Source organism: Gallinula chloropus (assembly GCF_964237585.1).
Source record: "Gallinula chloropus genome assembly, chromosome: 5".
In the NCBI taxonomy this organism is placed as follows: domain Eukaryota; kingdom Metazoa; phylum Chordata; class Aves; order Gruiformes; family Rallidae; genus Gallinula; species Gallinula chloropus.
In genome coordinates this window covers 10,444,491-10,561,437 of record NC_140090.1, presented here as the reverse complement: position 1 = coordinate 10,561,437, position 116,947 = coordinate 10,444,491, and the positions used below count along the sequence as shown (strand labels likewise).

Here is a 116,947-nt window from a genome sequence, read left to right as displayed (position 1 = left end):
CGTCCTCGCTCACATAGCTGTGTGTGTTTATTTATGTGATTTACTCTCGTCGCTGTTCCTCTCTCAGCCCTCGGGTCACTGAAGAGTTTCCCGCGCACCCACGCTGGTTCTCACCTCCCCTCCGAGGCAGAGCAACTTGTCACTTTCCTCTATAGACTTTCTTTCGGTAGCTTTTATCTTTCCCACATCAGACAGCTCAGGTTATTCTTTTTCAAGCCCACCAGCCCATTACTTCTCTGCTCTCCTTCCCAGCCAGAGGAGGACTTGGCCGTGCTGTGTTCGCTTTTACTTACCACCCGGTCTGCCAGTGCCTTCTCCATCAGCTCCCTCCCGGCTCTGGTACAACATCAGACCAGTGTCCTCCTGCCCACCATCTCTGCAGGTTAACACTGGGGCATGTCTCAGCTTGCCATGCTTCCTCAGGAGCTACCCAAGCATCCCCTGAGTTCAGCTCTGGGGAAGCCTCTGTTGTTTACTGAACACATGGCCCAGCTATCTCTTCTCTTCTTGTTGAGCAGGAACAAAACCTTCCTGTGCTTTCCTGTGCTTCCTTCTGTCATTTTGGAGAGTCATTCAGCAAGTCTGCCCACAGGTCCTACTGAACATCAGAGTCAGTTAATGTATCGCTCACACTATATATGTATTTATATACCTTCATTATTGCAGCCTTTGGGTTCATTCCCTTCCAACCCCGCAGTGCCCACAGTCTTTGTTGGGCTGACAAAAAGGACAGAGAGGTTCCTCCTATTCATTGTTCATACTCCAAACATAATTCTGGACACTCAGGAGCAGCTCCATCATTCTCTGGTTTACGTATCACATCACTCCCTTGAGATTTCCCTTTTTTTTGCACTACATTCATGTCCTTTGATTCAAGCACTACATTTTTTATTGTTCTCATGTAGCTTTTTTTCTTTTCCTGCCCTTTTCCAACCTAGGTTAAGGACAACCTCAGGGGATTGAAGGGTTGATATTATGGGTTTCTACGCTTTGCTTTTTTTTCTGCTTTGAGTCGGAAATACTTTTTTTAAAGTGTTGACCAGAGCTGAATTTGCATACATTTTTCATCCAAAAATTAATCTATTTCTTTCAACAACAATTAAAATAAATCTCCAAATCCCCTTTGAAGACCCCACGAATTAATATTTGGCGTCTGGTTTCTATTCTGTTGTCTTCAATGTTTATTCAACTTTTTCCTCAGATTGTTTGAACTGATACCTCAATGCCTCCTTTCCCACCCCTCCACCACTGTAGCTGGATGGAGTTTCCCAAGCTTTTCCACAAAAGGCTTTCCTAGAACAAAAGTTTTTTTTTTTACAAGTATGTGAACTGTGATTTGTCCTGTGAATAGGACTGAATTAAGATTCTTTTTTTCCTAAACCCGAAGTCCAGTTGAGATGTAAAAGCATGATTGCATGTTGTAAGACAAAGTCTGTTTTCCATTAGGGTATGGTTTTCTTGTGTTTACTCAAGATGTACATTAAGATACATACCTTGTATCAATTACACTTGCATTTGCAGGATGTGCATACTGAAATTTTTCTGATCCATATCAGCGATATAATGGAAATATTTATGTGAAGCTCATGCAGGATATCATACTCTGTATTAAATATTTTTATTATGGAAACGACATTATCAATAAAGTACAGTAATATTTTGCAGGTCTAACATGCAGTCATGTTAAAAACTATTCTCAGCTTTACATTTTCTCAGTAGTACTAGGAGAGGTGGAGAGGGCTTAAAACGCCAAGTATATATGAGGAGGACAATGACAGAAGTGCCCAAATCAAGATGACCAACAGCCTGGGTAGCCCTCAAGTATGTTATAGCCTGGGGAACTTTAGAGGAGAGTGTGAAATGTCCTGACAAAGTAGCGTGTAATGAAGTGGTCTCCAGTAAGCTCCAAAGACTCCAACAAAAAGCTCTTCCTGAGCTACATTTCCCCACCTCAGCCTGCAAAGTGGGCTAACAGTATTTTCTCAGAGAAAAAATGGTCCCAGCACAGTGCTGCTTGCAGAAGTACTTCCAGGGCTTGCGCTGCTTGGATCAAAATAAGCTTTAGTGTTTGCCTCCCTAGCTGGGGAAACAACCACTAGGAAGAGAACCCCCTCTTCCCAGGATGTAATGCTGATTTCCTGCAGGTTACTCTAATCAGGACAGCCTCCTGCTCTTCAGCATCTTCACTAGGCAGCACGTGCCTTGTTCCTCAGCCATCAGAAGGCAAGCTCAACTCAACTTTCTAACTGTAAGCCCCTTCAGACACTGAAGCTCTCACAAGAGGCATAGATTTGCTCAAAACCAATCTTTTCCCATCAAAGCACAATTGGCTTCCCTACCAGAGAGTTACACATCTTGCAGGAGAGAAAGCAATACCCAAAGTTCACCAAACACAGATGGTCTTTTTTTGCAGGTTTTGGGAGGTAAGGTTTAATGTGCATGCCTTAGAATGCCTTCTCTAAGCCATGGCATGGTGTAAGCCTCCTCTCAGGTGCTCCTGGCTCCCTGTACAGTCTCTTGCAAACAGGGACCCCACCTTTTTCCAAGCTGTAAGTCCATTCTTTTTAATCCTATGTTTACTCTGGATAAACTGGGGTTTTTTTTTACTGAAGAAAGCTGAGAGAGAGATACAGCTTATGACTACCTGACAGTTTTCCTAAGGGTACATGTGCTACCTTTCCCGCTTGGTTCTTTTGACAGCCTGTTTTGTTCTAGCAAACACACCTTAAACAACAAATATATGCCATATTAATGGGAAATATTGCAGATAATTACCCCTTTGTCCTCACACACATATTTCTGTCATCCAATGGCTGTGTGAAGTGCCCATTAAAGAGTAGAAAAATCAGGATCTTGTTAATTACTCGGGGAAAGAGAAACTTCATGGAAAGGTAAGTGGAGTGTGAAAAAGAGATCTAAGTGTCCTTCGGGGGTGGGGGGAAAAGCACCTGGTCCCAGTCCAACTGAAATTGGTAGCAGAGGTTTCCATTCGTTTTAGCAATGGCTGATCTGGATCCACGAACACAAAGAAAACTAAAACCAATCCACATTTTTGAAAGGATCTGTACAATCACATCAATGACATGAATTAAAGTTTACTGAAACCTCAAAACTTCGCAGGGAAAAAGCAAGAATATTTGTGACAGAACTGAATAGACAATAAAACCCCAAGTCGGTAATACTGTAAATGGTGAGGATGGGCAAATCAGTCCTCCACTTAATCTTGATGCAGCTTTGATCAAGGAGCCTGTTTCGCCCAGCCTAAGAGACATCAGAAATTAGGCCAGTGTTTCTGGACTGAGGAAAGACTCCCATAAAACTCAGGCATCACTCAGGAGGTGCATTTATCCTGTGTGGCTACCGAAATGAGTGTGAGCTGAGAACATGGGGAGGTTGGCAGAGCTAAGGAGGAGCGGTTGTGGCAATGCAGACAGGGCCACCACCCGTGCCCAAAGGAGGCATATCTGTGTCCCTCAGGATGCACTGCTGGCTTTGATTGCACTCTTCATGCTGCCTGATCATCAAAGGTTGCCACAACATCTCTGGGACAAGCTGCAGCAAGAGAATGGAAATGCCAAAGTTCAAGACATGGTATTTTCCCTTAGATGATGGTGGGAAGCAGAAACATTGTACCACGTGCATAAGCTCAAACACAAACACTACAGAACCGTGACAGCAAGAAGGTAATGAGAATTTTTCCCAGAGAGCGAGTGACACCCTCAGTGCCCACCATGCAGTGGCCTCTGGATTTATTCAGCACTTCCAGGACTGGAGCCAGTGTCTTTGTGAGTGCCGGGCAGAGGTGCACCCTGGATGGGATCTGCACTGCAGGGTGCATATCCTTCTCGGGCAACTGCTGCGGATGGCACACTGAAACCAAGGCTGTGTTTGTTAGATGCAGAAGTGATGACACTGCAATTCCTGGGGTATAATTAACTGTCAGGGTAACTTGCAAAGTTTCAATACAACCACACAATATGGACACATACATTAGGAGGATGGATTTCTGCTCACTAACAGGAGCGAAGTTCCCAAGCCTAACAGGTAGCCATTTTCCTTAGACTTGCCATTTAAAACCTGGAATTATAACAAATCCTCTCCTCAACAGAAACACTCATGGATCTTATCTAAAACCCGGTATCATTACTGATAACAACAGATTGTAAAAGAATGAAGCAGATGCAACAGATATTAGACCAGCCGTGTAACATGCAGACAATCAAGAGAGCCAAGGGGACATCTTCTCATGCAGAAATGAACCCAACATCTTTTGTTGGAGTCAGTAATTTTAAACTCAGAGCCCCTGCTATCTTCTTTCTCTGGGGGCTAGCAGGCACAGAGGAGGTCCAGGGAAGCCCAGGAGCTTACATCAGCACTGTGCAATGTGATACACACTTCTGCATCATGGGGCATGGCTATGTGGTTCCCTTCTTCCCCTTCTCTTCCCTCATGTCCCCTGTCACATGAAGGTGGTCTTTGGTCCTGGGAAAAATAAGAGGTTTGACTCACCTCAGTCTGGCACACATCCATCGTGATGTTACCCTGCTCAAGGGTGCTGAGTGCGTGTGTTGGGAGCTTCACATCTATTGATTGCAGTTTTGCCTCCCATGGTGGAAACATTGGTTGTTTGACACCTTCTTTTAAATACACATTCTATTGTTTTCGTGCTAATGTTTTATTTTACTTCTCTGGTAAATATCCTCCTGCTTCTAAACAAGAACTTTGGGAAAACTGCTCCCACAATGCAACTTAATAATCACCCTGCAGAGACCTTATGTTCCTCAGCCTAAATCCAGCCTTCAGTATGTCTTGAGTTATGAGGCTGTCCAGACCACTAATCGAGGACCAAGGGAATTTACACCAAGAGGCATAAACAAGTCAACAATAAAAATAACCATTTATCTCTTCCTCCTCCCCAACGTCTTAATCCAAAGGTCATTATGTTCTCTCGTGGAAGCAAAGCTCTATAATGTGAGTTTAGACACTTTAGACTAAATCCCAGAGTTCTTACTCACTTCTTCACAAGTAACTTTGGTGGATTTTTAGTTTGCATTTTTTCCTTCGATAAGGTCTGAGAAATAAACAGGGGGTTCAGAGTGGAGCTGTTGGTCAGGGAAAAGCTCAGATGATCGGGGCATATGCCAGTTTATGAAAGCAAACTTTCCCCCATGTGACCACAGCATCTTGTTTTACCAAACAGCAGGTCTAGCACCATCTCAAAATGAATACAACTGTTTATGAAGAGTGGAACATCGCTCCCCAAAAGCTTCCCCTTGCAGAGCTTCCTGTAGAAACCCAACTGCCTTGTAAAGATGCCATTGCATGGGATAGCTACTGCCTTTCCTCTCATTTCAGTAACCTCCAGTCCCAAATCTCTAATTAAGATCATTCTGCAGGCAGGATGAAGCATTTTACAGGGTTCGGTTTGGCCCAGAAGTTGTTTGGGATTGCCCGGGTTTTCGGAAAAGGCGGCTCCTGCGGTTCAGGGTGCCTGGCTGCAGGGACGCTGTGCAGGCTTCCTGCTGCCTTCCCAGGTTCTGCTGCTAGAAAAAATAATATCCCTTGCTTCCCCCACACTTCTGAATTGTATAGCGTGTTTTGTCAATGTCCACCGTTGTTTAAAGCCCCTTCGGGCTCCTGCTGGGGACATTATTTCTCTCTGAGTTTCTCTAGGCAGCGGGGGATTCGTGCTGATTTTAGAGAGGGCTCCCATGGATCATGAATAATCTGAGACGTTCCTAACACAAGCCCTTATCCAGTGGCCCCATAGCACACAGATGGGCTGACGTCTGAAAATCCAGCTGGCAGTCTGAGTGATCTGTGGGCACTCTGAAATCCTCTGAATCAGGAGGAAAGTTGGCACCCAAAGAAACCACTGTGCAAATGGCAGCTTTGGTGCGCTGGTGGGACAGTAATGTCTTTCTGACAGCCTGCTAAATGTTTGCTTGTCCTTAGCCCTGAGAGACCAAACCTCAGGGGGTGTAACTCAGGTGGTGTAACTCAGGCCAGCCCAGCTCTCCTAGGTGAATACTGCATGGAGCATGGAAAGATGCCCAGTTTGATGTGAAGACAGCCAAGTGAAGGAGAGCAATGTTGCAGCTTGTCTAGGACTTGAAACGATGACTTCCAGGCCTGGGAGCAAGAGGCAGCTCTCCTGGTCAGGAACTCATTTCTAGACATTCTTCCAGATTAAGGTCCTCTGTGTACCCCAGGGGGTGTCCTCCCCTCAGGCATCCACATCGCTTTCTGCCCTGTCATCCAAGGGACACATGGACACTTCTTCGTGGAGGACATGAGCTGGCTTGTATCTGAGCACCCCAAAGCAAGTGGGAGTAGACCAAGCAGCTCTCTGCAGAGGTGCGCTGGTGTAGCCATGGCGTAGGGGAGGTGCTTTGTATTTATCAGCTGTGTCTGTACCTCATCCAACACCTCCCCTTTTTCTTCTTAAATACAGAAGGGAAAAGAGATACTGTTATTTAACTTCCTAACAGCATAATTTATACAAGTACTTTGCATAACAAAGATTGTCAGAAAGATTCATTCAAAGAAAGGATCCTCAGGCAGAGCAAAACACTCACTGGCAGTGATCACACGTGCACACGACTGTACACACATACACTGCATACCCACCACATACTGATTAACAGAGTAAAAGGCAAGTCATAAAGTGGGTAAATAAAAAGCTGGACACTCACTGAATTAGAATGCTGTGCATGCATTAAAAGGTGATCAATATATTTGTTAATAACCAGCAAAAAAATATTAGCCTCTAATTAGGTGAGGCATTTTGTCTGAAAAAAAACCCTTCCTAGCAACACCTCCTTCTCTGCCACACTTGTTTGCACTGATCATTATTTTAACACATTCTGAAGGATTGGGGTAGATCATAGGGTGAGAGTTTGAGGCTTTTACTCCTCCTTTTGCCACCGATTGATTGTGTTAACAACCAAGGCAAGTCCGATTTCTGCTACGTTTCACAGTTTCCCTTTGGTAAGTGGGGATAATATTTCTTACAAGTTTCCGTAAAGCAGTTTGAGATCTTGGGGAGAAAGCAGCTATTTAAATGCTCTATGTTATTATTTTAGGCCCTGATTCAGGAAAACATATAAGTATATGTTTAAAACCTGCTGCTTTAATGGGTCGAAAGCGCCTACTTTAGGCTAAGCTCATATTGATGTGGTCTTTCTGAAAAATCTGCCCTAAAACTTCCAATTATCCCTATTAAAAATACAGCCCGTTGAAGCTTACTTAAGAGATAGAGTTCATTTCTATAACGGGCTGGGGGGGGGAAGCAGCAAATTAATGGCAGCTCAGCATAATGAAGCATTACCTTCCGTGTTTTATCCAGATAAAAGAGGCATGCAGGAGTACCCATGCCTTTTTGATTAGATGCATGCAGTAGACATTAGGTCCCCTTCAAAGATCCTTGGGCCATACGGAGCCGGGAGCAGCTTTGTGTTGTCATCGGGGTGTGTGTGGGGGGAAAACCCACAGCCAAACTCTTTTTCTTGGAGCCAGACTTCTTCTCCTGGCTCCCCCCCTCCCATATTTGTATATATTTCGAGAGGAGAGTCAGGCTTAGTTTGTTCATAAACTGCAGTTCCTGGGCGGACCCCACACACAGCTGGGCTTTAGCGGCTGGATCCGCCTTCCCGGCAAGCCTAGCCGGGAGCCTCGGAAACTCGGGGCTCTGGGCTTGACAGCAGAAACGCAGGAGTCCAGCCACACTGAGGGAAGATGAATTGGTCAACGCCGTGAAGCTGGGCTTCTGATCACTGGCAGGATCCAGAAAATGGGTTACCGGAGGAGACCGGGTCTGCTTTCCTTGCTGCTGCTCTCCTTCTGTGAGTAGAAAAACGTTTCTGGTTAGACAACGTTAAGCAACGTACTCCGAGAGGTCGTTTATTTTTCCTTCCTCCAGCAAAATAGCTAATCCTTGATTTCTCCCCTGACAGCAATTAGCCAGAGGATTGGAAATAGCTGGGAATTTAGTGGACTACGCTGCCGTGGCTGCATGGGCTGTGTATTTCTCTTACGGCGAAGGGCGAGCGTTCGCCTGGGTGGGAAGTGCTGCGTGCTCGCTTGGAGCCGCTCGCAGATGTCAGTGTTTACAGCACAAAAATACATATAGGTCAGCATTGCTCGCTGGAAGTTTTGTATTTTATTGAGGGGGATTAAAAGCGACTGAAGTGCACTGCTGAACGAGCTGGCTTCAACAGTGTCCAGATGTGGTGAAGTTTGCGGCGTAGAACTTTTATCAGCCCTGGTTTATGCACGGAATTAATCGAACTATTAAAGAAGGAAAAGAAGTAGGGAGAGAGGGGGAGGAGAAGTGTCTTTGCAACAACATCTGGTTATTCAGCAAACCTTTCCAGCACTTACGTAAAGATTTCTTTGTAATAAGTGCCCTGTTTAGGTTTTGATAGCACTTCTTCAATACTGGAGATAAAACCCTCCAGCAGCACTTGAAAATGTTCCCATCCGTGGTTTAACTTCTCTTGTTTATATCTTGATGATTGTTTCATAACAGGGAATAGATTTGTATATAAGTGAGTGTTATATACACATCTCCTAAGTACGTGTGTGTGTCTCTCTGTATATACAGTGCCTGTGTTTGCGTATACACACATATATCCCTATGTAGTGCATATTTATATATCTGCATGGACAATGACACTTTCTACAGTGAACTCTCTTACAAACACAGACCCGTTCCCCTCGACAAAGAAATTGCAATCCAACTAACATTGCTTTGTGCTCGAAGTGGTGAAGCAGGAGGATTATAATTCCACTGTCTTTGCATCCAAATGAAATAACTGGGGGCAGGGATCCATGTCTGCATTCAGTTTACTTAGGTCCCCCTATCTACAACTATAGGGAATGAAAGGGTATATGACCAGTCGGTAATCTGTGTGTAGGCAAATCCAACCCATGGTGAAAAAGTTAAAGCACATTCATGTTGAACTCCTTGATGGGGGAGTTCAGGATATAAGGTCTGGTTTATTTTTTTTTAAATGTTGAAGAGATACATACTATTCATTATTTTAGATAATACACTAAACTGTGGTTTGATGTGGAGGATGCAATACTGATAACATCCTGCTAAATTAATCCCATTTGGAACAGAACTGAAGGAATTGCTACATGTTATTTTTTGAAGCACAGTCTTGGGTTCTTTTTGGTAAGAAAGAAGACCACTAATTATCCTTCAGAAGTACTTAATTTTGGAGTTATTTAACTTTTGGTTTCCTTTTTCTAAAAGGCAGAGGTTTAATCTGAAAGAAGCCAACCCAAAACATATCACGATTACTAAGTTCACCTGAAAGGTTACATGAGTGATATGGTGACAAAACTCGCCTCCATACAGGGGAAAAAGAAAAATAAGCCAGGGCTCGCTCACTCTGATTCAGCTCCACAATGATCTATGCTGTCTGGGGCCACATCCACTTCCCTGGCATATCATGTTAAGATTGACCCTCCAGTCATTCTGAGACAGTTAAAGTACCCTGGGAGCCCACTTTACATTGATGTTAAGAGAGAAGGGAACAGTAAGTTCCCCAAAATGACAGAAAATACACATTCAATTGTTCTTCAAGCAACAAATCCCACTGCTCGTTCGGGGTCTTTTTAAAGAGTGACAGCGCTATCTTGGTGACAGCAGCCAGTCGCTCCTCTTAGCAGAGTGATTTAAGACTTGCCATGGAGAAAAAGTCCCAGGCTGTGTCTCCGGTATCCCGGAATAACTCCAGCTGAGCATCCTTAGGGTCTTTGCTGCTTTCCCAAAGAGTTTACACTGGGGCAGCAGAGACCCCAGTTTGTGCTCTGTGCTGCCTGCCTCTGTCCCTTCTATCGACAACATGGTTGAGCAGCCATCAGACAGCTCATCCAACCGCTTTTGTCCATACACGATGGAAAGAAGAGCTGTATTCTGACAGGCCACTGAAATTTCAGCTACCGCATTTCCCTAATTCTCCCTGGGCAGCCCTAGGAAAGTCTTCAAAATACCTATCCTTAAACTCCTCCCCAGTGCAGTGCTTCCTGGGGGGCAGTGGTTTTGCTCGTCTTTCACAGCAGAAGGTGAAGACAGGAGCTGTAGTTACACTGCTGCTAATGCAAACCCTGACACAGGAGAGTGGGGAATCCTCCCAGGGCAGAGAGCTGGTGCAGTTCTGGATTTACCTTGCTCAGGATAAAAATGTACAAGGATCATCCAGGACTGGAAAACCTGTTTTACACCGTGAGGGTGAAGGCTTTCGGTGTCTAGTTTGGCCAGGAGAGCTGGGAGGTGTGCTGGTCATCACCTATAACCAGGTCCCAGCAGAGATGCTCTCTGGTAGAGGGCTGCTTCTCCTATGGGGTAGAGCTAAAACAAGACTTACACACTGGAGGTTGAAACCGGGTGCTCTTGTGTTAGAATGCAGCACAGTAAAACTGTTCCAGCAGGTAATTACTCAGGCTCAGGATGTGGTGGATTTTTTGTTACTCAAAAGCCTTCAGTGACTGCAAGGCTGTCTGCTCAGTAGACTATAACCTAGAAGTTACAGACATGATACAGGGATTACTGTATTGTGCATACGGAAATGGCCTTAAAGTTTATAATTAGGAGTTTTCCTGCCCTGTTTTGCATCAGAATCAGGAAGGTCTCCCTCGCGCTCTGTCAGGGCTAGGGCTCAGGTCAGGCCACACAAGCATGGGGGCTGAGCAAGAGCTCATCTCATGGAGAGGAAAGCACCACAACTTTCACCTCAAAAAAACATGCGGGGTCACTGGTGTGACAACAACAGCTCTCTGGGCAAGAAGAGCCCAGCAGAGTGCCTTTGGGCATCCAGCCTCCAAAAGACAACGTGAAACTCACAATCTTCCTGCGTATGTGGCGCTTACCAAAAGAGAGCTGTACCCCATGGGATCTGCTGAAGCCCCATGGAAAAAGAATTTATGAAACAAGGGAAGGTTGTGAGTCTGCTGCCTAGAGTCCTGAGATCCCAGCTTCTGGGGCTTGGGACTGTTTCCCCATAACTTGATCTCCCATTAAAACACTTGCCCACTAAAATATCATGACATTTTTTGCTGTGATTGTCATGGGCTCTCTGTGCCATGGTCCCTCAAGGCACTCTGATGGCTCTGCAGAGAGCACATTCAAAGGGGTTTCATCTCTTTGTAGATGGTGGCTCTCTGAAGCCACATGCTCTTTCCTGCTTGTACAAACCAGCCCCTGTTCCCCCAGTGAGCCTCTTCAGCTAAACATATAGAGCGTATATAATTCATAAATCATGACAGGGAGCTCCAGGGCTGTCAGAAAAACATCTCTGGCTTTTGATCTGCTCAAGAAATCTCTGACCTATCCCAGGCTCCTCGGGCAGCTTGTTCAAGAAGTCAGCCTCTTATTTCTAAGGTCATCAGAGCTAAAACCAGGGGCTGTGCCGCCACCAAAATGCCACCCGGCTCCTCAGGCAGGGGGGCGAGGACAATTGCACCCCGGCACCGACACACACACAATTCAGAGACAGGAAGACGGGGTGAAACCTGAGCTGGCAAGGGGACGAGGGAAGGAAGAGGATGAAGGAAGAGCCACCCTCCATTTCGCAGGCAGACACATCCATTTGCACAGCTGGGCTTCGCAGGTCCAAGGCTGAGCAGGATGCAGTGGAGCACATCTCCTCTCCCAGCCTACCCGGCACATGGAGGTGGGTGCTGCCTGCTCTGGGATGCATGGCTATGGGGTTGGTTACTGAGACTCTTTGCAAGAAGCACCACGTTTTGCTCTGCTGTTGTTTTAAGATAGCCAAAACGCCAAGGAAGAAATTATCACCCCGAAAACAAACCAAAAGGCTGCAAGGCCCCCACATTGGCTCTGTGTAGATAGCCGGTTTGGGACCAGGGGCAGCATCCCACTGCCTGAAGGAGAAACTCCTGCATCCTATGAGGAGGCTAAATAAGAAAAAAGTTGCAGCAAATTCTCCAGTAAAGAAATTCAGTGTGGAAGCAGAAGAAAACTGCTGACTATGCAAAACCGGTGCCTTCTGCAGCGTTGCAAGTGCTGTGAGATGTATTCTGAATTCATCTTTACACTTCTCCACAGTCTCAGCCCTTGGTGGAAGGTAGACTGGCTGAAGGCTAAGAAAGCGGGCAGCGTATTGCTGTGTCAGGTTATGAAAATGGGCATTTCCTCTCCCCTTGCATCTTCAGATTTGCTCAGACTTGAGACAGGCCTGGGGGAGGGGGGAAGTTTGTAGAGAAACGTCAATTTTGAAACATAGTTCCATGCAACTTGACATTAAAACACATCATTTTCTAAAAAAAACCCTCCAAACCCCACAAACCAAAGCTGATTTTTACCATTGGTGTTGTTAATCAGTATTTGATGATGCTCACAAAAACATGTTTGTGTACTAGTAGTAAAAAAGTTCAGCCAGCTGCAATCATACTTGTAACTCCCATTAGAGATGGAGTCCCGAACAGATGTATCCCACATATTCACTGAACATGCAGAAAGCAAACATTGGCATTAAAAACAGGTGACTGGGGGCTTTTATTCTGAGAAAGTATTCAAATCTACTCCTGTCCTCCACAGCTTTATATCGTTCTGTGTTTTGCTCCGTTGAGTTTATTTCCTCAGGACATTATTTTCCTCTCCCCTGAGTGATAACTCTTTGCAATAACATTTGCTTTCAGCTGGGCTCCACACTATTGCAACTTGCCATAAACTAATGAACTCTCCCATGGATCGTCGTGTTTTCAAGGAAGCGCAACATCTGATCTTTTTATTAAAAAAAACCAGCCCCTACCAAGGAGACAAACCCAGCAGCTCCCACACACTTTGCTCTTCTCACAGCAGCACTGTGTGCCAAGTGAAAGCCTCGTGCTGGAAGGGGCCTCCATGTAGAGGGGAGATAACACCACTGATGGCTGCCTGCCTTATCAAACCTGCGGCTTACAGCTACATTATCTCCGTGCTGGACCCCAACTGTGGGATAGCATTTCCTTAGGGACCTTCAAGGGGGAAGTGAAGGGGTGGCTGAAAGCTGTCTTGGCCCTGCATGCACGCACATCCCTGAATTCAGAGATGATTGGTTTCCTCCTACCTCCGGAAAGGATCCGTAAGGTCCAGCAGAGACATATTTCTTGTCGGTCAGTTAATGCATCTTTTTGTTACAGCCTGCGTAGGGCTGAAACTCTCCTGCCAGTACCTGTCAAGATTCTCAGAGAAACGGGGGAGCCTGCTTATCACCCAGTCCCCTCTGCAGTCGGAGCTCTCGCCAGTTACACCCCTCCAGGACTTACCCTTTTGTGGAGCTGTTCCACTGCAGTGTTTTGGTTTCCACTGATAAGCCAGGAACGTGCCTGATGAACGACAGCTCGGTTATACTATGGCAAAGGCACCTTGGCGCTGGGCACTTGGTGCATCCAGCCATGCCCTGCAGCCTGCCAGTCTGTACTGGACAGGGGGCTGTCACCCACATGGGTTTGGGCAGCTCCAAGGATGTATCTCAACCCCAGTGCTACCTTTCACTACACGAGCTTATTTACGGCTGGGCTCAAGGTTAAAGCAATAATAATGAAAAGAAGAAAAAAACCCAAACCCAAGAAATGTTTTCAACATTTGCAGCCGAAGTCCCTGTAATGGGGAGCTGATGCACAGCTCCAGGGGCAGCAGCTGCTGGGTGTCACTTTGCAGAGACCCACACTCCAGTTCCACACATGCCTTGGTCATGACTCTGGAAGTGGTTGAAGCAGCTTCATGCTGGATATGCTCTGCCTGGGCCTGTGGCAAGACCTCTCACCTTGCCATGTTGTGGATGGAGATGCTTCCTTTAGCTCCGTGCTGTTTACTGTCCACCAGGTCCAAAACTCCAGCTCTTCTGGGTAAGCAGAGGTCCAAAGAAATCCATCCCCCAGCAGCTTCCACCCCAGCTCCAGCGTTAGTGCTGATGAGGCCTGAAGGTGTCAGAAGGAAATGCCTATCCACCTTCACTCAGCCTGCAAAGAGCTGTTTTCCTCCCCTTGAAACATACGATGACACACCCTCTGACCATGCCAGTGAGCTGGAGAGTCTGTGCCTCCAGGACCATTACACCCTGCATGCAAAGCCATGCTGATGAGCTTGTGCCAGCAGCCATGGCAGGCAGCAGAGAGGGATGACTTATTGCCCTGGCCCAGGGTACAGGCAGGGCTGAGCCTTGAAGCGGACACCTGAAATGACACCAACTGATGTCATCTCATCATTGATAAGGCATCGCCTTGCCACAACACCTGATCATCTCCTAATCTTTTCAGTTCCCCCAACAACCAAGTATCTTTGCTTCTGGGAAGCCTGAGACATCCGCTGAAGTTCCAGGCCTGCTGGTTGTTACATCACTAAGAGGGGCCTTTTCTTTTGATTGCCAATGCAAAACCCTGCAATTGTGGTACTGATCCCTTCCTCACTTCAGTCATCCCAAACCAGAAGGCCTGACTGTGTCCTGCATTGCCTTGGAGCATTATGCTTCATTGTCAGAAAGACGATGCTGCCAATGTGAATTCCTGCTATGAATTCCTTACTGCACTGGAAATCTGGAGAAGAATTTTTTTCTCTTTTTCTGGAAAATCAGGACCCTTTCCCAGGAATGTTTCTTTGGGAGTGGCATGATTATGAGTACTTTTCAGGTCTTTGCAACTGCTACTGGTATGGGTATTTCCTTAAAAGATCCATGGCTGTTTTCAGGTGGATCATATAATGAAATGCCACCCATGCAGAACACATGCCTGTGTCCCCTGACAAGCATTTGAAAAAGCAGGTCACCGGTCAGCACAGCTGGGACACAATGCAGGACATGTGCCTGATGCTGCTTGATAAAACTTCCAGCATGGAAGAAACTGAATCAGCTGGTGTCTTGCTGTGTAAAGCATTTTTTCCACACTAGATCTATCCCAAAATAGCCCCAAACAGTCCACGATGGCAAACAAGACCCTTCTTCTTACAATGGGAAGTGACACGCAGAGCCATAAGCAACAAGCAGTTGAATGAATCATCCTTCCTCAAATAGACCCAGGGTACAAGCATCCACAGAAATAAGACCAGTGGATCCCCTGGGAGCTCAGTTCCTGCCATGTCTTTAATATGTCAAAAGGCACTCGGTGGTGGTAGAAAATGGTCACGGATGTTCCCACCAGAGGCATGGAATATTTGCCTGGGAATGAGATCTCCCCGGCACACATCTAATTCATTTTGGGTATGTGCCCTGCACTCACCTGTTTGTAGAAGAGCAGCAGGAGCTTTTCTGTCACCCTGGCTGGGGCTGTTACCTCTGCCATGAGAAGGCAGCCCTCGGGCAGCAGTATCGCTCAGCCATACTAGCAGAGGATGTTTCGGGAGGAAGCCTGAGGCACGATGCTGAGTTGAAAAGGCAGTACTACAAACTGATGAGATCTCACAATGGGGATGGTGAAAAGAGAACATTCCTCTCTTTGTCCATTCCTCCATACTGGAGGAGCAGCTTTGCCCCCTGCACCTCATCCCCTCCAGCTGCTGAGGCTCCCTGGAGCTGTCCTGGGAGGGAACCTTCTTCTCCTGCACGAGGCATCTCTAGGGAGGCATCGTGAGGGCACACAAGCTCCCATTACTTTTGTGTATGGTGAAAAAGCACTTCAGGTCCCGTCAACAGGACTTTTGGTCCCAATTCCTGCAAAAATTCCTTTCCAAAACCTTCCTGCTGCCCTCCTGCCATACTTCTGCTTTAGAGAAAAGGAAAATACCCACGCTGAATTCAACCCTATTGAGCCGCGCATTTTGGTGGGTCATAACATGAGCTTCTTAAATGGTATATTTGAAGAGTGAAAGAAAGAAATGAGAGAGAGGAACACACCATCTATTCATGTGCTAAACATGGGATGCTTTGGAAAAGGCAAGAAAGATTTTAGTGTCTGTAATGCAGGCTAGCCTCAAGTTCAGGCTCCCTCTGACAGTACAAATTGCTTAATTACTGTTAGATCCGGTCTAAGTGGGGGCAAAACTCGACTCTACGTAATAATTTTAACAGACACAGGCAGTGCTGGAACAACTTGATGACAGCACTTTGACAGAGAATTCACAGAGCATCTCTGCCCCAGTAGCTCGTCACACAGTCCCGTACAAGCCTCACCTCAGGAATCAAAACAATATCAACATAAAAAAAACCCCCAAACTAGTCAATAACAAAAGTCCACCTGGGATATGAAGAGCAGTTCCAGTCTAATGCCTCTTTGTGGGCTCATCAAAGTCCTGCTAGCAGATGGTAAATCGAACGTGTGCCAGGAATTTCAAACACTCCTCAGGAAGTTCATCTAAATCATCAGTAAACCATTTGCACTTAAAACAGAGCGAACCCTGTTGCCCAAATGTGACCCAGATAATGTTTCTGACATGTTTATCTATTTGGATGATGTCTTTAAATTTCACTTCCATCTATTCATGGAGATCCAGGATTCCTGCAGAGCCTGAAAAATATACATTAAACTGACTTCCAGGGTATAATATGATAATAATAGTAAAAAAAAACCCAAAAAACCCCCCAAGAAAACAACTGGGCAGGAGTTTTACTTGGATTACAGTAGTTAAGACAGAGCAGTATCTGCAACTGACCTGCAGCTCGCTTGCTTTTGCCATTAGGTTGATTGCTGCTGCTTCTGTGTAGGGTGAGGGACTCACCTTGGATGTGTCTTCCCAAGACTGAGTTGCAGAAGCTGCCGTTAGACAAACCCCTTGCAGGATATACTGGTGGGGGCCCTGGAGAAACAAGAGTGACAAAAACGATCACAACAGTATTAATCACAGAATCATAGGGGTTGGAAGGGACCTCAAGAGATCAGAGTCCAACCCCCCTGCCAAAGCAGGTATTGCAGAGCTGGTTGACTCTTACCTTCTGCTGTGCAGCCCCCAGAACCTGCAAGCACTGTTAAATCCTCAGCCATTTCTGCAACGACTTGTGACACGACGAGCTCAAACCACCAGGCTGTGACTCCTTCTCCCAAGCAGTGTGGGAGGGGGAAAGTTGGGCTCACTTCTTAAGACCAAGGTTTAGTCAAAACCAGATCACCACAAAGTGCTCTTCAATGGACTGACACGTCAGAAACGGCTTCTCACCCCTTGAAAACACAGCGTGTGAATCCCCAACCATTAGAAGACACTTTTCACAGGGGATGTGCAAGCTCAGCCTTAGCAAACCCCCCCAGCAGCCTACACACACCATGCTGTGGCACGATATGTATGGCACTGCTGTACCCTGCAAAGTCCCAGATACGCAGAGGCACCGCCAGAGCAGATAAAATTGCTTATGGACATTGTACTCAACAGTTTTCTCCCTTCCTCATATCTTGAATAAATAGCTTTGCTTCCCATCCACTGGGAGAAATGGCACGTTCCCTTGCACACCATCTGGGCTGGTGGGAGTTGCTGTGGGGCTGGGGTGCGATACAGGAAGAGGGAACCACACAGAACAGGGTGTATATTTCTATCAATATATATAGATACATATGTGTGTGTTTTTTCCTTGGGCCAAACACTAGCTGTACAATTCTTTTCCCTCCCAGACCCAAAGCTTCTTGCTGAGGCTGCGCTGCTGGCTTGGCTTGCTCACTCAGGGCTTTTCCAGCACCACGTGTGGGTAGGAAGGACAGTAAGAGATACACCAGAGAAAGCAGCAGGAGCAGTTGGTGTGATGAAAGGGACTTCTTGCCAGCTGAGATCTTGTGTTGCACCTTCAGGCACAGGATGGCAGTGAGCCTTGTTTTGTATCCTTGCTTTAACTTTCAGAGCCCAAAACTTAGCCGAATGGAGTAAGTACAGCTATTACTCACCACTGCTTTTGCCTGCCAGGGCAGTTTTTCCTTGGTGTGGTAACAGTTCTGTGTAACTACCTGGCAGCCCACAGCAGCCAGCACACACTCAGCACCTAGGGAGTGACAAAACCCTATGTTAGTCTGTGGTCCTGGGTGATTCTGCACTAGCCTTCAACCTTCCCCCAGGCCGCCTTTCTACAAAGGATGTGGGGCATCAAATACTCCTGCAGATGTCATTTCTACTCATCTCCCAAGGAGATAAGCAGGCCTCCAGAACAGAGGACAAACCCCTAACATGTAGGTTCTCACCTGATTTTTAGCATAACTTTGCTCATCTAGCTAGTCCACACCAGCCTAGGTGCAGCAATTGCACCCATGTGGAGCTGTGAACTAGCTCACTAGCATCGCCTTCAGGGTCATCCTGTCCTTCCCCAACACGACCCATCACCTGTCCCTGGGATTGCATCTTGGTGCCACCTTTATGGTCAAATCGCAGCTTGGTAAGTGGCAAATGCCATTACATGACCCACCAACCCAGCCAGGTCTAACTCAGCATTTCAGCTTAACTTGGACTTTGCTGCTGGCCAGGGTGAAGCAGGTGCTGGGTGCTTTAGGGACTTACTGAAAAATCAGGTAAATAAGATGCAACTGGGTATCCCCCAGCCTCCAATACTGCTGGTGTCTCAGTGAAGTGCATTCAGAATAACACACAGCACTGTCAGACATCGTTCAGTGTTTCAGAGTCACTGAGGAAAACCAAATGAAATTGTGCAGGGTGGTTTATCCATTCATGTTCCCCCATCTCAAGGGCTCTGGATGCAAACTGCTGTTAAAGGGAAGGACTTTGTCCGTAGGACCAGGAAGAAGGACTTGAGTTCAAACTTTAATGGGGGTGTAAGTTTTTGCCTCACCTCGTACTCTCTTCCTTCTGAAGCTGAGCAAGGGCAGAGCATCATCCCCATCATGCTGGGTTGGGTCCTGCTGGGTTTTGGCACTCAGGACTGCAGGGCTGGCTTGCTTGGTTTTTCAAACTTTAACGCCAAACTTTCTCTGGCCAGTAATTCCCGTGTTTGAAAGAACTCTCTGGCTAAAAGAGAAACAGTGTGCCAGCGTGACACATTTCAAGGAGCAGCGGAAACCCACAAAGATGCCTAAAAATAATTAAGTAAAATAAACTTTATCTTAATCATTTCATGTGGAGAGTAAACAGAGAGGATTTGCTTGTAACGGCCCATCATGTACGATTTTTCCATAACTCTCTTCTAATGGTTTGCATGAGAGCCAGGATGCAAAGTAGCCATGTGGAGATGGGGAAGATCCTCCAGGAACTGCTTTGCATGTGGAAATGAGTTTCAGCTCAGCCACTTCAGAACATTTTTTTGTTTGTTTGTTTTGTTTACTTTCCACTGACATGAAATCAGCCGCGATTGCGTCGCATGCGGGATTGGTTAGCTGGTTACATAATGCTTCGTAAATCCAAGAGAAATAATATAAAACACATCACCCAGCCTGGGAAGGGCAACAGTATTGGAGCTGGTGCCACTAACCCGCCCGCCACAGGCACTGGTGAAGCACCTGAGGGCACACACTCATCGCGTGCCGCTGTGTGATAGATGCGACTGGGTAAAACGCTGGTGGCATGTTTCTACGCCCTGGAGACAGGCAGATTGCCTGAGCAGACTGTGCGTAATGCTCAGGGTATATCAAAAAGCAGAGCTTCCCCATCCCACAGGGCAAGGCAGGCCTTGCTCACGTGCTCACATGCCCGGGTCCAGCTGTATCTGGTGCTCGTGTAAGGTATTCCTTTACCCTGTTGTTCTTCCTCTGGGTACTTTGTAAAACCCTGTCAGAGCTGTAAACAGAAGGAGCAAGATGTGGTGATTGAATTATTTACCACAGATCATTTCCACCATGGCGGCGTGGAGGAGAGAGGATGTGTCACTGAGACATCAGCGCTGGCCACCCCCAGGGAGTGAGAAGGAAGGGAGATGACCCAGGATGTTCAACACAGAATGATGGTACTGAATTGTACCCAAAAAGCTTGGTTGTGCAGGAAGAGTGCAGGTTGCTCCCATTCTGCAGTGCCAGTGCCCAGCTCTCCCAGGAAAGCTGTCCAACCCATGTCCCAAGCTCCCTCCACTGCTTTGCACAGACCAGCTCTTCTTCTTTCCTGTGTATCCCTGCCCGGTCTGCTCCCCTGCTTTGCTTCCAGTCCCAGGGAAGACCTACTGATGCCTTTACCCTCACAGTGGTTAAATACCGATGGAGGAGAAGCTGGGGACGAAGGGGTTAATTACTACAGGCTCAGCGCAAGCCAAGTCTGTAAGTGACTCCCTATTGCTATTTCGAAAAGAGGCTGCCTGGAAAGGGAAAGGGAAAAAAAAGAAGGGGAAAAAAAAAAAGAGAGGTTTACTTTACAACCATCATTATTCCATCTGCAGAGTTTATACAATGGAAAATAAAAGCCAGCATACACGAAGTCAAATCATTTCTGTTTCATTAATGGTATGGAAATGGTTTGGTTTTTATAGGGGAAAAACAAATGTGAACTCGATGTGTGTGTGTGTGTGTGTGTGTGCGCACATGCAAGTCCCCTCACTGCAAAGGGCAGAGCAGTGAAATCCAGAAATAAAAAATGACTCAGAGGCCGTAGGATCTATGAGTCAGTTGAGCTGTTGTTGTTTTTAAACACAAGTGAGAGCACAATATGGCAGATAATTGCCCGTGCAGCCCTCCCGTCGCACACGTCCCTGCCAGCCCAGCTGTCCTGCAGCAGCACGCCTGCTCCCTGCTAGCCTGCACGGGGCACCGGCTGGACCCTGCACCAGCACCCAGACCTCTGGGACAAACAAGGGTGCAGAGGGATGGAGTGTGGGTTGTCCCAGTGGAAGCAGCTCTGGGGGACAGAGAGTGAAATCTGGGGCAGGAGACTTGAGATGTACTGGAGGGGAAGCATCTTGCCGTGGGTGGAGGAGAAAGGTCCCTGGCGTTACCCAATTTCAGTGCCTTGGGCAGCAGCAAGGTGGGATGTCGTGGTGCGTGGAGGAGACAAGTGGCTTCCAAAGGCAGATGGAGGAGCGTGGGGGTCAAGTGTGCTCCCCCTGTCACTGCCCACATGCACAGGGATCAACAGACCAAAATCAAAGTGAAACCGGTCCGGCCAAACCCTCCCTGCAGAAAGCCAGGCATCCAGTGTGCTTGGACGGTGCTGGTTTTGCTGGGGCATGACGCTGGGGTACCTCTGTCTGAAACCTCCCAGCACCCCAACATCAGAGTCATTGTGCTGATGCATAGGCAGCTGGGAAAGGTACCCAAAAAACACCGGAGATTACCAAAGCAGAAGGACGGACAATATTCTGCAGAGCTCGTCCCTCCCCAGGGGGAAGTTAGATCATGATGTAATTTAAGCATCTGAAAGAGATTGGAGAAGTCTGCTGGTACGATCCATACCCAATTTACTTTGTAATGGGACTAAGCAGTATTTGCTAAACACTTAATTTAAAGGGATATTTTCACAAAGGAAAAATAAGTGGTGGAATAAGTCAGTTACCAGCCTGTTTGAAGAAGGTCCAAGCAAACCAGAAATGTATACTGCATGTCTTTCTGGCACCAGGAGACACTGATGTCTAACGCAATCAAAATCAGTCCCTTTTTATTCACCAGGAAACTTTACTGGCTCATTCTTTTCCTCATACTATACTCTGCCAAGTACAGTATTTATTATGCAGGACGATGTGGGACCACATACCTGAGGGCAGAGCCTGGTCCTGTGCAGTGTGAGCAGTGCTGGGTTTCCTGCGGGACCCAGGGGCTTCTGCCTCGTAGGGGCAAAACTTGAGTCAAGTTTTTCCAGCTCCAGTTGGTCTGCCCTACTTCTCCTACGAAGAGAGTGTTTGTAAAACCACCCTGGTTCAGCAGCTGAAAGTAGCACCACAACCCACCACCGGAGAACTGAACAGTGCTGGAGGAAGCCCAGCTGCATCTGAAATAAAAGCACAAGCAGCTTGAGGTCCGGTTCTGGGGAGATCCCACAGCACCGTGGGGTGCTGCAGCAGGACCGGGCCCTTTCCAACAGATCAGGTCTCGCTCAGGTCAGAGGTGGCTGAGAAATGTAGGACCTCTGGACAATTGCAATGGGGACTTCTGACCTTGTGTAGGGTGTCCTGGAAATCAGGGGCAGGGGAGTTACCCTGTTGCCACCCATCCGTGTCACTGATGGTTGCTTTGCGAGGGCAGCATCTTAGGATTAACCTGCTAATGGAGAACCCCAAGGTCCTGGTGTTCTCACGTGGGTCAGTGAGAGAGAGCGGAGCCCATCCGCCCTGCTGTTGCTTTCATCTTAAAAACGAGTACTGTATATAATAGGGAAGGAATTTGTTTGTTCTCATAAAATTATTATGAGAGGCTCTGTTATTGTGTAGTCATGTCATTAGCCATGGATGAAAGCCCAAGGCGAAGCCGAATCCTGAACTCGGCCGCGGATGAAGGACTCGCCGCTGAGCCCAGGCTCAGCCAGGTGGGAAAGCAGATCTCAGGACAGGTTGGGTTTCCATCAGGGTACCTACCCGAGGGTCTCCAGGAGCCATGTGGCTGCAGGCTTGAGATACAGGTGCTCCCCAGCCCTGCGTTTCAGCATGCTGCTGATTAGAGAAAGCCTTGGAGCATGGCAGCTAATCTCCCAGGCTTTAGGCTCTCTGAGTGCAAAGCCTGGGGATTACAGGTTGACTGACCTGCCTGGGAAGGATGATTCAGGGAGCTCCCAGAGCTGCTGCAGTGTCAGGCAAGCTGGGAAGTGCTCTGCATGTGCTGAGTTAGCATCAGGCCCACCCTGGGGTGCTTAGAGATACGCAGAAAAGAGAGGGTAGACCTCACTGTAAAGCATTTATGACCTAAAAATGATCAATTTTTCTTTGCCCTTGAAAAATAAAAGAGCAAATTGTATCTAAATTGTGGAGGGTCCCTTCCCCCTTGGGAGGGGGAGAGCTGGAGGGATGCAAGTGCCTTAGCATCTCGTACCAAGTGCTTTTCCTTAAGCCCATCTGGTGTTTAGTTGTCACAAAACAGCATGCCAGAGAGAATATTTGAGAACTAAAACTGCTCATTCTGCCCCGCAGCAAAACTGAATTGCCTGCACATGACACGGCTTCGGTTATGAAGCGCTTTCTCCTTCCCTCTAACAAATGCACCGTGCCTCCACCTCCGTGCACCCCAAGCTTGCGCCTTGCTGATTCATCCTCCCTGCAGCATGCAGAAAACTGGAGCCAAAGTTAGGTGGTGGGTGACCTGCCACCTATCTGGGGCCGCATTGGTAGAAACAAGCTAATTACACTCCTAATTATGCTGCTGGGTTCTTGTGGCTGCAGTCACCGTTGGCAGCTGAGCACCTGGCAGGAGAGCAAGAAGCTCATCTGTTGGGAGCTGACTTCTTCCGTGGCTGCAGTCATGGGACTGGTACGAAATTCTTTTGGAGAGCTGTTTTAGATGTCTCTTTTACGGGGGATGGCTATGGTGATGGTGCTTCAGTGGCCCTTGCGGGTGGCCAAATAGAAAGTGTGGATGCCCTGTGGGCAATGGGAGGCTGGAGGGCTGCCCCAGCATGAGTGGAAAAATACCCCACTGTCTGTGGGTGGTGGTACCACCCCCGCTGCTCTTTCAGGAGAGACTCAGGCACTTCTGGGGTAGTTTTTTCCTTTCCTCCTCTACTCGAAAATCATCTGATATTCTCTCAGTAACCTCCCTGGGGTCCCAGTTATAGATACCAGAAGATTTGATCCTGCTCTCGTGCAGAAGAGAACAAGCCTTCCTATTGATAGGAAGCCAAGCCCACTGTGAGCCCACCTATCGGTGACTTCAAACCGGCTTTCCAACTGTCGTTCCACAATAACTTTGACTAACTGTACTATTTATTGGCTCACATCGCATCCTTATGGCTTCAATTTATTTTTTGGAAAACTCAGCCCACATTTAATTAGTTTATAGTTTGTTCCAAGTTTTGCTTATCCAGCTTTTTTTTTTTTCCCCTTCTTTTTTTTTTTTTTGAAGTTTGTATTTTGATGTTTAGCATTTGCCTTGGCAACATCTGGAAGCCCTTTGTGGAAGCATATTGTTACTTTTACTGCTCGTGCAGCTTTATTAAATCATCTGAGTATTAATATTGAAAGTGTTCATCTGGGTCTAATCAGGGCAAAGATGAGTGATGTGGCAGTTAAATCATACCTACGAGCTAATGGTTGAAGGACACAAAGTCCTGAAGAATCTTGCAGTGGGGTTTGTGCTCTTTCTTTTTAGCTTCCTAGGAGAAGGAGGGGAGGAGGGGGAAAAAAAGAAAGAGATACTGCTGCTCTGACCTTTCTTGCAGAGCAGATAACAGAATCACAGCCTGAGCTAGTTTAGAACAATTTGTCTCCAAAGAATTTTGTCCGGTTGCCGCTATATTTCTAGATCACATTTCCATCTTTAACTCTTTCATCTGCCATGGCTTCTGCACTCCGCAGGGTGAGTGACTGCCAAGTCAAGATCCCCACCATGCACACCAGTACTAAACTGCTGGGGCTGATGTTTTGCCCTGAGACCTCTAGCAAACCCTCAACATGAACAAGTAAATAACATTCCCAGTGGGATATAAATACACAGCTCACCATAATCTCCTTTTAGGTAGGTGGAGAGAGCAAGAAGGTCTCCTCTGAGCCTCCTCTTCTCCAGATTGAACAGTCCCAGGTCCCTCAGCTCCTCCTCGTCAGACCTGTGTCCCAGATACTTCACCAGCTTCATTGCCCTTCTTTGGACACACTCCAGGGTCTCGATGTCTTTCTTGTAGTGAGGGGCCCAAAATTGAACACAGCGTTCAAGGTGTGGCTTCACCAGAGCTGATCACCTCCCTGATGAGCCAAGTTTTAAGGCTCATATGGGTCATTTCACCCCAAATTTCCTCCTTCCAGCTTTCAGATGCAACAGGCTTTTCTCCTGCAGCCACGTTTCCCCCTCCACCATTAACCCTGTCCCTACATACAAGGCCACAGGATCTTGTGCAGGGTTTATGACTGTGTGGGAGCCTCCAGCAGGTCTTTTACAGCTGTCACATGGAGGGAGAGAAGCAGAGCAGTCATGCAAGATGCTTTCAGAGCAGGTTGCACACCCCAAATTTGGGAAGCAGATGAGTTAAAATCCTTTTCTTGCTATTGGGACAGTATACTTGTTAAAAAGGAAAGAGACCATAGGCTCAGCCATTGGCCACAGACAGGTCACAGACGTGACCACCACCAAGAAGACAGGAGGTCCTGCAGGTTGCCCACAGACCCAAGGCATACTCCTCCATCAGCAAGGCCTTGCTTGGAGGGGCTGAGGCTTTTGCAAGCCACAGGCAGGGATTTTGCAGTTAGTTTCTTGTTTGAAGCAGGAGCTGGTGATGGAGAATCCCCAAGGTGGCTCTTGCAGCCCAGCGAGCTGTGCCTGCCCTTCTCAGGGGGTTGGGAGAGCCCAGCACTGCCTGGCAGCTCGGGGAGGTGGCAGCTGGAGGAGCATGGAGGGCCCAAACCCTCTAAAAAAAAATAGCTGCTCTATTTCAGGCTCCAACCTGAGCACTCTGGAGTGTGTTTATTAAGTAAAAAATTATAAATATATATTTCTGTATAAGCCATTTAGTGGCTCCTTTTTAAAAGAAGTTGGGGGTTGGACTCAATCTCTTGAGGTCCCTTCCAAGCCCTACAATTCTGTGATTCTGTGGAAATAAAAGACATTTAGCAGCCTTAAAACAGGAAGTTTAAATTTAGCTGGGATTTATCCCTTAACCAAGCGTGGTTCATTCACTCTTGGTACAAAAATAGAGACAATGTTGTGCCCGTGAGATACTCGCAGAGCAGCTCGCAGGAGAGCAGCTGGTGCTGGCTGGGAGACCAGGCAGCAGAGCCCCAGAGAGAGCAGTCCCTGTTGCCCCAGAGCTCTGGAAGTCCCAGCCTGTGGTTTATTGCTGAAAACCCAGATGCTCAGGGCAAACGTGTTTCCCAGCTTGGGCTCAAATGGGCAGAGGGAGCACAAGGAGGCAGCAGGGAAGGATGCAGCAACCCTAGCCCATCTGTGCATCTCTCCCCATCACCTCTCTTCCTGCAAGGTGGGGAATACACAAGTTGTCAGACATGCAGAGCCCTGGAGATGTCCCATTTTGGACACTGTGTGTACTCAGGATGAGGGGCAACCCTGATTCCAACCTAGGTTGTGGAGACAGAAATAAACTTCCCCTTGATGATAAATGGCACAGGAAACACAGAGGGGAAAACAAGGTTCTTTGCAGCCTCCCAAGCACTGAAAAGCTCTCATTCTGCAGCACCTGCCTCCGTACCACTGGCATCCCTCCATCTCTGCTACGCTTTGACCTAACCTAATGTTTGACCAAGCAGTGGAGCAAAATGAAAGCTATAAGCAAACACATGGAGGAACAGGGTCAATTCGGGCTCCTTCTCCACTGATTGGGCGAATCACTGAAAATAATGCCTGGCTATTTCTCCTCACCCCCACCTCCTCTCTGCCCTGCAGCCTGCTGTGCCAGCGCTCGCCGCAGCCTGAAGACCAACCTCTGCAAGTGGTGCGACTCCACGCCGCCGGCTTGCGAGGAGAAGGTGTGCTACAGCAACTGCAACCTCAACTCCTACTGCGAGGACCCCTATGAGATCTGTGTGGCCATATGGTAAGCAGCTATCCCTTCATTAAGGGCGTGGTGTGGGGGAAAAAGGGGGTCACAGGGTAGCATCTCATGGTGACACACATGCACGTATCCCTGCACTTGAATTAGTCGCCCTTAAAATCATTCCAGAATTTCTTTTCCTTGCCCTTTGCCTCCATTATAATCAAAATTACAATTTACAGTGAAAAATTATTTGTTCTGGCCTATAATTGCTTAAGTGCCCAACACAGAGTATGGCAAGCTTGCCGTGGGACCCCCATAAACACCCCAAATTTAGCTTGACAAGCTGATCAGTTGGGCAACACCAGAAGCCACAACCCCCAAACCCACCTCCCACATCAGGATGGTGAAAACCTGGTTCGCATGCAGGGGTGCAGCTGAGGTCTGACCTGATACTGAACTGGGGCTTAACCTCCTGACTTTAACCAACCTCCTTCCCATCCCCTGGGAAAAGCCCTGTTCTGTTTCCCCTGGAGATGCCTGGAAGGGAAATGCAATCTTGTGTTTGAGGCCAAGCATCTGCTGCATCATTTGCCTGGAAGAGAGCCTCCCCCGGAGTTTTCAGTCCCCATGATCAAAACTAAAAAAAAAAAACCCCATCCATTTTGGGTCTGCCCAGAGTGATTTTCTCCTCTTTCCCTTTTAATTTGGCTGCCAAAGTGAACGCCAGCCAAGCACTTATCACTAGGCTTTATCTGAACCTGCTAATTAGCGTGAAGGCTGTATGCCCCACTTTCAGTAGGAGTTTGCCTCAACATAACTGTTGCATTACAGACTTCAAAAAAAAAACAAAACCCCAAAACACAAAGCCACCAAGAAACCCAAACAAACAAATAAACAAAATCCACCCCCTTGCCCCAAATTCCCCTGCACACACATGGAGAAGCCACCTTAAATCCTGGGTAGGCAATCCAGAATCTTGCTGAGTTTTCCTGTTGAAAGCCCACATGTACAGGAAGAAGCAAGACCCCTGCAACAGAAATCCCCATGCCAGGAAAGCAATCCCATAGCATGGGATGGGGCTGCACCCTGCACCATGTATTGGATGGAGTGAGGCAGCTGTGGGGTCACAAATAACCACCTGGTCTCAGAGCCTCCTCCCGTGATCTCTCCCACAGCATCCTAAATCTCACCATCCTGAGATTAGGATTCCTACAGACAGGGCATGCCCCCAAACCAACTTCACTGCCTGATGCTCACTTGCAGAGGGATTTTTGGATCACCTGACCTCATTCCTTGTAGGTATCACAGTCACAGCAGCAGCTTTGCCCCCAGCACACTCACGAGAAACGTGCTGGTGTCCTCCAGCGTGCACAGCTTGGGTAGCCCCTGGTGAAGGGATCACACACTCCTAGAGCTCCGCAGCTGGAAAATCCTCTGAAAAACTCCCTAGGAACCCCAAGAAAATGCGTGGAGCACTGAAACCAAGGGACTTCACCAGGGAGAGGATGACAACTTTGGGTTCTTCTCCCTGTTTTTATATCTGACTTCCCAGCTAACCCCAAAGGCATCATGAAACCTCTCCATACCGTCACCCTGTCACCCTGCACAGTAGGTCAGGAAGCAAAGGCTGTGCCTCAATAAGTAAATAATGGTTGTAATTTCCTTCAAACCCCCTCAGGAGTAGCTGTAACACTTGTCAGCCACTCGCAGCCCATGCAGGGCTGGTGGTTCCCTGTAAACTCGGTGCCAGGTTATTCTGCCTCCTCCAGGGACAGCTCCTGAAAACAGGGTGAATCCTTGGGTTCTGCTCTCAGTTCTTAATCAGGTTATAATTATGCACTGGATCTACAGGGCAGGTGCTGATCCTCCTGCATCACAGGTTGCATTTCCCAGTGGTATTGACAGGGCAGGAGCCATCCATCCCCAAGCTGCACAACAAGTCTTCTGTGCCATCCCAGCAGCCTGCATTAGCTCCACTCCAGCTCTCTGAGGGTGAGGGCCTCCATCATGACACCAACAGCTGCCTCAAATCCCATGTCCAAGCTCCAGCTGCCATCACCTGCCCCACAAAGGGACATAACCCAGTTCACACTTGGCCACTCCTCAATCCACCTGGGAACCCCAGATTTTGAGATTCTCCACCCAAAACCTCTTTCCTTACCCAGCCTGGTAAACAGTGTGTGGAGACCAAGCCATGGGTCCAACAAGGATGACTGCACCATGCACCAAAAGAAGGGCACTCCCACCCATGGGGACATGGCTGTGCCAGACCCTCTAGCTAAGCCCCTTCTTATTGATCCAATGCTTCCTGAACCTGTTGGGAGAGCTGGGGTTTTCCAGCAAAACAAGCTCTTGAGAAGTCAGACAACAACCAGAGCCAAACCCACCCTTTTTCTCTACGTGTGACCCTTTTCCGTGGCTTTAACAGGAGCCCAGGTGGTGCTTAACAAAAAAGGTGGCATGTGAGGAGGACCTGGCCCAGCTGCTGAGCACCAGTGGTTGGAAAACCTCTGAGGACACAGCAGTGTGGAGCCTGGTGCTACAAGCCACATTTCAGTTCCTGGAGTTTCATGAATGAGACCTTTTGGCAACAGGCCTTGAACTACTTCCCCTGCTCTCACAGTGCGTGCTGAACGCTGCGTGCAGCTAAACCCAGCATGGACACCGGGGTGTTTTGCATCTTCACTCCACAAAAGGGGAAAAAACAATTCTCTTGGGAAGCCTTCACTCACACACACACCCCCCAGCCCCTATCTCTGAAGTGGTGGGAGGGACACCTCGGTCTCCCCTGGCTGAGGTTGTGACCGTCTTTGATGCAGGGTGTGCTACACAGAGCTGAAGAAATACACAGAGATTCAGGAAGAAAAAAAAACAAATCCTTTCTTTGGAAACCAAGAACAAACCCCCTAGAAATACCAAGACATTACACTTCTACTTTTCTTTTAACCAACCAAATGGAAATAAGGAGTTAGGGCTACTAGCCATCGCATCCTGGCTGGGCCCCAGACCCAAAGAGGACCGGGGTGTACAGCAGGCTTCATTTGTAGCTCCTCAGTGTCTGAAGGTGTGGAACAAGTGCAGGTACAGCTCCATGGTCCAGGAGTTGTTTGGCTTTCACATCATACTTTGGCAGCTCCAAAGGTCAAGCGGTTTCTTGAAACAGCCTTGTCCAGTGACCGAAGGGTTCTTCTGCCACAGGTCACCTGAGGCAGGAGCAAATGGTCCTGCAAGAACAGGGTGTGACAGCCAGCAATTGGCTCAGAGAGTGCCCCGGGGATGAGGCAGAGTTTACGGGCTCCTCCTGTGCATGCAGGGGAGAGGAGCAGGAGGCACACGTGAGCTGAATTGTCACTGGTGAGCCAGCATTTCAGCCCCCACATCCACCACCTCTCCCCTACAAGGGTAAAATTTGGGCAGGAGAGACACCAGCCCCTGCTGAGACAGGGCTGTTACAGCTCCTATTGCAGCAGAGGTGACACATGAGGTGGGACCCCCATTTTGGAGTGTTTCCATAGGAGGTCCTTACAGACCAGCACCTGCTACTGGAAAAGGAGGGATCTTGCCCCAATTCCCCCTCAGGGCACTCAGGCTTAGGGTTGGGACTACCTGATCAAAGGCATGACTATGAACTGGCGACTGGAAACACGTGGAGCCTCTGGCTCACATCCTGCTACTGGCATGTGCTAAGCTGTTCTCTTTGCACTAACTGGAAGAGCTAAAGGGCTTTACAGAGCCCCTCCAAAGAGGGGATTATCCCAGAGCTGCTGCAAACATGCCATTCCCTACACAGCTTAAAACCATCAAACTTAAAACCAGGTTTAAGGTGACGTGCAGGTGACACGAAGGCTGAGCTGCTAGGCTAACACATTGCTGGTTTATTTGTGCCATGCAGGAGACAGGACAACGAAAGCATCAGGATCAGCACGCTCTGCCACAACCCTCACCGTCCCATTGAAAACCTCATGGTCCCCAACTACAACACCTCGCGCTGCATCATGACCCATCAGCCCAGCGAGGACGGGATCATCTACATCTGCGGCTGTGTGGACGAGCAGGAGTGCAACGATAAACTAATCTTTGAAAACCACACCAATGGTGAGAGCTTTTGGTATTTACAGGGGGAGGAGCATCCAGTGCTAATGACAAATGACTTGTATTTCCCATAGAGTAGGAGATGCAATGCCAGAAGGATCTCTTTCAGCATCTTCTGTGATCTCTATTATATGTAAGTCGGGGAAAATTTGTATCCTGTTTCTGTGCCCAGTATTTTGTCTGTGGCTGAACCAGTCTTCCCAGAACAGCCTTGATCTTGAAATACTGAATCATTCTGGTTGGAAAGGACCTTTAAGATTGTGAAGTCTAACATTAACCTCACACTGCCAAATCCACCACTGAACCCTGTCCCTCAGCACCACATCTACATGTCTTTTAAATACCTCCAGGGACGGTGACTCAGCCACTTCCCTGGGCAGCCTGTTCCAATGCTTGACCCACCCTTTGGGTGAAGAAATTGTTCCTAATATCCAGCCTAAACCTCCCCTGGCACCACTCGAGGCCATTTCCTCTTGTCCTATCACTTGTTACTTGGAGAAGAGACCAGCCCCCACCTGGCTACATCCTCCTTTCAGGTAGTTATAAAGAGTGATAAGTCCCCTCAGCCACCTCCTCTCCAGGCTAAGCCACCCCAGGTTCCTCAGCAGCTCTTAATCAGACTTGTGCTCCAGACCCTTCCCCAGCTTTGCTGCCCTTCTCTGGACACACTCCAGCACCTCAGTGTCTTTCTTGTAGTGAGGGGACCAAAACTGAACACAGCACTTGAGGTGTGGCCTCCCCAGTGCCGAGTTCAGGGGATGATCACTGTCCTGGTTCCACTGGCCACACCATTCCTGACACCAGCCAGGATGCTGTTGGCCTTCTTGGCCACTGGGCACGCCACTGGCTCACATTCAGTCCACTGTTGACCAACACCCCTGGTCCTTTTCTGATGGGCAGCTTTCCAGCCACTCTTCCCAAGCCTGCAGTGCTGCCTGGGGCTGTTGTGAGGCAAGTGCAGGACTAGGCACTGAGCCTGGTTGACCCTCATACAGTTGACCCTGACCCTTCAAAGCAGCCTGCCCAAATCCCTCTGTAGCACCTTCCCGGGCTCAAGCAGATCAACACTCCAATCCAACTTGGTGTTGTCTGCAAACTGACTGAGGGTGCACTCGATCCCCTTGGCTAGATCACTGATAAAGACATTAAAGAGAACTGGCCCCAGTACTGAGCCCCAGGGAACACCACTTGTGACTGGCCACCAACTGGATTTAGCTCCACCACAACTGGCCATCCAGTCAGTTTCTTACCCAGTGAAGAGTTCGACTGTCCAAGCCATCAGCAGCCCGTTTCTCCAGGGGAATGCTGTGGGAAACGGTGTCAAGGGCTTTACTAAAGTGCAGGCAGACAACATCCACAGCCTGTCCCTCATCTACTAAGATGATGGAAAATATCTTTTGTGAGGGTCTGCCCTTCAGCACGGGGTGCATAAACCGGGGAACCGAGAAGCTGATGTCACCCGGCATGAGTCAACACTCCAAAAGCTTTAAATAAATCACACAGGAGTAAATCCTGCCCTGACACACCCATGGAAACTGCTGGCATCTGCCACGGCTGTGACCCAGACCGGTGATGGTGCCGGAGCGCAGGACTCGGCACGCGGTGCCTGCCCTGCCGCTGTCCTGGGGGTTTCTGCAGCCCCATTTCCCTTGGGCAGGGACGGCCAGAGCCACCCCAGTGCTGTACAGGTATGTGAGCATGGCTTGGCGTGGCTGGAGATGCTCCTGCAGATAGCTGGAAATCCAACAGGAGCTGTAAATCCGCAGGAGGGAAAACTGAGAGACAGCTCGTTTCTGAACCTTGGGTCGTGTACTTTGGAAACGCTTCCAGCTAGATCCTGAGCCTTTGGGGGCTTGTCCAACCCTCCCTAACTCCAAATGGACCAGGTTTATCCAAGTGCCCGTCAAGAATCTGACCCGTAACAAAAGCGAAGCAGACCTGCTCCGATTTTCCATAGTCACAGAGCACTGAGATGCTGAGAGTGAGCCCAAGCACAGCCTGCAGGTCAGCAGTGTAACATCTCCCACAACACAAAGACAAATGGAAGGGGGGGAAGGGAGAAATTCACATCAAATGCAAATTCTCAGAACAAACAAGCCACTTCTAATGAAGGCAAACGATGCTAAATCTGGCAGCTCTTGGCTGCTTCCCGAGCCAAGCATAACAGGTACGCACACTTCTAGGGGGAGATAGTCAAATCCCAAAGCCGACGGCTGGGATATGTAATTTCACACAAAAATGACAACTGGCTCATTGGAAATGCCACCCCCAAAGACTTCCACAAACAGGCACCTCCTGCCAAGCAGCACTGAAAGTGCTGATGCTCGGAGTGAGAGCAGTGCAGGCCTTAAACAGGTACCTTCTCCTTGGTTTGGTTGGTAGGACCAGAGACCCCATTGTTTATACCCTCTACTCTGCCCTGGTCAGGCCCCACCTGCAGTATTGTGTTAAGTTCCAGGCTCCCCAGTACAAAAAAGACAGGGATCTCCTGGAAAGAGTCCATCCACAAAGATGATTAAGGGCCTAGAGCATCTCCCCTATGAGGAAAGGCTGAGTGACCTGACCTGGGGCTGTTCAGCCTCAAGAAAAGAAGACTGAAAGGGGATCTTGTTAATGGTTATAAATACCTGAAGTGTGGGACACAGGGGGAAATGGCCAACCTCTTTTCAGTGCTCTGTGGGGACAGGACAAGGGGCAATGGCCTCAAGCTGGAGCATACCAAATTCTGCATCAACATGTCGAAGAACTTTTTCACAGTGAGGGTGACAGAGCACTGGGACAGGCTGCCCAGGGGGGTGTGGAATCTCCTTCTCTGAAGATATTCAAGACCCATCTGGACGCCAACCTGTGAGACCTGTTCTAGGGACCCTGCTTTGGCAGGGGGGTTGGACCCAATGATCTCTGGTGGTCCCTTCCAACCCCCACAGTTCTTCTGCTTTCAAGCATTGTTTGCATTTTAAATCTTACCTTAAGATCATCTCAAGCAGGACAGCGCCGAGCATTCCTCCAGCAGCTGAAGCCAGCAGAAGTTCTTCCCCATTTCCCGGTGAGCCTCAAGCCCTGCTCTCTGGTCTGGGCAGCAGGGTGGCACTTCCTCTAGCACGGGGGCTGCAGGGGACCCCACCAGAGCTCAGCGATGACCCTAATGATACATCATTTCCTGAAGCTGTGCAAGCACAACCCCAGCAGACACCTTAGGAAGATACCTGGTAGGGTTTGAGCATGCAGAGTCCTCTCTGCCCCTGTGCCGACCTAGCGTGGCTCTCCAGGTCTACCTCCCCCTGACAGGGATAGAATGACCCACGCAGCGGTGCTCAACAAGGCATGGGTTTTACAGACCCAGGCACCAGAGCAGCTACATCAGCTCCCCGTGGAAGTGGTCTAAGCCCTGCTGCAACCCTTCCATGCCCAAGGGCTTGCATCAGGCAGGGGCATCTTCATCAAGGAATCTGCTGAGGTTGTAACTTCCCCTCTTCAGGACTCCTGTGTGCAACTCCCTTAAAACCATCTTCAGAGTTTCAAAGATGGGACCTGAAGCATCGGGTAAATCCATTAAAGCAGTAGGTGATATCCAGGCCCAGCGCTTTCCAAAATCAACATATTCCTGAGTTAGTTATTGATTTATATCAGTTTAGGTTGATCTTGTGGTTTGAACCCGGGGCCTATTTTAGAAGCGCTTTCACAGCCTCGCAGAAATTAGCTGCAGAGCATTTTTTTGAGATTTGCCAAGGAAAATAGCTCAACGCTCTGTTTTTCCAGAACCTGAGTTATGATCCGTGTGTGCACGCTGAGGTCAAGCAGCGAGAGGTTTTGCTTATGGAATGATTCTTATCCCTCTTCCCCTGGGTTGTTATACTTGGCAGAAAAAGTTCTGAGTAAGATTTTACTTGAATCTCTCTACTGAAGTCAGCATGTTTATTCCAGGAATTGCAAACATCAAAGGAGCAGACAATTATATGTTGTGTGAGGGTTAGGGCTTTTTGTGTGCTCCCCCCCACCCCGAAGATCTTAAGGCTGACAGGGGTTTAAAGGAAATAAACCAAAAGCAGCCATGCCTGTGCAGTTGATGGGCTCAGCGTTGTAACTCAGCAAGGAAGGAGATGCCAATGCTGGCAGACAACACCGTAACCATGCTCCTCTACATTAATTATTGTGCAAAGCATCCTGGTGTTCCCCCTGGGATACACGCTGCCCACCCCCTCCCTCCAGCATCCTGCCCAGCTCTCTGTGCACCGCAGAGGTCCATCAAAGCCCCATCCCCAAACCCCCACTCCAAGATTTGTTGTGCCTTGCCTCAGCTCCATTGCTGTTCTTTCTGCGCCAGCTTCCCTTGCTGTGAGCATGTGCAACGCTTGGGAGGCACTGAAGGGCAGTCGAGCCATTCTGGTGGCAGCATCAGGGTCTCCCACACCACGTCACCCAGCCCAATGAATACAACCCTCCTCCTGGCCCCTCAACCAGATGAACGGAGCTACCTTTGAGCAGGTGTCTTTGTAACCGCCTCCACCTGGGTTCTTCCCTGGGATGGAGCCTGTGCACAGCACAGCCCCACAAAGGGCTGCGTGTTTTCCTCCTCCGCGTGACGACAACAAGCTGTTGACGGCCACAGCAGCGGCACCCTCACCTTTGCTTTCCTCCTTGCAGGCTACTCCATGCTGCAGAGCAAAGAGGTCATCCCCGTGGCCGCCATCAGCCTCCTGCCCCCACTGCTGGTGGCAGTGATGATCACGGTGATATTCTACCTCTGCCGCACGCAGAAGCGGCGTAAGAGAGCCAAGGCGTGGGGCGGGAAGCCGGCGCAGCCCCCGGCGCTGCCGGAGCCGGGGAGGTCTGCCGAGCGGGAGGAGAAGTTGTCCGTGTTGATGGATGAGAGCCTGTCCTGCGCCAGCCCCACCTGCACCAGCAGCCGCCCTGCTGAGCTGCTCCCCATCGAGCTGGATGAGATGGTGGGCAAGGGGCAGTTCGCAGAGGTGTGGAGGGCCAAGCTGAGCCACAGCCGCTCGGGGCAGTACGAGACAGTGGCTGTGAAGATCTTCCCCTGTGAGGAGTACTCCTCCTGGAAGAACGAGAGCCAGATCTTCACCGACGCCAGCCTGAAGCACGACAGCGTCCTGCGGTTCCTCACCGCTGAGGACCGGGGCACGGGGCCTCGCCGGGAGTACTGGCTCATCACCGCCTACCACAGCCGTGGCAACCTCAAGGACTACCTCTCCCACCACATCCTGAGCTGGATGGACCTGCAAAAGATGGCGGGCTCCCTGGTGAGCGGCGTAGCCCACCTCCACAGTGACTACACCACCTGTGGCAGGCCGAAAATCCCCATCGCCCACCGGGACATCAAAAGCACCAACGTCCTGGTGAAGAACGAGCAGGAGTGTGTGCTCTGCGACTTCGGCATCGCCATACGCCTTGACCCTTCCCTGACGGTGGATGACTTTGCCAACAGCGGGCAGGTAAATATGACCCATCCACCCAACCCTTTTCAAACCACCCCAGTCACCCCGCAGCCCGAGTCCTTGCCCACTCCTGCTAATGCCTCTCTCCTCTTTGTGGGCAGGTGGGCACCGCCAGATACATGGCCCCAGAGGTCCTGGAGTCCAGGGTGAACCTGGAAGACCTGGAGTCTTTCAAGCAGATGGATGTCTACTCCATGGCCCTTGTTTTGTGGGAAATGGCCTCCAGATGTGAAGTGGTAGGAGGTAGGAGACGAGCATCACACCATGGTTGCCATGCATCTTTTTGCTCCCTTTCTCCCCATGTGAGGACATGGCTTACCTCATGTCTCCAGCAGTGACATGGGACCTGATTTGGGGTACTTTGTGTCTCCACGGGGCTGCTGCAGGCTGGCAGCAGATCCTCCCCCATGGCTGCCTTCCTTGCGTGCCACAGGGGCTGGCTCCGTGGCTGAGGAGCAGGATGAGACCACAGCAGTCATCTGGCCCAGCCCCTGCTCTATGCCAGCCAAGACGCACCCGAGGCAGTGCTGGTGACGCAAAGCAAACCAGGCAGGAAGGGACGAATCTGCCTCCCCCTCCCTGGCCACAAGTGCTGGGTTTTTCAGACAACACCAGAGTTTGTGTTGCAACAGGGACTCGCAAACTGCGGCCTCCAGCAGAGCCACGTCCCCCCCAGCTTCCCAGAGCCACATCCTGGCACCTAAAATTGCGTGTAGCAAACATTTAACTAACCGCCCTGGTGTCAGCCCCTGCCTGCCCTGCTGCCTGCTCCCCTCTCCTCCCGTTTTAGCTCTCTGATTCCTTCCCTGTCCCAACTACTTGCAACAGAAGCCCACGGAGCTGCCAGAAGCTCCAACCTGCCCTAACTTCACTGTGTTCCCTATACCCTGCGATGGGAAACCCTTGCTTGGCTCAGGTGCCCTGTGCACCCTTCGCACCCAAGCCAGTGTCCCAGGCTACCTTTCCCCAGCCGCCTCTCAGCTGAATTTGCTCCTGCTCCTGGGCAGCAGCTGGCAGAAACCAGGATGGGCTCTCACCTCTGCAACAGGGAGTTTCTCCTTGGCCTCCAATGACACAGGGTTGCTCTTCCAGAAGGGCTGTTTCTCCTGTAGCCCGCAGCAGGCACCTGCCTGCTGGTTCCACAGTCACCTCTCCTGCCTTTCCTCAGCAGAACACATTTTACCTGCTCAAAGTATCTCTCATCCAAAGACAGACGAAGCCCTTTACAGCACATCTCCTGGGCTTGGGAAGGTGGTCAGATGGTTCCTCAGACCTGTCTCAGAAAGCAACCTCCACCCAAAAACCCAGCACTACGTTTCTGCCTTCAAGCTCTAAGCTCTTTCCAGACCCATTTCTTTTTGCAGTCAGATAAAAACAAGTGTTTTCTCCTCTGGTGGGCTGTACTGAAGCAAAGCAGGGAACACATGAAAGACACCTTGTGACGCTGCTCTTGCTTCCTTGCAGAGGTAAAGAATTACGAGCTGCCTTTTGGGTCAAAAGTCCAGGAGCAGCCCTGCGTGGATACCATGAGGGACATCGTGCTGCACGGCAGAGGACGCCCCGAGATCCCGAGCAGCTGGTTGGTGCATCAGGTAAGCTGGGAGCAGCTGGTTCAGGAAAGAGCAGCTCATGTTGTCCCAACTTCGCTCCCCCAGCTGAACAATTGCTACTGCTGCAATTGAGGCAGAAGCCAGCAGAGCCCCTGGCCCCCCATACAGCCCCTCTGCAGCTGCCTGGCCACACGTAAGCCTCACGAGACCCTGTTCCCTGGTGTTCAGAAGCCACCAGCCAGGGGTACAGCAAAGTTTAAAGATTAATAAATTGCCCTGACTGTGAAGTGTTATGAATGCCAAGTGATGGCAGTCAGTTAGCTCACCAATGACATCAAAACAAGCATGTCAGTGCAAGCTGTTCTCATGAAACAGGAGATCATTTGAGGTTCCTCCCACCCCCCGCCTCCAATTCTCCCATAACCACAGAGCTGTAGTTGAGGAAACACAAGGTCCCCTTGGACTCAGCCATCTCACAGCAGGGACAGGGGAGAGGAAGGTGCATCCAGCCTCCTGCCCACTCAGTTGTGGAGATTTCAAGCTCAAAATTACTTCCAACGTGAGTGGTTGGGACTTGGCACGTGAGAAAAAGGGGTTCTGCAAGGAAAGCCAAAATGGGAAGCACATCCCTTGAGTGAAGCGATCATGAAACACAGGTGAAACCGAGCAGGGAACCTGCAAGGCTCTGGTCCTGTCAAGGGAAAGTCACCCCCCACCCTTCAGCTCAGAGGGTCTCAAAGCACAGCGCTGCAGCACACAGAGCGTAACACCACGCTACAGAACAGAAGTGCCTCAGCAGTGATGAGATGTGTGCTGTGAAACCCATCCCCAAGCACACCCAGACCCACCAGCTCCAGAAACACAGCCACCCCCTGGACCTGACAGGGTCATCTCACCACCCAAGTCCAGCACTCTCTTCCACACATTGAAGACACGAGGGGTAACAGGCACGTGCTGACTGTAACTAAACTGGGACTGTTGAGCCTGGAGAAGAGGAGGCTCAGGGGAGACCTTGTTGCTCTCTACAGCTACCTGAAAGGTGCTTGTGGTGAGCTGGGGGTCAGCCTCTTCCCACAGATAAGTAGTGACAGGACAAGAGGGAATGGCTGCAAGTTGCACCTGGAGAGGTTCAGGCTTGGAATTAGGAGAAATTTCTTCTCAGAAGTAGTGATTAGGCAGTGGAAGGGGTTGCACAGGGAGGTGGTGGAATCACCATTTGGATGAGGTACTCAGGGACATAGTTTAGTAAGTAATACAAGGTGGCAGTGGGATGGCTGGACTAAAGGATCTTGGAGGTCTCTTCCAACCCTGATGATTCTATGATTTTCAAACCTTGCCTGACTTTGGCACTTCATAAACTTCAGTGACTTGTAGAAGAACCTCACCTGCCAACCAACAGTTCAGTTGATCTGAGAAGCAAGGCGAAGCACGGAGCCTGCTGGCACACTGTGCCTTGCAGCATTCAGTGCATCACTTCACAGCACCCACCCGTGAAACACACTGCTGCTGGGTGCCACACAAAGCCAGGCCTTCCAAGAGGGAAGTGCTAATTTCAAGATCCTAGGTGACTGTGTGCTCCCTACAACAACTCCTCCCAAAACCCATGTTTGTCCAAAGACTCACAACAGACCTGACCAACCAAAGCTGTGACCAGCATCAAATGAATCTGTGGGTTCTGCTGGATAAACCACCAGTCAATCAGCTGGCAAGTCCCACCTCTGAAGTCCATCCAGCCTTCTTCCTTGCTGAAGGCAAACATGGGAACTTAATCAGCACTGCTACATATTTAAAACCCATGAGTATTCACCTTGGACATGCACCTGCCAGGGTCTCTGATGAACTTTGAAACCACAGGAAAAAAACCAGAGGGGCTTGGGTTATCAAAAATCTCACTCAGACAGAGCCTGCCCATACCTGTGCTGAAGGACCGTGATCACCACTGAGAAATGCTGCTGATGTAGCTGGGTTGGTCTAGCACGGCCTGCAAGGTGGGGACTGTATTAACCCACCTGATAGTCACAGGGAAAGAGGCACAGAAAGCTGAAATCCACTGGTTTGTGCCACCCCTGGGGTCAAGAGCTTCCTGTGGGAGGAAGCATTGGGTGACACCAAGAAAAGACAACAAACCGCTCACCTGGGAGCACCCAGTGATGTTCCCATCAATGAAAATGCAGGTTTAATACAGAGCTCCAGATGCCACTTCCTCATTTCAGCCATCAGGACCCTCAGCCAAGCCAGGACCTTCCTTCTTGGCCACAGTTGAACATTTCCAGCAGCCACAAGCATTCACTTCCCTCATAGAGCCGACTCACTCAGTGTGCTGCCAGGCAGCAGCTCCAGGGCAGCTGCTTGCAAAGCTGCACAAAGCTGCCCCTTGAGGAAATTCATCCCCAAAGTTTCACAATCATTTACAAACACCTTACACATGTGCTTCTACCTTGTTTCACACCCCACCACATTTAAAAATGAAACAGAACAGAGGTTATTTGGGCCAGGTAAATTCCTGGATCTGGTTCATGAAGCAGTGGAATGGGCTGTTGTACTGGCACAACCGAAGGGCTGGTGTGGGATGGGAAGGAGCAGGGGGAGCTTAAGTCAGCATTGCCACTCAGACTCATACAACTCTGTGTCCTTTGGAAATCTGATAGCAAATATGAACCTAAACTAAGTCCAAACAAGATGTTCCAGTCGTACCATTAAAAAGAGCATCATCACTACTTACACAGCAAACCACAAACAAATCTCATGATTTCAGGGCAAAATAAGCACAGAAAAACCCAATGACTAATCCCTCTGACAGTGCCACATTGTTTGCGAAACAGCTTTTGTAAGAGCCTCAGCTAAGCCAGCTCGTTTTTGCATGTTAATCAATTATCTTCAAATCCTTTCAACTAAGCTAATAAATGAGTGACGTAAGAGGTGCTGAAATGAACCATCTGTCAGTTTTCCTGCACAACCCTGTTCTCTCTGTGTCCATTACTGAAGATTTAGTACGATGAACCTCAGTGGTGAGCAGCGGGTTCTGAGTAAGGTGCAGGAGGACAGATGCTGCTGATGGTACATTTCCACAGGATTCCCTCTTGTGCTGATCCATATGAGACTTTGGGGTTCTTTTAATTGCAAATTAAGAAATACAAGAAACCCACTGAAAAACATGAAGCTTTATTTAGAGTAACGAGGGCTTTTTTCCTCCTCACTGTGTTGCAACCCGGGTTGATGATACAGGAAACAATAGCGTGTGATAGGAATGATACATGCAAAGGAAGGTTCAACAGAGCTTCTGTTCTGTGTTGCTAGCTTCAGCAGGGGGGAATATGAGCTGAATATTGCTGTGCTGTTTCTATGCCCAAAACTTTGGGACTCTTCAGAGCACTACACAAACTGGGGGAAAAAAATATATTACTGGGAAGCACAATCATTGTAACTGAGAGGAACCGAGCACAGCGAGAAGTACCCAAACCCACCTTAACCAAGGGGCTACTTTGTGGTTTAAAGAGAACATATCTAAGAAAGTTAATTCCAAAGTTGCCTTTGAACACCCCCGACACCCTTCCCCACCACCCAGGTGTAACAGCCAGGGCACAGGCTTAAAACCCAGGGCCCTGGGCTCAGTCGCCAGCCCCCAGGTCACCACCCACACCTCTCCCAATCTGAGGATGCTCCGATCTGAACGGGTAAGGCTGAGACAAGAGGCAGGCTGGGGGCATTTCCTTCCAGCCCCTATTTAAATCCCACAGTCAACACAAACCGACTTCCAGGGAGGATTTCCAGCGAGCGTGGAAAATGCCTGGGACCAGATCCCGGGTGAGCCGAGGCCGCTGCTCTAACACAGGCAGTGCCAGTAGCGGTGAGGCGCTGGCACTCGCCCTGGCTTACTGAGGCTGTCTCCTCCTGTGCTTTAAGCTTGGCCAAAAAAAGCATTTCTGCAGGAAGCTGTCAAAAAAATATGATAGAGTGCTGGGATTGCATTAGATCAGCTTCTTGCTCCACTCCCTCCTGCCTTCAGCTCTTCATTTCAACCCTTCTGACCGCAGGGAATGCGTTTTCTGTGCGACACCATCACGGAGTGCTGGGACCACGACCCCGAGGCGCGCCTCACCGCCCACTGCGTGGCAGAGCGCTTCAACCTGATGGCACAGATGGATTGTGACGACATCCTCAACAACAACACGGACAACGAGGCCAGCAAAACAGCTTCTCCAGGCGGGGAGCACCAGGACAGTGACGGGAGCAGGAATACGCAGTGACACAGCAGGCAAAGCGCCTCATCACGAGCAACGAGAGGATAAGGGAGAAGCACGGAGCTCACAGGGAACAACCTCGCTCCATTTTTCAAAGTGGAACTAAGATCTAGCACATAACTTATTTATAAGATCTGTTTCCTTCCACAGATACAGCGAACTGTGGAATCAATACTTTGGTTGAAGCGCAACATTATATATGAACTGATTTTTTTACTTACTTTAAATGTATAATGATGCAAAGCATTCCTTCTATTATTTTTTAAAATAATAATGGTTAATCTTTTATTAATGAGCACCTGAATCCCATGTCTATCTTTTGAAGTCCTTCCATATCGTCCTCAGGAGTTTCTCTAACCACTTACTCTGTGGAGATCAAGGTAATTTTCAGTTTTCCTTTTTTAATTGTGCACACACACACACAAAAATATGTTGCTGCAGCAGAAAAAACATCATGAGATGTATCACACCATCAGTGGAAGAAAGGCTATACCCAAGAAAACTACTTATTGACCAGATGACCCTTAATACAGTGTAAAGATACCTGATCATCTGGTGTTCCAAAGCCTGATTTGCCCCAAGTCCAACACACCTTTTTCCTCTGGGGAATTCCTGGGTGAACGTGATAGTTCAGGTGGGTGCATGAAGTTTCTTCACTAGAGAAAAAAACAGTCACCAGTGTAGATGTGGCTGTTTCACTCTAAGAATTCTCCACGCAGGGTATCTGGGCAACTCTTCCCCCCATCAGTTCCCAGCCAGCTCTAGCCAACAGATTTCTGCCACAGTAACTGTGCCAATGCACACGTGTTGGCTGATTGTTCCTGCAAGTCCTTCACACCCCTCTGCTGTGTTACTCAACCTGAAGAAACATGATGAGACAGAACCAGGACCTTTACTCCTGTAACCACCAGGCCAAGCCAGCTCCCTGTGTCATGGAAAGGCAGTGAAGGACAGGTAAGTCAGACCTCGCTCCGAACCCTCACGCTGTGCCAGTCTTAATCCTTCCACCCTTGGGAGCAAAAGGTAACAAAAGCCTCAGCTGCTACTGAGAAGCCCTGCAAGCCCACACCTGACACTCACCTACACAGAGGTGTATCTTTTGGGATAGCATCAGAGAGGAATGCTGTGCTTGCCAGGACACAGCCCCCTCTCTGGCAGTGTTCCAGGCCAGGCTGGATGGGGCTTTAGGCAGCCTGGGTTAGTGGAGGGTGTCCCTGCCCTTACAAGGGGCTTGGAGGTAGATGGTCCCTTCCAACCCAACCAGTCTGTGGTGCTACAGATCTACCCCTACCTACAGAAAAAAATGGAAGGGAGAAAACTGCGTAACAGCCATGACCTTGCTACAGCTAAGGCAGTGTAGCAACAGATCTAAATGAAAAGCCTAGAATGAAATTATCCCTAATCCCTTCAAAGAAAGATGGAAGGGGAATGAATTAGGTTGCATCAAATCTAAAGAATGAAACCTTAACTTCTGCTGCCACACGTAAGCCTCCACCTGCAATTGTGACCATACCTTTCATCTTTAGGGCACGGTTTAGTGCTGGACTTTGCAGTGTTAGGTTTAAAGCTGAACTTGATCTTAAAGGTCTTTACCAACCTCAATGATTGTATCATTCTCCTCCATTCCCCACCTGACTATGATTTTTTCCAGCTAACCCCCTCCTCTTGAAGCATATCACCATAAACACACCCTGCCCACCCACCTGCCTTCAGTCTCATTTCTTTACTCTATCAACCACTGCTCTGCTGCACACACGGACTGAGAGAAACAGAGGGCAGCTTTTCTGACATGGATGTAAACTATGGGAACACACTGAACTCCCCTAAGGCTGTCCACATCTTTCCTTCCCGTAATATTCAGCACAGAATTTCCCCCACCAAGTTTTGCACCAAGTTGTTGGGATAATAACCATTCACCACTGCTGAATGCGGCGAATTCATCTTCCAAGTTCTAGAGGCTTTAGAAGAGACCCCAACCCATCCTTCCCACAGGGGACTGGGGCAGAGGGGGGTCAGCCTGTGCACAGACATTGAAGGCTGCAGCTCTGATTCTGACAGCTGAAATTCAAATTCCCCTGGGGAGACAGAGACTTAATCCTAACCATAACAATTTATACTGGAAATACACTGAAAAACTTCTCAATCTATTGCCCTCCCCATGCTTAAAATGTTGAACTCTCCAATTTACATACTGCTTTTTTCCCCCCCCATGAAATCCAAACCCCAAATCAAGCCTTTAGGATTAAACACATGAGTGCCTGCATGAAACAGGAGCAACTTGTCACACTGTTTGCCATGACAGCAGGGTACACACTCAGCACCTCTGAAGAGAGCTGCTTATTTAAGCACTAAGGTCTGTTTAAATCAGAGCCCAAAACCACCCAGATCAGAAAGAATTTTGCTTTCAACTTCAGCAGAGCCCAACCAAGCCAGAGAGACAGAAGGGAACTTAAGCTGAAATCAACCCTACGTGTCGCCATGCTCGCTGCTGAACACGCTGTGGTTCCAGTGAGGATCTAGATAGGGAGCAGCAGAGACCCCTTCCCTCCAGAAGGTACAAGATGGAAACAACAGCAGTTTTGCAAGAGAATCAAATCTGGTCAGAGTTAAAAATACATCCATTAGGCCACAGGGTGCTCACAACTCTCAGAAGAATCACATAATGCCTTGTGATTTAAGCAGTGCCTAGATTATCTTTTTTAAAAACCTGTTTCCTTCATTTCTAGAAGAATCTAGAAATTTTCATCATCACTAAATCCACATCAGGAAGCCATTGCAGTTCTTGCAACCATCTGAGCAAAGGAAGGTTCTACCTTTTCCTTTCTTTTCTAGCAGTAACCCCAAGTTAAAAGAAAGAGTTTAATGTATTTTGAGACTACTTCTTCAGCACTGGGTCTATTTTTACACAGAAAAATTAGTAACAGCTTTCCTGGTGTGAAACCACAAGCATACCAGATGAGGGTGGAAGAGAAATAACTTGACTAATAATATTATATAAGGAACACAAATGGGTTTATGGTCAACATGAGAGCTTTCCAGTCTGTTTTACAGCCAGCACCTTGACAAATTCCCAAATCCAAATTTTAAACAGAGCTCAGTGACTGAGTCATAAGTCTGTATTTTAATAAGCACAGGTTTGATCCCTGGAGCATGAAGGTTTGTTTTCTGCTCTGATCGTTGCAGTAGTAAATCCTGGACCTTGCACCACTGCCCTTTCTGCTTCTTTAAAGAAAGTGTGCTATGTGACACAGCTAAAACAACTATGAAGTGTGCACAGTGCTATCAATTTATTTTCTGTCCCTCCACCACCCCCACTGGGTGCAGGTAGAGATGAACAATGGAAGATGTCACCATGATTCCTTACCCCAGATCCTCGAATCAGCCAAGGAACACACCGCAGATGTGCTGAGGAGCCAGAAACAAGGAGGAACTAATCCCACTGTTTTCACTTTTATTTTTATTCCTGGTTAAACATAAAAATGCCCAATGAATATCCAAAACTAACACAACAGGATGGTTGTAGAGAATATCACAAACAAGACAGCAGGGCCTGAAGCTTTCTTCTGTTGAAGAATATAGCTACCACTTGAGCGTACAGTGCCAAAATATCCCACTTTAAGGGCCAAGAAAAGCCCAGGGAGACAGATCTCCAGCATAAAAGATACCAACAACCCACTCTTCCTGGTCACCTGATGTCTAGGAAAGCAGACAGAACAAATGAATCGTTTTGTAGTTTTATTATCCCCACCCCCCCACTTCTCACAAATGGACTATGACTCGGATTGAGACCTCAGTGCATTTCACAGCAAAAAAATAATAAATGTACAAGAAGATCAAAATAATTGTGCATAAACCCAACCCACCCCTTTTTTTTTTTCTTTTTTTTTGCACAATTTACAGTTTGTGTTGAAAGTTAACATGGTTATTTAAACCTTCTGATGTATTCTTACACTTGTATCTTCTCCATGGAAAACCTCTTACCAGATCACACAGTGGTGAGTTCTCATGATGCTGGATCAGGTGCAGCCATTGCCATGGCTGGGAAGTGGCAGATAATGTTTATATACACTGATTGGAAGACTACATCAGAAGAAGAAACAGATTAAGGCACCACTGTTGGAAAAATTAAGGTAGCTTGTAGTTACAACAATAACGAAAGCCATAATAAGTATTATTCTTAATTGCCAGCAATTCTTAGACTTTAATAAAATAGTTATTAAAAAAAAAAAGAAAGAATGTTTGTACCTGAATACAGTTTCCTGATATCTGATTGTGTTTTAAATCAATACCCAGTCCTCAGCATAATCAGCTTTTTGTTTTTTATGGTAAGATGAAAACCCAGGACCTCCAGTCCATGTATTCACAGGTCACATGTCACTGCTTTGTTCTGAATAACACCACAGGAGAAAAACCAAAACAATCCAAAGGACAGTTTGTAACACTGATACTTCACCTCTGAGATGATTAGATGGGCAGAGAAATTCAAATACAAAATTGTACATTTTCTTTTCATTTTGAAAGCCTTAGTCCTTGGGAAGGGAAGGTGGAGGAGGGGGAAACAAAAAAATAAAGCCCAAACCTCATTACATTACAACATGAGAAAAATCAAAGTCACTCAAAGAGATTTAATAAAATTAGGAGTTGAAAAGTGTTCAAATTACTTCTCCAATTCAAGTCAATTATTTCAAGTATATTAAAACGTTTCAGAGGAAAAATTTCTCCATGGTTACAATTCTAATTGCTTTTATAAATCCATAAAAAAGAAAGGTAGTCTCTACATATAGCCCATATTCCTCCAATGCATGCATGCATTCTCTCTGAAGAAAAAAAAGTCCTCATGATCCAGTTGTTTCTTAACACTGATTTCGGTCACATCTTCCAAACACCCCTCCGGTTTTCACCAAAAAAAAAAAGTTAATTATTGGGTGTAAAAGCAGCAATTTCTTGGTTGCTGTTGTCTACATGGGTACTGAGCAGGTTTCAGTTACGAAAGATCTTGACAAAGACTCTGAAAAAAGTTCCCATGTCATTCCAAAATCCAACAGTTCCTTCTCTTTAGGCAGCTTTTGCAGTCAGGTCTACTTAGAAGAATCTTACACAATTCGGATAAAATCTCTTGGATCATACAAAAAACAACTTGGTTGAATGTACCTGGAAAGTTTGTCTCTACAACTTTTGACTCCTTTAATAGCTTTAAAGTGCCCTAGTATACTTATTTCTTTATGCTCGTTTAAACTCTCACAATTACGTAAAAAGGGGACACTCGGTGGGATTACTGGGTTTTGAGAGACAGAGGAAAAGGAGAGGGAAACCAGAAAACTCATCTTAAAGCAGCTTTTCTAGTTAGTGTCCGTTTGCTGAGTTTGTGCAGCTGAGACTGATTTCCAGAGGGGTTTGTGATAGACCCAGCCATCTCCCTGCGATTTAAAGAGAAAATATGGTTACAATAAAGACAGCGCTCCAAAGAATTCCCTTCACGTGACTGTTAGACTGATAGCTGTGAAAACCAGAGGGGGGTAGTTTACACCTGTAACTCCCACAGATAAAGACACAGAGATCAATGCTGCAGGGTTGTGAGATGGCTTCAGAACACAGGTGGACTCTTGCCAAGGCAAGACGCTCTCTGGGAACTGACTCCACTAGTAATGAACCCAGGTGGAAAGCCACCTTTCTCAACTCTGTGACCCAGACTGCTTGAGAGAGCCAAACAAGAAGCTCTCCAGGATTACCAGCTCTAACACAGCCCAATTGCTTACCCAGAACTGAAGTAGCTCAGGATTAGGTTTAAACACTGAGTGGATCTGTATCTCGGGTTAGCAACAGAACTTCACCTCTTTTAAATGTAGATGCTAATAACACAAATGTCTAAATCTGCTAGCACAGCTTCAGAGAACAAAAAAACCTTACTGTGGCAAAACAGATAGCCCTGAGCTTTAAAAAACTGGAAGAAACCCAAGAAAAAACCCCCAACTCTTTAGCCTATGTTTATGCCCTTGCTAGACCACAGGTATGGGAAGAAAGGAAAGGGGGGAGAGTTACATTGCTGCAGTTTTAACTGAGAGAGCTTTCACTGGAGAATTTGATCTACCACAGCATAAATTTCAGTTCAGTCCTTCCCTCTTGCAAGGGGCACAGCAAAGTGCTCTACACAACCAGGGTCTCATCATCTGATCACAAAGAAAGCCTATTTCATACCAGCAGCCCCCACTTCTCCTGGACAGGCTGCAGTTCACCTTGCTGAAAGTCTTACTGTATTATTAGGACCATTACTGAAATAAAGGTTTAGCCATTGAACAAATAAGCTCCATTGAAAATGTAATGTACAAGAACGAAATGATGTTCTGAGTTGAGAATGAGCTCACGTTGCTTCTTGCCAACAGTAACACCTTGGCTTCACATGCACACAATATAAGCAAAATCAGTATTACTGATTATTTGCTTTGGGTATTTACTGTTACAGTCTACTGACACATGTACATGTAAAGCTGTTGTCCACGTCTCAAGGAAGTACTGGCTAAAAGAAACAGAGCCACAAAACAGGCAAACAGTTTCGTTGCAAGGCAATCACAAAGCCAAAGTGTTTGGGAAGTGAAGGGTGAAGTCACACTTTACACGTTTGGGAGCATTTATGTCACCTTACTACTATGGATCCCATGGAGCTAAAGTAGAAGATCTAAGGGCAAATCCTCCATTCGGACAGGACATGGACCTGTGAGTGCACTTACTCCCACTGCAGCTCTGCCTTCCCCAGCAACTAACTACTCAGGAACTTACTTCTTTAAGGAAGTACTTAGTACACCAAGGTGTTTCTGTTTCAGCACGAATCCTCTCTTCGTTCCTCTGTCGCTCTTCAAGGGCTCGCTTGTGCTCCGTAGCTTTATCGATGTCTCCATCCCGCAGAGACTCTGTTACATGCTGCCACAGCCTCCTGCAAAACAAATTACTAACTTCAGTTCTGAAGAGTTTTCTTCAGTTTTGAAGAGTTTTCTCAGCCTGCCAGCTGGACCTGCAGGGTCACCGCACGTAGCTTTCTCAGAACAGCAGCACTCCCACCCCATGTGTGTGGCAAACCAACCCAGCTTGGAGTGTGATAGTGGAAGAGCTCCTGGCTGACTCTTAGAGCTATGCCAGCCATTAGGAGCAGATAGGTTTTGGCTGTGCCAATCTAATGGCTGTATCCCCTTTCAAGGTGCTACAGAAGTGTTATTTGACAAGGAGTTTCTGAGGACCTCCCTTGTCAGCAGCTGCCCCACTCCATAGCTGATGGATAAAACAAAACAAATAAGGAGGCTCTGTTCTAGCAGGTACTTCATGAACTTGTAAGACAACCATGCCCATGAATAAGAGGCAAGAAACAGCCATGTGACCACACTTGTTTTTTTTTTAACTTATTATGCACTTGTTTGTTTCTAAAAAAAAAAAAATTAGAATTAAGATCAGTACAGCCAAACGCTACCCACAAATACCACCTACATTTGTAGGTCTGCCTAAGGCATTCCCTTATGGACTGCCCAGGACAAAAAGGGTCAGACAATGGCAAACACATACTCTACCTAGACTCGAATGGTCCTTGTTTCTCCAGGGGCCGGACCCGTTTCCTTGTCACCGACAGCTTTGTCAGGTCCACGTACTTTGTCTCCCCGTTGCTGTAGGTGAACTCGAGCACACTGTTCCATTCCCCTTGCACTCTGCACACCACCGTGTTTGTTGCGTTCTGTTTCACTTCACCCGTGACTCTAGAAAAGCAATTGGCTTTTAGAAAGCCATGTCTGAAGACACCTGAGGGCTATTACTTGCATAATCACTCAACTTAGTTCTGAATGAGTTTGTAAAGTTATCACACTGTCTTGAAAATTGTTAGTTACTTGAACTGAATTTGCATGGAGAAGCTCAGAGAGCAGAGTGCCTTTCACTCATCACTCTGGCTCTCTTCATGTTACCCAGGAAACTATTTTTGGTTTCAGCTTAAACTTGTTTCAAACCTTTTAACAGAATTACAAATGAAAAAAGAAAGCCAACACGGGCTGGTTCAAGTGGAACAAGCAGTTGATGATTTCCACTTTAAACAGCACATCAGATATGTAGTTCAAGCTTAAAATATAAAAATTAAACCTTCTACCAAGAACATCTCTCACTACCTGCTGGCACTTTTTCCCCACACCTGTACATCTCAGTGTTCTCCACACGTAGGTGGTCTCATGTTGCTCATTTAAGTAGCAGACACAAAGGCAGAAAAGCAAGGCAAGACAGGAAAACTGCTTTTCTTTCCTGACTCTTCCACAGGAACCTCTGCCAATAACAAGATATTAATAATGCCTTGCTAGTATGCAGTATTTCATTCAAAGCATTTCACAGATGCTCAAGTGTCATTATAATTCACCACACTGATGCATATTTTTTTCTTCTCAGCATCAAGACCTGTCCACAGACCTCCTGACACTCACTCCATCCTGAAGCAATGACTGGAAGCTTACTGAGCATTGCTAGGCAAGCAACTTGCCACCCTCTAGCAGAACTTTCTCCTAGAAGGAGGAAACAAACAGGTCTGCACACTATGCAAACAAGCCCTGATACCTTCTCACTTGTTAAGGTCCTTCAGGACTCACAAAACACTATCTCCAGCTCCAATTAAAATGCAATTAGCTGTAGACAAGCTCTCTGGAATGCACCACTTGCTGCCTTCTACATGCATGCACCAGTTGCTTCCCACTATGTCTGCATCTGCCTGTTGTCCCCCTGAGCCTTGCATCACAGAAATTAATGTCTCAGGCAATGAAACCAGTATCACAGGCCACACCTTCCAGCACAGAGATACTGGATGCCAGGTAAATGTGGGGAATCCATAGGGCAAGCTGGGAATATTCACAGCTGGCTCAGAGCAGGAGGCAGCAGCCAGGGCTTCTGCCACATCGTGCACCTGCGGGAAGCAGCTGGAGCCACATCCCAGTCCAGCAGCTCAAACCTAGTTTAGCTTCATTAGAACGATCTTCAAAAAAAAACCCAAAATCAGACTAACAAGTATGTGCTGCTCACACACAATTTCCTACTGCAAAAATTTAGCATTCACTCAAGAGCTGGAGCAACATGAGCAATAAAAGCACGTTTACATTTAACTATTGGGGGGGGTGTTGGAAGTTAACAAGCACTAACAGTTTCTGAAAACAACTGCAAGAGTAGGCAACAGGCAAGTAACCTTCATTTCATGCTGCTTTTTCACCTTGTGACTTCCACACCTTACCAAAGCTATTACAGATGAAGTCCCTGTCCTTCTCCCAAGATCTCTGATCAGACTGAATCCGCAGGATGCCAGAGATCAGCCTGTTCAGACTTTGCAGTTGCGCTCCCTCATCTTTTAAGAGCTTAATTTTTCCAAGTGCTGGGTGGTTGCAACACAATACTGACGTTCAGTATTTTAATATTAATCATAAAAACTACTGTCTCTGCTTAGCTTGAAATAAACAAAGTTCCCTCACTCAGTACTACGCTGGAGGATCGAGCTGCTGCATTAAACTCTCATCGAGACCTGTATTTCTTCAAGTTGCACTGCTGTGACACGCAGCCATTCCCAGCTCTGCAGGTCACATCATCTGCCTGAACTAACACTAGCAATAAAAATCTGCTAGCACTCCTTTGTAAGCTTGGCATGATTGATACATGCCTAGCTGTGTGTTATCATCATCCTCTATTTCATCAAGCTAAAGAGGCACAGGACGGAGGAGCCAATACCCAGCTGAGGTCTAACAACAAGGGTCACTCTAACCAACAAAAAAAAATAAAATCTATACTATTGCCATAGCAACTCACTTCCTCTCTGTGTAACCATGACAACACTGCTGCTTCCCCATCAAGAAATTCTTTTGGCGATGTCCAATCATCACCATGTCAAATTTTCAATAGTTACATTACCTTGAACAGATCTGTCTTTAAAGAGCCTCCACACCTGTGACTAATTTCAGAGACAAAGACCAGTTTCCAAAATTTAATCATTGAGGGAAAATTGCATCCCATCGCTTATTTTTTATGGTGCAACAGGAGCTATTGCAAGGTGGAAGATACACTGAGAGAATTGGGGAAAAACAATAATGCATCACTTTAAAATTGTCAGGAGGAAAACAGAGCTACGTGTAGGCTTCACCTCTGCAGACGCCACTGGGAGAGGGGGGCTATGCTTGGAAGTGACATTCAGATTGTGTATGGGAATTTAGGGGGCAAAGCGCTTCGACCTGGAGGCTGGGGTGTTTTGTTTTCCTTTAAGCACTAAATATGGCCTTACCCTACTGTTTGAGGAAAGGGATTTAGAGAAGATTGCTGATTTTGTATAACCTGTGAGAGCAACCCACATTTAAGAAGTTCTGATGTTTTAGACCATTAGTATTTCATTACCTCTAGCACCTTCAATCTAAGAAAGGTTTAAACAAGCACTGTCCAGTAAATGGCTCTGGAATCAGATATTTTTCCTATGATTACTACTTAGTCTTCTCCCTCCTCAATTGTCACTATATTAGCACAAGGCCAATCTGCATCAGCCTTACTATAAAGTGTCTATAGGTACTGATGTGAGTTTCAAAAGCTTTTGCACCAAGTGTACAGACACTTCCTACAATCCATTAGAGGTAATCCCAAGTGAACTTCACCTGGATCTTCTTTCTTTTACTTGTTTTTAAACATGCACACACGTGAAGATTTACCACTACAAAAATTACCACTTTTGTCCTTAAAAAATCTAGACATTTCCTTTAAGTTCCTTAAATTTTGGTGGGTTTATGTCTGTTACACAGAAACCTAAAGACCAACCAATAAGTACCAAAAGACTATTTACTAGTGATCCATGCAGTGCAATGACAAATGTGCATTGCTAGCATCATGCAACCCTTTAAGACAGTCAAACCAACCTCACTTCAAAGAAAGAGCAAATTGAACCGAATTCTAAGACAGCTGTGAGAATCTGTGGCAGCCAGGAATAAAAGCCAGGAGCTCCATTTTCCCAGTGGTTTGAACACAGACTCAAACATGGAATTTCCTTACTGTCTTTAAAGGCAGCCTGATTTCCCCTTGAGGATCAGGAGATGCACTTGTTTAGCTATGATATCCTTTGAGAGCACAGTAATATCTTCAAGTGTTTATGAACAGGAAAAACTACACTTTCTCAGACTATCACACCAATATTCCTCAGCACACAGAGCAGGGGAGTTACACAGCTATTACAGTCCTATAGTGTGGATTACATGGAAAAACAGGGAGGAAAAAAAGGTGCTCTCACCGATGCAATTTGCCACCGTAGAAGGGCTTGGTGTGGAAATTAATACTTGCAGAATACCCAGTCTTCACACAGTTAATGTTGACTTTTCCTCCCAGTTCTACCCAGGGAACGGTTAGAATCGACCGAGCGTACGCACAGGGCAGAGAGAACGTGTACTCCTCCCCATGTTCCAAGAGGCTTAAGAGACCTGTGTGAAGAAACAAGAATCCCTAAATCAGTATCACAGAAGAGACCAAGATAATGAAACAGGTATCTAATACTACATCTATTTTTCCTCATAGCCCCTCACAACAAAAAGAGAAGTTGGAAAAGTGACATTTATTTCAGATTCTAGATATAAATGTTTTCCTGAAAGTATAAATCTGAGGAGCATGCATTTATGTTTCTTTTGGGAAAAGACATTCACCTTAACAATACTGCTCCATGAAGTACAATATTGGACTGTGCAACATACTTTTCAGTAGTATGTGAGAGTGGTGCTCACTCTTATTGATGATTCTGGAGCATGGCAACACAAGACTTATGCTGCTAAATGGAAATGAATGCCCTGAACGGCACATCCTAAGGAAGGCAATTCTCCCTGCCCTGTTTTCCCTCTCTGTAATACACCCTACCCTACTTGAGGACAGGTAGCAGAGAATCCTCCTTACTGCACCTCTCGGCCAAGAGAAACTCTGCTTTTTTCTGACAGTAGCTTTTGCAATGAATGGCAATCATCTCAAAAACTAGACCTTTTTCTTTGAGTTTTACAGTGGGGGGGTTGGTTTGATTCCTATTTTAAAAGAAAAAAAAAAGATAAAAACAACAAAACACACAAACACAAGATGCACTTCTTGCCATTACAAGAGCACAGCATGACATCTGACTGGTGCTGGCATCAACCCATGCCTCTAGCATGAGCACTTCTCAGAAGTTTTCATACTCATGACATGTTGAGACATGTCCTAAGGGAGACACTAACTCCAGCAACTACCTGGTCTGGGCAAAGCATCAAGACATACCCTCCACATGTCCTGCCATGCTCATTCCCCTGTCACACACACAGTTTACATGCAAGTGCTGGGAACGCCCAGAAGCTGAGCAAAACACGAGGGGACACAGAATGGGGGATGTTGCCTCATCTCTCGCAGTGAAGACTAGCACTAAAGGGAAAAGACTGTTTAAGGACAGTTAACCCTCTCCATCCCTACAGGATCCAATTTCTCCAGCTAAAGAAAACTAAAACTTGCACAGTAAGATACATAAGTGCAATATATATATATATATGCAAATGCAACAATCCTTTTATTTAATACATGTCCAATGCAAATCAACTTGTCTGATGCTTTAGAAACATTCATAATATGAGTTCACACTAAGGTAATTGCTCTTCAGTTTAAAAGTAAAAATGTTATTTCCAAAAGTAATCCTGATTTTTGGCAAAGCATAAACCAATCTGATTTTTTCCACATCTGAAAATCTGCTCTTTGAAGGAGGACTTACAGAATCTTCTGTACTTTGTAAACAGTAAAAATAAAGAAATCACTGAATGACCGTACGTTAAGGCTTGCAGATAAACATTAAGGGGGGGAAGTGTGTATGAAAATACACAATAGCAGCTGACATCTCTGCAAACTACATTTCTGAAAAGTCATTGAAAGAAAACTACTGACCAGCATTCACCTGTACTCCTGCCAGAGGCATAAAACATCAAATTTCCTCTCAAACTAGTATTTTAATAGGTTAGTAAAATTAATAAATGCCAGAAGTTACACTTACCCTCACCAACCATTGTCACTCCTATTGACATCCCTAAGAATTTACTTTTTGTCCAGACGTGGGCATTGACACACATCTTTCTCTCTACACATTCAGCATAAAACCCTGAGACAGGAGGATGGTGGGATACTTGCTCGGCTACAAATTTTACTGTATAGTAGTCCAGCCCTGTTTGCCCTTCCAAATCTTTAGACAGAGTTACTTGCTCTGAGGGGGACTGAGCAGAGAAGCTGCTGCCAGCATCGGTGGCTACGTCACTCTTGGGCATCCTCCAGGAGCAGTGAAATGTCTCCCCAATGATGGGGTTGTAGGGTTTCTTTGCGATCGCTCCCTTGCGACCTTCGTGGAAGGAGGTGAGATAGTACTCGACGAAGCGGATCATCCTCTCCTCGGGGGTGGTGCCGTTGGTGATCGCAATGAAGAGATCTGGATGGGACATGAAGTCTGCGTACATCTCCAGCAAGGATCGCTTCTCTAGAATAAAAGTGGGAAGAACCACCTGGAATAAAAGAAAACCCAGAAAGATCTAGTAAGTAAAACAAAGAGATGGGCGTTTTTACAAGGGGGGTTTCTCAGATGAAAGACTGTCCTGTTCTCGACACCACATTTTCAGGTTGAACTTTCTCGTCCTTCTTCTAAGATGTGAACAAAACAGTCCTACATAAGGAGGAAAAAAAGTCCAGTAAGTACTCTTAAGACTAAAGAGGTTGCAAGAGACTGAGCATCCCTCAAAAAGGGATGACAGCCACAAAGAGATAATGCCCCCCACATGTAAAGGGGAATACAAGGAAGGAGGAGCTCAAACTCAGCGAGGAAGGTTCAGAGCAGAGGTTAAGAAAGAGAAATGCATGGAAGTAACATCAGTGCTCAAAAGCCTTCAGAGTCTCTCTCACCACAGCAACTAGAACAAACGTCCATGAAAAATAACATACAGGTTGATCCTGTACTTTTGAGCAGAGGACCTCATACTTTCCCAGTTACCTCCACAGCAGTCCTGTCTTTTGCTGGGCCAAGAACAGTACTGCAGAGCAAGAGGCCAAGGTTAACAGTAGTCTTTTCCTTCCCTGTAGTGGCAACTAACCTCATGGAACTAGCTGTTGTGAAGAGTAACAAAGAGTGTCTCAACCATGAGATCAAGGCAGCCCATTTACATCAGCTGCATTCAAAGAGGCAGAGCACAGACCTAAGACTGGTAATAGGCAGACAAGTTCAGCTGAATACACTTGCCATGTTGCAACATCAACCTGAAATATTTAAGTTGCTTTTCACTCCAGTACCTGACATTTGAGTTAAGTGCAATTCTAACAATTTTGTTACCTGCTTTGAAGTCAGGCTTGGCACATTTCAATGCTCTGCCTGCTCTGACCTAAACACAATCATACATACGCAGCCAAAAGTGACAAGTGGGAGACAAACTTGATAACTTGCTCCAATTAAAAGAAAAAAGACATATTGAAGATTGGATTTGATAAGTGAAATGACTTAATTCCTGATTAAGCTGCAGGGGTTTAAGTTTGGCCCACAGGCAGCAGGGCCTCTTCATACCACCTTTCCCCTGCCCTAAATTGTGACATGCAAGCTCCACAATACAAGTGCTTCTAGTGGTCGACTAGCTAGCAATCAAAAAACACAGCTTGGAAAAAATTAATTATAATCCATAATTCCAAGGAAGGGGGTGCTTTCTCATTCCACACCACTGCAAAATCCTTTTTTTTTTTTTTTTCTCTTTTAGAAGTGTCTGGAGCTTATTGTACGATGTCTTGAAAAGAGTGAGTTGAACAGAAGCTGGTAGCAGCCCAATCCTCTCAGATTTGCTGCCCAAGTCATCTAGCACCAGCTAAAAGTTTATTTTTCAAAGCTACTGGCTTTCGAGATCTGCACTGAAGTGTCAAACCCACAACTCCAGTTTAATTTTTTTCCTGCTTGTTATAGCTGTGAGGAAACAGAGATGAGAACAGGGCAGAAGCATAAACAAACATCTGAGAACAGATAATGCGAACCAAAAGAAAACTTCTCAGAATCAGCATGAATACAGGTATAGGGTTACACAAGTTGCATTCAAAAGCATTATCAACTGAGGAAAAAGATCATAGAAGGGAAGAGAGACAAAAATTAGGACAAATCTGTAGAAAACACCACAGAAAGAGGGAGAGAGTAAGGTGCAAATGCAGGAAAGAAAACAGGCTGGTATAGAAAAGCCAACAAAACCACAGTAGAAAACACAAAAAGAATAGTAAAGATATTGTCAACTGAATTAAAAAAAAATCCACTCCCTCAGCATGTTTTCACTTAAAACAGGACTCAAACTGCAGCACTGGATCTTGGGACCTGAAGTTGCTATAGGCCACGATTTCACATTAGACTCAGTATTGATCAATCCAGGAGCACTTCACTTCTACTGTACTTACTCTCGTTAAGTCCATGCCAAGTTTCAGTTGAGACAAGAGATGCAAGATGACACTGCGCTGTTCTTCCACTGCTCCTAGATCATCTTCTTTATCATCACAGATATCCTCCAGCTCCTCATCTGGATTTATTTCTTCAGTTTCCTGGGATAAGACCCATAAAGATCAGCTCAAAGATGTGACTGGTCAGACCATACTCAAAAAGGACTTCACGTTGCATTAAACTGTCCATGTATGAAAAACAAGGAGTCTCAGTAAACTCCTACAGAGCACTATGCAGTGGAATCTACCCCAAGATAAACATCAGCTGAAGATTTTAAAGGGACATTAAGATAACTCAGTGCAGAGGGTTCAGGCTAAGATTTCTCACCATCTCTCACATGGGTCAGCAGGCAAAAAAAAGCTTAAAAGTAAATATGACTTGTTTTTCTGTATTGTGAGCTGACAGAATGGCAAGCATGTAACACAAAAACAGTGAAGCAAGAGCTAGCAGAAATTCCAACCACCTCAATGACACACTTCCACCTCCACACAACTCAGACTTTCCTGTGTTGCCATCATTACCCCAAAGGCTGCAGCAAATGGCAGTTCCTAGTTACTTGCTTACTGCCACACCCTACCACAAGCAACTAACATATCTACGGGCTAGTCTTCACAAGCACCATCAATGGTGCTGCTAGTGCCAACATGTAACAGTAAAGGAAAAAGGAGGAGTTATTTAGGGTGGTTTTATAGAAGACACACCACATAGACACGCAAACTACAGTATCACACAGGTGACTCCCAAGGACACTACACTGTTCTGCTATCATGAATAAGGGAGCTGAAAATCTAAGGGGAGTGACAAGACTAGTTAGATCCCAAATAAAGACAAGAGATGCACATTGAGCACTTGAACTGCAAGTCAGTCAATTATTAGGAGGAAGAAGTAATTAAGGGATTTATTTGAAAGCTCCTGGTTTGTTTCATTTTTTTTCCTCTTCTTTTTTACCTTAGTAGCAACTGCTCTGACCCATCAAAAAAAATAATCTATAAACTCTAGCAACTGGAAAAAGTCTGTTTCAATCTTACTGTAAGACAGCAGAGACATATAGCAGCACGTTATCTTTAGATGAGATTATATCATTGTTAAAAAACTGTGTACAACCAACCAGTACAAAAAAGAAAATATGATTTTCCAGCTTAGTAAGGAAAATATGTTCTTTATCATAATCTCTGCTGGGTTATACTTGAGTATTTTGCACTTCAATTTTGACAGTTATAATGATACAGACTGTAGCTGTGTTTCAAGCACATTAAGCCATCCTGAAGTCAAGCAATGACAGTTGCTCAGATTAGGATAAACAGACACAGCAAGAGCTAGGAAAGAAAGACAGGGAGATTTAATAGCTGGACACCAGCAATTGTGTCTCATTTACTTAAGTGGCACTTCCTGGGCCCATTTTGAGCACATCATGAATTCCAGCTCAGCTCTTCAGTTTCCACTTATTTTAAATCAAAATGCAAGGGGCTACTGCAACAGCACCTTGCACTACCAATTCCAATTGGCTCCCTCCACTTGACAGCTAGTTACAGAAAGCCACAAAATTTATTTAAAAAGGTAGAAAGCTTAATTTACTGCAACTGCAGTCACTCTTCCTCACACACAGCTAAGCAAAAAGCATGAGAAGAATCGTCATTAAATCATTTCCACACAGTATGATTGAAATATTTACAGATATTCCTCAAAATAATTCCCCACAGAAACGGGGTGTTCACATTACCTTACCCTTGCTAGCTGGCAGGGCTCTGCAATGGACTGTTCTTCTCTGACAGATGCTGGCTTGTTTATCTCTGCTGGGAAATTCTGAGCTGCTCCATTTTTGAAGTGGTTTGCCAGAGATATCTTTGGTTCCAACCAACTGATCGTCGTTCCTGAAGCGAAGGAAAGTTTGCGCTGAAACTTGCTCATCCTCTGGCAGGTCAGTAAACAGCAGGTTTCACAAAAGAGCTATTTTTAAAGGAATAAGCTGAAAGCAGCCAATTCCTCCTGCAGCCAATCCCTTCAGCAGCCACTAAACAAAGGTGGTGCAATGAGACACCACCTTCAGCGATCATTAGCACAAACACTGCGATTGGTGAGCTGTAATACATGCAACTTGGACTGGAGAAACTAGTTGGTGTCATGAAAGGTGTAATCAGACACTACAGGAAGAACCCAGTATCATGGCAGTGTTAAGCAACCCTTACAATTTTCTTTAACTGATATAAAAAAAAAAACCCCAAAGCCCACCATCCCTGAGCTTCTCAAAGCCAGCTCAGTTCTAGACTAAGAGCTAAAGCAGAAAGTTTTGTGGGCAGTGTTCTCTCTGGAGAGGGTACTTGTTTCTTCTCAGCTGCAAAGGCAGCAAGCACACACTGTTGAATAAATAATAGTTGTTAAAAAAAAAAAAAGCTGCAGGGCTTGGGAAGCTATTACCCACTTGATGATTCCAGCATCTCTAGTTACTCCCAGCTAATTTATCAGACCAGATCAAGTTCCTCATTAATAATACAAATGTTCCATTCTTTTCCAAAGGCTAATGAACACACAGACCAGTCCAATCAGTTTTTGCTGAAGAATACACAAACTGACAAACCATCTTGGCTGGGTTGCAAACACAGGAATTCAGAAACCTGAATTTTTACCACCACACAGAAGTTTCCTGTACTTAGAAACCTACACTGAGGTACCCGTGGTCTCTTTCTATATGATACACAATCCCTTATTTCCAGACCTCTGTTACCTGGAATTAGGTCACATCCTCAACTGCACCAGGCAGAATAAGCTTAATGCAGATCAACAGCTGCATTCCCACCAGGAAAACACTGGGGCAGGAGAAAGTTTAGCTTTACTAACAGGAGAAGACAACTTTTTCTGTACCAAGACAGTTCATTTTCATCAAGTCTATTACTCATGGACCCATTACACAGAAAGAAACAAGAATCCCTCAGCAGTTTAAGCTATCTAAACACAATTTCAAAGATGACAACAAATTAAGAGGCTCAGAACATCCCTGTCACACTTTCCTTTTGAAGAGATTTTACTCATCTCTAAATCCTCTTCATGATACCTGCTTTCTGAGCTGTGGCTTTCCACACAGCAATCTCTATCTACATGCTCTAGGTTGCACTTAATCCACACCCCCTGTGTTTATATTAGCTTGAATTTAATAAGTACTCTCCCTTTTGTTCTCCATATCAGCTACTTCTAAAATAGTAAGTAAATTCTGTTTAATTGATGTTGTTAAAGTCTCGGAGGTTTTAAGTGATTTGAGCTACCAGTTGTGCTTTAATCTTTGGGAGTGGACAGGACAGCACTATACTACTTCTCTTTAGGTGAGAGGAGACTTGAATATGGTCTTCCAATGGTTCTGGGTAGGAAAACTATTCTCTTTATTTGGGATCTCCTCCCCTAAAAGTCTTCACACACCCTTATCTTTTTTTTTTTAAACAGCTGACAGCACTTGCCCTCTGCTACAACAGCCTTCACTTCCAATATTTTTCTTCAAGATTGGCAAATCTTTGTCAAGTACCACTTTGACCCAATAATACTTTTTTTTTCCACTTCATGTTTAAATTTATGTTCTGCTAGACAAGACTCCTCTTCAACCTCACTTCTTGCTGCACCTCACTCATATTTAGCTGAAGTATCCTGACCTGCCTTTATGACCCTAGGAAGATTAAATAGTGCTTGTATGCATCTTATGAGATACAACAATCTGTATTCAGGATTTTCTCCTACATCAATTTGTATTTTCCTACACTTAAATATAGAAATGTCTCCTGCAGCATATGAATTAAGCCAAAACCCTTTTCCTTTCTATATGAACTTCTAGAAGCCTATCAAAAAGGCTCCACCAACTGAACCAGAAGGCAAAGTATTACTCCTGAGTCAGGATGAGAAATCTAAGTTAAATTGATTTAAAAAAAAAGTTCTCCAGTCCTTGAGAGAGGAAAACATGTTATGGTATCTCTGGAAAGACCAAATCAGTGCAAGAGTGGAAGGCTGCAGAAAAGTGTATGCATTCTTTTAATGGGCTGGTTTCAACTCTGGCCCCAGTAATGCATCATCCAATCGGCTCTCCATCCACCTCTCTAGGATATCACCAGACATCTTCAAAATACAGGCACCCTCAAGCAGCAGGTTTAGATCTGACCATTAACAGGCAGAAAATGACTGAATAAGCAGTCAGATGAATTGAGCTTTCCCTGCACAGTTAAAAAAACCAACAAGAAAAATACTCAGGGAAAGAAAAATCCCTATCATCTTCCTAAATTATTATGGTGGTGCTCACTGGACCCTTCTTATCGCCCCAGATAAAAAAACAGGGGAACAATCCACCTTAGCAGAACACAAACAGGATGAAGCTGCAACAGGGGAGGTTTATGTTGGATGTTAGGAAGAGGCTCTATTCTGACAGGCTGGTTGGGCACTGAACAGGCTCCCCAGGGAATCAGTCACAGCACCAAGCCTGGCTGAGGTCATGAAGTGTCTGGATGATGCTCTCAGTCCCATGCTCTGACTTGGCTGGTCCTGTGTGGAGCCAGGAGTTGGACTCGCTGATCCTTATGGGTCTCTCCCAACTCAAGATATTCAGTGACATGTGAAAATGCCAAAACAAAAAGACTTCTGACATGCACCTCCCAGAGTTATGCACCAATAGTTAAAAAAAATTCACAGACAATAGGAAGAATTCTTTCAGTGTGAGTAACCCTGAAGTTCAGGCAGAGATTTGGAGAGGGTGACATTGAGTTATAAAATGAATTTTTGCACAGACATGGAGCAAAAAGGTTAATTAATTCTATTAACATACTCTCTTTTAATGCCTGTGGTGATTTAAGAATCATAAACTATTTTAATATAGTTTTAACACTTTTACACAACATTTTCTTCTTCGAAGGCAAACTAATTACAGCTCTGAAATAATAAGTGTTGGCAAAGTAAGTACCACAAATATGATAGGAATATAGGAAAGATAAGGTAAGAGATAAGGTATGAGTGTACTTTGTTACATACTTACAATATCTACTGTATCTGTTGTGTAAGACAAGCATTTGAGAATCCTCAAAAGCTTTTTGCTCACAAAAAGCCACAAAGTAAACACATGAAGAAAATGTATCACTGAGAGTGATATAACCTTTAAGCAATTTGCATTTGCTTACAAGCCTGTTCTGGCCTCAGAATGGAATGTGACACTTGGCACATGTTTTAGACTAGGATGGGAACTGAAAATAAGAACACTGATATATAAACAGTATTAATAACAACCTGTGTAAATACAGAGCTTTGCACTTTAAAGCTTAACTAGAAACAGAAGCTACATGTGTAAATGTTTATAATAGGTATTTAGTGTAAAAAAAAGTCAGAAAAGCATCACATTGGACACCACATATCCTAGAACCTGCAACCCCATAAAACTCCCTCTCTACTTTTCCTGTTCCTAAGCAGCCAGTTACATCCCAAAGGCAGCCTTCCTGTATGGTACCTTACATACTTAATTCTGTTATGAGATGCTCTGTGACAGTTGTTAAAATTATGCAGCTGCTGCCACAAATTTCTCAACAGAATAAAGAGTAAAAAAAAGATATCCAATACACACAGACTTCTACCCCACTCCAGCAAGTCAGACTCTGGAAAAGCTCCCCAGAAACCAGGCAGCCAGCAGTTTCCTCTGCCCATGTGAGATCGGATTTAGTGGAACAAGTGTTTTTGCAAGGAAAGGATTCATATTTATTTCAGAGTTCTACTGTTTGTGAGCATCTATACCCACCTGCTGGTAGGGATCCCTTTTGTTGAGAAGCGTGTTGTAACTGGAGAATATGGAAACAGTCATTTAAGCAGTTCATGGTTGCCATGGAAGTTGCTTTGAGCATTAATAGGTCTTGATCCAAGGATGTAAGGTGACCGGAGACAGGAAGGCATTCTATGCTCCTGATCAAGTCTCTCTGCTGGCCCTCAGCCTGAGACATCATCTGCCAAACAAAACAGTCATCTATCAGGTGATGGAACTGTGTTGCAAGAGATGTGTTTAGCTGTGCACCCAGACAGTCCCAAACGGTTTCATGATGATAACAAAACCACAGGGTGAGAGATGTATGTAAAGTTAACTGTGCTTTTTTTTTTCCTCTGGATGCAGCTACTAATGAGTCATGATGCATGATGAAATTCCCACAGTAATATACAGCACCTTATTAACAAGCAACAGAATATCAAAGTGACTTCAAAAAAAGAAAAGGAAAGAGGAATTTGAACCTCATACTTGCTGCAGTCACCAAACACTTTCATGTCTGGTTGATGATGGGAAGAACCCCATACACACTCTGTGTGAGAAGCATTTACACTCTCTACTCTGCACAGCCTGGAAGGGGATCTATGAGTTACTGTGGGTATACCCACTGTCTGTGGGTATCAAGATCTTTTCACTCCATACAAGGGATCCAGCAGTTTAAAGGAAAACACCTGTATCACTCAGTCTGGCTCAAACCATACAGGGTTCTCATTTATTGTCTACACTGCCATGACACTTCTAATCACTATCTCACTGCTTAATCTTGCAGAGGGGATTAAAAAACAGCAGCACATGGTAGTCTTCCAAAAACCTACATGCTTCCCTCTTTGTACTCACTGATGCAAAATACTGATCGATTTTGAATCACAGGGGTGAATCTATACATGTTAGTCCCTTTTCTAAGGAGATACAAAGAACACCTGTGTAAGTGGACAGCATTCCTCTGTGAGCATTCTGTGTTCCAGTGAAGAAACCAGATTGATTTAGCAGAGCTGCAGCAGAATTTCTTTAAAGAATCTGAGAATCATTCACACATTTAATTGTTACAGGACTACTACATTTTTTAATTCACCAATCCTAGCAGTATCTTACTGATTTTTTTTCAGTGCCTTTGCCTGCAATCCCTTCCAGGAACTGCTTTTAAGAACTTGTGCACTAAATACTTAAGCAATATGTATTCACCCAAGTTCGTGGTATGTGCTACTTGGAACATTTTAGGGCTTGGCTACATAGCATGCTATGGGGTGAATTCACAGAGCAGTGGCTCTTTGCAAGTGGAGTTAACTGTGCAGTCAGCATTAGCATGTCCCAGGAGCGACAGGGCAGAAAGCTATTTAAACACTTAAGTTATATAGCTTTGCCTATGCAAACACAGCAGCTGCTATCAGAGCATGTATAATTTTCTTCCAGTTGTGAACACACATCTGCGTGCAAGGTTTTATTTCCAATACTTTGAAAAACTCTGAATAAAAAAAGTGAACAAAACAAAACCACAGAAACTAAAACCCCAAAACCAGACAGATAATTAGTTGTCAAATCACCACAGTCCTTCCAGTGATCTTTGCTTTTAGGAATTTACCAAGTGGTAGCACCCAAGCACCTCATTTCAGGGTCAGGCTGGACAATGGAACAAGCCACACTACACCCAACACTGAAGCTCAGATAGGCACATCTATCTCCCTTTTAGAAGGACACACTTCAAACAGTCCTGAGTTTTTCCTCCTTATATACTCAGTTTAAATAACACAGCAACAAACAAAATTGTGCCAGGGAGGAACAGGGTTGTGATTAAAAACATAAAATCCATCAGATATACACAGGCTGCAGTTCTCACCTTGCAAACACAGGCACCTGCATTTAGTGCAAGTCAGCATAAAGACCCTCTTAGATCTCCTGTTTCACAAGGTATCCAAGTCAGCAGCATGACACATTCGGCCAAGAACAAGAGAAGTGGAAGGGAAAGGGACTGACAGAGGTCCCAGCTATGGTGCAATACATGGGAAAATCTAAAAGGGGCACTGTGAAGCAGATGCTTTGAAGGAGAAGCTGTTCTCCTCAAAGCTTCTCAAACTGAATTTGTAAGTACTCAAGCTGTATCATGCTCTAGTGTAACAGGCATGCACCAACCCTTTAAGTATTTCAACTATATCTAAAAAAACCCCAAACATCAGGATTGCATCTAACAAGCATTTTAGCTTCAAAAAAGGCAAGCAAACTAACTTAACTCAGAAAAATCATTCCACTTCCCATCCAGTGAGAATCCCAATTAGAGGATGCAAGCCACTACTGCAATCCTTCAGCTCACACACTCTCGTCTTTCCTCCCTCAAACTGTGAATGCCAGTCAAACAGTTAAGCAGCCATTTCTGAAGCCTTACCTCACTTAGAGGTGGCTTCTCAAACACCAAAATACAACAGGTAAAAGAAAGAAAAACTGCTAAGAGAGCTACTAGCACAAATTCTGTAAATATTAATTCTGCATTGCTGCTGTTTTCATGCAATAGGTAGGAAAGTGCAAATACTACTTAAAGGTTTACCATATGTTGTAATTGTACCACTCTAGTAAGAAGTTTATCACAATTAAGAGGTAACTTGATGAATCAAACTGAAAAGCAACTGCCTGTAAAGATTCCATTTTAAAATTAACTTAGAAGACAAACTTCCCTTTCAGAAAACAAAGCAGATGAAGCAGCTCATTAAAAACAGAAGCCACAGGAATGCTAGCTGAGGTTTTCCTGGGTACCTGGCAAGACTTCACATGTCTTTGCATCAGCACAATGGGAGAGTTTACAGCTATGAGAGGATACAAACAGGATGGGAGCGGTTAATCTTTTGCAAGAGCAGACTGCTGTGGTCAGAGAGATTCTAAAGGTGACTGCCTCTTTAGACCTTGTCTAGCCTACTGAATAATTATGCCATAGCACTTGATTTAAATCAAGCAACAATGCTGATGGCAGCATACCATACCAGGGAAAGTATTTTCAATACCTAGTCACAGCTTCCCACTGATGAACTTAAAACGGTGCTCAGCCACATATTTTAAGGTTAATGATGCTCACAATACAGAGCACTCCTCTGTCATGGTTTGTCTAAGTTGTAACTACTCACACTTCCTAGATCCTTATTTGCTAAATTCAAAAGCTCTTCTTTAAACTTAATTTTACCAAGAAGTGTATCACAGTACACTAACTACACTGTGACCATTAAAAGAGTCATTAACATCAATGTTACTTCTAAGTTTGCAATTCAGAAACAAGTTTTGGCTTGGCATTATCTTTAGATTTGCATGACCTACCCTGTAAATATTCACAAGTTAAATCAAACAGCAATCAGTGCATTCTGTCAGTCAAGATGGAAAGGCTGTAATTTCTGGTTTGTGTGGGGTTTTTTCCCCCACAACATACACTATACCTGAATGTGTAGTGAAAAAAGCCTGCTTCTGAACTGCTCATTTTAGTTTGCCTTCTCTTCAGTCACATCCACCCCTCAACAATTTGTCCACATGAATTAGCATACCAGAAAGCAGTATTAGTACTCACAGAAGTCAATCATGACCAATTTCTCCTTAGTCATAGGAGAGAAAGGTAAAGTAGAGCTTAGTCAATTCTGCTATAGCTTGACATGGGAAGAAAACAGTGTATGATATAACAGTATCACAGTATATGACGTACAAGACAACTGAAGGCATACAAACCTCTCTGACATCTACAAGGTGATCTGGCTGCATCATAGGAACTCTTTTTCCAGTGGGCAATCTGTGATGTCCAACACTGAAAAAGGAAACTGCATTTTGACTGGGTCGTCTCTGCACTCCGGGAGAGTTGGCACTTCCTTGGGATGCAAGAGAGAAGCTGCGAGATTTCAGAGGAGGGTTGTTCTAGTGAATAAATAAGGATATTGAGAAACATTTACAATTAACTCCTAATAGCCAGAAAATACTCTTATTTGAAATATACAGGATAAATCTTTATTCTTTCTAGAATAAGGACAAATGACAAATCCCTAATAATGTACTAGTACTGAAATAAAGATTTTGCACTATCTGCTGACACTTCCCCTATTTTATAGTCTAATTATAAGCAATCTGTGAAATGAGATGGATCAATATATGTATCCTTTCTCCAACTTGAAAATTAGTCCTTGATCTGCAACAGTACTAGAAACTGACACCTAAGAGATCCTACAAGGATAGAGTTCGAGTTCACATTTAAAAGAAGGGGATTTGATTTAGAACTAGTCATTGAACTTATCTCTTACAACGAAGCCAGCTACAGGGTGTTGATCTTAAAAGCCAGGCATTACTCTGGTATCAGAATAGGTGTTATGCTAATCAGGAGGTTCTGTAAAATACACTATATTCACAATGAACACCTAGTTTGCAAATGAAAGCAATAACCATCAGATAGAGTGCTGAGGACCTGCTTCTCAAATATAGCAATTCATCCTAAATTTATTTGTGGACAGTTGAGTTGGGTTGTTTTGTGGTTTCTTAAAAAAAAAATTAAAAGCAAAGGTTAAAAAAAAGGTAAAGCTTCCCCCCTGCAAAAAAAAAAAATCCAACAAAGAAGCAGAACCACTGGAAAATACTGGGCTAATACTCTGATCTTTCAGTTCTGACTCCTGGTCTAACAGCAGCTCACCAGTGCTCAGGGAGGCACACTCAGCTCTTCAGAAGGCAAACAAAGTTCATTTGAATTCATTCTGAAAGCATATTTCTATTACAACTCATCTAGCACTAAGAAAAATGCTTCTTGACACGAGTTTCAAGTCCATCCACACGCCCTTTTGTAGTATTTGCCTTAGATAACAGGATAGGTGTATTTGCAACTACTTCCACCACCAGGCTAAAGTTATTTCTGCCCACAAAAGTATCAGTCATACAATACCTTTCCAATAGCTTCCGTGTGATGCTGTGTGCATATCTGTAGCCTGCTAACCCAGTGCTGCCGTTCTTTGGCATCAGAAGCTAATAAAAGCAAACCAAAAGGATTAAGTAACTGAAGAAATTGCAAAGTGTGGGCAAGAGAGACTGCTTAACTCTTTAAAAATAGTCACAAGACTAACTCAACGAAGTTTTTTTAATCCAAAACTTGTTCAGATGACCTGTAATTAGCTATGACATTAAAACAAGTTCAACATAGATGGCATGTACTTTTTTCCTTTTTTAGATTTTGTAACACAAAAAATCATTTCAACAAATAACAACTCCTCTCACACATATTTTAATCTAACATGACAGATTTGCCTGAATTAGGGAATGGCAGCAAGTCTTCAAGGAAAGAAATACTAAAAGATATTAACCCAGATTTCCATAGCCTAAAAATCAGAGAATGGGCTCCTATAACCACAGGGCAGCTAACAAACTGATCAGGAATAATATATTTGCAAGCATCAACACAACTGTTACCTGCAGTGAGTTAAATTACACTGATTCAAAGTTCTCTAAGGATTTTATACATGAAGACTAAACCCCATTCTACACATCTGAAGTTCATGGCCCTCTGAAAGTCAAACCCAACGAGTGTGGAGCTGTCCAGACACAACGACAGTTTCTAACTGAAGAGCAGGATGGAAGTTTCACATAAAACTCTCTATCAAGCATGTTCTCCTGTTTTGGCCACACAGACAAGCCCAGCAGAGCAGCCACAGGTGAGAGCCAGGAGTGTCCTCTAGTGGAAGAATCCCCTGCCCAAGAATCCAGGTCCTACCTCTTAGTTTATACTGCTCCCCACTGGCTGCATTGACTGTAAAGGTGTGAGAGTCTTCATCACTGGGTGAAATTACAGCTCCGGCTAGCTGCAGGGTACCCCTGGGCTTCAGATGTCTGGACTGCTCATTGACAAAGTACTCCAGGAGGCCAGCATCGTTGTTTAAAACAAAAAATCTGCAATGACAGCAAAGTAAAGACACTAAATAACATCACACACACCCCCTTTTTATTTGGGGGGGGGGGGAGGGAGGGGGAGAGGAAGAGGTGGTGTATTATAAGTTGGCACAGACGGGGTTGGGACTTAAAGACCCGGGTCAGTACAACCCCAAATATATAACTTATGTCCCCAACAAGACTGCACAAAAATTCTTAACCACTTTTTTCCTCAGAGACCAGGGGCTGCACAACCAAAGGGTGTTATTGCAGGATTTTGGACATCAAAAGAATATTCCAAATCTCTAAGGCTTAATATATCTTTAAACTACATAAATTATGGGTGAACCAGCTCCAGATACAAAACACTGAAACTGAAGCAATTCCAAATTAAAAAATAGTGGACATTGTGCTCTTCAACTATTTGAGTTTAAGGATAAGTGTATGGATACAAGTCACTGCATGCCAGTGGTAGCACAGGAATTTGGCCGGTGTGGTATGCTAAGGATTCAAATTTTAATTTGGTTGCACTTTGCTGCTCTAGCAACAGCCTCAAGCAGGAAGATTGACCAGAGTTTCACCTGTCAAGAAAAAGCAAGTTATTGCAGGGGAGACAGACATCTTCCCAGGGGGACCAAAGGGAAAAGCTCATTTGAAATTGAATTTTCAGTAGAGAAGTGTTACTAATTATTATAAAATATTATACTTTTTTAATACAATAGCATGATTTGTCATAAAGCTAAAGACTCAGCAGGAATAATACAATATTTTTAATGGAAAAAAGAGAAAAAGTTAATGCTGTACTTTTTTTATATATGTAAGCTACCAGAGGAGTTAAATGCTTCATATTTCTTATGCATTTTTTCCTATTCATGCCTTAATATAAATACTATTGATCTACATGTTAACTTAATCTTTACTGTAAAAAGCATAAGACTTCCATAAAGTTTGCCTAGTATAGAAAGGGAAATCCAAGTAGCATTAAAAACTGTGAAAGACATTCATTTAGATGCTGCAGAGACCAATATTATTAAAAAGCAGCAGGAAAGACTTACCGGTATTGCCAGCCAGTGACAAGATTGGTGTATTTCATTAAGTAGCCATAAATATTTTCCATGTGATCACTAGTTTAAAAAAAAAAAAAAAAGGAGATAAGAAATCTAACAATACAAATAGATTTTAGCTCTTTCCAGCTTTTAATCATTATCCATTCTCAGGAAGTGAATTTTCATCTTCATTTTTAGAACAGCACTACCATTTTAAAAACACCAGCACAATAGGTTTTTCCAGCCTAATTGCTAAAATATTTTCATCAGACAGTTTAACCAGACTTCCTGAGCTCCAAATAATTTCAAAGTGTAATTAGTTTCACCAATACTTGAGTTTTATTCATCAGACACTTCTGGACACATTTGTTTCAGGTAATTAATGACTTAGTATCCACATTTCTTCTGTTTCCTGCTCCCTCTTTTAAGCAATCTATGTATTTTTGGACTTCTGAACAAAATTAACTTTCACTAGCTTATTAAAAGCAACTTGATCACGGTGACTAACTAAGAACAGTCCCTAGGTACTCCTACAGCAATGTGGTTTTATTTACCTTTAACGTCCAGAACCCTTTCCCAACTACAGGAACAATCATGCCCTTGAACAGATGCTCTACAGAATACAACACGTGGGCACACGTCACACCAAGATATTCCAAAATGTAAAACAAGAGCCAAAACATCTCCTTCTCCAGTCTGGCAGGAAAATCAGGTAGTTTCTCTTTTGAAGCCTCAATTTGCAACCTCCACCAAGACCAAAACCCTACTGAGAGCACCCGGCACAGATTTTAGTATCACTACAGGCAAAATACATTGCCATTTCTGAAAATCAATAGTCCTAGACAAGGCTTGTAAGCCTTACAGTTACAAACTAACCATCTTAAAACCACAGTTTAAAGACTTAGATACTGTATATTCCCATAATACCAGAAATGCCACCTCACTGCCTTTGCCTTTTACTGTAGGGCACAACCTTCCATTGAAGAACACACTCTCGATAGACAATTCAGGTCCAGCATGAGAAAAAATCCAGCATGAGAAAAAAATTCAATGGTGAATTGGAACAACGACCCAAATATCAGATATTGGCCACTTTTTAAAACGAAGCTTATATTTAAACCATCTCATTTAGATTTAAAATAAGCATTTCTGCAGGTCATAGTATGTTGAAGATGAAATTAAAAGTATTCAGAGTCCACTGGTGCAGCAGCCTGTCTTGGCTGATAAGAGGTCAAAGTCTCCCAGTATCAACAGAAGTGGAAAGAGAAGGAAAACAGGGCTAACGAAGCCAAGGGATCACCAGTGGATTTTGGTTGCAAACATAGGTCAAGTATTGGGGTGAATTTCAGATACTACCTGAAGCTGCTGTCTAGACTTCATTATAAAAGTGTCAGTATCATTGGATTAGTTAGACACCTGGCAATTCAATAAATACAAATAGATTTCATCCTCAAGGAAGTTATTGATGATGCCACTGATGAAGATAACCTCAGAGTACATCAGTGCCACATGAATCAATGCCACATCATGGCCATTCAGTAATACTACTCAGAGGTGCAAGAATGCACATTTTTGAAGAAAAAACAAGTCATTGATTATTAATTTTACATTTAAAACAAAAAAAAAAAAAAAAACCATGTTCTAGCTATTAGCACAGCAATCAGTATTGCAGTAATACCCTGCAGTGGAAAGCAGCCAGCAAGGCTGTCTAGGAATTTAATTTCTAACAGCTAATTAAGTGGTACTACAGATAAAAATAAAACCAAAGGAGAGCAGAGGGTATTCAGGCTATCTGATTCTGTAAACGTAGAAAAATGCTAAGGGAGACACAAGGAAACTCATCCTCTGCAGACGCCTCTCATTTGTTATTATTGGCATAGGAGGAAAGTACAGCTTAGACTTGCTGTCTTAATTTAGCTGAAAATGAGTTTGCATAGCAATAAAAATGTATGAGCTTGGTTTATAATCATCTGAAAATTATGGCTAGTCACAGCTAATTGTTTTTCAGCTTCAGTGAGTGTGGGCTTCACCCTCGCTTTCCAGTTAGACACCATACAGAGCCCTGCACACTCAGACTAGGGCCACTGTGCTCCCCCATTAACTACCATGTCTAAGTCACAGTTACATTTAGCAGAGCCCAAGAAATGCCAGAAAAGTACTGTCAGACTGTAATAACTACAGCAGGACTATACACACAGCCTTGGCAGTCCATTCACTTGACAAGGATTAATTAGTCAGCCTTTGATTAAAATAATTTGACAGCTTTGTTTTGAGTGTGACAGATGAGACAGCTGGTATTGCCAGTCTTTAGACATAGGAAAGAGTCACTGTAGAAGGGAGTGCAGCCCCTTCAGTGATGAGCTTCCACTTCGAATAAGCACTTGCCTGCATTTTGCCTTCATCCACAGGATTTTCACTTTGACTAGACTCAAACTTCTCCAAAAACCTCCACTCCAATAATTCATATCTCTAGCCTCAACAGCCCCAAAATTCGATGGTTTAACTGAAGAACTTGGATAAACAGCCCCCAGGAGAAGTCTGAGGAAGCGCCTGAGGTCAAGCAAACCAGTCACCTCTGGCACTGTGGATGCTGCCTATCTGTAAGGAACACCTTGCAGCAAATGAACACAAGCACAAGCACCTGATGTTATACCCACTGACCAGTTGTGCGTCAGAATCCCCTGTCTGGCACACAGGGGGTACCCAAACCCCATATCTCACACAGAAGAGCTGTAACACAATGGACAAGGTAAAGCTCAGAAGCACATTTAGCAGGTATCTCCCATGCACAAGATCACAGAAACATACAAAGAGCACTGATGGCCAAACCTCAGTGCAGAAGAGCCCAACAAGCAGCAGTGGTGGCTGGTGTGGATCCCCAGGCACACAACAGTCAGCTGCCAGGGGAGTTTGTACAGACTGACCTCTGCAACTGGAGCAGAATATAACATACGGACTGTCAGGATGAGAGACTGAGCTGTGGTTTGCTTTCTGGGACACCAGAAAACAGTAGAAGAGACAACATCCAAAGGGATGGAGCATGAACAGAAGTCCCTGCTAAATGAGCCGCCTCTTGGACAACACTGATCAAATTATTTTCCTTCTTCAGTTCATGCATCTCCAATAGAACTAAAGAAACCCAGAACACTATATTTAGCTTTCACCCTGACGAAGGCTGGGACAACTTTTAGCACCCATGCAAGTGCCTGGGTGCCAAAGTGCCAGGATTAGCCTGCCCAAAGGACATGAAGAACTCAGTTGATATTTAAAACATAGACCTTTGAGTCTAAGGGTTTAGAGGCAAACAAATAAAAGAGTAAATCCATTCTGCAAATCAGAATTCACAAGGGGTAAATGCTACAACTGTACATGAACCCGTTACAGAACTACAATTAACTTCCTAAGCTGCTCCTGGTAGCACTAGCACTTCCCTATGATCACAGAAAAACACTCCATTATTTATGAACAACAAGGTCATGGAATTACAGCTAGAGCATTTCTTCTATTTCAAGATTAGTGCCTCCACAGCAAGAGTTAAACTAAAACATTTGTTGTTGTTTAAGCAGTGCTGTAAGGCAGTTAACACTGGGGGAAAAGAAAAAAATCCAAACCCACAACCTGCCAGTAATATTTCGTTAGTATGGCGTTAACAGCAGAGCTCTTCAGAGCACTTCAGAAGGGTTTTAAGATGGCAGACTGTGAGAACAGGAGTTAGAGCTTCAGGTACTGGCTGTGCTCAGACAACCACAGCACGTAAAATACAAGTAGGGTCTTTCTTAAAGCCCTCCCAGCATCATTTCTAAAGAAACAACAGTAAAACCCATCTCAAAGTCACCCACGTACTTCAGAAGCCTCCACGATTCCCCACACTGGGGTTTCTTGCTTCTAGAAAATATTTCAGAAGTGATTTTGACACTGAGCAACTTAGCTCAACATTGACAGCACGGCCTGACTGCACCGGGCTCCTTCCCAACTTCAATAACACCTTTGCACTCACGCTGCTGCCCACGTGTACGTACACACACCTATGGGTATGCGTATCTTCTCACAGCCAAGATGCTGCTGTTGCTATTTCAAAACGCTTGTGGCTGTCTCAGATTGCCAAAGGAACAGCAACAGCTCAGGAACGATGAGTCAACAACCCCCAAAGTCCTCATTTCTGTAGAAATTCACGTGTCCTGTTAAAGGAGGACACACACACACACACACACACACACACACACACACACAAGAAGTTTAAGGAAAATGCTAGGCAGGAACTTGCAGTACAACATCTGAACTCCAGCCCATTTCCCAACCCCACCACCCCTGCCTGCAAAATAAAAACAGTCCTTAGGCTGAACACCACTGAACTCAGCTGTCCATTTATCACACTTCAGTTTATAAATATTATGAGATGGTCTGAAACTGTCCCTGTAAGCAAATGACTGAAGGTTATGAGAAATTACAAACTGGTTCATACTCTTTCCAGAGAACTATCCCTCCTCACCTTCAAAGGCGCTTGCCACAAGCCAGATTTCTACATATCTAAGTGCCTCTAAAGCATAATAGGAAGAAAACATTCTTAAAGGATTACTGTTCCTTCACTTACACTTTTCTAGTTTTATTTATCATTTGCTAGATTTATTTATCCTTTCCTAGTTTTATTTATCCTTTTCTAGTATGCCTTTTAAGTTGCAGCAGCTGTCAGTGCATTGCAGGCTGGTCTTACAGCCTGAGGGAGGAATAAGAACATGGTAGTCAGGCCAAATTCCCCCTGTATCCTGTTTATGTGCAGCATCCGAGTCTTGAACGCAGATGCTGATGAACAGCTGTTCCAGAGTGATGTCTTTGAGGAGCTTCAGCCAAGACACCCAGTTCACACCTGCCCAGCACTGGGCCAACATTTTCTCCATGAAGATGCAGAAAGCCTCACTGTGCATTTTCCATACCACTCATGGTAGAGCTCAAAGAACCCCACAGAAACAAACCACCACCAGCAATAGCACAAAATTGCTGCCCTTCTGATGATTTTTAATTTTACTGAGACCCAAAGAGCACTGTGCATGGTGCTCTGGGCAGCCAGGTCTCTTAAGACCCAACAGATGTTTGAAGAGCAAACACAGCGGTCAAAGGCTTCCCCATGGACTTGTGTGAGGCCTGGCTTGAAGTGGTAGCTGAGCACATCTGGAAGGACTGTTTTCAGCAGGAAGGACGATGAGGAGCTCAGAGGCCACGCAGATGTCAGGGAAGGCTCCTGAATGGGAATCCAGCCTCCATAGTTGCCACCACCACCATTACAACAGTGTCTTCAGGCCCTGGCCAAGTCAAGAAGCTCCTTTGTAACAAGCTGACAGCGAGATGCAAAACCCTAGTGAGAGAGGTGGTCTTCAGAGTAAAAGCCAGCAAAGCATAAGGAAAAGGAAGGAGAACAGTGCAGTCCAATGAGTGGTTTTGACTGCTTGGGTGAAAATGGTTACTGCTTTTTCCGGACTAGCTTGTTCATTTCCATCTGCCCACGGGCTCACCATCTGCAGCAGCTTTTCCCCTCACAAACCACTGCAAAGCACTTATCTACAATGCAATGATTCCATTTTCTGTTACCTGGAGGGGAAGGGCAGGGGAAAGGAGAAAACCAACCCAACTTTGGGCTTGCCTTCTGCAACTACAAAAAACACTTGCTTCCAAGAAACCACCACCTCAAGCTCATTCCAATCCCAGTTTGTTAGTGCAAGTGTGGGTTCCCCAGTATACCCACCAAGGCATAAGCCTCAACGTTACTTGCAGAGTATCTACATCAATAAATTAGCTCTGCTTTTCCAAATGGCTTTCAGAAGAAAGAAGCAGCTGACCTTGTCACACAATTCTCTAGCAGTGCCCTACAGTCACCTGCAAAGCTCCTGCTCTTCAGCTCATGCATTTGACAAATGCAAGGGAAAAAATGTCCAACAGTATGACAAGAACATTGGCAGTAGACCCTGGGGATGCTTCAGAACACTACTTGGCGTGCTAGCAACACACACATCCTCGTCAGATGTAAGAACACCTCTTACTATGTACTCCTGCAAAAACATGAGAGCACAGGCATGCATTGGAGGAGAAGTGCACACTTGCCACGAAGGAAGGATGCAGCAGAGCCAAAAAAGAGCCATCAGCTGCCTGGGAGCCCAGCATGATGCAGCCAAGGCCTCCTATCCCAGGATGAGGGGCTCTTTCACTACCCAGCCTCACTGGCTATCAAACACAGCAGCTGCTTTTGCACCTAAGAACTAGTATTGATAGGAGTTTAAGGGGAATGGTAAATCAAGCTTACAGGGTTTTTTAAAACCAACCTAATTAGACTTGCATTCAAATCTCCTCTTTTGTGCATTAATGCCACAGGTCAACTATACACAAATGAAACTGTATTGTAACACTTTGCAGGGTAACAACAGAAAAAAGGAAACAGACAATATTTAATTAGTAAGTAGCAAACCACTGTTCTCACTGGACCACTGTATAGCTAATTATTTAGCTACTTTGTCATTTAGGGAGCTCTTTAGCTCTCAAAACACATCTGCCTGCCTGGAACACAAATCGCAGCAAGTTTCAGCTAAGCAACCTCTCTTGCATGTACACAAACACTCCAAGTCAGCAAGAACTACACTCACATACAGTGTGGATCTGCATCAGCGTAACACAACTGAGGCACATCTGACCCCAGAGGCAGCAGAAGCCCTGCAGATTGTTCTGCACCGATGGCTCCTGCCCAAGCTGTCAATGGGAAAATAACAGCAGATTTAGACAAAAACATTTCAGAGCTGGCACATACAAAAAGTAGGCACCTCAAAAGGTCTGAACTCTGCACTGAATACTCCTGGAGAAGGATTGTTACCTGCAGCTTTATTACCATTTCTCTTATCAGTAGCTACCTTCGCACACTGTAATGCACAGTTTCACATATTATTGTCATCAGAACACAAAACGTCTCTGAACTCTAGTTTCTGCTCAAACAGACAGTAATGACATAAGAAAAGTAAAGCAAACACACTGACAGATAAGCATCTTGGCAATTTTGGACTTTGTGTTACCCACACCACCTCAGAAAGCAGCAGACCCTGGTAAGCACTATTCACAGAAACCTCTGCTGTACTTAGTTACTCTAAGCACAGTCCAACATGGTTTAGCTTACTACACGTTCCATGCCAAGGCACATTTGGTCTGCTTCTGGTCTAGTAGCTCTTATCCTATCAGAAGGAGAAAGATATCCCCTTCAAGTTTTAAGCTGTATTTGTAATTATTCCTTTAAAAAGATCACATTGAATATTACACATTGCCATCCTGGCCTTTTCAGCAATAAAACACTGGCTATTAAATGGGAGGTAAATACACTGATCAGCCACTCCAGATAACATATTGTCTTATTAATAATTTTTGAGCATTTTTGAGCCATTACAGATTAAATACAGGGTATAACAACCATTACTACCTTCTAAACAAGCAAGAAAACACTTAAATATGCAGAAAGACCATAAACTTGGAGTACAACACAGGCAAAAACCTGTGTGGCCCACCAGAGTCAAGAAACAACTTACAATAATTAGCAAACAGTTACAAGCAGTGCACCTCAGGGGCCAATACCACTAAATGCCTCTGAGCTGGGTGATGGATCAGCACACACACTCTGCAGCCTCGTAGGTGGGATCAAACCTTGGGGAGCAGACAGGATGCAGTAGGGTGGGCTGCCTTGCTGGGGAAACAGGCTGAACAAGACCACCTGAACTTTGACAAGAGCAATGCAAAGCCTTTTGCCTGGAATGGACTAGGCTGCAGATCAGTGCAAGCTAGGTATGGTATGCCAGACAAGAAAGGGCTGAGGGATCTGGGTCTGTTCAGCATCCTTCAGAAGCAGGGGAGGCTAAATGGGGATCTCATCGCTGTCTTCACTCTTCCCAGAGATGTACAGCAGAAGGTCAAGTAGCAATGGTATCAAGTAGCAAAGAAATGTCCTTGTTTAACATGAGAAGGATTCTTCACAGTGATGGCAGGGGGTAAGCCCTGGGCCAGGAGGCCAGAGAAGCTGTGGCACCTCCTCCATCCTTGGAGACACCCAAAACTCAACCAGCAGCCTCAAATGACCTCTTCTGACTTGGAAGCTGGTTCTGCTTTGAGGAGGAGCTGGAGTGGAGATTTCCCAGAAGTCCCTCCCAACCCAAATTATTCTATAATTCTTGGATATAGAGAAATTAAAGAAAAAAGTATTCCCACTTTTAATTAAAAATTAAGGCATAAAGTCCTCAGAAGGTTTAAAGTTTTAATTAAGAAAGCGCATGTGTTAACCACCCATGATTATGACAACACATAAAAAGGGCAGGACCACTTTCTTGTTCAGTGCTTTAAGCAGACAGTGATTCTCAGAGAAGGAATTATTCAAAACTGCTCCCTTTCATTGTGCAATGAGCATCAGGCATTACTCACTGGTCACTCCTGTGCTAATAGAGAGTTTCCTTACGGTCCTCTTGTGCTTGTCATCGACATTTACCAAGGAGTCGTGTATATACAGGGAACTGAGGCACCATGAATTTCCAACCTCTCTTAACCCTGAGTTAGCTGTGGCCCAATTTGTATTTTCTTCACACATTCAAATCACAGCTTCTCCTGATGTCAGCTGCAGCTGTGACCCTGCTAAAGTTTTGCAAAATCAGAGCCAACTGTTCTAAACTAGGCCTCGGAGAAAAAGAGGAACACACAGTTTAAAGAGGAAAAACAGTTTAAACAATACGACTATTGCCACAAAGGAAGTCAGAAACCAGCTCCTTAATACAGCATCCTGCAGTTCTGCCCAAAATATCTCCTATTTTCTGTTACATTTCCACTGCAACTAATGAAACCAACTTCCCAGCACATACTGGGCTCTTCAGGAAACTGATCTGTCTGCCTAAACTCAAGATTTTAAAGACCTCCAGCCTCATTGAAAACTCAGGAATTTATACCTGGAAGGAAAAAGAAAAAATGCATACCCTTAGCAAAAAACTCTTCCCCCAGACACTGACATTCCTGCTTCAAAGCAGTTTGTCAAATATAAGAGTGTCAGCTTCACACATGTGAAGAAACAGCTTTTCTCCTGCCCTGCCCCAGCCTGCCCTGCCCTCCCATTTCGGCATCAGACACCCAGTACACAATCTGAAGTGGTAGCACTACCAGCAGGCAGCGATCCCTGACAAGAAGAATTCATGGGCACTGGCAGATGATCAGAGCACAAGTCAAGGCAACGTCCTGAAGTAAACAAGGGGCCTTGCACACATGCCCTGATTTTCATGGTACGATGAGTATGGCACAAGAACCTGCCCAGGCTAACAACCTAACAGCAGCAGCTGGCACTTGCTGCTGCTGCATTAAGCAGTGTGATTAGGTCAGCCACATGCAGTTTGTTTTTCATCTTCTCTCTGGGGACAGAACGTGTGTGGCAGAGCAGGATGTTAATGTTGTAGGCAATTTTAATTAACTTGCTACTACATAATTACATTAGAGAAGGTGAAGTTGAAAAATACCCTTTGCATTTAGTGAATGACAGACATTTGCAACAGTCATTAACTCCTGCAGACATCCATTCTGTGGAAAGCACAAATTATTTGATATTTATAAGCTATTCAAAAGTTCATGCTTCTTCAATTTAGCTTAATTTGAACTCTAAATGAATATCCCAGTATTAATGCAAGTATCCTTGTAAGGATGCCAGAACCAACTCCCACATTTGTCACCCCTGCCCCAGAGAGTGTTACAGCTTGCTCATTCAACACAGGGATACTCAGAGAAGCAAGAGAGGGACAGTGCTCTTGACAGCTGCTCACAGAGGAGCCAGGGGGGTGAAGAAAGGAGTACAGCCCTTGCTGACCTGGTTAAGGAATTGGGTTCAGGTTCCCTTATAAAACATCAGCCATCATGAAGCTTCAAGTTACCCAAACCTGTTTCCCCAACCCTAACTACTTATTAGCCCTCACACAGAGATTTACTTCTCTTGATTTGCAACACATCTGAATTTCCATCTGCTCCAACCCCATTCTTCCAGATCATAAACACAAGTGTGGACATGAATGGCTCACCTGACTTTTGAGAAGTGCTTGGGGCTTTAGCAACTGGTAAAATCAGCTTGGTAAAAGATGGCCTTAACATTTTAATAACACAGAATGGATCCTGAGGTGGATATAACCAGTTGAGCACTTTAAATACAGGCTCCTTGTCTATTCTAACAAGCAAATGATGTGAACTGTAGCATTTCTAAATTAGGGTTATGAACATGGTATACTCTTTAAGCAAAGACTCAAGTGAGGATAAGAATTTCAAGCACTGAGTGTTTCAGCCATTTCCCTCCAGCATATCAAATGTGATAGCTCTCCTAATCTGGTTTTTGCTAATAAAAAAGAATACAGTACACAAAATTGCAAAAATAAATCCTGAATTTCACTGCAGCCACTTGACAAATTCTGCCAAGTTCATCACTCCTCAAAAGGCCAGCAACAAGCCTGAAAGCGAGCAGCCAGGGCTTTCTGAGAGCCATGCTGTGGCAAGGCATCTCCACAGATCACCCGAAACAGAAGCAAGGAAGATCAGGGCTCATCTTGCCACAAGCTTAACATCAGAGCCGAGAACCAGCCCAAAAGCTGCCAGCAGAAGCACAAGGGCAGAAGCAGCAGAAGCTCCATCCACACTGGCAGCCAGTGCCTTGACATCACAGTGGCATCAGGCTCTTGTGACAGCAGGAAACTGAGGAGGTGGGGTGGGCTGTAGGAGCAGGGGAAAGTTGAAGTGGGCACAGCCCTCGCCAGAGCTCCCAGGTAAGACCACAAAATCTCAAGGCTGCACACAAAGAAGGGTCATCAATTCCATTGGATACAGAAAAATTTCACATAGGTCCCAAAGAATTCTTGTTCAAGCAGTGCAGAGGGAAAACGAGTTATAAGACTGAGGGGATCTGATTAATGTTTATAAATAGCTGAAGTGTTGGAGACAGAGGGAAATGGCCAATCTCTTTTCAGTGGTCTGTGGGGACAGGACAAGGGGCAGTGGCCTCAAGTTGGAGCACAGGAAGTTCTGCACCAATATGCAGAACTTCTTCACGGTGAGGGTGACAGAGCCCTGGGACAGGCTGCCCAGGGGGTTGCGGAGTCTCCTTCTCTGGAGATATTCAAGACCCATCTGGATGCCTCCCTGTGTGACCTGTCCTAGGGACCCTGCTTTGGCAGGGGGGTTGGACTCAATAATCGCTGGAGGTCCCTTCCAACCCCCACAATTGTGTGAATCCCTGTAATTAAAAGTATGTACCAGTGTACCAGCATTACAGAGAACCATCCTAGAACGACACTAACAGTTACATGAAGGCTTGGGAAGGTTGTTTTCTTCTACTTATCAAGTGCTCGGGACTTTAACTTCAATTCTGGCCTGGTCTCCAGAGTCAAGATTTAATTAGATCAGCTAACACACCCTACTGCAGCCTAAGCAAGAATTCAATGCTTACATTGCTACTATGCTGAGGAAGTGAAGTTCAGAGACAAGAACAGAGGACCAGCAAGGGAGAGGTTTGCAACATGAAGCACTGTACTGGCATTACCTCCTGTAGCTATTTCTACCAAGCTGTTTTCAGCTTTAAAGGCTAAACAGATGACATTTATCCTCCTGAGATAAAATATACTTGGAATGGGACTAAAAATGCATAGGAACTACAAAAACTCTGTTTCCTTGCAACCAAGACTGACATCAATGCCACCCTCAATAGAAAGGATTCTTATCAACACCCACTCAAAAAGACTGTATCACTTTCCAGACACTTCTCTTTATTACTACTAATTAGAGCTCTTTTGTGAGACAGCATCAACAAAAATCATGAGCACTTCCACAGTCTAGCTCAGTCTCACACTTCTGGCTTTCACGTGTTTGAAGTGCAAGGGATTGTCAGTCACCCTCCAAGTTAAGTGGGGATCAAGCTCAGAAATAAGCATTTCCTTTAAAACACGTTATGAAGAAGAATTCCTGATCATCTTGAGATGCAGAATTAAAACATACTCATCTGTTTCAGCTACCAGCTCTCCTGCTACCACACGCTGACCTGCTCACACAGAAGACTGAATTAAGGTCAGTAACTGTTTACTCCCTTTTTTCAGTGTGGATGAAGAGTGCTTACATAGTATCAACTGCCCTTAAAAGAAGACTGAGACCATCCCACATGCTTCAGGTCTGTTGTCCTTTGACATCTGATACAATGTCACTCTTTTAGCCAAAACTCTCCCTCTAGCCCCACACGGAGTAATTCTGCAACACAATCTTGCCTTAAATTGATAACCTAATGACAAGCAGAAGCCAGCCAGCACCAGGAATTCTTGCTGCCATTGTCACCCCTAGGGACAAAAAAAAGAGAGGCAGACACAGACACAGTATTAGCCTAACAAGTTGACTCCTCTCCACAGAAGCTGCTTTCATCCACATGTTTTTCTATGCTAATTCACAACTGTGAATAACCCTGCAGCACTTCTGTGAACTTTTAAGAACAGCCAACTAAAGTTAACTTGCATCCTTAAAGCAAGAGAGACATTCTATAGCGTTTTATAAATATATATGGCTAAATCTATAGTCAGCAGATGCTAAAATCATTTCAGAAATAAGGAACATAAGGAACAAACAAAAATACAAGCTGAACTGAAAAGGAAATTGGTTTTGAAATATAACTTGTAAGCTTAAAAATCAGCAATCATTTGGGAAATTCACAAACATTTTACATGTATTTCTACCAGCAAGGGAAGAGATACTGGGAATCCTTTTCATAGCAGCTGAATTGATTTATGTATCTGAGCACTGAACTACTAACAACATCAGAGGATGGCACATTAGCATGTCTCCAACTGGGAAAGACAATCTTGTTTCTCTAGTCAACCACAGTGCTTTGAACTTTTGATTCTGTAGATAAATGGGAACCAGTTATTTCAAGTCATTTCTCTCAAAACTATCTGAAAGCCCCTCAAGCCAGGCAGGAACAACTTGTTATGATTCCCTGGCATTATTGTGACCAGCTCTCTATGTAGCTCACAGACACAGATTCTGCTTTCTGGTTGTGAACTTGTCATGTTATTTGAGTGACTCTGACTCACATGCCACTGAAGTGCCTGCCAAAGCCGTCTCTCTCACTGCTCTGAAACTACTCTGTCCGTTTAACCTAGAACAAGGCAAAACCCAAATGGTCAAGAGTAAAAGCAGAACTGCTGAATGCAACTAATTCTTACCAGGGGCAGCACTTACTTCCTAGCTTGATTACTACTGGAAATAAACCAGCTGTTTAGAAAGCATTAGAACCTTAAATTACTTTATCACACAATCTCTAATAATTTGAAGCTGTTCAGAAGTCTAATCTCACACTAACTGCTTTTCCTAAATGAAAGCAGGGATACAGAGCCTAGTGTGCAGCACAGCCTCCCAGGCTCTCTTTATCTTCTACCCCTGACCCCAGCCAGGAAAATGCAGCAGAGAGGTGGTTGCTCTCAGACACGCTCTGAGCCTGATCATATATTCATAAGTGAACGGGATAATTTCATGACAGATGTCTAGAGGAGCAGTTTCTTAAGAAGTAGTAATGTCTATTAAGTTTTTTTTTAAAAAAAAAAAAAAAAAAAAGGACCTTCCTGCCCTCTGAAGAAACTGAGCCCTGTGAAATTTGAAAGGAGGCACTGCTGTGCTGGCTGCCTGAGCTCACTGCACACAGGCTGCAAGCAGAAAGTCTGCAAAGGGGCTCAGCTGTATCTCCACATCATTGGAAGTGCCTGGCAGCCTCTGGCCATCCTCTTGTCCCTACTACAAGTTTGGTCTACCTCTATCAGGGCTATTCAAAAGCATTCCTATTATTTCCCCACAAAAAAAAAAAAAAAAATATAAAGATAGACTTTCTGATTATTTGTCTTATTTTTTAGACATGCATTTGTGTTAGTTTCCACCTCCCTGAAAGATTCAGTTTTCATCCTTTCAGGTTCCAGCAGTGCTGGAAATTTATTTTTTATATTTTATAATCGTAATTCCCCATTTGGAGCATTAATGTATCAAGTACCTGCTGTCCCATTTGCCTGACAACTGTGCTACAGCTGGTTTGATACGATGGTTCACCACCTACAGAGCTACACTTCTGCACCAGCTGCAGTCCATGCTGAGCAAGTACTTCAGGATCCCACTTGCATAACTGGGTGATGCTCACACTCCATACTACTGAAGTTAAAGACCAAACTTCCACCATAAGCTCCCACCAAGTCTGTTTCTAAACTCCATACTTTGGACACTGATTTATTATTAGAGGGGTGTCTCTTTTGTCAAATACATTTTAGAACAAAAAGAACCCACAAAGTGAAGACTAAGCTGCAGCATCCCATTTGAGAGAACTTCCGAGGGAGCCAGAGGGGGGAAAGTGTTAATTTGTGGGTAATTAGGAGTAGAGACAAACGAGGGGGTAAATAATTGATTTCCAACAGAACAGAGATTGACAGTGAGGACACCTCAAGTGTCCACAATAATTAGAATAATTCACCTTGTCCCAGTGAGCTAGAAAGAACATCACATAAAAAAGACAAAATAACTTGCACTAGAGTATTAGAGCAAATTAAACCAGATATTGATAGCTGCAAGGAGTAATGTGGACAGTTTCCCCTCAGAGCTGCCAAGCCACAAAACCGCCTATCACTCACTGGCTATCAGGCAGTTCAACTTCTGCCCTACAAGACACAGCACTGAAAGAAGAAACAAAACACTTGGAAGGATAGCAGAATTTCACTGCACAGCACTGACCTGTGCTACAGCAAAAAGGGCTTCAGGCAAATCAGGTCTCTCATCCCTTCTGCTGCCTCTGATTTCACATAAAAATACAGAATACTTTTCCTTTTTGATTGCTGAGTCCTGGGTTTCACACAGACAGTAGGTGCTTGGTCACAGTAACAGCAATTTTAATTAGAAAATCCATATTTATACTGAACCCACAGATTAAAAACCAAAGTTTAAAGAGTGACTGGAAACAGCAGAGAGGACAACCGATAACTCCATCTGACAAGCAGCATTCCCCATTAGAAGTCTGAAATACTGGCCCTGAAATCACTACTCTTCCTTCCTGTGCTAGTCACCGGAAAGGTAAATTACTCATGACCCAGAATCTCTGTGACAATCGAGCTGTTCGCTCCCTATTAAAGCCACCAGGCTCTGAGTGCCTGCACAGCCTGGGCGCTCGCTTGCCTAAGCCATCTGATGGCCCTCCCATCCCGTGCAGCTCACACAGATGTACCACACTCTGGTTTTGCTGTCTCCCCAACACGCAGGAAACAGCAAGCCAGTCCATCTGGGCTGGCAGATGACAGCTTTGGAGATTCTCCATTGGAAGGAGAAGTGTGCAAACTTCACATAACAGCGGCACTTTCAACAGCAACATGGCAGAACTCCAGTCAAGGATGAGAGACCTAAAAGCAGAGATTGGGAAGTCTCAAGCGATGCCTTAGACAGCCCACTGTCAGTGTGTGAGTGGAAACTCTTTCAACCAGAAACCACATCAGAAAGAAGCGTGTGGAATCCCCCTCCCCCCCCCCCCGAATCTCTCAAATGCACGGGCAGGTCATTCAGAGGAAGCACTTGAGTGGGAATTCATTTCAAACTAAGGCTGCGTGCTCGGCTTCTCCCGCTGCCTCCGCTCTCTTTCTGCTGTGTCTGCTGTGCCTGAGTAACCACCCCGCTTTCTGCTAAGCACAGCGATTCTTAAAATAAGTCAGATAAGAGAGAAACTCTGTGCCTGCTCCGAGTTTTGCTATCGGCAACAAACAGAAAGCATCAATAAAATTAAACACCCACACCCCTCCTCCCCTCCAAACCCTGCCATTAAGTTCTTAAAGAAGACACACCGAGCAAATACTTGGCGCAAAGTTCAGCTTTTGGGAAAGGCTGGAAAGGGACGGAGCACCTTGGGCAACTTTGAAGCCGGTCTCCACGTTGTGCGAGGGAGAAGCCCGAGGTAAAAGGCAGGCGCGAAGGCACAGCCCCCGGCAGCGCCTGCAGCCCGGCCGCGGGGCTTTGTGCTCGCACCCAGGCACACGCTTGCTGGAGCCCACTGACAGCCAGCCCGTGTGCCGCCCGCCGCGCCGAAAGGGCCCGAAAAGGGGAGAGCCAACGACCGGGTTAAGCCGGAGGAGGTGTCCGTCCGTCCGTACCCCCGCCCGTCCCCCCGCCCCGTGCCCCGCAAAGGGTCTGACGCCGAGGGAAGGCGTCTAAAGCCGGGACAACCGCGCCGACGACCCCGAGCCCCGGGCAGACAGGGCGTGGGCAGCCCCCGTGAGGGGAACACGGGCGTCTCCAGTGCCTCATGCCCGCTCCAAGCCGGGCACCGCGGCGCCGGCGGCTCCCGAGCCCGCAGACCCTCACCTCACCCCGCCGCCCCCGGCCCGGCCCGCCGTGCCCACCTGTACTGCCAGCCCTTGGCGCCGCGGCCCCCGCCGCTCTTGCCGCCGCTCTGTCCTGCCGGCGGCGGCGGCTGCTGCTGCTGCTGCTCCGCCTTGCCCTCACCCTCCGGCCCCTTCATGGCCGCCGCGGGGTCCGCGCACTGCATGGCGCCGAGGCTCCCCACCCCCTCAGGGGCGCCCCCGGCCCAGGGCGGGCCGCCTGCCGGGGAGGGAGGGAGCCCGCCCCAGCGGCCCCGCTCAAGCCGCGCCGGACCCCGGCCGCGCCCGTCCCATGCGGGCTGCGATGGCAGCGGCTGCCGGCACCCCCACGCCCCGAGCGGCTAAGCTCAGCTCCCCGCACGGCCGCGGCGGGCGAGAGAAACCCGCCCTCCTTCACCCCGCGGCCCAGCCCGGCCGCCTCTTCCGGGTCAGCGCCGCCGCCATCTTTAGTGCGGGCAACAGTGCCCACGCTAGGCCGCTCCCTGCTCCTACCGCTCTTAAAGCAACAGCACGCCTTTAAAGTGATTTAAAACTCATGGCTACAAGCACCATGTCCTGAAGAAACGAGAGGGATAAGAAAGAGCTAGGGACCCACGCTGCGTTGTGTACAGATTGTTACAAGCGGGGACGCGGAAGCCCTTGGCTGGGATCTGGCTGAGCAGTGCCACACGCGGTAAAACAGGGCCACGCTCATCCGCCCGCTCACCAAACGCAGCCAGGGCGCGTCCTGCCCAGGAGGGGAAATAACATTTTGCCTTCCGTTATTGCATAGGGACAGCAGCTAAGCAGGTCTTACTCCTTCGCAGCATGGCCGTAGAGCTGTCTCTGAGCTTGGTTCAGTTGTGTGTGGTCTTTTGGGCTAGGCTTGGCTTCTGGACAGCTGAAGCATAGTTGACTGAGTATGTTATTTCTTAAAATCAGGGGCAGAGGATACTCTTTCTGGCTTTAATCAATCAGCACACGAAGAAGAGGAGGGCAGAATCAGATATGGCCATGCCTAGTGAGGTTGCAGCTCTGCCCCACATCCCTGCTCTCTCCAGCTCTTTTATTATTATACACCTGTAATATTGTGAACAGCCATTATATGAGAATTCTCATAGCAGCAAAAATGTAAAGGCAAACATTTTTCAGAAAAGTGGTTTATCTCTCCAGTGCACCCCACTGGCAGCATCTTCATGCCCCATGCCCCAGCTTCTCCATCTCCCACTGGTATGTTCCCACTTTCCCCGTGACAGTGAAAACAACTTTGCCATTGGCCATCAAATGAGGATAGCACTTCATGAGCATCATGTCTTTAAATGATATTTGTAAACTTTAATACAGCTCTAAATTAACCCATATCCATCCGCCCTTGCCACACACATAATCTCAGCTAACAGATCCTAAGCGAGGACTGCCTGTTGCACCTATGCCTGTAATCTCTCTTAGAGATATATATTACCACTGCACAAGCATAATATCCCCCATGGCTGGAGTTTAAGAAGCACACTTGCTGCAGAAGAACAAAGGGCTTTTTCAACTGCATTTTTCTCCTGTGGGAACAAACAAATCAGTAGAGCCAAGGTTGTCCATTGAAGAAAATTTTGGCAAGAACTGTATTCCTTTGCCCTCCAAACATGTTAGTCCCTCCTCTGACCATCACTTGACATTTAGCTGAAAATATAACATAAACATATTGCATTGTAGTGCATGGCAACAGCACCACAATTTTCCTGGGAAAGTTTGCAGCAAAAGCAACGCAGGCAAGAATCCCACTTCTGTGGTTGATTTCTTCCCCCCTGCTTGAGGACAACCGGTCCCAACAGACACATGGCTTAACCTTAGGTGAACACAATGAATGGGATGTAGGACATTGACCCCAGTGGGGACTTCTCCAATACCGGAGACAGGACAGCAGCCCTTACCACATGTTTCTGCAGCCCTTCAGTATCTGGTCCCCAAGCACAGGGGGCAAACTCAGATTTGCTTCCCCCGTTCATTTGCTTTTTTCTCTTAAAATAATGTGCTGCACTGGCAGTACCAGAGGCTGTCGTAAGATGGCATTGACTAAACACTTAATGGCATAGAAAAGCTAACAGCTTAACCACGTAGCTAAAGGCTTACTGTTCAAACTGCCTTTTATCTTTAGTTTATGGTCACTACTTATTACAACGTGCCTTCAGCTTCACTGTCCTCAGTCTCCTTCCCCAGTTTTAGCTCAGTGGCTCAAAATGACTGAAATCCCAACCTGGTGCTTGCAAGCAGCGCAGAGGGAGAGAGCTGGGGTCCCACAGCAGTCCCTTGTCGTCCCCCCCCCACCGTGCTGGAGCATTGCTACTTGCTGTGATTTCTAGGTCCAGAGAAAGAACTGAGGAGCAGTTGCAGATCTGGTGGAGGAAAGCCTGCAAAGGGTAACACACTTTCATCAGCATTTGTCAGCTCAAATCCTTGTAGGCCTCATTATGGCTGCAAGCTGGAGTGGATCATATTTTCTAACTTACGTTAAAGCAAATTTGCCAAATTTACCCTCATTTTTCATTCTGTTAATTTTAGGAAATTGTCCAGGATCTGATCAAAAACATGTGCCACTTGCTGATTTCTTCCAAAGCTTCTAGTCTGACTACACATGCTGAGCATCTCTTCAGATCAGTTTCATTTCTTCAGAGCAGCAAGATCTATCCATGTTCAAATAGCAAAGCTCTAAAATCCAGCATATTTTTCATCACCTCTGTGCTTAAAAAATGTGGGGTTTTTTTTCATAGAAATGAAGACACAAGTGTTCTACCACTCCCTTGTTGCTCAGACAGGATTTTCTACTTGACCTAATAAGTATCTTTGGATGAGACCAAGTTTAATGCAGTTTTAAACCTGTGTCCTCCTCTAGTAGCTGGTCCACAGAAGGTAAGCAATTGCTGCTGCTCTCTGCAAAGGGAACTACATCCTCTACAGGCATGGGAAGGGAAAGCATCAACCCTGGGAAAGGAAAGCCAGAGGTGCAGCCTGCCTTCATGGCACCAGGAGTGTGTTTTTTCATCATCATTGCTGAACTGGGGGAGCTGCTGGCTAATGAGATAACGGCCAGCAAAGTGACATGGCTGATCGTGCTTCACAGCCACGTCTGTTAATTGTACAACCAATGGCTCCTAGGGTTAGATTCTTTCTCAAGGCCACTGATACTTGAGTTTATTAATAGTCTGGGAGATATTTCATGTTTTCTGGGCTCTTCTAGGTAATGAACTTGAAAGAGCTTCCTACTCTTATTTAGAATAAAAGTAAAAAAAACCTGCTAAAACTGTAGATGCTGTGACACAAGAACAAGAGAGGAACTCTGTTTAAAAGAACAGCCTTTCTCCTTCAGCATACTGAGCTGTGTTCTCCTGACTGCAAGTGAAAGTGGCCATTAAGGTCAAGTAAATGTAGCAGGGATCATTTCAGCTTGCAGAGGCTTTTACACTGTAGTGATCATTTGACACAAGGCCTTGATTTTGGTGCTGTGCAGGTGTCGCTCACTGGGTCTGAGCCTTTGCTGTAACTTAGCATGCACATGAGACACTGCTCTGTTTGACATGCAGGATCCCCACTGCTTGCTTCTAATGGTCATTCAGCAGTCCTTCTGCCATCTTAGGGGTCAAAAGCTTTTGTCATGTGGGCTTTTTGGTCACTGTCAGTCATCCCCTGATTTCCCTTGTCACAGAATCCTGCTGTAATGCAGATCCAGCTGGAAGCACCAGGCTCACACACGGAGCAGCTCACATTGCCTATAAAGTTTTCCCAGCCGCCCACAACCCATTCACGTCCTTCCCACTCACATTTGGCACCATTGCCAGTTGCCCCTGCTGTGCCTTTGCATTGAGTCATGCCCCAGGCTCCAGCATTGCATCACACCAACGCCATCCAGATGTGGAAATGTAAATCGGGGCAGCAGCAAAGGCTCAGTCAGGCTGGAAACTGGGAGTGCTGGAAACTGCTGCTCATCAGTCATCACAGGAGAGCAGAGACCATGGCAGTCCCATCCTTCTCCACACTGGTGTATTCCAACCAGCACACTTGTGTTGCCTTTTATCTTTCAGACCTCAACAGCCTACACATCTGCCCATTACCCAGCCCTGTGGCCTGGGATTAAAGCACTTGCTCCCAGTCTTGGCAGGGATCTCCAAGTCCCTGAACCAACTAAAGGCTGTTCTGGAAAGGCAGCTCACAAGCAGCAGAAGGAGATAACCATGTTTTGACCAGAGTTTGAGACATTTCTGTAGCTACAGCACCAACAAACACTCATCTCAATCCCTTTGCCTGTTCTTGCACATCTGCCCAGCGTGGTTTCTGGAAGCAGGCACGGCTTTAATCTGGCAGTCTGCTGGAGCTGCTGCTGACAGCCATGTGTGTGTCCTGGGTCTTCTAAAAACACCAGCCTTCTGCTTGCTCCATTCACACCTCCCTGCCCTTTTCTCTCTGACTTTTGAGCAGTCAGAGAGCTCAGGGTATTGCCTCACCACCGCTGCCACGGAGTGCAGGCTGTTCTAGCACAAAGGGCAATGGCTGGAGACTGTCATCTCTGTCTGAGCCTTCTGCACCATGGGAGGGCTTGCCTTCTGCCTTGCTTTAAGAGTCCCCAGGGGTCCTCATTCCTCAAGCTCAAGGGGATCTTTTCTGTCATGTTACTCACCCCAACAGAGGATGAAAACTCCTCCACATAGGCCCCCACTCAAGCCTTTTGCCTGGAACAGGCTGCCCAGGGAGAGGGTTGAGTCACCATCCCTGGATGTGTTTAAAAAAAAGGGTAGATCTGTTACTTAGGGATATGTACCCTAGGACGTGATAGGACAAGAACAATTGGACTTGATCTTAAAGATCTTTTCCAACCTTGTGACTCTGTGTGGGGAATTCAAAAACACTCCTTTGTCTGCTTAAGGCCTGACTCTACCTTCAATAAATGTAGCCACATATGAGTCCATCAAGGAGTCGTCAGCACTGCAGGACCACTCAACAGATTCTCCACATGGGGAGAGGAAGTGAGTACCCAATGAACAAGGCTGCGTGGCCCCAGAGCATGACCTGCTGCAGGGAGAGAAGAGGAGGCCAAAGAGAGCACATCCCCTTACCACCAGCCTGGGTCTGGTGTGTGCCCAGCTAACGCAAGGGGAGCATGTGCCATGGTTGTGAGGCTTCCCAGCTTCCTCATCTGCCTCATGACCATCTGCAGCCTTTCTCCAAAGACTTTTTCTGCCCTACTCCGTGTCACGACATGGCATTGATGCCTTCAGCTGTTCTGCAGCTCAGCATTAGGACTCCTTTCCTCCATCACTCTCAATTCCTTGAAAAGCTAATGTGTCTTTATTCATGTCTCAACTGACCTTAACAACTGATGAGCAAATTCAGTTCTTCAGTCACTAGCCCCTTCTCCTAGAAGCTTTTTTGTGCCACACTTTACTCCTACACACTCTTTCTGCATGGTTTCTATAGCAACATGAGTATCTCTCCATCTGCTGCAGATCCCCATTATCATGTTTAGCTTCTTGTTATCTCAGGCAAATGCCACTTCCAGGTGTATCATGGTAACAAGATCAGTTTGGAAACCAAGGCAAAGCACTTGGTAATTTTTGTGCACAAACACGTCCTTCAAAATTTGACTGCTGTGTTTCTGTATAAGCTCTGCTTGTGGGATACTGACACTGAGGTCTTCTCATTGCCACATCTACTGGTATTTGCACACCCTAACCCATTCAGCATCCACTTCATAACTACCAAATGACATCCTTCCATCTCATCACAGCCTGTACTGCCTACAGAGTAGGTATATTTGGATTCTGGAAGGTTTTTGCAGGTCTGTTGCCTGGGGTTTGACTTCTGTTTTATAGAAAACTAACTCTTAAGTTACCAGTACTTTCTTCTAGTGAGTGCTTTTTTGGTTCTGCTACAGTCCTGTTGCTTCTCCTGCAAACCTCCACCAGGCTACAGAAAGCCCTGGAGCGTACAGATGATTTCCAGTTGGCCTCCCAGTCTGTTCTGCTTGAATTCCTTAAATTACTAGCAATTACCTAGATTTCTATAGAGCTAAATTCCAGTCTCATTTTCTGCTAAGTACCATTCAGAAGAACTAATTTAAGTCTGAAAAAACCCTTCCTCCTATATAATCCGATCAGAACCTGCAGCAGAGAACTCAACTAAATAAAACGAGGGGAGTAAAAACTTCACTGTTGATTTGTTTTCCAGATCCCATGAGTCAGTAAAACCAGACTGCAAGAAGTCCATTGGAAGCTGTAAAGCTGTAAGTAATTTGGCCTGTCAGCTCTCAGGGACATGAACTGACATTATTCATTTGTACCTAACATCTTGGAAGAGCTGCTTTGAGATATTGCATGCCACCTCAGTATAAATGGTTATTAGTTGCTGCCTATAATTGAAAGTAATTAAGCATACAATAATTGGGTGTTTATATACACACACACACGTACATTTAAAACCATGCAAAACTTCCATTTAGGAAATAATTCAGGGAAAGTTATGTACAAACATTTTCCAGAGGAAAACAAGTAATTTTGATGTTAGAGCCATTCACCAGGCTGTCTGGTATAAGGTGGGGGTCAGGTACAGTGCTCGTGGTTTGGGTAGGGGGCTGGGGTTAAACCAGGACAAAGCAGTAGGTTTTTAAGGGTCTGGAGACCTCAGGCAGAGGAAACCTTCTGTGGATGCTCACAAAAAAGTGGGCTCCTCTTGCACACTGAGGCTGAACTCAGAAACCCTTGTTCTAAACTCCAGACCCCCTCCAACCTTAACTCCACTGAGGAGAACACTAAAGGTCTGAGTCCTGCAGACGTCAGTCCACAAGGTTTTGAAAAAATATAAACCCACTTGATTTTCAGCTCTTCTTTCCTTAAAGTCTGAAGTTTGTTTTCAAAGCGATGCGGAGGAGTGACGCTGTTGGGTCACCACCCTCAGCAGAGAGAAATTCTCATTGTGCTTTGCTCCCAAGGCATCCCAAGAAGAGAAGAGGCTCCCTGAATCTTACTTCTCTCCAAAGAGATCAGACAAAATAAGGGAGAATATTACCCATAGCTTCATACACCTGCATACGGCAGGACATCTTAGGGATAGGCAGAAAGCCTAGTGACAAACAGAAGTGAGTAATGTACAGAGAAATCTATCTTTCTCACATCCAAAATTAAATTACAGCTCAAAATCAGACCAAATTGGGCCTGCACAGGGAAGGAAAACAGAACAAAAGGGGTTTTGCTGCATGACTAGAAAGAAAACGAAGGGGAGGGTCACCAACAGTAAGAAGCAGGTAGATACCGAAAAGGCAAAGGTTCCTTCCATGCCTGTAAGTAAGACAGTGTGACCCCAGAGAGCTGAGGCTGCACACTTCATGGCCTAAAGGGCACAGCTATGAGAACTGCTGCAGGCAACACCCTCCCCACCCCCAAATCTCAACAGCTCTTTCCCTTCGCTTCTGAAGGCTGAATAATCTCCAGCACTGAAATCTATGGATTTTTTAGCACAAAATCTATAGGTTTTTTAGAGCAAACATGAGCTGTGAGTAACAAAAGGCATGGAGGGAAGCAGAAAATGGGTTAAAGTGCAGGCTAGGTATGTTATATGTAGACTAACCCAATAGCTTGCTTTGATAAGATAATTGCATTTGTGGACAAGGGAAAACTAATAAATCTTATCAGCCTGGACTTTGGTAAAGCATTTGATTTGATAGTACTTGGAAAATTATTAGTTAAACTCAAGAAGATGAGGATTAACATAAGAACTGCACCGTGCTGAAGGAAACTAGCATGAGGGGGTGAAAACTACTGATGGGGCTGATAGCAGAATTATGGGACTGGAGGAACTGGTCTTACTGAATAATTCCATTAGTTAGCTCAGCACAGAAAATGAGGAGTGGGGTAATGAAATTTGCTCATGACAAAGTTGGGAGGCGTTTTCAATAGGGAGGAAATCCTACAGGAAGAATTATACCATTGTTATGCCCTAATAACAGACGTGGGCTGCAATGTAACAGTGTGAAAGGCAGGTTCGTGCACTGAGAGATAGGTAACATTTCTGCTGTAAATTAAAACCTAGCCACTGTGAACAACAGAAGAGGAAGAGCCACGTGCCCAATGTAGTTACTGAAAAGGTAAATGCAGCCTTACACATAGCAGCTGTGTATTTCCAGGAACAATGAGTAAATAAATAGGAGGCACCAAGTAAAATCCTGCTGAGATTTGAGGGCATCATTCAGGCTATCGGTGCTTAGCAAGCCTGAATTCACTCTGGAACAGGTACAGAGAAGTGCCATCCGGATAATCAGAGGAATAGAAAAGAGGAGGTAAGAGAGTGTGTCTTGCTGAGCTTGGCAAAATGAAAGGACCTGATTCCTCTTTGTAATAAGAGGGGGTTTGTAATAAATTTGGGGTTTAAGGCAGGAAGAGAGGGACAATAAGCACCAGGGGAGAAGAATCGTTCACATTTATAGACAGTGCTTGAGCTAGAGCAGATAGCTCTAAGTTGGGTATGGGCACAGAGGGGTTATGAAATGAGGAGAACTCTCACTGTGAGAGGAGTAACAGTCTCAACAGCTCCTCAGTAGGAGAGGAGGGGGGAAAACAGCCCAACTGATTTTAAGCTGGAGCATGATAAGGCCATGAGCTGGCAGTGAGAACTGTGTGGTGTCCTTCCAGGCCCAGCTCCAGCCTGCCTGGACTGGCCCTATCCCATACCCATACCCACCCAATTTACCCCACACACCGAACAGTACAGAGTGCCTACACATCACCAGCCAGCAGCCAAGGAAGCAAAGCGTGCAATGGCCATACCCACACCATGGGGCAGAGCACACTGCCCTTTTCCTTGCCCTCAGATCCCTTCTGTAGAGCACCCAGCCCCTCCTTTCCTCCCTGTCCATCCTCTGCCTCCCACCTGCCGGGACTGCCATTTCTCAGTCACATCTTTCAGGGCATGCAAAGACCACATTGCCACCATGGAAAGAGCCACACCTGGCTTAGAAAAAATTGCTGGTCAGCTGCCCTGGCTTTGCAGCACTGACAGAGAGGGATTTTTTTTTGTTTGCAGTAGCTGCCAGGAAGAGAAAAACTCTTGGGCTGTGTACTCTCCGGCTGCTGACACGTGCGTGACCCATTAGGTACAGAAGATCAGGTGAGCTTGGGTGGGGGTGGCCTCCAGAGGGTTGTCTTTATCCTCCCTGTTAAGCTTTTATGTTTGTTATGTACTAATGAGTCACACTTGAGAGGCAGCGCTTATGTGAAAAACAAACATCGTGCCTTTGTGGAAAAGAACAGATCCTTCTCCTCGTCTGATAAAACAACAGCCGTCAGCATCCACCAGTCTGTGCTGTATGGCTCCCGGGCTCTGGAATCTGCCAAAGGACCCATTTTTATGGCTCACACAACACAGCCACTGAGACAGCCTTGGCATCCAAACCCGCCATGTAAAACTGCCTGCAGACTGCCTGGAACAGTCCTTTGTGCATGACCGCTCTCCCATCCATCTCCACGCAGCAGTGACTGCACAAATCCAGAGGACAGTCCAGCAGCAGCAGTTCTCTACTTCCACAGCCAAGGAGTGTGACAGATGTATAAGCTAGTGCATGTACTCAGGGTCCCAGGCTGTGCCCTCTGCTCTTCACGAGTGCTGCTGTATCCATCTGCCTGCTTGTCCCCTGCCAATCTCACCCCTGCCAGCTCCTGTGCACCAACCAAATGCTCAGAGCAACCTGAATGTAGAGGGCAGGTAAATCCATCTGTCCAAAGACTCCCAAACTCATACAGTAATTAAAATTTCCACATTAATTTTGATTAAGCCATTACAATACTTATGCACTGTCTACACCAGGGACCTCTGTTGTGTGCATTAGTTGCAGAAGTCAGTGCTGCGGTGAGGGTGTCTTCTGCTTAGGACCTGGACAGGCTCCGGGACAGAAGAGCTTGCAACAAGCAGAGAGTCTCAGGGGCTGAACAGGGCAAGAAAGAAGATGGCTCCCCCTCACCTCCATAGTTCATCTTCACAGGGAAGGGTATAAGTTAATGGGAGAAGAGAGCTAAGAGGCCCGGAGGACCTGTACAGCCAGGGAAAGAGCAAATAATGATGAACCAGCAGGAGGCTAGAGGAAATGCACCTGGAACCAGAGGGAAGCTCTTGTGCCTTGTCTGTGCTGAAACTGTGCATGTGGGTAAATTCCTCTTCTTGCAGAGCTCCCCATCAGGTTTCACATGTCCTCAGGGCCCCAGCTACACTTTTCAGGAACAAATCTCGGTCATTTTCTCAAGATGTTTTGCAGGATTCTGCCCTACTCTGTTTGCTGTGTCCCCAAATACTCTCACCGCTGTCAGGATGCACCAACCAGCTCAGCCAAAGAAGCCGACAGCAGGCGAGCTGAGCATATGTGTACCTCCAGAAACACCCACGGGCTTCTGAAGCGCTGGCAGCCAGCCTCCCTCTATGCATCACTGGTTCAGGCATCCCCATCACATGGAGCCAGAAACCCACCGAGCCAGACCTGGTGCGAGGGCAGGAGGTGTGGTCACTGCTGAGCCTACAGCCCCCAGTGGGGCAGGGAGCCTGGGCAGGGCAGGAAGGGGGGAGCAGGAGCACAAGCACAGCAGGAAGGGAGGCAAATGAAGGTCTTTGGCTCAAAACTGAGAGAAAAGGCTGCTTGGAAGAGGAGACAGGGTGCAGTGGAGGGCTGAGAGGTACAATGTGGGAATTTGTAAGGCATTGTGCATGGATAACCCATGAAGGGCATGACACTCTGTTTCACAGATTCACACAGAATTGTAGGGGTTGGAAGGGCCCTCCAGAGATTATTGAGTCCAACCCTCCTGCCAAAGCAGGTTCCCTAGAACAGGTCACACAGGGAGGCATCCAGATGGGTCTTGAATATCTGCAGAGAAGGAGACTCCACAACTCCCCTGGGCAGCCTGTTCCAGTGCTCCACTTCACCCTCACCATGAAGTTTCACATATTCGTGCAGAACTTCATATGCTCCAACTTGCAGCCATTGCCCCTTGTCCTGTCCCCACAGACCACTGAAAAGATGTTGGCTGTTTCCCCCTGTGTCTTGCACTTCAGTTATTTATAAACATTAATCAGATCCCCTCTCAGTCTTCTCAAGGCTGAACAGTCCCAGTTCATTCAGCCTTTCCTTGTAGGGAAGATGCTCCAGGCCCTAAATCATCTTCGTAGCCCTCCACTGGAAGGTTTCATCCTTCCTTGCAGGTATCTTTCATGTGATGCCCTACATTAAGAACTGTGCTATAACTCATGGTTTATTGGCTGAATGTGGATCTGCACTCGTAACCTTCCTCCCTCTGGCGTGCTCCTCAGCCGTCGGAGAATTTAAGCTGCCGTGTGTGCTTGGCAAGACGGGTGGGACCTCGAGGTGTTTCTCACTGCCCTGTATCCCTCCCAAACTCCTACACCTTACCCACCCCGCAGAAGTCCTGCCGATGGGCAGGCAGGTCCCACACCGCGGGAAGTGCCGCCTCCCTCCCCGCGCAGGTCCTCATTCCCGAGAATTTCGGAGAAGGCATCACCTTCCCCGTTCCCCGGTTGGGGCACCGAATCCCCCCGGGCTCAGTAGGGCAGCAAAAGGGGCAAAGACCGAGGCAGGCAGCAAAGCCGGTGGTGCTGCGGGCGGGGCCGGGGGGCTGGCACTGCCCCCGGGGCCGCCGCCCGCTCACGCCTGTCTCTCCCGCAGGCGCCGGGGGCCGGGCCGGCAGGGGCGGTGCTGGCAGCCGGGCTGAGGAGAGGAGAGGAGCGGAGAGCCGAGCCGAGCCGCCGGCAGTACCGCCGGGCGGGAGGGCAGCCCGCAGCATGTCGCCGCTCCGCGTCTGCATCGTCGGCTCGGGGAACTGGTGAGTGCCGCAGCGCGGGGGGGCACCTTCCCTCCCCCGCCTCCCCTCTGCCCTCCTCCCTCCCCCACACAGCCCTTTCTTCCCCCTACGGCTTTCCTTCTTTTTTTCCCCCTTTTCCCGTTCCTTCCCTGTTTTCTACCCCCGGCAGCGGAGCGGCGTGCCGGGACCGCCGTGCCGTGCCGTGCCGTGCCGGGACCGCCGTGCCCCGGGCCGGCTCCCCCCGCCACCGCTGCCGGGGGCTCTGCAACAGGTCCGGCGCGGGGAGCGGCGGGGGCCGGGAGGAGCCGGGCGGGGAGGACGGACGGGCGGCGGAGGGTCTCCATGGTCCTGAAACCGCGGCCCCGATCCCCATCTTGCCCTGCCTGAGCCCTGTGGGCTCCGTGGGCAGCAGGGACCGTCGGCCCTGAGGGATGCACCAGCCAGCGAGTGCTGGAAGGACGCGAGGTCCTCATCGCTGAGGTGTATGAGCCATTTAAAGCCCGGTGACAGGGCGGCGAGGTTCCGGGAGCATCAGCGCTGTGTGCCTGCGGCAGGGCCCAGGCAGCGCGAACGTAAGCCCTGAGTAGTGAGGAGAGCTGCGGTGCCGTTTGTATTCCTTTGAAGGAACTGGGGCACAGGCTTCAGTGAAAGCCACGACTTCCTGGCGGCACCTTTTCCCTTCCAGCCTCCTCAGCAGGTCAGCTTCATCCTGGTGCAGATGCAACCTTCGACAAGCACTGCGGTCAGGTCCCTCATTTATCCTTATCTCTTATCATAAGAATATGTCTGCTACTGCTCGGTCCTCCCCAGCCTGGATGAAAGCAGGGAGCTCCTCAGGGCTGACAGACCCCATCTCACTGGACTTCACAGCTCACTTTCCTTACTCTTTATGTAAGCTGAGCACAGAGAGAACAAGATGCATGTGCGTGTGCTAAGGATTAGCAAACGCAGCCTCCAGGTAGTTCTGTGGGCTGTTTTTCTACACCCAGGGCAAGCTCCTTAAGATTTTTGAAAGCATCTGACAGCTAAGTGGGAGCAAATGCCAAAATCCAATCAATAGGTGAGGGAGTGGTTGCTTGTGAGTTGCTGACAACACAGCACAGTTAAAACACGGCTCTTTGCCTTCCGGCCTTGCACAACCATTCCTCTGCCTTCTGAGCCCCCACACGCACACTCTTTCCAGACCACAGGCTCCTTGGGCATGGCTTGTCTCAGATACAGCCTTTCACATGTAACTGCACAACTAAGTCTTCTCCAAGAACTCATCATCATGTGTCCAGCTTTCTCTCGCCCTGATGGATGTGGTCCTGCCCTGTCATTTCTGCACCAGCATTTCCCCAGCTGCCCCCTTCACCGTGTCATTCCAGGTTTCATGTCCCATCACAAGCCCATTCAGACAGCTTATTATCCCTTCCAAGACCCTCAAAAGCTGTGGCTGCACATCTGGGAGTCAGCTTTTACCTTTAGTCAGCCCGGAGCGACACTCTGCATTATCTCTTGCTGTATCCTCAGGCAAGTAGGTCCTGCCTTTCCCAGGTTGTCTCCTGCCATAAGATCTTCCTCAAAGCCACTTAGCTGTCTTCCTTCAGATCTGTGCTTTAGGGACTCCTCTTTTTTCACATTGAGTACCTACAAACTTAGAGTTACACCATGGAGATACAGAGGGCCCAGCCCGTTCAATACTATCTACTTACTCATACTGCCTGCCCATCTGGGGCCATCTCTTGCTCCTTACCATATATGAAGACTGTAAATTCTTTGGGGAAGAGGTAAACGTTCTGCTCTGGTATTTAAATCCCAGCAGTTCCTAGGCTCTGTGGCAGAACAGGTTGTCTCAGCATAACACAGAAATACAAAGCCACACTGTTGAGTATTTTTTTCTTATGTTCCTCCTGAATATTTGGGTGACAGTTCAGATAACTGCTCTGGAGTCTTTCCTGCAGCTCAGAGACGTGGTTGACATGTGACACAGCATGTTGCAATAGCTTATGTCAGCTGCAGAAGTTCAGCAGGTCACAGGGACTAAGTCAACACTGCCAGGAGGCTCGCGAGTGATGTGGTTAAGCCAAGTTAAGTGCTGCACAGCATTTCGTGGTTGCCAGCCAGGTGCAAGACGGTTTGTGTTTGCATCAACCATGGTTCAGTTACCTGTTTTTAAAAACAGAGGTTCAGTTCACTGTCTGGCCCTTCAGAATCCAAAAGCTCCCCCAATCTTCTTAGATTCGTTTGGACTCTGGAGTCCTCAGTGAAGATCCAGGTTAAACTAGGTCCTTGTCTCCAGCATGGCAAGATGGACAGACTTTTCATGGAGGTACATGGAAGCAAAACAGGAGCTAGGGGTCATAAATTCAATCATAGGATGTTCTGACTCAATATAAAAAGACAGGAGAGATAAAACACCCCAGCCCTATGAGAATAATTAGGGCATTGGGGCAGGTTGCCCAGAGAGAAGGTGGGCCTTGGAGAGTTTTCAAGACTTGGCTGAACAAAGGCTTGAGCAACCGATCCGAACTCAGTGTTGGTCCTACTTTGGAGACCTCTCATGGTCCCTTCCAACCTGACCAATACCATCATTTAAAAAATTCAGGGTGGTTGGTTAAGAGACTGAAAGAAGACATTATTATCTTTGCCTCAGTCTTTAAGTGCTCACCAAGCCACGTTCCATCATTTAGTATTGGTCCTGGTTGCATGAAAGCTAGCAAATGTGATGCCCGTCTAGAAGAAGGGCAGAAGACAATCTGAGGAACTACTGACCTGGCAGGCTGACCTCAGTGCTGGGGAAGTCATGGAGCAGATCAGCTTGAGTGCCATCATATGGCACATACAGGACAACCAGGTGATCAGGCCCATTCATCGTGGATTTATGAAAGGCAGGTCCTGCTGGACTGACCTGATCTCCTATGACAAGGTGACCCACCTAGTGGATGAGGTACAGGCTGTGGATGTTGTCTGCCTGCACTTTACTAAAGCCCTTGACACTATTTCTCACAGCATTCCCCTGGAGAAATGGGCTGCTGATGGCTTGGACAGTCGTATTCTTCATTGGGTAGAAAACTGTCTGGATGTTGCGGTGAATGGAGCTAAATCCAGTTGGTGGCCAGTCACAAGTGGTGTTCCCTGGGGCTCAATACTGGGGGCCAGTTCTCTTTAATGTCTTTATCAGTGATCTAGGCAAGGGGGATCAAGTGCACCCTCAGTCAGTTTGCAGACAACACCAAGTTGGATTGGAGTGTTGATCTGCTCGAGCCCGGGAAGGTGCTACAGAGGGATTTGGGCAGGCTGCTTTGATGGGTCAAGGTCAACTGTATGAGGGTCAACCAGGCTCAGTGCCTAGTCCTGCACTTGCCTCACAACAGCCCCAGGCAGCACTGCAGGCTTGGGAAGAGCTGCTGAAAAGCTGCCCATCAGAAAAGGACCAGGGGTGTTGGTCAACAGCGGACTGAATGTGAGCCAGCAGTGTGCCCAGTGGCCAAGAAGGCCAACAGCATCCTGGTTGGTGTCAGGAATGGTGTGGCCAGTGGGACCAGGGCAGTGATCGTCCCCTGAACTCGGCACTGGGGAGGCCACACCTCAAGTGCTGTGTTCAGCTTTGGTCCCCTCACTACAAAAAGACACTGAGGTGCTGGAGTGTGTCCAGAGAAGGGCAGCGAAGCTGGTGAAGGGTCTGGAGCACAAGTCTGATGAGGAGTGGCTGAGGGACATGGGATGGCTTAGCCTGGAGAGGAGGAGGCTGAGGGGAGACCTTATCACTCTCTACAACTACCTGAAAGGAGGATGTAGCCAGGTAGGTGCCAGACACTTCTCCAAGTAACAAGTGATAGGACAAGAGGAAATGGCCTCGAGTGGTGCCAGGGGAGGTTTAGATTGGATATTAGGAACCATTTCTTCACCCAAAGGGTAGGTCAGGAACTAAAATAGGTTGGCCAGGGAAGTGGCTGAGTCACCATCCCTGGAGGTATTTAAAAGACATGTAGATGTGGTGCTGAGGGACAGGGTTCAGTTGTGGATTTGGCAGTGTGAGGGTAATGTTAGACCAACCTAAACGATTCTGTGATTCAATCTTCAAGCATCTAAAAGAGAACAAACAATATTCCACCCATCCAGAATAGAAATCGACTTAAACTTTAGCAAGAGTGACTTAGGTTAAACCTGAGGATGATCCAATGGGAAGAGAGCAAAGTCCTGGGATGGGCTGGTTGGGGAAGGGAAGAGCCCTGCAACTGCTGAGGTCCTTAAGAGCTCCTTGGGAAAACGTAAGTCCATCTGACAGCGTGTTGTACAGGGAAGGGACTGGCTGGGTCTGCTAAGCTGTATTTTTTGTCACAGCTGATGTATGCCACAAACATTCTCATATTCACATATGTAAATCATGGGTTGTATTTGAGTCATTGTACATCAAAGCTTTCTCAGAGTACTGATAGGAAATCCCCAGATAAAAGCTTTTGTCTTCTTAGCAACATGTAAATAACTTCCAACAGGAATTAACGTAACTGGGGTGGGGAGAAAGACCAATTGGCAGTTTTCACTTCTAAAAACTCTCTAAAAAGAGTGGATTTCTTCTACTGTTCTTCAGTACTTTGAGTTTTGGAGGAACTAAAACCCCGTCAGTCTTTACATGTGAGCATCCTTGGTTTTGTTTGCCCAAGGAGCCCTCTTCTCCCAGGCCTGTGCAGCGTGCCCAACACTGAACAAGCAATGCTTCTTCCCAAGGCTGATCAGATGTGCCTGAATTTTAAATGAACAAAGTAGAGCAGAGGCTTGTAGCCTCTGGTCGGAGTCTCTGGCACAACCCAGACAACGAATGTAGGTCTTGGGTTTATCCATAAAATTAATTTTTCTACTTAATGTGCATTTCTTGCATTGAGCCACGAATCAAGCTCAGCTCAGGCCTTGATCTCTGTTGGTAAGGGGGGAAGAGAGCTGGAATATAAGTAATTTTAAAGATAATCTGAATCTATGACAGGACTGTATGACTTTTTAGAAAAGGAGAACTGTTATAGTAAAGGTTCACCCCTAAAACATTTCCCTAAAGACCAAACCAAACCTTTAATGAAGGAAACAAACCCAAAGCAAACCCAACCCAACCAGACAAACACCCAAATCCTTACAGCATCTCAGGTTAGAGCATACAACTGAGCCAAACAAAACCTGATCTCAGTAGGATTTCTTTATCATTAAAGATTAAGACGTAGCCCTTATGTTTTTATTACTTATTGAGCAATTCAGCCTTGTGCAATCCTGCTACATCAAAAACGTGGTCGAGCCAAGGAGAGCCAGTTGCAACGTGGTTTCCCTTTGAACCACTGACAGCACAGACCTACCTGGACTTCGTCTTGGATATACTCAAGACCTTTATCAGGTCCAGAAATGGTGCCACATCCAAATCCGGTTCATGTTCCTCATTGTAGGTGCGTTATGAGTGGGTCAGAGGACAAGAAGTTGCAACTGGAGCTCCTCTTTCTGCTCTGTTAGGGAAATGGCCAGTACCCAAGCAATTAAAGTAGCCATAAAACAGAAAGAGGAAACAGAGGAGGAAAAATAATCACCTCTCCTCCCCATATAATTTAAAGAGCACTAAGCAACGCGTCCAGTGTTTTCTGCAGGGTTTTTCATTCTCTCTTGCCAATAAGTGAATGTTTGCAAGGCTGCAGAGGTGATGGGGGAATAAAATTACGGGCTGAACTGAGATTAAAAAATGCTCAGCAAGGCTGAAGATGAGTAAACCAGGTGGTTGAATGTCCTCAGGCTACAACTATCACAGATCCAGTTAACGTGCTAATTAGAACAATGGATAAAGAGAAACCATTGGGTTGAAGATCTATTTTTTCTTAAATAAGACAAGAACAATTTCTGAGGTGTAGCTCTTACATAAACCCCTTATTGCAACCGTTTGGCTATTGGTAGGAAAGTGGGATGCACCTAGTTTAGACGAGATGCACAGAGCCTGTCTGAGATCACTCAGCACCCCTTTGCCACCTGGATTGTTCCACATTTGTTGGTCTTCAGGAAAAAAGAATTATCCGAGGAGCAAGAGAGATTTTAATCCCAGATGCTGTATTTTCAGTGCTGTTGATGGTGCAGCACACTCTGTAATCTCTGATGTGACTTCAGATCCCTCAGTATGGTTATGTTTTCTCTGGTTCTGCTTTCTGGGGTTTTAAACTGAGGGGGTTTTGGAGGACAGCAGTGGTAAAGCTGCCTGACAAATGCAGAAAGCACACCTGGATGACTTTGTACCACAAGCCTTGTAACAGTTATCATATTTAGAGTAGTTTGTGTTTCCAATTCACAATAAAACTATTTGTTTCCTATTAATAATCTCTTTTTTATTTTCTTTCTTTTTAAAGGGGATCAGCCATAGCAAGAATCATTGGCAAAAATGTCCAGAATTCCAACAGATTTGATCCTACAGTCAAGATGTGGGTATTTGAAGAGATCATCAGTGGAAGAAAACTCTCAGAAATAATCAACCAGGAACATGAAAACGTTAAATATCTGCCTGGGTACAAGATACCCAAAAATGTGGTAAGTTGGAAAAACAAGATTATCACTGAAATATTTTTATTTTTTATAAGGGAGGCACCACCTGGCAAAATGAAAACTGGGAAGTAGCTCACTGCTTTGTTCTGCTTTGCCACCTAACTGACTCTGACACCAATAACTCACCGGAATGTATCTCACTCCTGTGACTTCTGCTTGTCCCCTTTGTCACCCACAACTTCAAAGACCCAGCCGTGTCGGGTGCTGGCAGGCACCACCCGCCTCTCTGGCAGGGATCACTGTAACCTAGAAATGGCAGGCAGAAATGTGTCTACACAGAGCTGAGACATTTCAAACCCACCACATCTGCTGGGGTGGGGGGAAAGGAAAGCTACTGATCTCCCTTCTTCTTAAATAAGAAATCAACAGCACAGCTAACTGCTGTGCCTTACAGGGAGATGAATAACGAGCTGTTGGCTCATGATTTCATGTGATTTTGGTGATTTCAGGATAGCAACACGCTGCTACAATTAATAATCCTGTGAATCCCACCAAAAATATATTGCATTTCATTTCCACGCATGTTTAAAATGCCAAGTTAGGCATCCCTGCCTAAATTAATCAGCTCAGATGATTTCTTGCCACTGAAGCAAGGTGAAGGGCTGGTTTTGGCTGATTGAGAGTTTGCCCAGTGCCACTGGTTTGTGAACGAAAGGAAGCAGCACTGCTTGTAGAAGGAAGTTAAGAGGCCGCACGTGGTGGGTCTCCCTGCTTGGAGAACAGTTATATTTAGTGCTCCATTTAGTGCTGAGGTTGCATATTTGCACTCGTGGGGCTTGAACTTGGCACGCGGCTCTCCTGGGCTACAACTGACTTGTGACTCTTGTTTTTACAACCCTCTAGCAGATCAACAGGCTTGTCATCACTTGTGATCAGCCTCATCCCGGCTACAGCAAGGTCTGAGGCTTTACCAGCAGAAATCTGCTCGCTGAAGTAAAGCCTGGAGACACCCTCACACCTTCCTCTCTCTCAGTTATCAAGAGTGTCATTAATTGCTCAAGCTACTATATGTTTAAACCAACCAACCAACCCATCTCCCACCCCAAATGTGATAACAATCTTGGCCTTTTGATAGGGCCTGTACCTGAGGAGCTCTCAGGAATGTTCTTGTGAGAACTAAGGGCTGCCAGAAGCAGCTGTCCCACCACACCACTTCATCCCTGTGCTCCTTGGTGCTGCCACTCAGCCCAGCAGAACCGTGGGGTCACTCATGGGCTGGGATGGAGGCAAGTTAAACCCCAAATCCAAACCTAAAATAGATATCCTGCTTTGGGTCTTTCAGGAGAGAGACACAGCTGCTTGCATGAAGAGGTAGTAGCTAGGCCTCACCGCAAACCCCAATTGATTTGCAATGTGTCTTCAGGGGCTTTGGCATCTTGCAGGGCGGGAGGATTCCTACCTGGCACGAGCGGGCTCATTTCGGTTGTCCCTCTTGTCCCAGGTGGCTGTACCAGACGTGGTCGAAGCGACAAACGGGGCAGACATTTTAGTGTTTGTTCTGCCACATCAATTCCTCGGGCGAATCTGCGAGCAGATCACGGGCAAGATAAAAGCCGGAGCATTCGGGATTTCCCTGATCAAGGTAAGTTGTCCCCTCCTCAAGACTCCATCTCTACGGAGTAAATAAAGAGCTTCAACTTAAGGGCAAGAGCTCCAGTCCTCAGCTCTGTGCTCTGCATAAATGTGGGTGTTTCTTCCTGCCAGAGGGAAAGCTTGGCCCTCCTTCTGCTGCTCGTGGGAAAAGGATGGGGCAACGCAGCCGGGCTGAGGGTAACAGTCTTTGCCAGCCATCCTTAGCCTGGATCAGTTCCCACTTGGACCAACCCAGAGGTGGAAATGGACAGAGGGAGGGCTGCCTAAACTGGTCCTGCTGCCAGAAAAAATACTCAGACTACAGCCTCCATTAACTCTTAACTGGGATGAGCACGCTGGGTCAAAGTGCTTCTTCCAAGTACATGCTAAAGCTGTTCTTGGCAGCATTAAAGCGTCACGACAACACTAATGAGTTTGCAGAACTGAAGCGATTTCAACCCTCAGCTTGGATTGAGGGATGAATCTTTTTAAGGTTAGAGGTACCAGATTATCATACTCTCAAAAGGAATTAATATTTAAGAGAATCTCAAGCTAACAGCCAACAGCAAGGCACAGGAATATAGCCTCCTGCTTCTCCTAGTACTTGCAATGCAGGAAATATCCAATTTAAATTTTAATGAACGAACTGCAATTCAAGTTTTCAGACTTCAATACCAGCTCCCCCTCACCCCATTTCCCCTCCTATAGAAATTCTCTCCCAAGCAGTAGTATGCAGAGGAGAGGAAGGAAATTCCTCAAAATTTACTTCTTTCTTTAGCTTAAAAAACCTTTGAGACTGTTCAGTATACTCCTTAATACCAGTGAAGCAATCAGGTTAACACTTGGATCTTGCAGAAAAGCTGCTGCTAGTAGGCTTGATTTAAAAGCCTGGTTCTGCAGTAGAGGAGCCTTAACTTGTGGAAATCTACAGCATCAAAGAAAGCCCTGGGATGGCAGCTCCGGATGTAAGACAGGGTTACCTTGACTGCTGCTACTTTTTCTCTCTCAGCTTGCCTTGAATTTGCAGTTATCAGAGTACAAAGCCAGCACCTTCACATCAAAGGCTAATACAAGTGAACACCAGACCCATATCTTTCCAATTGCAAGCCAAGAGCTGCAGGCAATAGGTCGCTTTCTGCTTGACCAGCACGCTACTGGCTGACATTTTCCTGTGCCAACACCTTGGCGTTAACGTTCCTCTTCTATTCAGGGGATCGACGAGGGTCCCGATGGCCTGAAGCTGATCTCTGACCTCATTCGAGAGAAGCTGAACATCGAAATCAGCGTGCTCATGGGGGCCAACATCGCCAAGGAGGTGGCTGATGAGAAGTTCTGTGAAACCACCATCGGTAACTATCACAAAGGGCAAATCAGAGTGGCTCGCTCGGGTTTAACTTTGCCCACAACCTCTGGAGGTAGTGGGGGGCTGTTCCTGAGTGGTGGGGTGCCTGCTGAGCTCAGCCCGAGGAGGCAGTGTGGCTTCCAGGGAGTTTGGGGCTGGCAGGGTCAGATCCAAACTGACAGTGGGTTTCAGCGCTGAGAGCTAATTTAATCCATTGAGAAATTACAGATTATTCCTGTTTCTGTCGGAGCTGGTAAGAGCCACCTTCTGTGTCTGTGAAGCTCAGCACTGAGCTCAGCTGACACACTATACAGACTAGGTAGAGAAGTGCAATCAGAAGCTTGCATGTACTCATGCTCCCTGAGGTGTATTTCTCCATCTTCAGATTTGTTTGTTTGAAAAATGAAACTCCAAACCCAAACCACAACAAAAACCCCAGTAACATTCTGTTCCTCCCTCTCAGCCTGCTTGCTAGGCTGCAGCCCCAGATCCTCCTAGAACCAGGTCTGACCTGACTTGGAAAGTTCATGCAGTAGCTTTTACAACCCATTGATTCTATTGTAAATCAGCAGAGATTAAAGTTACATCCTACCATAGCTATGTAAGGCAAAAAGAATTGTTGCTGCAATACCATTCCTTGCAAAAGTTACCAGAATAGTGAACACCATACTGGCTGGGCATTTGCTGACAGAGCAGCTAAGCACAAAGAGGACTAGGCACGATGAGGGGAGTTGACCAATAGTCATTTTCTTGGGGGAATTTAACTTCTGCTGGCCTGGTGTGAAGCCATGCTGTGATGATCACTGTGCAAAGAGCTTTGCCTCTTGCTTTTGTCCTCAAGGTAAACCACACAGCCCAGAAAGAGCCACCTCAAAAGAGACCAGGTAACATGGCCAACCAACATCAATTATTAAGAACGAGACACAAACCCAAAGTTTCTTGTGAGGTGGGGCAGAAATCCCACAGGTACCAGAGCTGGTGCCTTGGGCAGTGAAACTTGCTGCTGAGCAATCCCTGAAGGCAACCAAGCTGCCTCTTACAAAAATCTAGAGAAACAACTCCTTTTAGAAGTCTTTGCCCAGCTGGGCAGGGGCTCTCTGGATAAAGGCAGATCTCAGCCCCTCTATTGCTGAGAGCTCTCCACGCCCTTTACAGCTACTGCTGTAAAGACACCACATGTGACCACAGTAAAGCTGGTAACAAAAATGCTGCAGCACCGCCAACGCTCAACTTCATCATCTGTGGATCTCCCTGTAATTGGGAATTAATTGGGCATTAATCATTCGCACCCCACAGTAACACTCAGCAATTAGACCGCAATTAGACACTTTTCAGAGCAGCAATTACAGCGTTGTGCTGCACCAAGCGACGTGTGAGTCGTCTCTTGGGCAGAGCCGGTGCTCATACCGGCTTCCTCGGGCAGAAAGCTGAGTTAGGGGTTGCCGACGTGTGAGCTCTTTAGGTGACATTAAGCTGTGGTTGGTCACTGCCCTGGGACTCGCACACATTTGACACTGGCTTCCAGCAGTGGGAGCCAGCGCATCTCCTGTTTAGCACCACCCGGTCAGGTTCAGCGGTCACAGCAAAGTGGTCACTGGGGCCTTATGTAGGTTTCAGTTAATTGGGTGTGCTCTGGAACACTGTGGAAGTGCTCTAGCTGCCATCCATCCTCCCTTCTTTCCTTCCCACAGGGTGCAAAGATGAAAAACAAGGGGAGATCTTTAAAGAATTAATGCAGACCCCCAATTTCAGGATCACCGTGGTGCTTGACTGTGACACAGTGGAGATTTGTGGAGCCTTAAAAGTGAGTGATTTCTAACCAAAATGTTTTTATGAGGGACAAATTCTGTCCTCACCTGAGCCTTCTGTAAGTCACAGGGTCTAACATGACTCCTGCCACCGTATGAGCACAGACAACATGTTCATGTGCCAATTTCCCAATCTGTTAAAAAAGAGAAAACTTACTTAAAAATGTAAGTGCTGGCAAAGCATTTCAAAACCAGAGGCTTCTGAGGGCAGACTTCAGTCCACTGGATTTTGTAGCATAAGCACATGGAACAAAGACTTACTACATACAGTAGTGCCCACTAAGAACTTATTTCCATGGTTCAAGTAGTAACCTGCTAGAAGGTTTGTGTCCGAAGCAATGCCCTGTGTTGGCAGCACACCTGCACGGCGTTCAGCACTGCCCAATACCAGAGCAATACCAAAGTCACCAGATTTCCAGCAAGTGAGATTTGGACTTTCTTAAATATCCTGGAAGCAACTCCAGCCTGTGATCTGTTGTACTTTTTTATATGTTTATGCATTTGGGCTTCACTAACTCACCTGTCCTTGGAGGAGGGAGGATTACTGGCTGGGAAAGAATCAGTCCTGTTTAACCTTACATACAGACAGAAAAGGTTCTTTATGTGCAAAGCCAAATACCCCCAAGCTTTGCTTTTGGCCACAGACTGGAGCTGGGGACAGGCACAGTGGCGAGAGGAGTTGCTCCTGCTTTGGGGGCAATCTTTGCTCTTCTTGAAATCATTGCTTTGCTAAAAAGTTTTTAGAACAATTTAAACAAAATAAGAATGAGCTCTTGTGGGGTATTTTAAATAAAAAGGTCCTCAGGTCCCAGCTCAGAAATAGCAGAAAAACAAAACATTATTGTGTGCAGGCTATGTGATTGCAATATTGCTGTACTAAATGAGCTGCTTTGATTTTTTTCCCACTGGAATAGCTGCAAAGACTTCATGGTAATCTTCTAGAAGGCCAGCTACTCTTGTTTGACAGTAGCTAGCTGCTCACCTTCTCCCTAGCATGACCTTGCGGCCACTGGAAATGGCACCTGCTTCTGGGCAACATGGTGAACTCAGATTTGTAGGGTTTTCTTAAAGCTGAGTGTACTCTGATGAGCAGCACTTCTCACCTGACCGTTTCCTTTCCTCCTCTGTATTCGGCACTAACCCGTGCTTAGAACATCGTAGCCGTGGGAGCCGGGTTCTGCGACGGGCTGGACTTCGGCGATAACACGAAGGCGGCGGTTATACGCCTGGGCCTCATGGAAATGGTGGCCTTTGCCAAGATGTTCTGCAAGGGGCCAGTATCTATAGCCACCTTTCTGGAGAGCTGTGGCGTCGCTGACCTGATCACCACCTGCTACGGGGGACGCAACAGAAAAGTAGCGGAAGCCTTTGCTCGCACAGGAAAAGTAAGGAAGCCGCCTTTGAAATACTTTAATGCAACAAGAAGCCCTTCTGTGCTTTAGAAAGGCTTTGCTCGCTGCTTCCCCTGCTCCATAACCGCTGGCACGACCACAGTAACCGCTCTCCTCTCTCCTAGTCCATTGAGGAACTGGAAAACGAGATGCTGAACGGGCAAAAGCTGCAAGGTCCTCAGACCTCTGCCGAAGTCTACAAGATTCTGAAACAGAAAAACCTGTTTGATAAGTAAGTGCTTTAAAAAAAAAAACCCAAAACAACCGAATCGACAACAAATTACGAGTGATTCATGGCCTCCTTAACAGCACTTGTGTTTAATTATCTTGTTAATTTCTGCACCTACTGCTTCCTACATCTTAAGCCACAGCTAGAGCTCAGCTGCGCCTGACTCCTCATTGCTACTGTCAGTAGCACGGGAGGAAAGCTAAACAGTGTTAGGAGGAACAAGCCACAGACCTACAGGAAACAAAGAAATAATCCAAAGGAGCCTCTGGACATCCCCATCCTCCACACAGGATGGAAGGGTGTACACACAGTCAGCTTGCAAACACGGGCTGTAGGTCAGAGGGTTTCTTGTTCTCAGTGTATCACTGTCACAGCTTGCAGCAACGCCACTCTCAGCACAAACGTTAACTAGGTTGTCTCAGTATAAAATTCAGGAGCACAGTCCTAAACGATAATTGTTTATATGCACTGAATAGGCAACGTGAGCTGGTATCAATGCTTCAGTGCCACAAATCCTGCTGAGATAAAAAGCACTTCTAATTGTGTGGGATGATGTAAGATTATTTATAGTTTGAAATGTCTGTCTCAGCTTACACTACACACAAGCCAAACTCCCCTCCATCCCATTCCCTCTCGTACATTAGTGGGACCAAGGTGCTCGTACCTTTAGAGGGTCCAACACCACTAAATAAATACTTCCAAAAAAAACCCCCCAAAACAACAGAACTATTAGAATTGTAACAGATATGGAAGATTTGAGTGTCATTATCTTTCAAAAATGAGAAAGAAAAGCAAAGCTCGTTTTGGCAAGAGGCGAACTTTAAACCAGAGCCTGATCCAATAAGTGTCTCTGTGACTGCACTTGGTTACGCACGCGGCTCCGCGTCATTCGGGGGACTCAGCCATTTTTTACCACATCATGACTAAGCTTGTGAGAGGGAAAGAGCCTTAAGCCAGGAAAAGAAAATCATCAGATACCTTTGTTCTTTTGAGTCTCCTAGATGTCAGTAATGAATGCAAATAATGCATGAATTTTGCACACCAGAGGAAAGAGAGGATACACAATTGAAGATGTTTTGTAAATAAAAGACACCAGATGAGAACTGTGTCTCCAAAACAGCTCTTCTCTGCTGTCCCCTGAGAATTGCCCCTAGCTCTGCATAATTACTCTATAGATTTTTCCAGTAAAGGCACCTCCAATTCAAAATCATAAAGAAACTTTTCCACTTTTAATGTAAAAAAATAACAAAAATGTTTTCCCCATTATACATGGAATGGAAACACTGATAGAACCTTTAAAAAATGATAATGGCTACGTGTTTCTTTTAGGTTTCCATTATTTACCACCATCTACAAGATCTGCTATGAGGGTCAGTCAATCCAGGATTTCATCACGTGCCTGCAGGACCACCCAGAGCACATTTAGACGTCTCCTCTCCTCACACCCGGCTACATCCTCATCTTCCCCAGACTTGTGTCTGCTCCACAGCAAATAAAGTAGAGAAACAGGTTGTGTGACAACGCCTGCTTGCTGTACAAGCAACAAAGAATGTATTTCAGTATCCTCATTCTGGGGATTTAAAAAAATCTGCCTTTAATTTCAACATTATACCCAAGGAACAGGAAACGAATGTAAAATTGAACAGTGTTTGATTTGAGTTAGCATCACGGGTGTTTCCCTAACATTACCTTCTTGTGGACTGAAAGCAGCTCCCCTTGTAATTTCCGTAACAAGAGCTCTATCCAGCTCACATGAACCTCAACATCTTGCCTACTCATACTACTTGCAGAACAGCACAAGATGCAGAAGAACTGAAGAACTCATTCAATCAGAAAAATGATAGCAAGAAAAGAAGGACTGACAGCAGTAAGTTACAATCACGTGGGCAAGTGTTGGGTTTCCAGAAGCCCCCACAAAACACAGGTAACATTTTGTGACATTCAGTCCTTCCTTATAGCATTTCCCCTGGGTAAGCCTCTGGAAAAAAACAGGTGGTGTTACTGTGCTCAGACAGACATGAATGTTCAGCAGATGTATAAATCCAGGAGTCTGAGGGGCAGGGGGAAGAAGGAAGGGGTTTGGGGGAGGTTAGTCTCAGATTCAGGATGCTCACGATCCTCAGTAGCAGTCTGAACTGTGTTAAATACACTGTATTCTGTTGAAATACAGAAAAAGCAATTTGGAATAAGCCACTTAGGTTTATGTTAGCAGCGGGATTTCTCAGCAAGACACAGTCATTAATTGTTACTGGCTGAGAGGGGGGAGCTGGAGGCTGACAGGGCGTGCAGGAGAGCCCGCAGCCTCTGCCACGCTGGTATTCTGGGGACGTCACAAGTAACAGTGAAAATCCCTCTGTGGCACTTGACTTTTTATACCCGCGCGAAGGTGACCGCTGCAGACGCACAGGAATCCTGTACAATCGCACCTGAAGCCGGGCTGAGTTGTAACTCCACTGGGCCGACACCAGTGCAGCTCCCAGCGCTGGCCCGGCTGCAGACTAACGCCCTCCTCCTGCTGTAGCTTGCACAACACCTCTTACGCTCCAAGAGAGAGATGCCTCTCTTTCTACTTCTGAATTTTAAACACATGAAGCCGGTTCATACACCAGGTGGTTTTTTGGTTTTATTTTGCTACCAGTAGGGTTAATTTTAGAAACAGAAAGAGTTTTTAAACCTTACAGCGGTACTTGGGTAACTTTACATACCTGATGTTTTTTCAGAGCTAAAGCCATCTATGAAATGAACAGTGGCATGTTTTATAAGCTTTAATACCCTTTTGAAAGACTCCTATTTTGAGACGAGGCAAACAAAAAGGAAGAGTAACCTACTTTTGCTTTGCTTTATCCGATTTTCCAAAATAGCAGAGAGGAAGGAGAGTGCTTCTTTTTAATCTCTCTCTGTATTTGCTGACCTATTGCTTAGGAAAAAACAACAACAAAAAATAGAAAAGCTAGATTATAAAATTGTCTCCACCCTGCATTTTAGAATATGAGGTCTTTCACGTTTATTGGAGTAATATATACACGTATCTAAATGTATTACTTGTTATTGTAATGTAAAAACTCTTGTCTTACCACTACCTGGAGTAGCAGAAGTGGTGGCTGCAGCACCAGAGATCCCCACTGAGCAGCGGTGGAGGGTGGCCCAGCCGCTCCAGCTCCCAGTCCGGTCACACCAGGGCTGGGGGCTCTGCAGGGCACCGCCAACATTCCTTCCCCTGAAACAGGAATTCCTTTACACAGCACAGGGAATTACGATCTTCCATTTCAGGGGAGGGAGGAAGGGGGAGACAGGCTTAAACAGTGCATGATTTTTCAGAATGAGATACGTGAGGACAGGATGGAGAATGCAGGAAGCTCCTGACTTCAGCAGACTGAATTTCTGATAAGTCACGTATGGGCTAATAACAACACAGAACATTTTACATTCAATTGTATCAAGTAACAGTTTGATAATGTGATCAATATGCAGACTCGATGTAATTTTTTTCAAAATTCTCACAGAATAAATGACTTGTAATGGCAATCCTTTATTGTGCTTATTCTTGCAGTTAATTGTCAGCTCTCAAAGAAAGAGACAAGAAAAGTCCATTTTTCTACAGACATTTTATTAACAATTTTTTCTGTTTCTATGACATACTTCTGGAAATAAGGAAGATTTTACTCCATAAATAACAAAAATTAGCCCTTATATCTCAACCCAGTGAAAATCTATGCAAAATAGTTTGTTCTTTAGTTACATTCTGTACCAAAATAGGAAACACATGTTCAAGGTCAGCCAGTTCTCTCAAAACAGTTGTCACATATCCAAGGTAAGCTTCACATTAAAAAGGCAACATTTGCACTTTGGATGTCTGGTAGAGTACGATCATATCACTCAGTGCACAAACAGACCCTGGTCCTGAGGAACCATACATTCAGCCAAGGGACAGCAGCGTGTTGCATCTCGCAGGGGAGAGACCTGGAGGCTGAAAGCTGCTCCTAGAAAAGGCAGGCAGGAAGGACCCACACCTCCTGCTCTGCTGGAGTATATTCAGGCAGAAAGATTTGCAGGACAGGAAGATTTTAAAGATTGAAGAAGTGGCCCTTGTAAGGGAGTGTGGATATGTCTGCTCTGAAGTGACACTAGTCGCCCTAGTGCACAGCAGAGAGTGAGCTGCATTGGACCGACAGTCAATTAACAGGGGTCAAAATTCTCTTGTGTTAATTAACCTATACCCAGTGCCACTAGAGCCTCCCCAAGTCCCAACTCACAAGGAATGAAGTGCCTGCTTTTCAGCATGCTTTTACTTGCTGCATACTCCAGCCAAAAGCTGTCTGAAACACTAGAAAAATGCATTCCTGAAGTACGGCTTCCTTTGACTTCTAACTGAAGTGATACACGCTACGGATATGAACTGCCAGGGTGAAAAAAGACAGACCCCAAGGCTAATTAACTTTCATAAGCCATCATGGAATGTTTTTAGTAATTAAAACTGTGGACATTATATAGTGAAAATGTTTCTTCTACAGACAAGCTCTCTGATTTGTATCTCCAGGCTACTTCCAGAGCTGCCTGCCCCTCTGCTGAAAAGATAAAGGCTTATTGGGGCAATATTTCAGTTTTCACGTGTTAAGAGATGCAATAGGATGGACTTGCCACAATACAGTCAGGACACCTGCCTGCAAGCTTTGTATTTATCCAAAACCAATCCCGACCTTTACTGGGGAATTAAGGCTACATAACTGACTGGTTTAAGCTACAACTTTAGCTGCATTCTACACACAGACATGGCTTATCCCTCCTACTGTACTGATTTTGCTCTTAAAAACCCCGAGATGTGTTTTTACTTAATTCATCACAAGATATGGAAGTTCACAGCAGGCTAGAAGTTTAAAAGGTGCCCCCGCCCAAGGCAGGGGGTTGGAACTTGATGATCTTTATAAGGTCCCTCCCAGCCCTGACAATTCCATGAAAGACAAACAGAACTGAGGTAGTCAGCTTCACTGAAATCCTTTTTGACAGTCACCAGTTCATTCTCACTTCAAATTGAATGAGACACAGCTCCTGGCAGCTGCAACACAGCTGCATCTGCTAACGCACTGACGGGATACAACACGTTGGATTTTGCCTGCTAAAGTACCTTCCCTCCCCGACTCCCCAAAGCCACGTCCAGTTCTGCAGCTCACAGCCAGCTGAAGGGCTGCACGTCAAAGAAATTACCACTGAAATCTCAGATTATTAAGGCAGTAAGAGTTTTACTTCGCTGGATTCACTGATGCAGCTACTCGGCAGGTACAGGTAAATCTGACCACAAGAGCTCTGACAGGAAGATAGACCTTTCCCTGTAGGTACAATGCACCACACACTCTTTAATTAACATGTGCAATTGGGAAGTAGGTAAGCATCGACTTTAAGCCATCTTTCATCTTTCAGTGAGTTCTCAGGAAGAGAGAGTAAAAGAAGAAAAGCCCTCGAGATAAACAACTGTGTAGAAGATAAAAAAATTCACTTAAATATGACAACTTTCACACTTACAGACAGGAGACCAGCATATCAAATACTGAGCACAATAAATTAACACCAGTAAAAAAGTTTCAACAATTATAAAGTTAACCAGAAAGTTCAGACAGTGCAAATATTTCACAGTAAGAAAAAATAACCCATAATTTCTCTTCAAGTATCAAAAGCATTCTTGATGAGTGATACCATTTAAACCCTATTATTGCACAACAGACAAAAAAATACAATATCAACCTCTGGGACCCAAGATGTGTTCTCAAACCACTATGTTTTCAAGGAATCAATTTACACTGACTGTTGATTGTGCATATATAATCAGTGTTCACTTATTAATTGGAGTGTTTCTTGATTCAAACTTGTATACACTTAAAGCATTGGATTGCTAATTTGTATTGCTTCTCAGAAACACCTATTTAAGGTCAGCCTAGGCCTTGTACAATTCACAGCAAACTCA

General features: G+C 46.0%; 3 protein-coding genes across 3 annotated transcripts; 2 read left to right on the top strand and 1 right to left on the bottom strand.

Moving 5' to 3' along the window:
• Positions 1 to 7,792: 7,792 nt before the first annotated feature.
• Positions 7,793 to 41,977, top strand: LOC311192048 (TGF-beta receptor type-2-like; the record flags this gene model as incomplete). Its single annotated transcript, XM_084264457.1, has 7 exons — positions 7,793 to 7,844; positions 26,323 to 26,473; positions 30,306 to 30,508; positions 35,150 to 35,958; positions 36,063 to 36,204; positions 37,426 to 37,553; positions 41,546 to 41,977. The coding sequence occupies 7 exons, from the start codon at positions 7,793 to 7,795 to the stop codon at positions 41,756 to 41,758; spliced, it is 1,698 nt and encodes a 565-aa protein (XP_084120583.1). The 3' UTR covers positions 41,759 to 41,977.
• A 3,548-nt stretch (positions 41,978 to 45,525) lies between these two features.
• Positions 45,526 to 86,460, bottom strand: OSBPL11 (oxysterol binding protein like 11; the record flags this gene model as incomplete). Its single annotated transcript, XM_084264376.1, has 13 exons — positions 45,526 to 47,169; positions 48,527 to 48,680; positions 49,306 to 49,488; positions 53,013 to 53,199; positions 54,771 to 55,269; positions 57,179 to 57,319; positions 58,944 to 59,089; positions 62,968 to 63,169; positions 66,679 to 66,861; positions 67,871 to 67,950; positions 68,693 to 68,868; positions 69,903 to 69,971; positions 86,315 to 86,460. The coding sequence occupies 13 exons, from the start codon at positions 86,458 to 86,460 to the stop codon at positions 47,092 to 47,094; spliced, it is 2,244 nt and encodes a 747-aa protein (XP_084120502.1). The 3' UTR covers positions 45,526 to 47,091.
• Positions 86,461 to 98,089: 11,629 nt separating this feature from the next.
• On the top strand, positions 98,090 to 112,451 carry LOC311192516 (glycerol-3-phosphate dehydrogenase [NAD(+)], cytoplasmic-like; the record flags this gene model as incomplete). The annotated part of the gene is made up of 8 exons (XM_084265025.1): positions 98,090 to 98,130; positions 104,457 to 104,634; positions 106,091 to 106,231; positions 107,432 to 107,570; positions 109,255 to 109,367; positions 110,523 to 110,756; positions 110,888 to 110,994; positions 112,321 to 112,451. 8 exons carry the CDS (start codon positions 98,090 to 98,092, stop codon positions 112,415 to 112,417), a joined length of 1,050 nt encoding a protein of 349 aa, XP_084121151.1. The 3' UTR covers positions 112,418 to 112,451.
• Between the last annotated feature and the right edge of the window lie 4,496 nt (positions 112,452 to 116,947).